Source organism: Mauremys mutica, chromosome 1 (assembly GCF_020497125.1).
Source record: "Mauremys mutica isolate MM-2020 ecotype Southern chromosome 1, ASM2049712v1, whole genome shotgun sequence".
NCBI lineage: Eukaryota > Metazoa > Chordata > Testudines > Geoemydidae > Mauremys > Mauremys mutica.
Window position 1 is genome coordinate 145,423,035 of NC_059072.1, and position 144,179 is coordinate 145,567,213.

Below are 144,179 nucleotides of genomic sequence, written 5' to 3' on the forward strand. Positions count from 1 at the left end.
CATTTCACTTCTGTGTAAGTCACTTCCTGCTCGCTCATTTCTAGAGGATCGTGAGTGTGGAAACTGTAGACTTTCCTTTAGTGGCCTACGATGGATGATGGCATTTGATGAAAAACGAATGGATCTAGAAATATCAGGTAAAAAATAACAAGATATTGCAATGATTGGTTATAATTTACTCCATTACAACAGTCTGTAGTAAGAGGAAAAGAAATGCAGGATTAAATGGCATACTGAGTTCAGTACGTGCATCCTATCATCTTTTTCTATTATTTGCCCTCTGTTTAACTTTATAATCACAATATATTCTGGTTACCTCTGAGTCTCAGAAAACTGGATATTCAAATAGATCAACCTAGACCACCTTTAATACTATTCACAATGGTTTAGATAGCAAACACTTCAGGGCTGGGACTGTCTCTCACTATGTGTTCACATAGTGTCTAGCACAATGGCGCTCATAGCTTGGGTGTTGCCTCCAAGATCTACTGTAATACAAATATTAAATAGTTATAATGATTCTAAATCTAATATTTTGCGCTCCAAAGTGCTACCCATCAGCAGAAAAAGTGAGAGGCTATCATTAAGAGTTAGGGTCAGGTTATAAGAGGCTTGAAGGAGACAGTCAAAAGGGTACTGGATAAAAAAAAATTGGTGCTGGAAACCCCATTGCATGAGTCTGTTTAACATGGACTGTAAAAAAAATTACTTTGGGGGGACAATCGGGTAGTCTGAGGTATGTGTTTATGTGTGCAAGGGATAATGGTCAAGATAGCCTTGTTCTGTAGGTCTTTTCTCAATTCTGTATTTCAGTAAAGTTAATTAATGATAATTAGTCATATAAAAGCGTCACCTACATGGTCTGTCTCTAAAAGATACTATGCAGTGTTGTTGTAGTCGTGTTGGTCCAAGGATATTAGAGACACAAGCTAGGAGAGGTAATAATTTTTATTGGGCCAACTTCCTTTGGCGAGAGAGACAAGCACACTTGCACAGAGCTTTTCTTCAAGTCAGAAGAGCTCAGTGTAAGCTTGAAAACGTGTCTCTCTCACCATCAGAAGTTGGTCAAATAAAAGACCTCATTCACATTTAATCTCTAAAAGATACCGACTAATATATAGAAAAAAGGGAAAAATTTCAACTCCTGTTGTCTATTGCACTTAGACCAAGAGTTTTTGGCCTTTTTAGCAATATTAGTTATAGGTCGGTATTCTTTTTTCTTTTGCATAATGCGTTCCTTTTCACCAGTGCAGCCCAAGTCCCTATTCAGAGATCCATATAATGCCAGTACATATATATATACTTGTCATAAACAGATAGTTAAGGGTTAAAGTCTGTTTTACCTGTAAAGGGTTAACAAGCTCAGTAACCTGAGAAACACCTGACCAGAGGACCAATCAAAGGACAGGATAATTTCAAATCTCTGTGGAGGAAAGCTTTTGTCTGTGTTCTTTGTTGGCTCTGTGTTCTCTCTTGGGAATTAAGAGAGTCCAGACATCTTAATCAACTGTCACCATGTCATAGGTCTCACCCCCACTTAGAGCTGTTGGGTTCCAATATGGGGACCTGCATGAATTTATCTAAACTTAGATCCTAGTTTAGATCTGGTAAAGCTGCCACCACCCAATAAGGTACGTGTATTGGGACACAGTCCTTCCCCAAATTCCTTGGGGATCCCAAGAGCCCCAAATCCATGGAGTTCTTACACCTAGGAGAAATAAACCATTCCCCCCTGCTTCCTTCCCCCTCCCTTTCCTAGGAGAGATACCGGGATCCAACTACAGAGGGATACCTCCCTCCTCTCCTTTCCCTGAGAATCCACCCAAGGAAAGACCAACCAAGTCCTTTATAGAAAAGATTTATTAAAGAATCAAAAGAAAGTAACTGTCTCTGTAACCAAGATGGAACAATACACAGGGTCTAAACTTATCAATCTCTGGAGAGAATTCCCCCTCCTTTCTTTCTCAGTAAAAGCAATAACAGTACAGAATTAAAGAAGTTCTATAGCAAAACACAGAATTGCAAATGTAGAAATCAAATTATAAGACTAATCCGCCTTTCTAATTAATACTCACTGTTGAATAGTAGGAACTACTCCAGGAGAACTTGGAGACATGACTGGCCTCTCTTAGATCCAAAAAGAGAACACAGAGCCAACAAAGAACACAGACAAAAGCTTCCCTCCACAGAGATTTGAAATTATCCTGTCCTTTGATTGGTCCTCTGGTCAGGTGTTTCTCAGGTTACTGAGCTTGTTAACCCTTTACAGGTAAAACAGACTTTAACCCTTAACTATCTGTTTATGACAATACTGTTCTGCTTGCTCCTACAATTTGCTAAGTAAACTTTTTTATATTGCTGAATACCACTGATATTAATAGAATTTGAGGTCACTCAGTGTTTTGTGATATCAGGACTCATCCTTTCCATTTTTAAATATACCTCTACCCTGATATAACGTGACCCAATATAACACAAATTCAGATATAACGTGGTAAAACAGTGCTCTGGGGAGGCGGGGCTGCGCTCTCCTGCAGATCAAAGCAAGTTCAATATAATGCGGTTTCACCTATAAAGTGGTAAGATTTTTTGGCTCCCGAGGACAGCGTCATATTGGGATACAGGTGTATATCAAGTGATTGTGTTCTCAGCAACTTGTTCAGAAAGCTATTGCATAGTCACTCACTGTTAGAAACTGTTTCTAGTATCTAACTTACATTTTATTTTTCTTAATTCTATACCATGATTCCATATTATATTTGGAATTATCTGAAACAATCTCTTCCTCTGTCCTTTATGTTTACATCTCTCAAATATTTGTAGTCTGTGCCAAGCTTTTCAAACTGTGCTCTTCTTTCATCACTAGTTAGCAACCTTAGCCTATATCTGTTCCTTTCCTTTCTTTTCTTTTTACCTCATCCCTCATTAGACAATCACACTAGCCTTTTACTTACTAGTGTTTCTCTTCTCTGAATACCCTCAGATTTAATGCATGTGGTTAGTATGGAGGTGTTCAGAACAGAATGCACTATTCTGTGTATGGCACCCTGTTCTGTGACAATCTAAATTAGCTATTAGCTGCTATATAATTCTGTTAGTTTTCACCCTGAATGCCTGTTGGCATTGTTGATTTTCAAATGTCTTAGCGCTAAATGCTCAAAAGGTTGTTCTGATGCTCAGTGTCACAACACTTATCTTTTATGTGCCTGAAAATAATCACTGTGATACATAAAGCCTGAGTTATAGTGCCTGGATCTCTACAAAATGAATGGAGAGAGAGAGAGGTGCCTTAGACTGTGATGCACCAAAGCAACCATGCTAGGCAGAGAGCTGCCTAAGTTAGCCAATGAGAGATGCTGACAAGAGGAGTGTGTGCTAAGCCCCAACCTCTCAAAGTTTGGTGTCTTATGCCACTTTAGCAAGAAGGCGGGGGGGATTGGCATTTCCATTATAACCTACATCAGCACAAGGGAAAGATCCCTGTGCAAATCCTGTCACTCAGAGGAGTGCTCTAACCACTGGGCTATGCCATAGTCTGATGTGGGGCTCCTTCAATCTTTCCTGTTGAAGCTGTTTCACTCTGGATAAATAATGAGCACTGGAGTAGGGTGCCCATATCTCTGAATGCTGTAACCACCAGGATATAGAGCCATCATGACTGTGTTCTCTCTCTTTTTTTCTCTGTCTCTTAAAGGCTCATTTGGGCCAGAGAAATAGAGAGACCAAGAGGGAGAACACAAACATTAGGGTGACTGTATAGCTTTGTAGTTAGAGTACTCAGAAATGTGGGACCCCCAGATCCAGTCCCCTGGCTCCAATGGCTCTATAAATATTCATCCAGAGTGCAACAGTTTCAACAGGAGAGTCTGAGTGAGCCCCACATCTGAACGTCCTATAGTCCAATTGTTAAAGCATGCTCCTGAGATGTGGCAGGTCCCAGTTCAAACCTCTTCGCTACCTCAGGTGGAGAGGGGGCTTGAATTGAGAGTCTACAACATCCCAGGTGGGTACACTCAGAGATGCTGGAACAATTTGTATAGTGGGGGTCCTGCAAGCCATTGAACCAAACTGTAAACCCTGATGGAAACCATTTCAAACTGGGGGTGTGGCAGCATCCCCAGGACCCCTAGTTCCAGCACCTATGGGTACTCTAACCACTGGGTTAAAATTCATGAGAAGTCATCCTCTTTCCCCTCCGCCCCCACCCTAGCTGTTTTGTGTGGCATTAGGCAAACGATAACACACCTAGCATATTTGGCCCTGAAGATGAATGCCTGTTTCCCCCCGGTTTGTGAATCACTCTGGAGCTTAGGCAGGAGATAGTTACCCAGATGCTGACAGGGAGGCAGCAGTGTGCATGCCCAAAGGCACAAATATAGATGCCTAGGAAACTTTTATTGCAAAAATATAATTGCTGAGTGAGTTTTGGTGCCTACCGGAGTTGGCAGAGGCGTTTGTGCATTGCAATGGAGCCAAAATTTACCACATCTGGGGATTTAATATTTCATTATTGTGTTACTTACTAATTTTTTACAAATTAAGAATAAACACATTAGGTAAACCCAGACCCAAAAAAGTCCTTTGTGATACCCCACCAGTCACCTCCTTCACAAGTTCATATTATTGTCTTTTATCTTTCCCCTTTGGTTACAGCCTTCAACAGTTTGCAGGACAAATGATTTCACTCCAAGCCAAGCTAATATGAACTCTTTTTTCAAATATGTTTTCTTGAGAGACTATATCTAATGCTTTCAACTACTTATATCCCATCTACCACCTTTTGTGTCTGATGCTGACCTTGTAGCTTTTGGTTTTCATGGTAAAAATAACTAGAAATGGCATACAAATCCAGAATTTTAGATCAGACTTTTCTCTGCTTTATATCTAATGCATGTTACTTCAAGGAGGAGTAGATCACTGAATTATAAACATAGAACTATATGTCACCTGGACTATCTCACCAGTCAGTCTTTAAATATAACATTCCTACTGCTTGTACTGAACTATAATGAAAGAAAAAATAAAAATCAAAGTTACACATCTATATAATATCTTTCATGGTAAACACTTTCAATCATTTCTTGAATTAGTAAACACAAGTGAATGTTACATAATTTTTTTTTTTTTGGTACCTCTCGTTGTTTGGGAAGATGCAGGAGAGCTGGAATAGACTTTTCTGTTCTGTGTCTGATCTGGTCCTCTCTATATGAATATCCAGAAGTAATTATGTGTCCCTCTGGCTGTCCTGACAGAAGATGGAGAATGCAAGCCAAAAGAGGAAGGTTTAGTTACTTTATGATGTTATATCTGAAACCGCACAGGAAATTCATTGGCTGCTGATTTGAGAAGATCTCCCCCAGTCCAAAGTGCTCAGAATAAAGGGTCTTTCATCCTGAGTTACAGTGATGTGACTAGGCCCATGATGTTAAATTTAAAGTCAATTTACAGCTTTTAAAATGCTGAAGTTAGTAAGCAATAGTATCTATGACACACACAGTAGCTAGGCCAAACAATGTGTTACACTTTGTGCTCTGTAGACGAGCGGACTCACCCCTGCGACGCCTCCTGCTGGTCTCTCAGGGAATTAGCTCATTCTAGCATCCAGAGCGCCCTCTGCAGCCCGGTGATCCGCCTGTCCTCTTGGCTCCCGTGTCTCTCCCTGGACCCCAGTGCCCTTTTAACTGGGCAGTTAAATCCCCACTTTGCCTCAGTATAAGGCTACTGCCAGTCATCGTCTAGCCCCATGCCCTGGTGCAGACTGCAGCATCAGCCTACTCATCACTGGCAAGGAGGGTTTGGACCTGCTGCCTTGGCCTACCCCTGGGCTGCCCTCTGCAACCCCTAGTACCCCTTGGCCTTTTGCTAGGCCGCAGCCTGGGGCTTTCCAGGCTAGAGCTCCCAAACTCCTCCACCTTTCCCCAGCCCTGCTCCCCTCAGGTACTTTGTCTCTAACTCCCTGCAGCCAGGCCCATCTCCCTCTACAGGCAGAGGAAGACTTCTGCTCCTGGCTTCCCTGGTCTTCTTATAAGGCCCTGTTGCTCAGTTTGGGGCATGGCCCCAGATGCAGCCACTTCCCCCAATCAGCCAGGGTTTTACCTTGCCCAGTCCCAGCCCTCTGCAGGGCTTTTCTAACTCCTTCCAGGCTGGAGCAGGTGGTCACCCCGCTACATGCTCCTAGGTTCTCAATCTCTTGGAAGAGTCTCCACTAGGGAAGTACTTGAAGCCCCAGACTTTTGGATATTTAAAGTGACAGGACAGCTCTAGGAAAGTGCTACAGGGAAATAGCCTGCATTGCCCCCGGGATATAGGCTGTTGATCCAAGATTGTCTCATTTCTAACTTCTCTGACTGTCTGATCACCAGGCTCGGCACTAGCTGCTTCAGTGTCACCAACAGGTGTGCCCAGAGCCCCAGCAAAACATCACCGCACCAGTAGGGCCAACACCAACTCCATCATCATTTTCAGTCTCTTCTCTGCCCAGATCATGTGACACCAGAGTCAAGGAGAATGGGAACAGAGAGAAGAGAGTCAGCCTCTGAGGCAGATCAATGGGCAGTTTCAGGGTCGTGGTGCCTAAGGCTATGCCTACACTATGAGCTGGGGTGTGAGTGTAGCCATGGTAGCATGGAGAGTGGCTGCAGAGGCATTGCAACGCCACTTGAAATACCAGTACGAGTACATACCAGTGGGTATGTACTCGGCACAGCTAAGCCATCCCTACACTGCTGCTATCCTTGCTATTGCAGCTACACTGCTATTTACTCTTGTGCTAGGTTGATGAATGCCATTGTGAGTATGTGTACACAAGCAGGAGAATCATACACCTACTTGTGGTGCAGACATAGCTTAAACGTTACATGGAGTGTAAATTAATCCGCCAATGGATCTGAAATAAAACTGTTTAATACCTACAACTGTTTCTTACATCACTCACTTTGTCCTTTATTATGAACTACTATCCCATGGAGAAATTTCTCCCTGACACTGCCTTGTACCAGCCCAGCTGTTAATAAATTGATGTCCTGAAAAATGGAGATGGATGATCATGGAAATTTAAACTCTAATTTCACTGAAGATGCAGTTCATTGTTGGAAGGGCCTTACTCAGATGTAAATCAGATATAACTCCACTGAGGTCAGTGTAAATGTGAGGAGAATTAGCCCATAAATGTCTAATTCTTATTTTAATCTCAGTGAGCTGGAGGGGTTACTTCTCAGCAGTGGATTACCAAAGAATATCATGGAGTTCTGAGTTCCACAGGTTAATTTTATGTCATGTCATGGAATATTTAATTTTATCCATTTACAATGTATTGCATTTTTAATTTCACTGTGAACCCCATTTTTTTTGTTTCCAAGGAAAGGGTAATTAGGAACTGCAGAATCGCTTCCTCTGTCCCATTCATTGTTTTATAAACCTCTATTACAACTCCTCAGTGATGCTGCACTCCATAATGCTTTATAGAAATATGCTTATGAATGTAAATATGACATAACTGGAATATGCTTTATGCAAAAGGTCTTTTGTAAGGTATCATTACAAAGCTTATAATCTACTGAGTGTGATCATCCTATTTGTATGAACATAATTCTTTTATCTGAAACTATGAATATGAAATATAACTCTGAAGTCCTATTGTAATTATGGAAAGTGTTAATGGTGGCTTGGAATCTTGATGGCTCCCATTAATCGGGACAATTGGTTGTAAATGGCTTTGTTTACTTGTAAGCCTCCCTGTACACCTGTGTGCTGGCAAGTGGATAATGAAGTCTTACAGTGACATGTGATCATGTCACCTGAACTGGAATCCATCTTTAACCTGATGCTTTTTCAGTGAGAAGGAGGGGTGGGAACCCAGAGAGGGACAAAGGATTCCCACCTTGTGCCTAAAATATATAAGGTGGTGGAACAGAACAAAGAGGTTCCAGTCATGAGAAATCCCCTAGTTACCACCTGAGCTGGAGCTAACAAGGTCTGTACCAGGGGAAAGGATTGGGCCCAGACTAGGAAGGAGTCTAGTCTGTGAAAGAAGCTTATTGGAACATCTCTGAGGGTGAGATTTTATCTGTAATCAGTTTCTTAATGTATTAGGCTTAGACGCGTGTGTTTTGTTTTATTTTGCTTGGTAACTTACTTTGTTCTGTCTGTAATTACTTGGAACCACTTAAAGCCTACTTTTTATACTTAATAAACTCACTTTTGTATTAATTAACCCAGAGTAAGTGATTAATACCTGGGGGAGCAAACATCTGTGCATATCTCTCTATCACTGTTGTAGAGGGCAGACAATTTATGAGTTTACCCTGTATAAGCTTTATACAAGTAAAATTGATTTATTTGGGGTTTGGATCCCATTGGGAGCTGGGTGTCTGGGTGCTGGAGATAGGAGTACTTGCTGAGCTGTTTTCAGTTTTGTCTGTAGCTTTGGGGCAATGGGTCAGACCCTGGATCTGTGTCACAGCAGGCTTGAGTGTCTGGCTCAACGAGACAGGGTTCTGGAGTCCCAAACTGGCAGAGAAAATGGGCTCAGAGGTAGTCTCAGCACATCAGGTGACAGTGCCAAGGGGGTGTCTGTGACTGAACCCCTCACAACCATCTGCTTACTTCTTATTGGCGGTTCACAGAATAGGAGGTTTATATTGTGTTTTCATGGAGCAAGATGGATGAAGGGAGCCGATAAATAACTGACATGCCAGATATATGAATTTAGTATGACAAACAAAGGAGAATATGACTTGTTTTATGGCATAACAGGTTGAATTAAAGTCATGAGTCTGAGAGCTAGCTAATTTGGTATTAAGATTATATTTATATGTCAAACTAAGCAAAAAGAAGAACAAATAACCTTAAAGGAATAAATTGTATGAAAGCCAACCTTAGAAAGATTTTCTAATTTTAAGGAAAGCTTCAAACAAAAAACAAAACAAAACAAAACACAATTTCTACTACAGAGAGAAGATTCTCCAGACATGTAAAGTATAATTGAACTATGAAAAATGACACTGGAAATATGGCTACTTCCTGCCAGGGCTGGCTCCAGACCCCAGCACGCCAAGCGTGTGCTTGGGGCAGCATGCCACGGGGGGTGCTCTGCCTGTCATCGGGAGGGCGGCAGGTGGCTCCGGTGGACCTCCCGCAAGTGTGCCTGTGGAGGGTCCGCTGGTCCCGCGGCTCCGGTGGACCTCCTGCAGGCATGCCTGCGGATGCTCCACCGGAGCCGCGGGACCAGCGGACCCTCTGCAGGCACATCTGCAGGAGGTCCACCGGAGCCGCGGGACCGGCGACCGCCAGAGCGCCCCCCACGGCATGCCGCCGTGCTTGGGGTGGTGAAATTGCTAGAGCCGCCCCTGCTTCCTGCGTAGCATATATGATTGCACTTTATATTCATAGTCTTAATATTTAACCTTATTGGCTAAAATAAATTCATATTGTGCTTTAGCCATTTGCCCTATAGTGCTGATACAACTAAGAATGGTTGATCTGAACTTTTTTTTTCCTTCATCATCATCATCATCATCAGAATTGTTTATTAAGTTCTAATTTGTTACACTGTAAACCCAATAAAGACAAAAATATAAAAATAACCTTGCATCTGGCATTACCAATAGACAATTCCTTTCTCAAGGTAGTCAGATATTCAAATGTTTGATTTTTCTATGAAAAACAGAGAACATTTTTTTTCAGTAAAATGTACTTGTTAAAGCAGTGGGTTTAAAAAAAAATACAGATGTGGCTGTAAATTTTCACCTTTTTCTCCCCAAAAATAACAAATGTATTATGAAAGTTTAAGCAAAATTTTCCCCATTTTGAGACAGCTTTATTCCTCACAGTGGTGCAATAGAGAGAAACACTGTCTCAGGCCCTTTCTTGTAGAAGACTCCCCTCAAGCTAAAACATGAGTAACAAAATTAGCTCTGCACCATGCCCCAATGGTCAATAAACTCAGGCTCTAGCAGAACAACAAGGTAAACAACTTAGAGCTGAGGACTCTCTACTGAAATTGGCCTGCCTAGCATCCCCAGGAGATTATATCTAAGTACCATTAACAGATTGAAAGCAGCTAATCTGAGCTATGGGCATGTTGCATAAGGATGATACATTTGTGTACATTTCATTTGGTTATTTCCCATGCATATTGCTAACATCTCTCTGTCCTTTTGAATTATTTCCCTCACTTTGCTAGGATTCAGAATATTAAGAATAATTTCAAATTTTATTAACATGTTGCTTACACTCACTTCCAGATCGCAAGTGCAAAAGAAATCTGATGAGGTTTCACAAGGTCAAGTGAAGATTCCTGCACTTAGGAAGGAAGAATCCCATGCAACGCTACAGGCTGGGGACTAACTGGCTAAGCAGAAGTTCTGCAGAAAAGGTCCTGGGGATTACAGTGGATGAGAAGCTAGATATAAGTCTGCTGTGTGCCCTTGTTGCCCTTGTTGCCATATTGGACTGTATTAGTAGGAGCATTGTCAGCAGATTGAGGGAAGTTATTATTCCCCTCTATTCAGCACTGATGAGGCCACCCCTGGAGTATGGCATCCAGTTTTGGTCCCCCCACTACAGAAGGGATGTAGAGAAATTGGAGAGAGTCCAGCGGAGGGCAACGAAAATCATTAGGGGGCTGGGCACATGACTTATGAGGAGAGATTGAGGGAACTGGGCTTATTTAATCTGCAGAAGAGCAGAGTGAGGGGGGATTTGATAACAGCCTTCAACTACCAGAAGGAGGGTTCCAAAGAGGATGGGCTAGGCTTTTTTCAGTGGTGGCAGATGACAGAACAAGAAGCAATGGTCTCAAGTTGCAGTAGGGGAAGTCTAGGTTGGATATCAAGAAACACTGTTTTATTGGGATGATGGTGACGCACTGGAATGGGTTGCCTAGGGAGGTGGTGGAATCTCCATCCTTGGAGGTTTTTAAGGCCCGGCTTGACAAAGGCTTGGCTGGGATGATTTAGTTGGTGCTGGTCCTGCTTTGAGCAGGGGACTGGACTAGATGACCTCCTGAGGTTTCTTCCAACCCTAATATTCTATGATTCTATGTTAAGTACAGTGGTCACACTTAAAAAGAGTCTTCCATTTGGAAATATGGTTGCTCAAACCAGTTGTATATTTAAAAATGGAAGAAACTTTTCATGTGGATCCACTAAACATACAAAATGGGAAATGACTGCCTAGGAAGTACCTCAGAAAGGGGTTTGGGCGTCATAGTGGACCACAAGCTAAATATCAGTCAACAGTGTAACACTGTTGCAAATAAAGCGAACATAATTCTGGGATGTATTAGCAGGAGTGTAGACATGAGAAGTAATTCTTCTGCTGTACTCTGCACTGATTAGGCCTCAACTGGAGTATTGTGTCCAGTTGTGGGCTCCACATTTCAGGAAAGATGTGGACAAATTGAAGAAAGTCCAGAGAAGAGCAACAAAAATGATTAAAATTCTAGAAAACATGACACATGAGGAAAGATTGAAAAAAACTGGGTTTGTTTAGTCTGGAAAAAATAAGACTGAGGGGGGACACGATAACAGTTTCAAGTACACAAAAGGTTGTTACAAGGAGGAGGGAGAAGAATTGTTCTTCTTAACCTGTGAGGATAGGACAAGAAGCAAAGGGCTTAAATTTCAGCAAGGGAGGTTTAATTTGGTCATTAGGAAAAACTTCCTAACTGTCATGGTGGTTAAGCACTGGAATAAATTGCCTTGGGAGGTTTTTAAGAGCATATTAGACAAACATCTGTCAGGGATGGTCTAGATCAGTGGTCTCCAACGTGGTGCCCGAATGCGCCTGTGTCCTGGCCCCCGGGAGAGCACCCGCTGAAATGCCGCCGAATTTCAGCGGTGACGCCTCTCGATGACGTCACTTGTCGACGGCAAGTGGCGTCATCGAGAGGCATCGCCGCCGAAATGCCGCTGAAATTCGGTGGCATTTTGGCAAGTGCTCCACTGCCGCAGCGGCGCCAGATGAAAAGGTTGGGGACCACTGGTCTAGATAATATTTAGTCCTGCCATAAGTGCAGGGGACTGGACTAGATGACCTCTCGAGATCCCTTTCAGTCCTATAATTCTATAAGAAGGTGCCTGAATCCTACAGCACCTGACCAAATACAAATCTTTTATATTATGATTACCTTTTGCTTATGGTGCCTCAGATAATTTTCAGTCAAAAAGATTACGCTCACTTCTAAGCCAATTAGGAAAATTATTTCCAATAATATCTCCTGAGACTTTGTACCAGATACTTTGCTAATATCAAGTATCAGAGGAGTAGCCATATTAGACTGTATCCACAAAAACAACAAGGAGTCCAGTGGCACCTTAAAGACTAACAGATTTATTTGGGCATAAGCTTTCATGAGTAAAAAAACACTTCTATGTGAATAAGTGTTTTTTTTATGCACAGAAGCTTATGCCAAATAAATCTGTTAGGCCTGGTCTACACTGGGAGGGGGAGGGGGAGAAAATCAATCTAAGTTACGCAACTTCAGCTATGTGACTAACTTAGATAAATTACCGCGGTGCCTTCACTATGGTGAGTCGACTGCTGCCAATCTCCCATCGACTCTGCCTGCACCTCTCACCGATCTGGAGTACAGGAGTCAACAGGAGAGCGCTCGGGGATCGATTTGTTGTGTCTTGACTAGACACAATAAATCAATCCCCGCTGGATCAATCACTGCCCGCCGATCCGGCCAGTAGCGAAGACATATCCCTGGTCTTTAAGGTGCCACTGGACTCCTTGTTGTTTTTACTAATATCAAGTTTAATCCCATCTTCTGCCTTCTCTCATTAGTGATTATCTTGTTAGACATAATGATGAAAAGCAGACACAGTTACAAATGTAGAACCTTATGCTACAGTGTAAAACACTAAATAATGGATTGCAAATATCTGATTTGACACTTGTACTAAATCATAGAATCATAGAATCTCAGGGTTGGAAGGGACCTCAGGAGGTCATCTACTCCAACCCCTTGCTCAAAGCAGGATCAAACCCAACTAAATCATCCCAGCCAGGGCTTTGTCAAGCCTGACCTTAAAAACCTCTAAGGAAGGAGATTCCACCACCTCCCTAGGTAACCCATTCCAGTGCTTCACCACCCTACTAGTGAAAAAGTTTTTCCTAATGTCCAACCTAAACCTCCCCCTCTGCAACTTGAGGCCATTACTCCTTGTTCTGTCATCTTCTACCACTGAGAACAGTCTAGATCCATCCTCCTTGGAACCCCCTTTCAGGTAGTTGAAAGCAGCTATCAAATCCCCCCTCATTCTTATCTTCTGCAGGCTAAACAATCTCAGTTCCCTCAGCCTCTCCTCGTAAGTCATGTGCTCCAGCCCCCTAATCATTTTTGTTGCCCTCCGCTGGACTCTCTCCAATTTATCCACATCCTTCTTGTAGTGTGGGGCCCAAAACTGGACACAGTACTCCAAATGAGGCCTCACTAGTGCTGAATAGAGGGGAATGATCAGATCCCTCGATCTGCTGGAAATGCCCCTACTTATACAACCCAAAATGCCATTAGCCTTCTTGGCAACAAGGGCACACTGTTGACTCATATTCAGCTTTTCGTCCACTGTAACCCCTAGGTCCCTTTCTGCAGAACTGCTGCCCAGCCATTCGGTCCCTAGTCTATAGCAGTGCATGGGATTCTTCCGTCCTAAATGCAGGACTCTGCACTTGTCCTTGTTGAACCTCATCATATTTCTTTTGGCCCAATCCTCTAATTTGTCTAGGTCCCTCTGTATCCTATCCCTACCCTCCAGCGTATCAACCACTCCTCCCAGTTTAGTGTAATCTGCAAACTTGCTAAGGGTGTAGTCCACACCATCCTCCAGATCGTTAATGAAGATATTGAACAAAACCGGCCCCAGCACTGACCCCTGGGGCCCTCCACTTGATACCGGCTGCCAACTAGACATGGAACCATTGATCACTACCCGTTGAGCCCGACCATCTAGCCAGTTTTCTATCCACCTTACCGTCCATTCATCCAGCCCAGACGTCTTTAACTTGCTGGCAAGAACACTGTGGGAGACTATATCAAAAGCTTTGCTAAAGTCCAGAAATAGCACATCCACTGCTTTCCCCTCATCCACAGAGCCGGTTATCTCATCATAGAAGGCAATTAGGTTAGTCAGGCATGACTTGCCCTTGGTGAATCCATGCTGACTGTTCCTGATCACTTTACCCTCCTTTAAGTGGTTCAGAATTGATTCCTTGAGGACCTGTTCCATGATTTTTCCAGGGACTGATGTGAGAGTGACTGGCCTGTAGTTCCCTGGATCTTCTTTCTTCCCTTTTTTAAAGATGGGCACTAAATTAGCTTTTTTCCAGTCATCCGGGACCTCCCCTGATTGCCATGATTTTTCAAAGATAATGGCCAATGGCTCTGCAATCTCATCGGCCAACTCCTTTAGCACCCTCGGATGCAGCGCATCTGGCCCCATGGACTTGTGCTTGTCCAGCTTTTCTAAATAGTCCCGAACTACTTCTTTCTCCACAGAGAGCTGGTCACCTCCTCCCCATACCGTGCTGCTGAGTGCAGCTGTCTGGGAGCTGACCTTGTCTGTGAAGACAGAGGCAAAAAAAAGCATTGAGTACACTAGCTTTCTCCACATCCTCTGTCACTAGGTTGCCTCCCTCATTCAGCAAGGGGCCCACACTTTCCTTGACTTTCTTCTTGTTGCTAACATACCTGAAGAAACCCTTCTTGTTGCTCCTAACATCTCCGCCTAGCTGCAACTCCAAGTGTGATTTGGCCTTCCTAATTTCACTCCTGCATGCCTGAGTAATACTTTTATACTCCTCCCTGGTTATTTGTCCAATCTTCCACTTCTTGTAAGCTGTTTTTTTGTGTTTAAGACGAGCAAGGATTTCACTGTTAAGCCAAGCTGGTCGCCTGCCATGTTTACTTTTCTTCCTACACATCGGGATGGTTTGTTCCTGCAACCTCAATAAGGATTCTTTAAAATACAGCCAGCTTTCCTCGACTCCTTTCCCCGTCATGTTATTCTCCCAGGGGACCTTGCCCATCAGTTCCCTGAGCGAGTCGGAGTCTGCTTTTCTGAAGTCCAGGGTCTCTGTTCTACTGCTCTCCTTTCTTCCTTGTATCAGGATCCTGATCTCAACCATCTCATGGTCACTGCCCCCCAGGTTCCCATCCACTATTGCTTCCTCTACTATTTCTTCCCTGTTTGTGAGCAGCAGGTCAAGAAGAGCTTTTCCCCTAGTTGTTACAAAACAAATAAAAATACAAAAGCTATAGTTGAATATGATATCTTTTGAAATATATAAATTTGTCACTCCTTTCCTGAATTAATCAGGTAATCCTTTAATGTACAGTAATGATCAAAGTCCCAGCAAGTGATGATATTTGTGCAGGTGTCTTGAGGTCCATGAGCTGGAGTGGTGGAATAGAATGTTAAGAGTTGTATCAATAATTTGATAATTTCCCTGTTCATTCCCTTGTAAGCATCTGGCAATGGCCACTGTCAGAAGACAGGAAACTGGGCTAGATGGACCATTGCCTGAATATGTTCATTCTTATATTCTTATTAACCTTGTTCTGCACAAAAAATCTTAGCATGATGGATATGGAGAGAGAACTAAATAGTCTGACTCATCTGTTAGAGGGTGAGTGCAAGTTGAGAGACAATGATTCACTCTGCAATATACTAGCTGAAATCGCGAAGAAAGTTCTCATGTTAAAGGTGCATGGCTCCAGCACAAATGATTTTTCATCTTGATGGATTAAGATGACAATAATGAAGCATATCATGGTATCATCAAAGTCTGATGTTTAGAACATTTAAATGCTTTATTCACTATTTAAGTATCTTTGTCTCAGAAGCAAACCAGACAAAAAGTGAAAAATTCTTGGTTTTTAGCTAAATATATTTGGATTTGGGTGTTAGGTTTGCTGATAAAAATCAAAACTTTTTAAGGAAAGCTAGAACTTTCAATAAAATATATTTCACCAACTACCAATTTTCCTATTGGAAAAAAGATCTAATGAAAAAATTTCAACAACCCACAATTGTCACCTTAGGATTCAGAGTCAACAGCCTATTGAGATGAATGGGCAGTTAACACATCTTAAAGCTATTGCTGAATGTGGTCTGCTACCTCAGGAATATCATATTGAACTGGATGCATTCATTTCACAGTTTGAAGATCATCTGCACAACCCACAGAGCTAGAATCATTCTTTTAAATGAAAGCTTTCATTCTGGAGCACAGTTCAGCAGTAAGGGGAAGGCAAGGTGTGGATTCCAGAGTATATGAAACAGTCACAGAATCATGGACTACAAAAAGTCTTGTATGCATATAAATATAAAATGAACCATGCTAAAAAAAATTAAGATTACAAAGTCAAGCACTCAAGCATTAGGAAAGGCCCCAATTATGGTTGCCTGTACAAACTTGGCCCCATTGTGCATATGCATTTTGACATTTTACCCAACATCATGTAGGCAATCTGGGGTAGACTTAGGACTAACATTAAGCTCTCCCGAGTGCCAATGCAGAGTCCCTAACTCAGAAGAGAAAATCCTCTCTATTCTCAGAATCCTCTGCCACAAATTATGTCCACCCTGCACATTCAGTGAGGTTGTAGACATGCATAATAAATAATAGGTGATCATGTATTTAAACACTGTAGGTAAATTTTTCAAAAGCACCTAAGTGATTTAGGCACTTAAGCCCCAAGCCTCAAAGGAATTGAGATGTCTAACTCCTTTTGAGGATCTGGGTGAGGCTTTTTTAATGTGTTTGATTTACTACCCCATAACATCGGGATAAAAAAAAATAGCACTATATAATGTCAATGAAGCACACACTACATGGATTAATCCCAAATTAACTGACATTTCTAAAAAGGTAGCTGTCAATGAGGAATCACCTCTGAACAAGGATGTTTCTATGGGGTTCCACAGGGTTTGGTTCTCTTTGGTTTGAGTTTCTACTCCTTTTGCACTCTGCATACTTTCCGCTTGAATTATCAATGTAATGCACTTCTGGCTGTTCCCTCTAGTCTCCAGCCAAAACTAACTCCCCCTACATCTGTGATGCAGCCATCCACTGATACAATCCCATCCTCCTCTGGAATGTGACCCAAAGTTCCACAAAACTAAAATCTTCAGCGTACACCAGTTGTGCATCCAACCGTTCACCTCCAGTATTTTCTGCCTACTGCCTTCTCTCATTCTGGTAGGATCTCTGAAAAGATCACTTCGGCTTTCCACTTCTTCAGTTCCCTTCTAAGATCCTTTGAAATATTTTGTAATCTGTGTAGTTCCATGTGATGCCATTGCCACAGTTCAAGGCAACAGGATTTGTATTTCTCCCTCAGTGGTCCAAGAAGGGCACCTGCTGCCGGGCATCCTGCTCCTCAGCTGTTGCCTTTTTTGGTGTCTCATTCCCTTCTCACCAGAGTATTTCCAGGCTGCAAAGTTTCCTGGCTTCACTGTGTTATTCCCCAGAACAGACAAGCAGCCCAAGAACACCTGCTTGTTTTCTTTTCAGAGACTGATAACAGTGATTGTCAACGGTATGAGCACCACACAGTACTTTCTATGCAAGCCTATTTTATTCTTAACGTAAAAGCATTACAAAGAAAACATATGAAAAAGAATAAAATAACTTACACACATGTTAATAATGTACCAGAATTGACTCCAACCCTAACATGGATTCTAGCAGGAGCAGTCCTTAAAATCCAAAGTGATTCTTTGTGGTTGCAGGTTCATCACAGCTTCAGCTCAGAACAAGCTCACAATAACATGTTTAGTCCACTCCTTATGAATGTCACTAGTCTTTAATCTGGAGTTTCCAGGAGCAGGCAATTAGTGGACAATGGGTTTTACTCCCAGAGGTATAGCATCAAAGGGGTGGATTTGAAACAGGTCCTTTACATTCCACATCCCCCTGGTACTTACTAGGAATTTGACTTCACGTGTGTTGTTCCCAAAAGCCTTTTGAAGTTCCTAATATGTTCCGGAGGTTGTATTAGTCAGTCTACAAGAAAAGGTAGATACAGACAATTCCACAATAACACATAGCACAATTACATTTTTAATACTATGGACCCCAAAGGTAATTACACTAATTCAATAAGGTTTAGTTTATTTTAGTAAAGTTCACTCAGGTTATTTTGCAGGATATTGTTAGTCTGTCACACTTGCATCATTGCTTCCAATGTGTACTATCACAAGTTGAAATTTGCCAGATGAATTCAGAATCCTATCCAATCTTGCAGTTAGAACTCGTGTCACTGTTCCAGAGCAACAGTATGCCATCTTGCTGTCACTGTGTCCCTTTGCTGAATTCTCTGTCTACTCTTCTTAATCTGGAGTTGCTAGTGATGATTGACTGTCATTTTAGATCAGTTTCAGAGTCTCTCTTGGGCATCTGTGTGGTATGATGCAAGCCCTACCACTCAGGTATATTCCCTCTAGCTTTATATTCCAATCCTCCAGGTATTTTAATCCCAAGTCTGCCATCCTCTTGAGGGAATGATATTTATTTTTCTACTAATCTTGAGTGGGAGTCCTTGCAGAATAATAAAAGCTCTGAAGTGCACAGCTTTATTAATAGCACCAGTCAGCAGATGAGGTAAGACAAGAATTCATGTTCAGCTCCTCGGGTCCTACACAGCACATCTTCCCTGGGCCAAGGCTAAATCACAGAATAATAGAATCACAGAATATAGTGCTGGAAGGGACCTCAAGAAGTTATCCCCCGATATTGAGTCAGGACAAAGTACACCCACACCATCATTGGCAGGTGTTTGTCTAACCAGTTCTTAAAACTGCCTATTTGGAAGCCTATCCCAATACTTACCTATCCTTGTAGTTAGAATGTTTCCCCTAACAACTAACTTAAATCTCTCTTACTGCAAATTAAGCTGATTACTTCTTGTCCTACTTTCAGTGGACATAGAGAACTATTGGTCACAGTTTTCTTTAAATAACCCTTAACCTAGCTGATGACTGTTATCAGGTCCCCTCTCAGTCTTCTTTTCTCAAGACTAAACATGCCCAGTATTTTTAACCTTTTCTCATAGATCATTTTTCTGAACCTTTTATCAACACTTCAGATGCAGCCTCACTATACCTTTAAAGAACACCTTTAAACTATTTTCCCCAAAAAGGTATTTTTAGTCTGACCAATGTTATTCTCATATCTGAATATTTTTCTGTGATTGAATGAAATGTAACAAAGTAAAAAATATCATAAAATCAGCTTTTACTTTTTTCCATTTCCAGTAGTCTTACAATACAATCATGTTAAAGAGTAGGAATACAAACATCAGCAATATTTTCATTTATGAGTAATTTGCCTTCATGTACACCAAAACAATGCTGCTCTTTCTAGGGCCTCAGATGCAATTCCATTCAAATACCTATATGATTTTTGACAGAACAAGGAGTAATGGTCTCAAGTTGAAGTGGGGGAGGTTTAGGTTGGATATTAGGAAAAACTTTTTCACTCAGAGAGTGGTGAAGCACTGGAATAGGTTACCTAGGGAGGTAGTGGAATCTCCATCCTTAGAGGTTTTTAAAGTGAGGCTTGACAAAGCCCTGGCTGGGATGATTTAGTTGGGAATTGGTCCTGCTTTGAGCAGGGGGTTGGACTAGATGACCTTCTGAGGTCCCTTCCAACCCTGAGATTCTATGATTTCTGGAATCATGGCAGTCCCAGCTGCTAACTCCTTTGAAGCACTAGCAGATTTCACCCACTGTGAAGAAGCTTTAGGGATGTCCTTGCTAGGTGATCAGGATCAGGATCCTGCAAGCATGAACAATGGACATTTTCTAGGAAAGCTCAGCAGGAGATTATTTCAGGTCTTTCTCACATATCCATGATGAGGGAATTTCACAGCTGGAAGCCCGGAGAGAACCATTCAACAGGACGACACAGCGCTGCACAGGGCTGTTAGAGATTACCCTGAAAAATAAATGCATAGAATACACACACACACACACACACACACGTGAATTAGCAAGAGATTCTCTGCCAAAATAGGAGGAAGAAAAACTCAAAACTTGGTGGTAAGAGAGAAACAGATCCATGGCATGTGACATAAGAACATAAGAACATAAGAATGGCCGTACCAGGTCAGATCAAAGGTCCATCTAGCCCAGTATCTGTCTACCGACAATGGCCAATGCCAGGTGCCCCAGAGGGAGTGAACCTAACAGGCAATGATCAAGTGATCTCTCTCCTGCCATCCATCTCCATCCTCTGACGAACAGAGACTAGGGACACCATTCTTACCCATCCTGGCTAATAGCCATTTATGGTCTTAGCCACCATGAATTTATCCAGTCCCCTTTTAAACATTGTTATAGTCCTAGCCTTCATAACCTACTCAGGTAAGGAGTTCCACAAGTTGACTGTGCGCTGCGTGAAGAAGAACTTCCTTTTATTTGTTTTAAACCTGCTGCCTATTAATTTCATTTGGTGACCCCTAGTTCTTGTATTATGGGAATAAGTAAATAACTTTTCCTTATCCACTTTCTCAATATCACTCATGATTTTATATACCTCTATCATATCCCACCCTAGTCTTCTCTTTTCCAAGCTGAAGCGTCCTAGCCTCTTCAATCTTTCCTTGTATGGGACCCTCTCTAAACCCCTAATCATTTTAGTTGCCCTTTTCTGAACCTTTTCTAGTGCTAGAATATCTTTTTTGAGGTGAGGAGACCACATCTGTACACAATATTCGAGATGTGGGCGTACCATGGATTTATATAAGGGCAATAATATATTCTCAGTCTTATTTTCTATCCCCTTTTTAATGATTCCTAACATCCTGTTCGCTTTTTTGATCGCCTCTGCACACTGCGTGGACATCTTCAGAGAACTATCCACAATGTCTCCAAGATCTTTTTCCTGACTCGTTGTAGCTAAATTAGCCCCCATCATATTGTATGTATAGTTGGGGTTATTTTTTCCAATGTGCATTACTTTACATTTATCCACATTAAATTTCATTTGCCATTTTCTTGCCCAATCACTTAGTTTTGTGAGATCTTTTTGAAGTTCTTCACAATCTGCTTTGGTCTTAACTATCTTGAATAATTTAGTATCATCTGCAAACTTTGCCACCTCACTGTTTACCCCTTTCTCCAGATCATTTATGAATAAATTGAATAGGACTGGCCCTAGGACTGACCCTTGGGGAACACCACTAGTTACCCCTCTCCATTCTGAGAATTTACCATTAATTCTTACCCTTTGTTCCCTGTCCTTTAACCAGTTCTCAATCCATGAAAGGACCTTCCCTTTTATCCCATGACAGCTTAATTTACGTAAGAGCCTTTGGTGAGGGACCTTGTCAAAGGCTTTCTGGAAATGTAAGTACACTATGTCCACCGGATCCCCCTTGTCCACATGTTTGTTGACCCCTTCAAAGAACTCTAATAGATTAGTAAGACACAATTTCCCTTTACAGAAACCATGTTGACTATTGCTCAACAGTTTATGTTTTTCTATGTGTCTGACAATTTTATTCTTAACTATTGTTTCAACTAATTTGCCCGGTACCGACGTTAGACTTACCGGTCTGTAATTGCTGGGATCACCCCTAGAGCCCTTTTTAAATATTGGCATTAAATTAGCTAACTTCCAGTCACTGGGTACCGAAGCCGATTTAAAGGACAGGTTTCAAACCTTAGTTAATAGTTCCGCAACTTCACATTTGAGTTCTTTCAGAACTCTTGGGTGAATGCCATCTGGTCCCGGTGACTTGTTAATGTTGAGTTTATCAATTAATTCCAAAACCTGCTCTAGTGACACTTCAATCTGTGACAGTTCCTCAGATTTGTCACCTACAAAAGCCAGCTCTGGTTTGGGAATCTCCCTAACATCCTCAGCCGTGAAGACTGAAGCAAAGAATCCATTTAGTTTCTCCGCAATGACTATATCATCTTTAAGCACTCCTTTTGTATTTTGGTCGTCAAGGGGCCCCACTGGTTGTTTAGCAGGCTTCCTGCTTCTGATGTACTTAAAAAACATTTTGTTATTACCTTTGGAGTTTTTGGCTAGCCGTTCTTCAAACTCCTCTTTGGCTTTTCTTATTACACTCTTGCACTTAAGTTGGCAGTGTTTGTGCTCCTTTCTATTTGCCTCACTAGGATTTGACTTCCACTTTTTAAAGGAAGTCTTTTTATCTCTCACTGCTTCTTTTACATGGTTGTTAAGCCACGGTGGCTCTTTTTTAGTTCTTTTACTGTTTTTCTTAATTTGGGGTATACATTGAAGTTGGGCCTCTATTATGGTGTCTTTAAAAAGGGCCCATGCAACTTGCAGGGATTTCACTTTAGTCACTGTACCAGGGGTGATTGAATCTGAAGTGGACGGTCAGACAATGGATAAATAGTGTAATCTTCCACAGACTACATTAACACTGTAACACCTTGCCTTAGTCACAGATTATCATGTCAAATTTGGTAGTATATATTTACTTGGTTTTCACAGACAGTCAGTTTGGGAGCCTGGTATAAAAGTGGCAATACTGGAGGCCTCCTCCTCAGGGGAAGATGATCTCTTTACTCAAAGAAAATAAAGTGAGTAAAGCCAGCATAAACAGAGGCAGAATTAGAGGGTGCATGGTGTAGTGGTCAATCATAGAATCATAGAATATCAGGGTTGGAAGGGACCTCAGGAGGTCATCTAGTCCAACCCCCTGCTCAAAGCAGGATCAATTCCCAACTAAATCATATCAGCCAGGGCTTTGTCAAGCCTCACCTTAAAAACCTCTAAGGAAGGAGATTCCACCACCTCCCTAGGTAACCCATTCTAGTGCTTCAATGCAGTGTACTGGGATCCTGATATCTGAACTGTGACTCCACTGACTGTGTGAATTTAGGCAAGTCATTTACTTTGCATGTCCATCAATTCCCCACTAATAAAATTCATAATACTACTAATGTTCCACCAAGGTAATTTGCAGCTTCATTAACTAATGTTTGTAAAGTGTTTGGATATCTTCAGAAGGAACATGCTAGAGAAGTGTTATATTATTATCATCATCATCATCATTATAACCATTGGTCAAAATCCCGGAGTCCTTAATCAGTTTTTAACCCTGTGTTTATTCTGGCTAACTTTTCCATGATTTCAATGGCACCATTGTGTGTATGAGGACTGATTATTGTTTTGAAAATTAGCCCTACAAATTTACCCTAACTGGGAGCTCAACTGTAAAAATATGTGAAATGTATTTCTGGAAATGTATTTATGAGATGTGACAATAATGTTTTGTAACAAATGTTGAAGGGGAAAGGTGTGATAGAAAGGGAGATAGAAAGACTGAATTAGTATCAACAAAAAGGCCTACTAATATGGTTCAAAGACTATACTGAAATCATTCTTGATGAAAACAGAATATGTGCAACCAGAAATTAATAAACCAAAATTGGTATATAAGAAACTAGGTCTAACTGGTTAACTAAATAATGTGGGGATGCGATAATTGCCACCATTCCCTTTGTGGTTCCTTAAAGAAAAAAAAGACTTTGGGGAGAAAAGATGAAGGCTACTAGAGCAAGCTTCGCCATCCTGGCTGTCCCCTCACAGTTTCCTAGGACCCCAGCCTTGGTGATATTGATCCTGAGAAATGTCCTGACCAAACATGGCCAGAGAAAGGGCTCCAGATGACATTGCCACTCCTACGAGCTCCAACTGAATCCCCAAAACCACCTGCGATGAAACAGGATTGAACTTTAACAGCAGCAGCAATCTCAACTAACTTCTTATCTTTTCCCCAAAAGGCCAGTTACTATCATCTTTGATACCCTCTAAGACTGTCAGACAAGGGGAAGTCTCCTTCTAAAACTCTCTCCAGCTAAAGGGAAAGGGAAGAAGGCATGTTGTAAAATAAAATCATAGTTAATACTTTACATTTTGAATGCTTTATCTGTTTTTCTTTCTTTTTTGGATCTTTAATAAAAGGTTTAAAAGATTTTTAATGGTGTATTTGGCATGATAGTAAGCAGGATCAGGTCTCTGTATACCAAAGACCCAATTTTGTTTAACACTGTTTAAAGTTGGTCAGTGATTTGGTTTTGGTAACATGTTTGGCATATATATTCTATCTAAATTAATACCACACTAAACACTAAGGATCTCAAGACTTGACTAGTTTTTTAAACCACAAAATCCCCACCACCATCACCAATATTAATAACTAATATTAAACTGACTTCATATCATTGACTCTTGAGCCATCTTCCCAGGCCCACCCAGAGCCAGTGCTGTTCCTCAATCCGATCCAGTGGGCTTCTGTGTGGATCACCATGAACAGCTCCTAGAATAGTTTTCAGAGGGACAGAAGAGACAAGAAATCTAAACAGAAGCAGTCTGAAGATTCAAATCCTGATGAGGAAACAGCACAATCTAATGCCAGAGAGTGAACTAGTACATTTTCAAATATCCACTAGGACATCCCTTCTATTTGGACCAGCCCTGTGAGACAGATAATTTCAGCCTCTTTAATAGTCCAGTGAATTCTGAGGCTTGCGGGATAGACCAGTGAAGAACTGGGAATTTGGAGACAGGTTGTAACCCCTCTTGTGATGGAATTAAGAGAAGTCCTCACATCTCCAGGATGCATGAGGATCATGGGTGTGTCCCAATAATCTGTTGTTGTTCTTTACACATCTGTCAACGTTACAAGTGAAAGGGGTTAATCACTATTGTGACAGATATTGATTTTCCCATAATCCTACAGATCTCCAGGACAGATGTACATTTTCCCATAACCAAAAAGACTCAGAATCTTCACAACTGCCAATGGTATTGCTGCAATGTCAGGTCACAAATCAAAGTGCCCAGCTATTTACCATTTCCTGGGCATCACTGATCACCAGTAGATGTGATTCCTTTGCAGAACATGATTCCTGGCTCAAAAGCCAATCCTTTTTTGTCCTGGAGAAAAAGTAACAGCTGTGTCTGTAAGCCAACCACTTATCAGGGCAGCCTGGAGAGGAGTGACCTGTAAAGGAATCATAAATGTATCTTATACATTACTCTTTTTATCCTAGAGGGTTGCAAAGTGTGCTGTAGATTAAATAAAGAGAATGCTCCCTCACTCAGTGTAACATGGCTAGTCCTGGGAACACCAAGGAATCATGAGTCATGTGGCCTCTGTAAGACTACCTATCTCTTTGCAGTCACATTCCCTAAAGAACTATTTAAAATGATCCCATCCTCCACACTGGAACAAATTACAAGAGGGGCTGGTGGGCCCTTCAGGATTCTGGGAGAGGATGCTTGTTCATTTTGTTCATTTCCTTAGAATCTAATGTATGTTCTTTCTTCTCATCAGTGGTCCATCTTGACCCATCCGATCAGGGCCAGCTCTACCATTTTTGCCACCCCAAGGCAAAAAAAAAAGCATCTCAGACTGCCGATGCCCGAACTGCCGAAGCGGGAAAAAAAAAGCCGCCTGGACTCTGTCGCCCCAAGAATGGACGGAATGCCACCCCTTAGCATGTGCCGCCTCAGGCACGTGCTTGCTCCGCTGGTGCCTGGAGCCGGCCCTGTATCCAATTGTCTTTCAGTGCTAGGATGCAGCCAAAATCAAGATGGCTTATGGGTTATGGGTCAGCTCTACCACCAGGAAGTCTCCCATTTGCTGTACAGTCTTAGGCAATGTGGACAGCTGGTGTCAGTGCACCCACATCTGCACCTTCACTGGGAAACTTTTGAAATCTGCTCCAGTACCAGTACACTAATTGATTCCACAGCCATCTGAGTCTCAACCTTGTACCAATCTAATACTTGCTGGACAAAGGCATGTGGCTGCGCTCCCAAGGAGTGCGGCTCATTCCACAATCTCTGCCAATACTTTTCTGCAGAGACCCCCATCTCTCCACAATAGCAGCCTGTTCAGCCTTGTCATCTGCAGTAGCATCCTAGTCCCACTGCATAGTTTGCTCCTCTCCTATAAAAAAGGAACAAATCAGATAGCTCAGGATTACTTCTCACTGGGCTACAGTAACCACCAGCTCAAAAGTAACCAGATGGATAATCTTCCAATCCCATTTGGGGCAAGGAAGTGCAAGGATCTACTGGCAGACTGGTCAGTGCAGCCTAGTTAACCTCTCCTGTGACTTTGAAGTAGATGATCCTGGAGTTGTCACTGCTGTTCCTGTTTGTCCTTCATAAATCACAGCAAAGCTCCACCTGGGCTTGCTTCTGTCTCACTGGCCACTTCTGGGCCTTTTCTCTATTTCACCTTATTCCAGACAGCATTCAAATCCCACTCTGGACATGATGTGCAAATGGATGGGCACCCAATGCAGCAAAGGCACCTTGTGTTAATGTCCAGACTTGCAGCCACCCTGACTGGGAGCTTTCACAGGCAATGGGAGCAGCTGTTTGTACATTCCCCATCAGATGTGCTCTGCCTATCTCTTGTGCACTCCTTCCCAGGCCAGGGAAAACCAGGATAAAATGTGTGTTTAGACATCTCAGGAAAAGAGAATTAAGTGCATTGATAAGGAGAATGGTTACCTGCAATTATTTCTCATGGTTCAGAGCAGATCCCGAAGGCCAGATACTGCTCTCAGTCACAACTGTAAATCTAGAATAACACCCCTATTTTCAGTGGTGTCATTCTGTATTTAGACCAGTGACATTAATATCAGATTTTGGCCCTTGGTGTTTTTCCTGAAAATACTTACCCTTGGCAGCCAAGGCCACCACTGCTCCCAGTGTCACCAGGCAGAGGATCCCCAGAATCACTGCAATGATCCGCCAGAGACGACCTGGAACTGATGGGTCTGACAGGAAGAGAATGAACATAAAGATGATCAGAGTGAGCCCCTGTCCTGAGAACCTGGACTATAGTTTGGGCAGCAGCTGGACCCCAAAGCTACCCACCAGATCAGGTCTAAAAGGCAGCTCCAATCTAACTGCCATTGCATGTTGCTTGAGCAGTTGGGTACATTTCATGAGTGCCAGAGCTGTGAGTCCTATTTTCAAATCTCAGCGACTGTCACACTTACTTGCTCCTAGATGTTATCGTCTAAGTAGCATGGCATTGGGTAACATAACAGAGGAACATTCTTACTTTACAATTCCAAAAGTCTAGTGTCAGTTTCCAGGGGTGGAGGAGTAGAGGTTTGACTATAGACATTAAAGAGAAAATATGTTAGCAGCATGTTAACATACAATACCTTTGCTCTCAGAATTCCTAGGTCTTTGACTCCTCAGCTGCTCAGAAGGAGCATGATGTTTCAGTTCCGTGTAAGTCACTTCCTGCTCACCCATTCCTGGAGGGCTGTAAGTGTGGAAACTGTAGACTCTGCTTTAGTGGATGATGATGGATAATATGCAATATAATTGCAGATGTTTCTGTCCCAGGATATTAGAGAAACAAGATGGGTGAAGTAATATCTTTGACTGGACCAACTTCTGTTGGTGAGAGACACAAGCTTTTGAGCTACACAGAGCTCTTCTTCAGGATGATGACATTTAATGAACAACTAATGGATCTATGAGACATTCATCACAACAGGTAAGAAATATCAGGACATTGCAATGATTGGTTTTAATAACTACTTTACAATAATCTGTATCAAGAGGAATAGAAATGCGAGAGGAAATGGCATAATGTAGTACATAAGTGCAGCACATGCATCTTATCTTTTTTTCTGTTATCTGCCCTCTACTTAAACATATGGACAATTGAAATGGAACAACCTAACCCCCCTTTAGTATTTTATACAGTGGTTTAGATTGAAAACTTTTCAGGGCTGGGACTGTCTCTCACTATGCTTCCCTGATCTTGGTTGGAGCCTCTAGGCTGTACTTTCATACAAATAATAAATAATCATAGTAATTCTATATACCGCATTTTGATCTTCAAAGTGCCACCCATCAGAGAAATGAGGGGTTATTGTTACTAGATAGATTCAGATTATAAGAGGCTTGGTGGAGACAGTCAAAGGGATACAGGATAAAAACATTGAGGCTGGAAAAAACATTCCCATGAATCCTTTTTAAAATGGACTTGAAAAATCCTACTCTTGGGAACAATTCAATAGTCTGGGGGATATGTATAAGTGTGAAAGGGATAATAGACAAGATGGCCCTGTCATTCAAGGTCTTTTCTGCCTTTGATTTCTAGGTTTCATTAACACTATTTGATAATAAGAAATCATGGAAAGGAATCACCTGTATTCACTACCCTCTAAGATATTGACTAATACATAGAAAAGTAATCTTCAACTCCAACTGTCTATAGCACTTAGAACAAGAGTTTATGGTTATGGTAGCAATATTATTTTTAGTTCTGTATTCTTTTATCCTTGGTGTAATGTGTTCATTTTCATTAATACAAACAAAGTCATTATTCCTAGATCCATTTAATACCAGTACAGGCCTGTTCTGCACACTGTTGGTTTCCTCCTGCAATTTGCTGAGAAACTTCTTTATATTGCTGAGTATCTATGACATTAATAGGATTTGAGGGCACTCAGCTGTATCAGACCCTAAATCCACTTGCCCTTTCCATTTTTAAATAACTTAAGTGATTGTATTCTCACCAGTTTCCTTTGTTGTAAAATGTTTGTAGTGCCTAGTGCAAATTTTTCTTAATTCTATACCATTATTTCAAATTATATTCTAGATTATCCAGAACAATCTCTTTCTCTGTACTTTGTATTTACATCTTCCAATATTTGTAGACTATTTTGTGCTCTCCAAAATCTCTTATTTGTCATTAGTTAGCAACCATAGCCTATACCTACTCCCTTCGTTTTAGCTTCCCTTATACCTCATTAATGAATCGATCTTGCCCATAATCACTATTTTTATTCCTCCTCTGAATAGCCTCTGATTTGAGTATATTCTACATGTTTTTCATATGGAGATGTCCAGAACAAAATGCAGAATTTTAGGTATCGCATCCTGCTCTGTGACATGCTATTTCTACTTAAATAAATCTAAATTAGCAATTGGATGCAATATTATTCTGTCCATTTTCACCCTATAAGTCTATTAGAATTGCTGATTTCCAAAATGTCTTTTGTACTATTAAATCTCATTGTTTTAGAATATTTTCCCGCAGATTCGTTTTGTCCGGCTTTGTTCTCACTTCGTTTCCTGTAAATGTTTCTAAAGTCTCTAGGTTGAACAGTCCTTCATGATGTTCACAGCACAGTCACATGTAATGTTTCATTATTGTGTTATTCACCCATTTTTACAGATCATGAATAAATACATAAGTAAACCAAGACTCTATACAGTCCTCTGTGGTACTCAGCTAGACAATATCTTCATAAACAAGTGCATATGTTGTCATTTACCTTCTCCCTTCATTTACAACTATGACAAGATTGGGCAACAGTAGCTGTACCAGCATTCTGATCACTGGAGCACCAATTAAATCACCCAGAGTAAACCCAAGGAGCAAAGCTATGCCTAATCGATAGGTTGTGGATGGAATGGAGAGAGCTACAAAGCTAATTAAGCCATTAGCCCTGAAAGTAGAAAGGCACAGGGAGAAAATATTTGAGGGGAAGAGAGAGACTGGTTGGCTTTTCAGAGTCAGAGCCAGGAGCAATGTCTCAGGGGGGAGATAACTTCTGTCTCCTTAAGGTTAGTATGCTATTGTAAATACTGAACTGCGCATCTGTAAAGATGGTGGGAAAGAACAATGTAAATTAATTACACAAGGTGTTTTGACCAGAAGACAGTCTCCAAGTTAAAAGAGACAGGTGTGGGACCATGCCCTGTCACAACAGCCTTCAACAGTTTTCAGAACAAATGACTTCATTCATAGCCAAGCTAATGTAAACTGTTGTCTCAAATATATTTTCTTGAGAGTCTATAACAAATGTTTCCTGTTATCCCGATATATTGAATCGATCAATTTCTTTGTCAGATGCTGAACTAGTAGATTTTGCCTTTTAAGGTAAAATAACTAGAGATGGGGCTAGATGATTTCCCTAAAGTTCAAAGTTGTTGAGACCCAGGAATTTAGATCAGACATCTCTATATCTAATGCATGTTACCCCAAGGAGGAGTAGAGCATGGAACTATAAACAGAAAACTACACATCACCTGGACTGTCTCACCAGTAAATCTTTAAATACATCATCTATACCACTTGTACTAAACTATAAACAGAGAAAAAGAAAATCCGTTATACCTCTATATAATATATTTCATGGTAAACTCTCATTTCTTGAATTAGAAAACACAAATATATTTTTTATACATTAATGTTCTACTCTAATAATAAAAGCCCCAGAAGCATTTGGCCATGATACCTTTGTTTGTGCCTGTAGTTATTTGGGAAGAGGCAGGAGAGCCGGAATGCACTTTTTTGTGCTGTGTCTGATCAGGTCCTGTATATGTCAAACTCCAGGGAGAAAATATCTGTCCCTTTGGCTGTCCTGACCGAAGATGGAGAGCCCAAGCCAAAGGAGGAAGGTTTAGTCATTTTATGATGTTCTATGTGAAACCGCACAGGAAGTTCATTGGCTGCTAATTTCAGAAGACCTCCCCCAGTCCAAAGGGCTCAGAATAAAGGGGCTTTCATCTTTGAGTTACAGTGATGCTGACTAGGCCTTCAAAGTTTAGTCACAGCTATTTAAATGCTGAAGTTAATAAGAAACAGTACCTATGACATGCACAGTAGTCAGGCCAAAGAGTTTGTAACACTTTCTTCTCATAGGGCCTCAGTCTCTTGGAACAGGATCTCCAAGGGAAGCACTTGAAGTTGCAGAGTTTTGGACATTTAAAATGGCAGGATGGCACTAGGAAAGTGCTACAGGGAAACATCCTGCATTGGCCCCCAGGAAATGAGCTTTGCCCAGATGGTGAGTGCCAGAGTCAAGGAGACTGGAAACAGAGTCAGCCTCTGAGACAGATCAATGGGTCATGGCACTTAGAATCAGGAACCTTGCCCTCTTACCATAGAGGCTAAAATGATGTAGGATTCTGAGGGAGTGAGGTGGGGTGAATATGCCCTCTGTGTCCTCAGCAATGAGAGGAAGGAGTTACTGTGATTCCTTGTAGGGAAGGAAAGATACCTGCCCTGCCCTAAAGGGAGTGCACAAGCTGTCAGCCCTGGATGGAGGGGTAAGAGCTGGATCTGTTAATGAAGGCAGACTATTAAAGGAAATGTTTGGAGTGTGGATTTCCTGACAACCTGTTGTTTCAGTTATGTCTGCTAATTTTACAAGTGAAAGGGGCTAATCACTGTTGTACCATGTGTAGATTTTACAATAATCCTGTTTCCCTGTTACCCTACAGGGCTCAGAACCTTCACATCTGCTAATGGTTTTGCTGCAATTTCAGGTCACAGATCAAAATGAACAGGCATTTACCATTTCCTGGGCAGCACTGATCACCAGTAGATATGATCCATTTGCAGAGTCCAGGGAGAAGCACACTCTGCCTGGACATCTATCTAAGAAAAGCTTTATCTAGAGGGCCTCATGCTAAAAGACAGACAGTATAAGGGCTGCACCTACTCCGTCTTGGTCTCAGTGGGTGTTTGTTGTAAATGAATCCTTCCAGTGGGTCTGAAATAAAATTCTATTTAATATCTACAACTGTATCTTGCTTCACCCCTTAATGTACCTTATTATGCACTACTATTCCATGGAGAAGTGTTTCACTGACACTGCCTTCCACCACCTTAGCTTTAGGAGTGTCCTTACTAAGCAGTCAGGATCCCACAAGCACGAACAATGAACATTTTCTGGGAAAGTGCAGCAGGAGATTCAGATCTCTCTCACAGATCCATGGGGCAAGAACTGCACAGCTGGAGGCCTGGAGAGCACCACTGAACAGGACTCCACAGTGCTGGCAGAGATTACACTGCAAAAGACATGAACAGGGCATGCACAGTGAGGGGAATTAGTGAGATTCTCTGCCAAAATAGGATGAAGAAAAGCTCAAAATTTAGCACTGACCCCCACTTGGTAAGGCAACTCCCATCTTTTCATGTGCTGTATATTTATACCTGCCTACTGTATTTTCCACCCCATGCATCTGATGAAGTGAGTTATAGCCCACGAAAGCTTATGCCAAAATAAATTTGTTAGTCTCCAAGGTGCCACAAGGACGCCTCATCGTTTTTGCTGATCAGACTAACATGGCTACCGCTCTGAAAGAATCATAATAATATTGACCTTCCAACAAAGTGATTTGCAACTTCATTAACTAGCATTTGAAATGTGTTTCGATATCTTCAGATGGAAGGTGCTAAAGAAGTGGTATATCATTATTGTCATAAAGCCACCGGGCAAAATCCTTGAGTCCCTCGTCAGTCTTTAACCCTGAGTTTATTCTAGCTAAACTTTCCTGACTTCAGTAGGAATGGTGCGTGTATAAGAACTGACTAATACACTAAGGATCACAAGACCTGACCTATTTTGTTTTTTAAACCACTAAAAGAAAAACCCAGCAAATGTCAAACTCACTTTATAGCTTTGACTCCTGAGCCCTCTTCCTGGGCCCATGAAGAGCTGGTGCTATTCCTCAATCCAATCCAGTGGGCTTCTGTGCAGATCACCAGGAACAGGTCCCAGATGAAGGATAGAGAAGTCATCACATCTGCAGGATGCATGAGGATCATGGATGTGTTCTGACAATCTGTTGTTTCTCTTTATATGTCTGCAAATTTTACAAGTGAAAGGGGCTAATCACTGCTGTGACACATATAGATTTTCCCATATTCCTACAGAATTCCTGGATAGATGCCCATTTTCCTTACAGGGCTAGGAACCTTCATCTTTTCCAATGGTATTGCAACAGTGTCAGGTCACAAATCACAGTGCACGGGCATTTATCATTTCCTTGGCATCACTGATTACTAATAGATGTGATCCTTCTGCAGAACAAGATTCCTGGCTGAAATTCCAGTTCTTTTCTGTTCTGGAGAAAAAAGCCACCTCTTAAAGCCACCCACTCCATACAGGAGTGACCTGTAAAGGGATCATAAATGTATCTTATACTTTTCTTCTTTCATCCTAGAGGATTGCAAGGAGCACTGTAGAATCAATACAGAGAATCCTCCCTCCCCAACTGTAACAAGGCTACTCCTGGGAATCCTGAGAGACCTGACTCTTGTGGCCTTTGTAGGACCATATATCTCTCTGCAGTCACATTCTCTAAATAACCTTTTTAAAATGCTCCCATCATCTATACTGGAACAGATGACAGGAGGGACTGGCAGGCCCCTCAGGATTCTGGGTGAGGCTTATTTTCCCTATTGTTCCTTCCCTTAGAATCCAGTATATTTTGTTTCTTCTCTTCAGTGGCCCATCTCTGACCCATTCCAAGTGCCTTCCAGTGCTAGAATGTGGCCAAAATTGTGATGTCTTATGGGTCAGTTCTGCCTTCAGAATTGTCTTTTACTATATAGCCGCAGGCAATGTGGACGGCTGGTACTAGTGCATCCATGTGAGCACCATCACTGAGAAACGGTTGAAATCTGCTCCAATATCAGTACATTAATTAATTGCAACAGCATCTGGGTCTCAACCTTGTACCACTCTCATATCTGCTGGACAATGGCATGTGGCTGCATTCCCAAGGAGTACGGCTCATTCCACAATGACTGCCCACTTTTTTCGCAGACACCCTACATTAGCAGCCTGTACAACCTTATCATCTGTAGTAGTATCCTAGGCCCAATGCATAGTTTCACCTCTTCTATTAGAAAAGGAGCCAATCAGATGGCTCAGGATTCCTTCTCACTGCACTAGAGTAGCCACCTCCTCAAATGTACCAGGTGGGTAATCTTCCAATCCCTGTCTGGATAACAAAGGGTGAGGATTTACTGGCAGACTGGTCAGTGCAACCTAGTTAACCTCTCCTGTGACTTTGAAGTAGATGCTCCTGGAACTGTTGCTGCTGTTCCTGTATGTCCTTCATAAAACACAGCAAAGCTCCACCCTGGGCTTGCTTCTGTCCTACCGGCCACTTCTGGGCCTTTTCCCTATTTCACCTTATTCCAGACAGCATTCAAATCCCACTCTGGACATGGCATGTAAATGGGTGGGCACCCAGCACAACAAAGACACGGTGTGTCAATGTCAAGACTCACAGCAACCTTTACTGAGGGCTTTCACAGGAGCTATTTGTACATTCCTCATCTGACGTGCTCTGCCCCTCCTTTCTGCACCCATCCCAGCACTAGGAAAAAACAGGACAAGAACTGCATTTATATGTCTCAGTAAAAGAGAATTAAGTGCATTGATCAGGAGAATGGTTACTTCAAATTATTTCTAATAGTTTAGAGCAGATCCCTAGGGCCAGATGCTGCTCTCAGTCACTACTGTAAACCTGCTGTAACCCCCTTATTTTCAGTAGCATCAGTCTGTATTGACCAGTGACAATTACTATCTGAATTTGGGCATTAGTGTCTTTCTTGCAAATACTTACACTCGACAGCCAAAGACACTGCTGCTCCCAGTAACACCAGGCAGAGAATCTCTGCAATGATCCAGGGAGGAGCTGAAGAGTCAAATGGGAAGAAAATCAATATAAAATTGGGCAGAGTGAACTCATCCTGAGAATCTGGGGTCAGACTGTAGTTTATCTGGGCAGCACTTGGATCCCAAAGCCAGGACTCACCTGACCTTGTCTAATAACCATCCCCAATATAACTGTCATCGATATGACACTCAGTCCCTCATCTTCAAAGGTATTTAGGCTCCTAACTCACCTTGATTTCAGTGGGAGCTTGGCATCTAAATACTCTTGAGGATCTGGGCCTAAGGAACTCTGACAGCTAGTGAGACTTCTTGGAGGAAATAGGAACTTGTCATGCTTGCCCAAGCTGTAAGTCCCTACCTTCAAATCTCCATGTATGTCAACCCTATTTTGTTCTAGGTTACCCACCTATCTCCCCCCATAACAGGGTGCTGTGTGATACAGAGAGGGACATTTTTACTTTACCATTTCAAATATCTAATGCTGGGCAGTGAAAGAAGGAAGAGTTTTGATGATGGTCAGCAAAAGAAAGTACAAAGTCAGCCACTTATGAAGACAGTACCTTTGCTCGTTGTGTCCTTACAACTTACATTTTCTGTTTCTTGGAAGGAGCGTGACATGCCAGATTTGTATAAGGTCAGCTGTTGATTGCTCAGTTCTGGCATTCTGGGGCAGCTTCATAGAAATGTATAATACAGAGGTGTGTAATGAAGAGAAATATAAAAACCATTAAGCGCAATGTCTCCATGTTATATGTTGATATTCAGTTCATCTTATTTACCCTGTGTCCCACATGGTCAATATAATGACTACATGTGGTTAAGGCCACAAAAAAAGGACATTAAATCAGCACAGCTCCTCTCACTGCAAAGTTGGGCAATGAGGGTCAGAACTGATCCAGAGGAAAAATGTCCACTGCTGAATGACCAACAACAATTCCCATAGCACCAGGTTTTACTTAGAAATTGCCAATCCAAGTTCATGCAAGGAATGACCTTATCAAGTAAAGAAATAACCATGGGTTTGACAGGGATTATGATTGTTACCTCTGGTGAAACCATACTATATTCAGAGATACGTTTGCAGTCATGGAGTGTTATTGGATCCATCAATGAGCCTTTTATTCCTATCTATTTAGTGACTATCTCCAAAGTGTCCATCATCACAGTACAGGGAATACAGAAAAAGCAGTCAAATCTATCCAAGGATCAGTTCTGCATTTAGTTGCTGGTTTCTTTTATCCTTGAATTCTCTGGCAGATTTTTCTTCTGCCTTGGATTTCTGGGGAACACTCGTAGAGAAGAGCTTTATCTTACAGCCTGATCTGAAGATGTTATAAGTTTGAACTTTTCCTGATTTGTTGCAGCGCAGGCGTGCGTGGACAAAGCTCAACAATCAATTTGATTTGAAACAGAGTCAATTTATTTCTCTCCAGCATACATCTTTATACACTTAAAGCAGGCAAGCAAGCAATTGCTAATTGGTTAACAAAATACACACAAGCAGCAGCTGTAACTTCATTGGGTAACATCATCCTAGACAGCTTTTTAATTTATTATCCTATTACTGCCTACCAGCAGATAAGAACTAGCCTCATCCTAGAAACTTGCATATCAGTTTCCCACACTCTCATGCACAACAATCCCACACTTCCCCCCTTTTCTCATAATAAAAAAGGGAAGGCACAGCAAAACATTCCCAGCTCATAGCATCACATTACTACAATCTATTACACAGCAAAACTAAAAGCAAATCTAAACACCAGCTGCCTAACTAAACCGTAACAATATCTTCCGCAGTGCCCTACTTTTACCTATACATCCCTCCTCCAGGTAACACAAGTGGCCCAAGGGGCCAGGAGGGTTCTGCCAATGTGCAAACACCCACAAAGCAGGTTTCCAATAAGGGCTTCCACTGCAGCAACATGGGGCAAGCAAAAGGCCGTAGTATTTATGGCACTCTGCGCCAAAATCAGCCAAGGCCGGACCCACTTCGCCGGAATCCATCTGGGACCTTGAAAACAATCTCAGCTAGGCCACCTGGCATTTGCCTCGCTCTGGCATAACAACTTTATCTCATCCCTCTGTTCTTGTAACCACGCTGCTGTAATTTTCCACCAAGGCAGCATAGGGAAGATGCAACCGGACATCTCCCCCCTATTCTTAAACACAAAAAAATTAAAAACATCCAATAAACTACACCAAACTTATAACAAAAGGCATACAAACAAAACAAAAAAATTAATATACCTTATGCTACAAAGCTCACCTATAACCATGCAATTCATAACATACAACACCAACAACATCAAACAAAACAAAAACATAAAACATCAAAATACAACAACAACAAAAAATAATAAATTCTGCAGGATTCCCCCATACTCTATTGCACACCAAATTGTGACAAATTGCTGTTACCAATTCATCCCTCATATGTCAGGTGATCAAACTGACACTGAGGGAGGGGGGGGGTCCTAAAAAAAAAAAACCACAACATAAACCACATAAAAATCTTAACACAACAATAATTCTGGCCAGAAACAAACATAAAACATAAAACATAAATTTAAGCTCCATAATAAATGCATGGTCCTTATTAAATACTATGCAGCTAACACCAATTTTCTTTAATATCTAAAAAACAAAAACAAAACTACCCCTACTGGGCAAGCAATCATTACATACAATATACAAATACCCTTATTACTATCAAGCAAAAAAAAAAATTACATCATCCATTAAACCATTTACAATAATACAATTGCATCCTGGTTTACTTCTAAATTCAAAGCTATTCACAGCTTAAGGGTTCTTACTATTAACTTCTACTTTTTAACACTAAAAAAAAAAAGCATCACCACTTATATGCCCTTAGCCTAATACAATTACAATTACATAGCACAATATACAATCTTCAACTAATGCAACAAAATATTCATGGCCAAACAATTGCAAACTAATTTCTTTGCCTAAATTTATTTACAAACATTTCAAAAATACCAAAAACTTTACTCTTTAGCATCTTTACAAAATTCAACTGCTATTCCCTCCAGCAACCACAGAGTTAACTTTTTACTCTGCCTAACATTACTCGCTTGTAGTTAATTACCTTTTCTATCAACTACACCCTCAAGGTTATCAACCAGTTTTCCAAGCTTGTTGTCTGTTGCCCGCCGCCTGGGCCCGATCCTTTTTTCCTCTTCAAATTCTCTATCTATTGCGTGCCTGCCTGGGCCCGATCCATATTTCCTCTTGCTAAACCGTACTAGCCCCTACCTTTCTGGTATCTTCTGTAAACAACTATCTGTACTTTCCCACCGTGGGGGCTACATCAAATATCAAACAATCATACAACTGCCAATAATCAGTACATAATACAAAATTTACAAAAATCTAAAAAGGCTAACAAAAAGGTATTTTACTTTACATAAAGGTATTTTGGGTCACATAAATTCAAAGCCATTCTCCCAAATTACCTAGATTTATGCCTACAACTCACAACTCCCCCCTTGAGAATACTCAACAAACCTTTTGGCTGAGTTTTCTCAAACTTGAAAAACAACAAACAATTAAACTCTAAAAAGCTGGGGTAAATAATTTCACAGTCATCCTCCCCATGAACCCGGCAGGGTTCGATATGTAAAAGCCCTCACCCCCCAACTCAACCGGTTTACATGCTGGGGAGGGGCACTGCAAATATTTACACTTTTACTTAAACAGTGTCTAAATATATTTTTACAACTCCAGATCAAATGGCACTCCTAATATATTTGTAAGGGCAGTGGGCTGTCCTGGTGCTCAAAATCACTCCGAATGGCCATCAGCTGGCCATTCAAAAATTCAAACATACTAGCTCCCACGGCAATGCTTTCTCAGCCTCAATAAAATAAGGACATATCATTTACAATCCAATTAGGGTGGGCTATACATACTGAAGGATTTATCCAAAACACAGGGCGCAGCCTGTAGAATAAACCCCGAAATTCAATTAATACCACAGTTCCAAACATAAGTCCCACAAATTTCGTCCTGCCAGTGTGTAATTCTTTGTTTCTTCACCAGGGTCAGTTCTCAATGTCTTTTTAATCAGGAATTTCTGGACTTTGGCAATATCAACAACATAAGTGTTTTTTCTTGTTTTCCACCACCGGCATGGTTCAGCTTCTACGGGGGAAATTTACCAGGACATCATCCCGTAGTAATTTTGCTTCTTTCAAAAAACAACAAAAAAAAATTCCAATAACACAATGGGGGCTGCCAAGGGACACCTTGTCCCTTTTTCATGCTGTCCAAAAACACAATAGGACTAAAAAATTACATAGGCCAATCATCAGTAGAAAAATTCTTCTGATGTGGAGGGGTCTTTCTGCAGTAAAAATCATGGGTCCAAGCAGTCAGTCTTTTTTGTAGCGTTTCTTTACCAATAAGAAAAAAAATCTAACACATTTCGGTAATACCAGGCCGAGTTTTGCAGCTCTCATTAACTTTTTTGGGCCCAGTCACGCTCTCTTTAGTCTGGGCTGTTCGCCAAGTCTTATCTTTAGCTTGCTTAGTTAACTCATGCTGTTCCTTTTCCTTCCCTGCTTGGCTTCTTTTAATCTGTGAATCCTATATCAGGACACCCAGCTATTGCTGCTCATACCGGAGAAGCACAACGGTTTTCCCGGCACTGTCCCAGGCTCAAACCAGCCAGCCTTCTCCGGGCTCCTGCCAAAACAACTTACTTGCTTGTAGGTCCGAACGACCTCCGGGGCCACGGCACGAGCCTCTACCTGCGCCGTGCACTCCAACGTCTTCCCGTCCAGGGCTCACTTCCAGCGGAGCACCTCCTCGTCCTGTGCCCGAAGGCCGGTCGGGAGGAGCCTCCACAACTCCCCCTCTCTTCTTAATAAGTAAAATAGTGCAGCAGGGGAGATTCTTTTCCCCTGTCGGTTCATAATGTACAACAAAGGCTTCTGTGTTATCTTTTCTTCAGCTGATACAGCGGTACTCACGTTAGCTGCTCTGCCCTTATCCACCGCGGCTTATAGCCGCCCTTCTCCTCCGCGGCTTGTAGCCGCCGCTTATCTCCGCGACTTATAGCCGCCCCTCTCCTCCGCGGCTTATAGCCGCTCTCCTCAGGGCTCAGGTGCGTCTCTCTTTTCGGACGCTCACGGGCTTCTCCGGCACTCCCCGCCGCAGCTCCTCCCCGCCTCTGGGCTCAGGCTCCCAGCCACTCACCTCTGGGCTCAGGCTCCCGACACTATCATCATTCGATACGAATCACGTCGGGGTCCGGGGGCTTCCCAAGCACTCCCCGCCGCGGCTCCCAGCCGCCCGCCTCTGGGCTCAGGCTCCTGGCCGTTCGCCTCTGGGCTCAGGCTCCCGACACTATCATCACTCGATACGAGTCACGTCGGATAAGCACTCCCCGCCTCTGGGCTCAGGCTCCTGGCCGTTCGCCTCTGGGCTTCTCCGCCTGGGTCAGGCCACCGACACTTTCATTCGATACGCATCACGTCGGGGTCACCATTTGTTGCAGCGCAGGCGTGCGTGGACAAAGCTCAACAATCAATTTGATTTGAAACAGAGTCAATTTATTTCTCTCCAGCATACATCTTTATACACTTAAAGCAGGCAAGCAAGCAATTGCTAATTGGTTAACAAAATACACACAAGCAGCAGCTGTAACTTCATTGGGTAACATCATCCTAGACAGCTTTTTAATTTATTATCCTATTACTGCCTACCAGCAGATAAGAACTAGCCTCATCCTAGAAACTTGCATATCAGTTTCCCACACTCTCATGCACAACAATCCCACACTGATTTTCTTTGGGATTATATTAATGAGAAAGGACAGTGGGATGTGGGCAATCCAGATGCCAGCTCTTGCCAAGACTGAAGGCATTAGCTAAGAACTGACAAACTCATAGCTGGAGACCAGACCAGTTCACTTTTGTTCAAAATAGGTATTAGTCTTATAAGAATGTATTTAGTGTTTAGATGCTATAGAATGTTTGTAAGTTACTGCATGCATTAATCTTATTTGTAATGTCTGTATTCCACACTATAAGGAAATATTTAAGTTTTGCTTCATAACTTTGAAAACATTTGCCCTAAACTTGTGAACCAGATGGAGAGTGTCTTCTCGCCCTCTTGCTCATCTGGAAGAACTACCAACATCAGGTGGACCATCAAGGAACATCACAATACAAAGGACTGGATAATGGCCCTACTGCACCCCGGAAAGTCTACATGCAAGGAAGACACAAGAAATGTTCCCATCTCTTTGCTTTTTGAACTTTTACAGGACCAGAGGCACCAAGGTGGAGCCAGAGGTCTTCCGGGGTTACCTGCTGAGGCCACGCTGAAAGACACTTTGAAGTGACAGATCACTATAACTCATTTGTGTATATGTCTGCTTGCTTTAACCTGTAAACAACTCTCATTTCTTTCCTAGTAAATAAGCCTTTAGATAGCTTATTACAGAATTGACTACAGGCATTGTCTTTGGTTTAAGATCTAGTGTACCAATTGATCTGCAATAAGTAACTGATTTCTCAGAATTGGAAGCAACCTGAATCTTTTGTTATTTGTGGTGTAAGTGACCATTTATTGCTAAATACAGTTTGCCTGGGTGACTGGAGAGTCTAGGGAGACTGTCTATGAGTCCATGCTGAGATTGTTATAGTGGGTTGCTGAAATCTAATTATAGACTATATCACTAGTTTAGGGTGTCTGCCCTGTGTTTGACAGTCTGCCTGGAGGTAGGCATTCACGGTCACGAGCCACTCTAGACAGTGTGATAGACAATTCATTAATATTAGAACTGGGCAAAAGTGTTCTCGCAAACTATTTTATATATTTATTTTACAGAAAAATGCAGATGTGGATTGACTGAAAAAATTAGTGAATTTCAGTCAGTTTCAGGGAACTGGTTTTGTTGAATAAAAATACATTTCAGAAATTTTGAAATGCTTCATTTTGACATTTTTTAAATGAAATGTTTTGAATTTTTGTTTCAGAATTTCCCTCAATTTCATTAAACAAAACCAATCAAATGAAACAACGTAAAAGGTTAAAACCCCTCAAAACAAAAGGTTTAGTTTCTTACTTTGTTTTGCTGTTTAAAAAACAAAAAGAAATATCATTTGGGGTCAGCCTGAACTAACTTTGTTTCCATGTTTTCATTCTCGCTACTGAACCAAAAAAGCAATTATTTGCACAGTTTTCATTATTATGCATCCCCAGCACAGATTGTCAGCTACAGTAACCAATGCAAGAGAGAGTGTAAAGGTGCTAAGAAGCCCATCAAGTCCTGGTGTGTCTGAAGCCACCCATTGACTACTTACTAATTCCTGTCCCTCACAAAATGAAGGTTAAAGGCTGTTCGGTCATTAATCAGGTTGTTCATATCATGAGATAGGATCTCCCCACTGCCTTGAACCCTCCACGAGGGATATGGATCCACACCACAGGTACTGCTGTGGAATCTGAGAGCAACAAATACTTCCCAGGCTTGCTTGAGAAACAGTGTTAAATTCAACCACAAGAGGTTGGGTGTCCCACTACACGGCAACACTGTTAGGAAGGTGAGGATCATGTTCTCCAAACTGATCTTTGAGGAGAAGATTGAACAGGGAAAAATGTTACAGGCAGCAAATGTTAACTCCATATTAGTTGGCAAACAATTTGTTTATAAGTGGCTTTTCTTTCCTGTTAAATGTGGCTCTCTGGCTACCCTTATATTAAAGGGTCAAAAGCAGCCAGCAGAGGAAATATGAATGTCTATTGAAGGCACTGGCCTGTACCACACTGAAGCATCAGGCTCTCATTGCTAGTGAGAAACCCTGCACCTGACAAAAGAACTCAGAGCATGGAAACTTTGAGTTAAAGAGTGTCAGCTAAGAAAAGGAAAATTATAATGTTTTTCTTCTAGATTAATTTATGTTTGCAAAGTTAATTTGTGTGTGTGTGCATGAGTGCAGACACTACAAATCTGGAAGAATTAAAAAGCTCAAAACCCCTCAGTTTCTGGGAGCTTTCTGCAGAGTTTTCTCTGTTTCTTTAGAGTCTCAGCCTTCATAGAAAAACACACTGCAAACTAACACAGGAGAGCCCCACTTGAGTAGTTTATATCTTGTTCCATGGTGCAGCACTTTCCCAATGCAAATGATGCTGCTAACCTGTTTACCTCACCTTGCAGGAAACTGGCTGTGGTCAAATATCAACAACTGAGTGTAACAGCTCAGTTATGCACATGCAGCATCTCACAAATTTCAGGCTTCTCTAAGTTACAGCAGGCTTTTTTCCGCACTAGAGACCCGAACTGTTACTGAATGAGCAGGCTAGGAATGATTAAAGTATCCCCTCTAGCCATGCTGATTCATGTTAAGAACCATTTCAGCACTGTTCTATACCCTTTCAGTTACAGTGGTTTCTTGGTATCTCACCCAACCCAACTCGCAAAAGCAGTGGGTTTTGGAAATGCCATCACTGAGGAATGGTTGAACCACTTCCATTCACACTGACACTAAAATAGTTCAGAGGAAAATGGATTAAGAGAACGACACAGCATTTAATACACCTGAAAGCAAGTCTACTTCAAATGGTATTTGTCATGCATTTGGAGACCTTTTGTGAGTGGACACAAGATAATACACAAACTAGTGGGACCACAGGGTTCATACCATGATACATTTCTCCACTGTAGGCAAGGGTGAAGTGACTGGGTTGTGAGCAGCAGGACCATCTTGTTGTGCAAGGACATCTTTGTCCCAACCACAGACTGCTAGGGTTAGCATACTAGACAAATTCCTTACAGTGGATCCTGGAAGCTCAGCCTTAAGCCAGGGGTCCTTCTCAGATGCATGTGTCAGGGAAATCATTAGAACTCTTGGTAGTGGGCAGGTTGCCCTTATGCTTTTGCTTCCCATCTGCCACATATTACAACAGGGGTCATTCAGAGATGAGGTTAAGAAAGTTGGTTTCACTTTTGACTATGCCCAGGGAGAGCTTTACATTAAACATGGTGCATAAGTAGGTTTCCCTTGGAATCATAGAATCATAGAATATCAGGGTTGGAAGGGACCTCAGGAGGTCATCTAGTCCAACCCCCTGCTCAAAGCAGGACCAATTCCCAACTAAAGCATCCCAGCCAGGGCTTTGTCAAGCCTGACCTTAAAAACCTCTAAGGAAGGAGATTCCACCAGATTTTTCCAGGGACTGAGGTGAGGCTTACTGGCCTATAGTTCCCCGGATCCTCCTTCTTCCTTTTTTTAAAGATGGGCACTACATTAGCCTTTTTCCAGTCATCCAGGATCTCCCCTGATCGCCATGAGTTTTCAAAGAAAATGGCCAATGGCTCTGCAATCACATCCGCCAACTCCTTAACACCCTTGGATGCAGCGCATCCGGCCCCATGGACTTGTGCTCATCAAGTTTTTCTAAATAGTCCCGAACCACTTCTTTCTCCACAGAGGGCTGGTCACCTCTTCCCCATGCTGTGCTGCCCAGTGCAGCAGTCTGGGAGCTGACCTTGATTGTGAAGACACAGGCAAAAAAAGCATTGAGTACATTAGCTTTTTCACTAGGTTGCCTCCCTTATTCAGTAAGGGGCCCAAACTTTCCTTGACTTTCTTCTTGTTGCTAACATACCTGAAGAAACCCTTCTTGTTACTCTTAACATCTCTTGCTAGATGTAACTCCAAGTGTGATTTGGCCTTCCTGATTTCACTCCTACATGCCTGAGCAATATTTTTGTACTCCTCCCTGATCATTTGTCCAAGCTTCCACTTCTTGTAAGCTTCTTTTTTGCATTTAAGATCAGCAAGGATTTCACTGTTAAGCCAAGCTGGTTGCCTGCCATATTTACTATTCTTCCTACACATCAGGATGTTTTTTTCCTGCAACCCCAATAAGGGTTCTTTAAAATACAGCCAGCTCTCCTGGACTCCTTTCCCCCTTATGTTATTCTCCCAGGGGATCCTGCCCATCAGTTCCTTGAGAGAGTCAAAGTCTGCTTTTCGGAAGTCCAGGGTCTGTATTCTGCTGCTCTCCTTTCTTCCTTGTGTCAGGATCCTGAAGTCAACCATCGCATGGTCACTGCCTCCCAAGTTCCCATCCACTTTTGCTTCCCCTACTAATGCTTCTCTGTTTGTGAGCAGCAGGTCAAGAAGAGCTCTGCCCCTAGTTGGTTCCTCCAGCACTTGCACCAGGAAATTGTCCCCTACACTTTCCAAAAACTTCCTGGATTGTCTGTGCACCGCTGTATTGCTCTCCCAGTAGATATCAGGGTGATTAAAGTCTCCCAAGAGAACCAGGGCCTGCAATCTAGTAACTTCTATGATCTAGTAACTTCCCCCACTACACACAGTTTTGCAATTTGCACAAGTGCAGCCTTACTTATCCTACTATGACAACAACAGTTTCTGTCCTTATGAGTAGAAGAGATCACAGCAGGGCTTCTCCATAACTGTTATCTTGTATTTACTGTAAATGGCTGAGTCCCAGCTCCTTCTGGCACTGACTCATGAACACCATGTGATCACAACAAAATATATTGAAACGTTACAATATAAACAGAGCCTGTGAAGAGAGAATCAAGTGCAGTAGCATTTATAAAAGGATATTTGTTGCTGTGTTTGCGATTGCCCAGGATAAAATTCTCATGGTTTCCAAGTTCCATCTTGTGCTGATATGAGAGGTTTCACCAAAAAGCTGGCTACTCACAAGTATAGCACTTTACATCTTTGCAGTAATTTGAGAAGAACTCCCCACTGCCGATAACTGCACAGTGCCTATCATTGTATACTTTCTTTACTGGAAACCTATAAGGGGGTTGGGGGTGGGGGAGAAAAGGTTACTTCCCACTATCATAGATATATCAACATCACTATTTTATTTTTTCTAAGGAACCTAATCACTCTGGAATCTAAGTGCCATGGAGTATGGGGATGTTAAACCATTTTATTAATAAGAGAACAATTATAGAGAAGCAGAGGGAACATTATTCAAAGATTTATTAATAAGTTTGCAGGCTATGAATATGAGGGAATAATTGCATTGGCTAGGCAGGAACAGTGCAGCAGATACTGTATAAACTTTCTGTATAACACTAGAATTGCACCTCTGTCATCACACTAAAATCTCATGTCTCCATTTTTCAGTCCCACTCCACTCTCAGCTCTGTCAAAGTGCCTTATTCCTGATCTTCAGCATCCTCTGCTACTCCATTTCTGGTGTTGCATTTCCTATGGATTTCAACGAGTGCATCTCAGTTTTGACTTGCACCATCTCCTGTTATCTTGGGCCTGTCCTGGTGTTCAAAAAATATAGTTCAGTTATAACTAGCTGTACTCCTTGGTTTCTCTTCTACCCTGTATTGTCAATGATCTTTGGTCATGACCTCTATGTACACTCAAACCATGATGATGGGAGTGGTATAAATGCTTAAATAGCTAGTGAGGTATATATACAAGATGACCATTACCCCTTACTATTTCAATCAGCCAGTCATACTGAATTTTACATTGATTTTGAGATGCTGACTAATGTGGAATAAGACAAGACATTAACAAACTCACATCGACTTCTTGAAAATCAAAATTAAGTTTCAGTAGCAAATGAATCCTGAGAAATCAAAGATCCAGTCTGCATGTAAATGGCCAATTGTAACAATGTATGAAAGGAAGGAAAATCTAGATTACATCCGTGAGACAGCAGTACAATTTTATCTGTATAGTATTTTTCATTCATTGATGCCACTGGACGCTGGTTTGAATCGGGGTAATTTGGTTCATACTCGATCTTAGACTCACATTATTGCAATCATATCTGAGCTCGGGATCATGGGATCTGCTTTCCTTAGGCTTTATGTTTGGCATCACAGAAATGTTGTAAAAAAATCCTCATAGAAATGAGAACTTCCTAGCCATGTCTAGAAATCACCAGTAAGTGGAGAGAGCTGTGCCTTTCCCCCATTACCAGGACCTGTAGATTTTGTCACATGATGATCCTATCCAGTGAAAAGCTGCCATGTGGATGATGGAATTTGATAAACTTATAACAAGCAAATGTACATCATGACATGTTTTATGGCATAAAGATGCCAGTCTGAAGCCTAGCTAAATCAGAATTAAGGTTATAATTATGCATCAGTACATTAAGGGGAGGGGAAAAGAACAAATAAACTTAAAGGAATAAAATTGTATGAAAGTAAACTATAGAAAGGCAGAATTTTATAATTTTAGGGAAAAATTAAAAAACCCAACAATTTCACCTGCAGAGAGAAGATTCGCCAATCAACTTTAAATATATGAAAAATTGCTCTAGAAAGATGACTTCCTATGCAGCATACATGACCCCTGTAGATATGTTAACCTTATTGCATAAAATAAGTCTCTATTGTTCTTTACTACCTTTTGCCCTGCAGCCTCACCAACACAACTAAGAGAAAGTGTGATGAGGGACAGGGGCCACTCACCTCTCATGAGTGCCTCCTGTCAGTTGTGTGTAATGCAGCAATCTCTTTTTCTCCATTTTTGGAGACCCTGGTAAATTGTTGACCTCACTAAGTGGAACTTTAGTGGATCAGCCCTCTGGGTACATCACACAGTTAATAGTTGAATGTATGAACTCCTTCTACAAATGGCCAGCCCTCACCAGTGTCCTCAGCCCTCTGAGCCTGTTTAAATTCCAGCCCCTTTCTCAGGCTTTTAGAAAATAATCCTGTCCCCTTTTCAGGATTTAGGCCACTTCACCACTGGCCAGTGTGGGACAAAAGCCCACTCATTATTCCAGATCCCAACCCAGGGACCCTGTTAGCAGTAGCCACACCGCTTCCCTTAATAGTTGCTGCTGCAATCCCTGGGCTGCTTCCCACTCAGTCCCATCATCTTCTCCCATTACTTTAGGATTACAGATCCTTGGGTTCTCACCATCTGTTCCAGGCCTCTTTGCCTTGAGAGTTTCTCTTTCCTCCAGCCCTTCCTCACCCTTTTGATCCCAAATAGAAACTGACCTGCTTAGGCCCTGTAGTTCCTTTTATCTGAGCCGCCCAGCTCTGATTGGCTGCTTCTATGCAGCCTCTGTAGGCAGGCCTGGTGGTCCACCTTCTCTGCTCCTTACCTGGGGTGGGGTGTTGTAGGACTGTGGAGCTTCCACTAGCGTGCCACAGGGAATGATCTATATTTTTCTTTCTTTTTAAGTATCATGAACACAATTGTTTATTAAGTTCTAATTGGTAACACTGCAAACCCAATGAAGATAAAAATAATAAGAATAGCTCACTTGCAGCTCGCATTACCAATTTCTCCCTCTAGTAAATATAATTTCTAGAGCCAGTCAAAAAAATTCAAATTTTACAATTTTTCCATGAAAAACAAGGATTTTTTTTCAAGAAAATATAATCATAACATTAATTACATATATTTACTTATTGCCATTTATAGATGTAGTTGAAAAAATATAATTTTCATATTTGTTACAAGAACTTTAGCCAAGTTTCTCCCATTTTGAAACAGCTTTATTCCTTGCAATGGTTTGATAGAAATAATTCAGAAACACTGTCGGAGGCCCATTCTTGCAGAAGACTCCCTTCAAGCTAAACTGAGAGTGATAAAATTAGCTTTGCACCATGCTCTGATGGTCCATGAACTCAGGCTCTAGCAGAATAACAAGGGAAACAACTAAGAGCTGCGGACCCTCTGCTGAAATTGGCCTGCCCAGAGTGCCCAAGAGAGTATAGCTGGATGCCATCAACAGACTGAATGCAGCTGATCTCAGCTGTGGCTGTGTTGCAGAAAGGTTATACATTTGTCTAGATTTCATTTGGTTATTGCCCATTCATATTGCTAACATTTCTCTGTCCTTTTCAATTGTTTCCCTCACTTTTCTAGGATTCAGAATAATTTAGAATCATTTCAAAATGTTATTAACATGTTGCTTACACTCTCTTCCAGATCATAAGTGCAAATGTTAAGTACACTTAAAAAGAGTGTTTGGAAATATGGTCTCTCAAACCAGTAGAATATTTAAAAATGGAAAAAAAAACTTTTTATGTGGATCCACTATAAGAAGGTACCTGAATCCCCACAACACCTGACCAAATAAAAATCTTTGATTCAAGACTTTGATGTTTATGATTAACCTTTGTTTATGGTGCCTCAGAAATTTTTCAGTCAAAAAGACTATGCCCAATTCTGAGCCAATTAGGAACAATATTTCCAATGATACCTCTGGAGACTTTGTACCAAATACTTTACTAATACCAAGACATAACCTATCTACTGCATTCCCTCATTAGTGATAATCTTTATATACTGATATAAAGCTCACACCCCTACAAATGCAGAAATCATATGCTACAGCATCAAGATTAAATAATGGACCGCATATATATGTTTTGATTAAGGCTGCGAGTTTGTCTTCTGCAGCAACTGGTTTGGCTGGCCTGGGGGACACATTAGCAACTCAGAAAGCCCTCGGGTTAGCCACACCAGCCACTGCTGTGGCAGTCTGGGGACAATGTGCTCCCTTACCCCCGGCAGCAGCAGGAGTTTGGGTGTGGGAGTGGGCTGGGAGTTGGAGCATGGGAGGGATGAGGGATCTGGGTGGCCCTTACCTCAGGGGGCTCCCCAGAAGTGGCAACATGTCCCTTCCTCAGCTCCTAGGTAGAGGCATGGCCAGGCAGCTCTGTGCGCTGTTTCCATCTGCAGGCATTGCCCCCGCAGCTTCCATTGGCCACAGTTCCCAGCCAATAGGAGCTGCAGAGCTGGCACTTGAGGCAGAGGCAGCATGCAGAGCCCCTGATCCTAGGAGCTGAGGGAGGGACAACATGTCACCATTTCCAGGGAGCTGCGAGGAGCCAGGTAGGGGATCCTGGGCCACACACTACCCCCCTTTCCACCTAGAGCACATGTGGCACCCCCAGGCCACTCCTCTAGAGCATCTGTGGTGCCCCTGGGCTGCCCCTCCCCAAGTAACCACAGTGCCCCCAGGCCACTGCCCCACCCCAGAGCACCCAAGTTTTAGTCAGGGGTATATAGTTAAGGTTGCCAAAGATCCAGGTTTGTCCTAGAGTCTCCAGGAATTAAAGATTAATCTTTAATTTAAAATAATCTCATGTGCTGAAACCTTCAGGAATTTGTCCAACCAAAGTTGTTAACCCTATATATAATACAAGTCATGGACAGGTCACGGGCCATGAATTTTTGTTTACTGCCCGTGATCTGTTTGTGACATTGCACCCCATAAGGCTTTATGGAAATACGATTCTGAATGTAAATATGACATAACTAGAATATGTTTTATGTTACATATTCCATGTAACATACCTCTGCAAAGGTTATGATCTACTGAATATATTCATCCTATTCGTATGTGTGTATCATTTTTTTATTCCAAGTTATGAATATTGGCTGTGTACTTGTTTGATTTTAAGTAGCTTTAGTAAGGCATTTGGAAAGCTTCTTTAGAAAGCTTTAGAAAAAAGTTTGCACATTAAATGCCCAATCAAGAAACACTTAGCAGACAATGGATCTTGGAAGACTCCAATCCACATGAGAAGTCTACCTGAGGATGTTAAGGTGGCATGTAAACAATGGCTGACACTTGTAAGGAACTGAGTCATGCATGGATATGTGACTTGCCCATGTGACCCCAAAACTGCATCTTGTAGCTGGGATTCTACAAAGGGGAAGGGAGGAGTGTATGAAGCTAGGAATTGTGCTCAGTACAAATGAAAGATCAGTGGAATCCCAGGAGCATCTTGAGAGTAGATGAAGGTGTTGTTGCCTATCCTACAAAGGGGAGGTTTAAGGCAAACTGGTACTCAGTCAAGACGTTCATATGAAGAGAAGGTTATATTAAGACTAACCTTCCCACACATAATGATGGTGGGGTCCTTCCCTCTCAGACTGAGGCATTGAGAACTTTCCTCAGTATTAGAACTGTGAGCTCCAACTAACTTTCACTATCCAGAAGAGATGTGGATCCAATCCAAGATCATCTTAACAAAAGAAAAATGCTGAAGTTTTAAACAAAGAATGAATGTTTGCCTCATCATGCTGCAACATTGTTATATTTCAGCTAATTTTTGGAGAGAAAATTGAAAAAGGAAAGATATCAAAGTGAACAAATGTTGTCTTTCTCTCAAGCTGCAAACAATTCTGCTTCTGCTCCACTACTCCTTTCTGGTATTTAAATACCATGGGAATAGAAGCCATCTGTCTGTCCTTTTTTTCTAGTCAACGACAACAGTAGAAACAAGAATGCTGTTTGAAGACATCGGGTTATGCTACATAGGAAGTGTCCATCAGAAGCCCTGCACCCTGACCAGCACACTCAGAACAAGTTACAAATAAGAAGGTGAAGAGAAGTAAAATTCTAAACTTTTACCTCCACATTAACTCATATTTGTTCACAAAACCAATTCAACATTTTAATGTGTATGCGTTTGTGTAAGTGCAACAGTAAACATTAGAATGTGGAAGGTGCAAAAAAATCAGTTTGAAGGGCCCTTCTGCAGTGTTTTCTGCATTCCTCAGACTCTGTCTTCATATACTCTAACCCAAATCAGACAAAAGAACAACCGACCAAGACTTCCAACATAGTCGTTTATAAATATTTCTACTGTGCAGAGCTTCACACTGTAAGGCCTGGTCTACACTAGGACTTTAATTCGAATTTAGCAGCGTTAATTCGAACTAACCGCTCAACTGTCCACACCAGGAAGCCATTTAATTCGAACTAGAGGGCTCTTTAGTTCGAATTTGGTACTCCACCCCAACAGGTGGAGTAACGCTAAATTCGACATGGCTAGCTCGAATTAGGCTAGGTGTGGATGCAAATCGAACTTAGTAGCTCCGGGAGCTATCCCACAGTGCACCACTCTGTTGACGCTCTGGGCAGCAGTCGGAGCTTGGATTCTCTGACCAGCCACACAGGAAATGACCCGGGAAAATTTGAATTCATTTTCCTGTCTGGGCACTTTGAATCTGACGTCCTGGCTGGACATCGGGGCGAGCTCCGCAGCACCTGCAACGATGCAGAGCTCTCCAGCAGAGGAGTTCATGTTATCTGTGAATAGAAAGAGGGACCCAGCATAGACTGACTGGGAACTCTTCGATCTGATCGGTGTGTGGGGCGAGGAGTCTGTGCTTTCGGAGCTGCGCTCCAAAACACGGAATGCGAAGACCTACGAGAAGGTCTCCAAAGCCATGAGAGACAGAGGATACAGGCGGGATGCAACGCAGCGCCGCGTGAAAATCAAGGACCCCAGACAAGGCAACCAAAAAATCAAAGCGGCAAACGGACGCTACGGAGCCTGCCACCACTGCCCCACCAGTGACCGTGGACTCTGACGATGGGACAGTGTCGACGGCCAGTTCCTCGGTGATGTTCGCGGACGGGGAAGATGAGGAAGGGTTTGTGGAGGACGAGGCAGGCGAGAGCGCTTACAACGCTGGTTTCCCCGACAGCCTGGATCTATTCATCACCGTCACGGAGATCCCCCAACAACCCTCCCCGGCCATTAACCCGGACCCTGAATCAGGGGAAGGAGCAGTCGGTAAGTGCTTTAACCATGTTAACTTTTATTCTTAATATAACAGGAATCTTAACTGTGTGAAAAGGAGGTCTCTCTAGATATGGGGATAGAACAGAAATCATCCTTGGAGATCTCCACGAAGCTCTCCTTGCGTTAATCGAAAAGCATCAGCAGGAGGTTCCTGGGGAGAGCTGCCTTATTGGGTGCTCCGTGGTAGCACAGTTTTCCGCGCAAGGCTTTCATGAGGTACTCAGGGAGCACTGCCTCCCCGAGCACGGCTGCATCGGGCCCTGGTTTGTGCTAGCTTTCACGCAGCATGCGCTCTCTATCTCCTTCAGTGACCCTCCTCAGGGTGATCTCGCTCGGAGGCTCCTGCATCTAATTAGGGTAATTACTGTAATTTTACGCCTGGTCCAAAGTATTTTTAAAAAATCTACGGACAGACGGCATAGCACAGACTCAGCACGCAGCTGCGTGATGAGCGTAACGGAAAGCCAAAGAATATAATGGACGCTCATGGAGGGAGGGGGGAATGAGGACGCAAGGTATCCCACAGTTCCTGCTGTCTCCGAAAAGTATTTGCATTCTTGGATGAGCTCCAAATGCTTCTAGGGTCAAACACAGTGTCTGCGGTGGGTCAGGGCATAGTTCGGCAATTTGCGCACACACCCCACCCACCACCAGAAGTGAAAACAATCCTCTGTTGACTCTTTTACATGTCACCCTATCTTTACTGAATGCTGCAGATAGACGCGATGGTGCAGCACTCAACACCAACATCCTTGCTCCCCCCACGCTATGGATGGCTGATGGTACAAAAAGATGGAAATCCGTCCTCATCATCAGCCTATTGGCACATGGGGCAATGCAAAAGGGCTGGTAACCATGCCGACTAGCATCAGTAAGGTCGATCAAGGGCGCCTGTCCCTAATTTTTGATGGCAGATGGTGCAATATGGCTGGTAACCGTCCTCATCATTGCAAAAGGGGGCTGAGCTCCATCAGCCCCCACCCTTCATTGTAAATAAAAGATTCAATTGCCCCTGGACTAGCAGAGGGATGATGGGCTCCTTCATCCACACTCCTTAATGTCCTGCCTGGACTATCATTGCAGCTGGAGGCTTCCTTCCACTCATTTCTCACAAACAAGTCACTGTGTCTTATTCCTGCATTCTTTAATACTTCATCACACAAGTGGGGGGACAATGGTATGGTAGCCCAGGAAGGCTGGGGTAAGAACGGAATGAACAGGTGGTGTTGTTGCAGGAGCACCCCCTGTGAATAGCATACAGCTCATAATTTATGCAGGATCGGACACAGAGCAGCTGTGCTCTCTGGTTCTATGATACAGTGGTTCTCTAGTACACTTGCCCATAATCTAGGCAGGACTGATTCTATTTTTAGATACCAAAAAGGAGGGATTGACTCAGGGAGTCATTCCCAATTTTTGCTTTTGCGCCCCTGGCTGCTCGGCCAGGGGCACATATGACAGCACCAAATGGGGCAGTGCAAAAGGACAGGTAACCATGCCCATCTTATTACCATCTTATTACCAATTTATGGTATGGTAGATGGTACAATATGGCTGGTAACCATCTCTGCTGTCATGCAAAAGCAAAAGCATGCTGCTGTGTAGTGCTGCTGGCCCGCCTCTGTCAGCGGCATCTAGTACACATACGGTGACATACACAAAAGGCAAAACAGTGTCCATGGTTGCCACGCTATGGCGTATGCCAGGCCAAATCTGGGAAAACGGGCTTGAAATGATTGTCTGCCGTTGCTTTCCCGGAGGAAGGAATGACTGGCGACATTTACCCAGAATCCACCGCGAAAATGATTTGTGCCCCAGCAGGCACAGGGGTCTCAACCCAGAATTCACAGAGACAGCCTAGACTCAGTTAATTGTTCGCAAAAATGTATCTTTGCAAGGAATTCACTCCCTGTTTCCCATCTCACAGCTTCCACTGTCTCCAGACCTGCCACAGCATCCCCTTCGCAGAGGCTGGCAAAGATTAGGCGGCGAAAGAAAAAGACAAGGGACAAGATGTTCGAGGAACATATGGGCTGCTACCTAGCAGAGGCGGACCAGCAGAGCCAGTGGAGGGAGACCGTCTCTCTGTGCCAGCGCTCACACAGCGAACGGGAGGAGAGGTGGAGTGAGGAAGACAAGCAGGCGACTGAAACGGTGCTTGGACTAGTGAGGGAGCAAACGGACACGCTCAGGCGCCTTGTGGATGTTCTGCAGGACCGCAGGAGGACAGAGACACCCTGCAGTGTATCTGCAACCGCCCTCCCCCGCCACAAAGTCCCATACCCGCCTCACCCAAAATAACCAGAAGGAGGGGCGCCAGAGGCCGTGTAAACTGTCACTGCACCCCAGCAGAGTGCTCAAGTACCCAAAAGCTCTCATACCCTACATTTGCAGAAGTCGTTCCCTTCTGGACTCACACAAGTCCCAATCCCAGTTCCATCCCCTAAGTGTCTACTTAAGTAATAAAAATACTTTGCTGTTAATTACTGTTTCCGTCATGTTTTTTCAAAGAAGACTGTGTTTGAATGGGGGGCGTGGGGAAGGGGGTTGTTAATTGCATAGGACAGTCACCTTTCCCAGGGTACAGACACGGGGGCAGGATCAGCAGTGGGTCACACACACAGTGCAGTCAGTAGGCACCATGGTCGGTATGGGAGGTGGTTTCCAGGTTCTGTGTGGGCGGGGGGGATGTGACTTTGTAGCGGGGGAGGGCGGTTACAGATCTTATACAGCGGTCCTTGTCCTGGACCGCTGAATCACGCAGCAGAGGAATCTGTATCCGTACTCCTCCACCACAAGGTCACATATCCCCCCGCACACAGAATTCGAAAAAGAGGGATGGCAGGCTCCGTTGAAAGAAGCATTCCGGCACTGCGGACCGCTCTAGGAGCAGGAGCCTGTCATTCGTTGAGTTTAGAGGCAGTCTTTACATCACCGCACACCCTACCCAGCACAGTCTGCCTCCCAGTTTCAACCCTTTAACGCAAAGTCATGAATAAAGAAACCTTTCTTCAGTAACAATGGGACATGTATTTTATTTTTACATGTGTGTTGGAAGTGGGGGAAACGGGGTGAACGGGGTATGTAACCGAAGAGGAGAGTCAACAGTCAGTGGGTAAAGAAACAGGGGCAGGTTCAGCTTCTCTGTAAAGAAACTGAACAGTCACAGGTCACGCTGCTCGCTGCTCGCTGGTATTTGAAGAGTTCCTTGTCACTGTCCCAGGCGCCTGTATAGGGCTTCATGAGCAAGTGCATTAGCGGGCAGGCTGGGTCCCCGAGGATGACTTTAGGAATCTGCTCATCCACAACAGTTATTTCGTGGTCCGGGAAGAAACTACCTTCCTGCAGGCGTCTGAGCAGCCCACAGTTCCTGAAAACACACGCATCATGAACCTTGCCCGGCCACCCGACGTTGATGTTTGCAAAACGTCCCCTATGGTCCCCCAGTGCTTGCAGCACCATTGAAAAGTAGCCCAATTTCTCATCAGCTGACTGTGGAAGAGGTGGATGATAAAGTGCGAGGAGGAGAAAACGGCGTTGATCGCAGCGGGCTCCATGCTTGCAGTGCTGTGGCGTCTGCGCTGTCACTGACCAGAAAAGTGCACGAACAGATTGCCCGCAGGCGCTTTCAAGGAGGGAGGGAGGGAGGTTGTGATTGACGGTTCAATGACGACAGTTACCCAAAACCACCCTCGACACATTTCTCCACCCAGCAGGAATTGGGGGCTCTCCCAGCATTCCAATGGGCAGCGGGGACTGCGGGAACTGTGGGATAGCCCGTGAATGTGGACTCAGAAATTTGAATTAGTGTATTTAGTATGGATACACAAATTCGACTTCATAAGGTCGAATCCACAAATTCGAACTAAGTTGATTCGAAATAGTCTTGTAGTGTAGACAAGGCCTAAGTGATGCTGCTAATCTGGTCACTGCATCTTACAGGAAACCAGAGGCACCTCAACAGCAATAACAGAGAGGATCAGCTCCATTATGCATAGATAATATTTCACAAAAGCACAGGCTGTTTACACTTTGGAACTGAGCCATTTAGTTATCAAATGGGTAGGGTAGAAATAGTTTAAACACAAATGGTTCAGCATCTCCACTACATCCATGCTGCTGCAATCTGTGTGCAGGTTTCTCCTGCATCTCCAGGACCACTGCTCTAAACTCTGTAAGTTGCAGTGCCTTATGAGTACCTATCTCATCTTTCTCAGCACAATATTAAGAAGCAGAGGATTCTGAGAAATTTTGAAAGGCCACTCCTCTCTAATGGAAATTACTGGGAGGGTTCTTTGACCCATGGCTTGTCCGCAGTGATTCTAAAATCATTCAAATTGGGATGGTTTGGGATCACATGGCATTTAGGGGTGTTGAAAGAAAGTCTATTCCCAACAGCATTAGGCATAAATGTAAAACATTGGGATCACTTTGGTAAACGGACATGAGGTTTATAACAAGTGAGCTAGGGGGACCATAATGTTCTTGGAATGGAACATTTCCCCACTGAGGACAAAGAGGAACTGACTGGGTCATGAGGTGTAAGGATACCTTGGCACCAAGCAGACTTTACTGGGCTTGAGGTGGTGAAGTTAAGGAACGTCCCTTTTGAACATGCCCAGTCCATGGAATATGGTACAGAAGTGGGATCCCCTCCCAAATTGTGTACTTTGTGTAACAGCAATGATGTGAATGAGAACCTCTTCCCTGGTGACTACAACATCTCACAGCTGGGTTTCTCCATTGCTCTCATCTTGTTTTTGATGTACCTGTAGGTTTGCTCAGTGATTTGAGAAGCTGGCGGATAGCGGGAGGTGAGGAGTGAATGAGGCAGGTGAATTGTCCTTTGCTGTTTTGGCCCATGGACATGGACATTGATTGCCCCTCACAGTCCATCTCAGTCCATCCCACCACACTCTTAAAGAACACCTTCAAACTATTTTCCACAAAAGGTATTTGCAGTTTGATCAATGTTGTCCTTGTATTTGTATTGCTTCATTACAGCAATTCTTCTGTGACTAAATGAAATGCAACAAAGTAAAGAAATATAAAAAGTGGCATCTAAATCTGATTTTTTTTACCAATGTATTGAAAGAAAAGTATTTTAACCAGATAGTGGATTAAGTATTATTTTAAAATAAACTATCTACGAGCTGGGAAATGAAAAAGAGACCAGGTTCAGCTGGTGGGAGGGCTCTGATTGGCTCCAATTATCCAAAAGACATATGGTTTATCAGATTTAACTATCTGCTTTTTACTCTGTTTGGCCATTCCCAGCTCCTTTTGACACAGACTCACGAACAATATGTGGTCACAGCAAAGTGTACTACAATTTTACAGTATGAAAACAGCCTCTGAAGAGGGAAAGATGAGAGTGGTAGTATTTATTGGGTGATATTTGTCATTGTGTTTGGGATGTCCCATATTTTATGATTTCCATGATCCATCTCATGCCGATATGTCAGGCTTTGGCCAAAGAACCAGCTGCTCACAAATATAGCGCTTTTCATCTTTGCATGGACCAGAGGAGAGCTCTCCACCTGTGACAAGTGCACAGTTCCCATCAATGTATCCTTTATTTACTGCAAACCTATGACAGAATAAAATGTTACTTCAAGTCATTCTAGTTATATCTCTATTACTACCTTATTTTTTCAAAGGTTAAAAGGTCTACAATTTAAACATATGGCAAAAACAAACAATAAGAAAACAATTGTGGAGAAGCAGAGGGGCCATTATTAAAAAAAATTGTCAGTAAATTTGGTATTTATGAATGTGAGGGAATAATTTCATTGGCTAGAGTCAGGAGTGCAGACGCTCCCCGGGTTATGCAAACCCAACTTACAGAAATCTGGACTTATGAAAAAAGTTCCGTAAGTTTTGTTTTTTTTCCATAATTGTCGGAGATATGTTCCTGACTTACACAAAGTGTTCCGTTCCAGAACGCCTTGCATAAGTCAGGGAGCTTCTGTACATAAGAACATAAGAACATAAGAACGGCCGTACTGGGTCAGACCAAAGGTCCATCTAGCCCAGTATCTGTCTACCGACAGTGGCCAATGCCAGGTGCCCCAGAGGGAGTGAACCTAACAGGCAATGATCAAGTGATCTTTCTCCTGCCATCCATCTCCATCCTCTGATGAACAGAGGCTAGGGACACCATTCTTACCCATCCTAGCTAAAAGCCATTTATAGACTTAGCCACCATGAATTTATCCAGTCCCCTTTTAAACATTGTTATAGTCCTAGCCTTCACAACCTCCTCAGGTAAGGAGTTCCACAAGTTGACTGTGCGCTGCGTGAAGAAGAACTTCCTTTTATTTGTTTTAAACCTGCTGCCTATTAATTTCATTTGGTGACCCCTAGTTCTTGTATTATGGGAATAAGTAAATAACTTTTCCTTATCCACTTTCTCAACATCATTCATGATTTTATATACCTCTATCATATCCCACCTTAGTCTTCTCTTTTCCAAGCTGAAGAGTCCTAGCCTCTTTAATCTTTCCTCGGATGGGACCCTCTCTAAACCCCTAATCATTTTAGTTGCCCTTTTCTGAACCTTTTCTAGTGCTAGAATATCTTTTTTGAGGTGAGGAGACCACATCTGTACACAGTATTTGAGATATGGGCGTACCATGGATTTATATAAGGACAATAATATATTCTCAGTCTTATTCTCTATCCCCTTTTTAATGATTCCTAACATCCTGTTTGCTTTTTTGACCACCTCTGCACACTGCGTGGACATCTTCAGAGAACTATCCACGATGACTCCAAGATCTTTTTCCTGACTCGTTGTAGCTAAATTAGCCCCCATCATGTTGTATGTAAAGTTGGGGTAGTGTATCACATGCTGTGCAAATTTTTCACTTAACTGCCAGTGCACTTCAGCCATGACACAACCTCCTCTCTATTCTTTTTTTCCCTTGAATTCCTACTGCCCTCAGTTCATTGCCCATGCACTTCATTCTTGACCTGCAGCACCGGCTTCCCCTCCACTTTTGATGTTTCATCACCTGGAGCTTTGGATCAATACATCTCAACCTTGACTTGCACCATTCTTTGCTGACTTGGGCCCCGATAGAATGTATAAATACATTGCAGTGATGACATATTGCACTCCTTTTTACTGAAGCTTGGGTTTCTTTCTGTCATAGCACTGTCAATTCACTTAATTGAAATGAGAAGTTTCTAGTTGTGTCTGGAACTTACCAGTCAGTGGAGAAAGCTGTACCATTCACCCACATCCACAACCTGTCAGTCGTCTCACGTGACAATCCTATCCAGTGAGAAGTTGCCAGGGGATTTATGAAATCCTGTAGAAGGACAAAGCCAATTCATGCAAGTACATTCCTTTCCCTGCTCATTTCATGGATGTACATACATCAGGTATTTGCTCGTTTCACAACTGTATGGATATCAGGTACAGTTGTGTGGTTAACAGGTCCCTATGTCCTGAGGTAGCCTCATGGTTAGGACCCTACCAAATTCATAGCCATGAAAAATGTGTCATGGACTGTGAAATCTGGTCTCCCGCTCTTGAAATCTGTTTTTGTGTGTGTGTGTTTGCTTTCACCCTATACTATACAGATATCACAGGGTATAGCAATGTTTCTCATACTAGGGGTCCTGACCCAAAGGGGAGCTGCGGGGAGGGGGAGGGGGTTACAAGTTTATGTTAGGTGGGTCACTGTATTGCTGCTCTTACTCCTGCTCTTCTTTCAGAGCTGAGTGGTCAGAGCATGGCAGTTGTTGGCCAGGCACACAGCTCTGAAGGCAGCACCCCACCAGCAGCAGTGCAGAAGTAATGGTGGCAATACCATACCATGCCTCCCTTACTTCTGCGCTGCTGCCTTCAGAGTTGGGTGGCAGGAGAATGGTGGCTGCTGACTGAGGGCCCAGCTCTGCAGGCAGCGGTGCAGAAGTAAGGGTAGCAGTACCACAATCTCCCTCTACAATAACCTTGTAACCCCCCTACACACACACACACAACTCCTTTTTGTGTCAGGGCCCCTACAATTACACCACCATGTAATTTCAGACTCAAATAGCAGTAATTTATGGTTTTTAAAATTCTATGACCATGAAATTGACTGAAATGGACCGTGAATTTGGTAGGGCCCTACTCATGGTTGATCAACTCCATTAACCAACCTGATCACATTCTTCATTTCCTTCACAAGTGTTTGCTGTAGAAACTGTGACAGCATTCTTTGTTGGTTAATCTCTATTCACTCTCTTGTCTAGAGCAGTGCTTCTCAAGCTATCTGATGTGGGGGACCGGCAATTTTTTTTCCAATGTGTCAGGAACCAGTGCCATATTATTATCCTATTTGACGCTCTTATGAGGAAACTCGCTGTGGACTGGCACCGGTCCATGGACCACCACTTTGAGAAGCACTGGTCTAGAGGACAATACCTCCCCTAGATCACTTGGGAGACAGAGAAAAATGCCCGGAGTGATGTACAAGTTTTTCTTGTACTACAGTAATAGATGTAGAATATGAAAAGTACTGGTGACTCTGGGGTTTTGCCTTGCATCAGGTGCCTTTTAATTTAATTTATGGTTCAGTTATGGCTCCAATGCTGGGGAGAGAAGAGGAGGTGTACGGTAATTAGCCTTCAAGAAAAAGCAAGGTACCAAATGAAGCCAAATCTCATTTTCCACAATCTTCTTTTCAATGACAAATCTTCTATTGGCTGTTTTGAATATGCAGCTTTCCAAAGACAAAGATACTCTACCAGTTCTTCTTTGTTTTCTATAAGGAGGAGTCTGGAGCCATGAGAAGAGCAGGCCTTTTGACTCTCCAGCCAAGGTTTGGATTCAGTAGAAAAGCGGTAACATTTATCTCCATGGGGAAACCAATTTTCTGGGCAAAGAAACTTCCACCCTTAAAAAGAAATACAGTTTATGTTTCTTCTGTTGCTGTTACACTTGTCCTCCCTCCCCTATTTCCTCCTCTTGACTGTTTCATCCACTTAATGTGCTTTATTTATATTAAATTTGTCATCTCTCTCACATTGGGGCCATCTCTTATAGTGTGTTTTTACTACATCTAATACAACAAATGCCCATACCTGATTGGGGCCTCTAGATATTCCTTTATTAGAAGTATTAAGTTCAATTTGTAATAATAGATTTTCTCTTGTAGTTTGATTTTGAGTCAAGTGCATCACAAACCATCTTGAGATTCACAAGCATTGACATGGTTGCTCGTATTTTCATGCTGGCATGAGGACTCTTGTTCTATAGCAAATAAAGTAATTATTGCTATGCCAACATCACTTTCCTTTTATACACAAATCATGTTTGTTTGTTTTTCCCCTAGGGGAGTTTTGTGCATTTTTTGGCTTCTATACATCAAGTGCGAGTTCTATTGTAAGTAATTGGCTGTTTCTTTGACAGTAATTATTGAGCAGGATACTTGCACAATGGGTAAAATTCTGTGAGGATCTGTAAGTGAGGCTTCTTCATGCAGAGTTAGACTCCGTTTATCATTCACTTACTCATTTGCAAGAGTCAGGGAATCTAAGCTGGTGAAACCTACATGCTGAGAAGCACCAGCGATGGAAAACCTTAAAGTGGGAGGTTGACTAGTTTATCTTACAGCTTCTTAAAAGAGAACTGGTAGGTAAGACACCATGGGAAGAAAATCTAAGGGAATAGGGAGTTTAGGAAAACTGGCAGTCTGTCAAAGAGACAATATTAAAGGCACAAGAGCAAATTATTATGATGTGAAGGTGTCACCGGTTCTTTCTATTGTCTTTCAGGAGGTCTCTGTTGCCCCCTGACTGGTTTTCTTTGATTAGCCTCTGGTTACAACAATTCTTGGCCTCTGGCTCTAATTAGGCTCAGTGATCTGCTTCAGCCCCTTCGGGCTGCGTTTCTGGAGGTAGCCAGCTGCAGGGATTTTACCCCTTTGCTTACTCCCTCCCTTTCTTATTTGAACTCTCTCTTTTTATAGCAGGCCCTGTTTCCTCCATTGGTTGCAGCTGTGGGTCCCTAACTCGATGACTGGCAGTTGTGGCAGCTGCATGAGGGTGTGGTCAGACCACTTGGCAGGAGAGGCTCCCCTCCCCCTTCTGCCTGTGCTCAATGTGGGGTTTGATAGGAAAGATAGGAAGAATAGTAAGAGGCCAGTATGGCCCCATCAAGAGCTCTTTAACAAATTGAATATCAAGGAGGAATCCAACAAAAAGTAGAACGTAGACAATCTGTGAAGGATGAGTACAAAAGAATGGCACAAGCATGTAGGGAAAAAATCAGAAACGGCAAGGCACCAAATGAATTACACCTAGCAAAGGACATAAAAGGTAATAAAAAGTGTTTCTGTAAATGCATTAGGTGCTAGAGAAAGGTGAAGGAAAGTGCAGGTCCTTGACTTAGGACAAAGGACAGATAATGATGAATTATATCAAGAAGGGTAAAGTGTTTAATGCCTTTCATAAATAGGTAATTGTACCAAATATTTAAATACAATTAATACTAACAGCAAGGGGGAAGAAACACAAGCCAAAACAGGGAAAGAACCAGATAAATAATAGTTAGATAAGCGACGTGTTCAAGTGAGCAGGGTCTGAGGAAATTCACCCTAGAGTACTTAAGGAACTAACTAAAGCAATCTCAGAACCATTAGGAAATATCTTTGAGAACTCCTGGGGAAGTCCAGAGGGCTGGAGAAGGGCAAACATGGTGCTGATCTTAAAAAGAGGACCTGGGGAATTATAGAAGAGTCTGCCTAACTTTGATACCTGGAAAGATAGTGAAACAAATTATGGAATAATCAATTTATAAGCATATAGAGGTTAATCATAGAATATTGGAGTTGGAAGGGACCCCAGAAGATCATCTAGCTTAGCCCCTGCTCAAAGCAGGACTAATCCCCAACTATTTTTTTTGGTCCCACCTCCCTAAAGGGCCCCCTCAAGAACTAAGCTCACAACCCTAAATTTAGTAAGCCAATGCTCAAACCACTGAGCTATCTCTTCCCACCAATAGACTGATACTTAATAGACAACATAGATTGATCAAGAAAAAATCATGCCAAACCAACTTAATTTCCTTCTTTGACATGGCTACAGATCTAGTGGAGAGAAGGGAAGCTGTAGACATTATATATCTTGATTTAAGTAAGTCTTCTGACACAGTCCTACATGACATTATCATAAACAAGCTAAGGTAATATGGTATAAATGAAATTAATATAAGGTGGGTACAAAACTGGTTGAAAGACCTTACTTAAAGAGCAGTTATCAGGGTCCTGGGGCCAGTATATTCAATGTTTTCATTTGTGATGTAGATAATGGAGTAAAAAGCATGCTTATAAAATGTGTGGATAACACCAAGCTAGCAGGAAATCAACAATATGAAAATCACTAAAGAAAAGTGCAAAGTACTACACTGAGGAAAGAAAAATTAAACTCACAACTACAGAATGGAGAATAGCTGGCTAGGCAGTGATAATGCTGAGAAGGACCTGGAGTTTATAGTGGATCACAAATTGAATATGAGTGCCCAGTGTGATGGAGTTACAAAATAATTTTAATATAATTTTTGATGTATTAACATGTGTCATATGTAAGACATCAGAGGTAACTGTCCCTCTGTATTCAGCACTGGTGAGGCCTGATCTTGAGTCTTGTGTCCATTTCTTGGTGCCACATTTAGGAAAGATGTGGACATATTGGAGGGAGTCCAGAGGAGAGCATCAAAAATGATATTCTGATATGTGAGGAAAGTTGACAACACTGTGCATGCTTATAGAGAAGAGAAGCCTGAGAGGTGACAAGAAGTAATCAAGTTAATCTACAACAAGGGAGAATTTGGTTAGGGTTAGAATGAAACTTTCCAAGTATAAGGATTTTTAAGCACTGCAATAGCCTTACAAGGGAGGTTGTGGAATCCTCATCTTTGGAGGTTTTTAAGAACAGTTTAGACAAACACCGGTCAGGGATGATCTAGGTATATTTGGACCTGCCTCAGTGCAGGTGACTTGACTAAATGACCTTTTGAGGTCCTTCCCAATCAACATTTCTGTGATTGTATTATTTCCTCCTGTTAATTGTTTTTTCTTCCTACCGTCCTCTCTGGTGATCTTTCAACATGTGACTTAAACCAGCTTAACCTCCCTTATGTTCCCTTAAGACTCACTTCTGAGTTTTCCAGTGAATGTAAAATTTTGGTAAATAAAGATAAAAATAATTAGAATCTAATTAACCTAAATGTCATACTCTGATATCCATCAGTGTAGCAACAGTGTTGGGAATTCAATATGAAATTATTTCAGTCTAAAGTTACAGCACATAGAAAAAAAATGACCTCCTGAAGCCAACTGACCTTTATCTTTCCTGTTCAAAACCTTTGGCAGGTTTCCATTCTTAGCTTGGGTAATTTCCTGGTGCTGGCTGAGGTTATCCTGCTGTCTACATGATACATGGGAGATCTGAAAAACTTAAAGCCAAAATAATATAACAATATGATGTATCACTTAAAAGTAAATTGCAACTGTTCTACAAATCAATATATTATGACTTATAGGGACACAATGGACCAACTTCTACCTGCAGTTATGCCATTGGGCATAATCTCTGTTGTATTATTAGAACAACAAGTTATGTTATATGTAATATGTCAGATATTTTTTCTTGTTAAAAGTCATCATAAATTTAACATTTTGAACTTAATTCCCCCCCAAAAAAACCAACCAACCAACCAAAAAGAAAAAAACACTGTGTGGCTGAAAATCTTAACTCTGTAAAAAGTCACAGAATATAGCAATTGAAAACATCCTGATTTCCAGCATCTTGGTTGAACACAGGTGATGTTTGCAGTCAGGGGCGGCTCTAGGATTTCCGCCGCCCCAAGCAGGGAGGCACGCCGCGGGGGAGGCGCTCTGGCGGTTGCCGGTCCCGCGGCTCCGGGGGACCTCCTGCAGACGTGCCTGCGGAGGGTCCCCTGGTCCCGCGGCTCCGGTGGACCTCCCGCATGCATGCCTGAGGATGCTCCACCGGAGCCGCGGGACCAGCGGACCCTCCGCAGGCACGTCTGCGGGAGGTTCCCCGGAGCCACGGGACCAGCGGACCTTCTGCAGGCATGCCTGCGGGAGGTCCACCGGAGCCGCCTGCCGCCCTCCCGTGGGACGCCACCCCATGCGCATGCTTGGCGTGCTGGGGTCTGGAGCCGGCCCTGTTTGCAGTGACCTCAATGCAGAAAAATCCTATTTTCGAAATTAGACTACAACACAGGAAAATCATATACTTAGGAAGAAAGTGGTAAGTGAAAAGCCCTGGAATTTTTGCAAGGAAGACAAGGACACTTACACTATGGACAGGAAATTCAATGAGCATATCAGCCCAGAGGAATGCTCACATCAGGGGTGTGTTTTGGCCCATGAGGCTGAAGCCAGGCGTTTAGACTCCAAATTCATGATTCTGCAGTGGTCCACCAGAAAGTCTGTGCTTCATATTTGTTCTGGAGGACCCTCTGCCCCTTCTAGCTCTTAGGAGATGTGGCAAGTTGGAGTTGTTATGGTGTGTATGTGTGTGGGGGAGAGAATCTATGATTCTATGATTCTATGAATGTGACAGATTCCAGCCGGTGTCCATGTCAAGCCCCCTAAATCCATAATAAAGCATCTAAATAAGTGTCCTGATTTTCAGAGGAGCTAAGCATTGCAGCTCTTTACTGACTTACACCTCATGAGATTTACTCTTCAGCAGTTACACAAGGAATATGCCAGCACAGAGTTTGTCTATCAGTATCTACTTTGCTCATGCTTACCATTCGCAGCCAAGACCCCCACTGCTATGAGCAAAGCCAAACAGAAAGTCCCCAAAATCCCTGCTATGAGCCTCCATGCAGGAGCTGGAGCAGAAGAATCTGAGAGAGAGAAAGAGAGGGGAGAAGTACAGAATTGCAGAGGAAAAGACTTTTAAACCCCAAACGAGGCATAAGCCATTCATATTCTCTGTGTTAGTGAAATGCAGCACAACCGCACACAAGTATTCATTCTTCCCCCTCTACCATCACACATATTCAGCCGTGTCAGAACAAGTTGTCAGGGCTCTTGAACTATGGAATGAAAACTCTTGCCCTGTTCAAAGTTATACAGGTCAAGATACCCGGAGAGCAGGATCTAGCCTTAACAAAGGGTATGTCTACACTACGGGATTATTCCGATTTTACATAAACCGGTTTAGTAAAACAGATTGTATAAAGTCGAGTGCATGCGGCCACACTAAGCAGATTAATTCGGCGGTGTGCGTCCATGGTCCGAGGCGAGCATCGATTTCCGGAGCGTTGAACTGTGGATAGCTATTCCATAGCTATCCCATAGTTCCCACAGCCTCCCCCGCCCCTTGGAATTCTGGGTTGAGATCCCAGTGCCTGATGGGGCAAAAATCATTGTCGCGGGTGGTTCTGGGTAAATGTCATCAGTCATTCCTTCCTCTGGGAAAGCAACATCAGACAATCATTTCATGCCCTTTTTCCCTGGATTGCTCAGGCAGACGCCATAGCATGGCAACCATGGAGCCTGTTTTGCCTTTTGTCACTGTCACCGTATGTGTACTAGATGCCGCTGACAGAGGCGATACAGCAGCGCTACACAGCAGCATTCATTTGCTTTTGCATGATAGCAGAGACAGTTATCAGTCGTTCTGTACCGTCTGCTGCCATTGTAAATTGGCAATGAGATGACGGTTATCAGTCATTCTGTACTGTCTGCTGCTGTCATGGGTGCCCCTTGCTGAGGTCGGCCCGGGGCGCAAAGACAAAAATGGGAATGACTCCCCGAATCAATCCCTCCTTTATGGTATCTAAAAATAGAATCAGTCCTGCCTAGAATATGGGGTAAGTGTACTAGAGAACCAGTGTATCAGAGAACCAGAGAGCACAGCCGCTCCGTGTCAGATCCCGCAGAAATGATGAGCTGCATGCCATTCACAGCGGGTGCCCCTGCAACAACTCCACCTGTTGCTTCCCTCCTCCCCCAGCCTTCCTGGGCTACCAGTGCAGTGTCCCCATATTTGTGTGATGAAGTAATAAAGAATGCAGGAATAAGAAACAGTGACTTGTTAGTGAGATAAAATGAGGGGAAGGCAGCCTCCAGCTGCTGTGATAGTCCAGGCAGGACATTAAGCGGTGTACAGGCAGGACATTAGGTAGTACAGAATCTTTTCTTTACACATGAAGGGCGGGGGCTGATGGAGCTCAGCCCCCAGTTGCTATGATGAAGACGGTTACCAGCCATTCTGTACCATCTACTGGGAATGACCGGGAGTCATTCCTATTTTTACCCAGGCGCCCCCGGCCAACCTCACCTGAGGCCAGCCAGGAGCACTCACGGGCTGATGACGAGGACGGATACCAGTCCTACTGCACTGTACCGTCAGCCACCAGGTGCCCCCGGCTGATCTCACCTGTGGCCAGCCAGGAGCACTCACGGGCTGATGATGATGATGGATACCAGTCATATTGTACCATCTGCCACCAGGGAGGTGGGGAGAGGATGCTGTAGTTCACTGCCGCAGCATCGCATCTACCAGCAGCATTCAGTAGACATAGGGTGACATTTAAAAAAGTCAAGAGATGATTTTTTTCCCTTTTCCTTCTGGGGGTGGGTGGGTGGGGGAAATTGACAAGCTATGCCCTGAACCACCCCGGACAATGTGTTTGACCCTACAGGCATTGGGAGCTCAGCCAAGAATGCAAATGCTTTTTGGAGACTGCAGGAACTGTGGGATAGCTTGAGTCCTCAGTCCCCCCTCCCTCCCTCCATGAGCATCCATTTGATTCTTTGGCTTTCCGTTACACTTGTCACGCAGTAGTATGCTGAGTCCCTGCTGTGGCCTCTGTCTGGAGATTTTTTTAAAATGCTTTGGAATTTCGTCTTCTGTAATGGAGCTGTGATAATACAGATTTGTCTGCCCATACAGTGATCACATCCGTACGGTCCATGCTGGAGCTCTTTTTGGATTTGGATTTGGGACTGCACGGCCACCCGTGCTGATCGGAGCTCCACGCTGGGCAAACAGGAAACGATATTCAAAAGTTCGCGGGGCTTTTCCTGTCTACCTGGCCACTGCATCCGAGTTCAGATTGCTGTCCAGAGCAGTCACAGTGGTGCACTGTGGGATACCACCCGGAGGCCAATACCGTTGATTTGCAGCCAAACTAACCCTAATCCGATATGGTAATACCGATATTAGCGCTACTCCTCTCGTTGGGGAGGAGTACAGAAACCGGTTTAAAGAGCCCTTTATATCGATATAAAGGGCCTCGTAGTGTGGACGGGTGCGGGGTTAAATCGGTTTAATGCTCTTAAAATCGGTTTAAATGCGTAGGGTAGACCAGGCCAAAGCCTTAGTAAGGAAGCAGACTGTTTTACGTGGAACTTGGCGGCAACAGAACTGTGCTCTGGGGTCCTAGGAGAAAACCATTAAGGGATATTCCTTCCACCTTAGCACTTACATGGAGCTTTTCAATTGTAGCACTTAAGAAGGTAGGAAACTATTATCCCCATTTTACAGATGGGAAAATTGAAACAGAGAGAGGTGAAATGCTTTGCTCAGGCTTACCAAGGGAGTCAATAAAACCCTCCTCTCCTGGCTGGCAGTTAGAAGCCCTGTGCAGTGGCCCAAACTGCTTCTGTGTAGCAATTTATGTAAGAGGGGAAGCATTATATTCATTCACTGCTAGTATTGTGTACACTTATAAAGGTGGGGTAAGGATAAGGAGGCTCAGAACAAGGAGTTCTAGGAAGAATAAAAAGGGCCCCCCCCTTCCCTCTTGGGAGTTCCACCTTCAAGGGCACCTTTAAAAAAAGCATTAAGGGCTCAGCGGTGCCTTTTAGGAACTGCTCTGTGTTGCGCTAGTGTGGCGCCTCCCCAGCAGGAGGTCTGGGTGGGGATTGTGTCTCCTGAGGAACAGTCCCTCCCTGAGCTCGCAAGTAGGCAAGAGGAGAGCACTCATTGCACCATCTTATAGGATGGTGGAGTTTCTTATAGGATGGTGTTACCCAGTGGGGGAGGCAGTGATGGCGCTAGTCCATTGTGGGCCCTAAGCAGAAATATTTTGTGCCCCTTAATTCTAAATCAGGAAAGTTTTTAAAATAAAAAGTGAATGGGGGGCCCATGGAGCTGGTCAGGGCACTGAACAATTGTTTAGTCTGCTTATGTCTAGCTCTGGGTCGGGGGCAGGAGGCTAGATGAGGCCATAGTTGTATTTTCCCCTCCGTCCACTTTGGGGTGGCCAATGCCTCTCTGCGTTCTAGGAGGGAACAATCCCTGCAGCTGGGAAGAGAATATCTGGCCACTGCATTTGTGGGTAGAAGGCATGGCATGCCTAGTACCCTTTGCTCCTCTCCCTGCAAACATTCATACAGTGGCTGAGAACAATCTGGCCCAATTCCCTGTATTACATGGATACATAGCACTGCTCTGAATTTATTTTTAAGGCTTAATTTTATATTGTAATATAAAGAATGTGCAAGGAGGCCAGGTGGATAATACTTGTGGCATCTTAGCCATTGAATGTCTTGATTTTGGGTATTTAAATCCCGATCCTTTATGTGCAGTTTTGCTTTTCATGTTCTCATACAATTCAAGGAAGGTGTTAGACTATGGGCAGTTAAATAATAGTATGAGTGGAGGCAGCAGCTTATAGCACGCAGTACCTTTGCCCTGGGGGTTCGTAGTCTGTTGTCTCCTCTGTTGCTCAGAAGCATTATGGCATTTCAGTTCTGTGTAGGTCACCACCTCCTCGTTTATCTCTAGTGGGTTATAGCATAGAAATAGTGATTTTCATTCATTGGGCTGATAAATGTGGACAGCTCTGATTACAATCTATAGAACTATAAAACTTTCATTGCAGGATGTAGGGCATAGCAGAACTTTGGTATTAAAAGGTTTTGTCCCAAAACACAATGGTCTGCAGTAGCCTGTCAGTGTACTGGGGTCAACCAACTAACATCTGTGAATTCAGCATATGCATCTTATCACCTTGTTTCCAATATCTGACTCCTATTTAGAGTCCAATTTAGAGTCCTATTTACCCAAAAGTGTTGTTACATTTAAAGTTATTCATCTGACTTATATAACCCTTTGCACATACACTATAATAAGAAAATTACAGTTTCAAAGCTAAGCTTTAAAAGTTATGGAAATATCCAGTTAAGATAATGTATCTATTTGACTACCCTTGACTCATGCATTCTGCTAATGACAATCTTGAAATGTAAAATTTCACTTTACATACTTCAAAACAAATTGAACTGTGATCTACTAAGCATATTTATAAACTCATTAAACATTTCTAGTGCTATTTCCTTGATTTAAAGCTTGCTTCTTCTCCCATTGAAGTCAAAGGCTGTTTTACTATTGATTTCAGAGGAAACATGGCACTTGGCATTACGCTCTTCTAGATGGAGCCCATTGTTTTAATTTTTTTAAAGATTATTTTTAAATGTCATCTTCTCAAAAACTAACTGCTCAACTTCCTGGATGCTCAGTGGAAATCCTCTGTAGCTCAGGAAATTCTCTGCTGGACAGGAATGATCTTAAGGCTCTGGGATGGTAAATAAATATGAACAATTAAGGATCAGCCATGATTTCATGATATTGAAGGCAAAGCATAGAGAAAATGGTACTTTATTCACATATGGAAAGGAGAGAATTCACACGTCACCTGCTTTAATACTCCAACCACAAGGTATGACTTAAAGAGACTGTGTCTTGAACACAGGGCAAATCAACAACATCCATTGACATGGAGTGGTTTGTGATAACACAATCACAGAACTGTGTTCCAGGGCTCCAGGAGCATTTCAGTGCCTGACAGATGTTAACAAATTACTAAAATAATTGTGCCCGGCAATGAAGAAAAAGCTAATAATATAAGTAGATAAAGTCAGGTACTATGTGTACAGCTCAAGGAAGAGATTTAACACAGACAATAAAATATCAGTAATAGCAGATATGTTCTCAGGTGCTTACAAATATACCACACCTTTCTCCCTGGTGTTCTTAGGCGTCTTTTTCTTCTGGTGCTTGGAAGAAGTTTGAAATTTCAGGTCTACATAGGTCACTGACTGCTCACTCATTTCTGTTGCATTCTGGGATACAAAGGTTGGATTCAGTAGACTGAGATGAAAAATGGGATTTGATGGAAACTGATACTTGTACTATGGAACCACAACAACAAATGTCAGGATCTAATAGCAGAACAACTGAGGGTTTGGAAGAACCAAGCCTCCTTTTTACTGCACTGGGAATGTGGCACCTAGTTCTGAATGTGGGACATATTAATACTCACTGACAAAATAGAGGGATTCAGAAAAGAAAAACACAAATAAATAAAACCCTGCGAGGACAGATTTAGGAGTCTAGATAGAGCTACGATTTCATTTGCTCTGGCAGTGGAGAGAGGCTGGACACAATTTGGCTCCTAATGCTGGAGAACTCAATAGTTAGTGGCAGCAGTTAGATCTGCCAGTAGCAAAAGAGCCCCCAGTCAGACAATTTCTGGGTAATGTGGGAACTGGATTATTGCCCCCTCCCTTGGCTGACAGGGATGGTTGAGCTGGGGGAAATGCCTACAGCATATGTCATAAATGTGCAGTGTTACAAGGGGTACTCCTCTCTGCTCTCTCCTTAGCTTTCTAAAGGCTCTGGATATGATTCTTTACCTGTTTTATACAATTGACTTTAATAGGGATTGTGCACCTAAATCATTTAAAGAACAGAAGTATTTGTGGCACCTTAGAGACTAACAAATTTATTTGAGCATAAGCTTTCGTGGGCTACAGCCCACTTCATCGGATGCATGCAGTGGAAAATACAGTAGGAAGATATATAGATATAGATATAGATATAGCTATATACACAGAGAACATGAAACAATGGGTGTTACCATACACACTCTAACGAGAGTGATCAGTTAAGGTGAGCTATTACCAGCAGGCTTGACAAAGCACTGGCTGGGATGATTTCGTTGGGAATTGGTCCTGCTTTGAGCAGGGGGTTGGACTAGATGACCTCCTGAGGTCCCTTCCAACCCTGATATTCTATGATTCTATGAGAGAAAAAAAACTTTTTGTAGTGGTAATCAAAATGGTCCATTTGCAGCAGTTGACAAGAAGGTGTGAGGAAGAGTGTGTGTGTGGGGGGGAAATGAACACGGGGAAATAGTTTTACTTTGTGTAATGACCCATCCACTCCCAGTCTTTATTCTAGCCTAATTTAATGGTGTCCATTTTGCAAATTAATTCCAATTCAGCAGTCTCGATGGAGTCTGTTTTTGAAGTTTTTTTGTTGTAATATTGCGACTTTTAGTCTGTAATCGAGTGACCAGGGAGATTGAAGTGTTCTCCAACTGGTTTTTGAATGTTATAATTCTTGACGTCTGATTTGTGCCCATTTGTGTCCATTTATTCTTTTACAGGTACATTGCTGGCATATGATGGCATATATCACATTGGTAGATATTGGTAGATATACCAATGTGATGTGGATGGGAGTGGATGGGTCATTACACAAAGTAAAACTATTTTCCCATGTTTATTCCACACATACACCCCCCACACACTGTTCCTCACAACTTCTTGTTAACTGCTGCAAATGGACCATTTTGATAACCACTACAAAAAGTTTTTTTTCTCTCCTGCTGGTAATTGCTCACCTAAATTGATCACTCTCGTTAGAGTGTGTATGGTAACACCCATTGTTTCATGTTCTCTGTGTATATAGCTATAGCTATAGATCTTCCTACTGTATTTTCCACTGCATGCATCCGATGAAGTAGGCTATAGCCCATGAAAGCTTATGCTCAAATAAATTTCGTAGTTTTTAACGTGCCATAAGTACTCCTGTTCTTTTTGCAGATACAGACTAACATGGCTGCTACTCTGAAACTAAATCATTTAGGCTCTTTTGTTAAAAATCCCACCTTTAGGTATGTAAATATGGATTTAGGAACAGAACTTTAGACCTCAGTGCCTCCAAGAATTGACACTTGATTGGTGCACCTCCTCCATCTGCTCCTCCCCTTGTGTGATATCCTTTAGTACTATGCACATTGTGTTCTAGTACAGCATCACGGGACCACGTTATGCTCTGAGACAGCCCTGTGTACATCTAGCATAATTCCACGGAAATCACTGGAGTTATTCCAGATTTACACAGTCCAAAAGAGGTCATAGAATATCAGGGTTGGAAAGGACCTGAGGAGATCATCTAGTCCAACCTCTTGCTCAAAGCAGGACAAATCCCCAGGTTTTTTTATTGGTTTATTTTAACCCCAATTCCCTAAATTATCCTCTCAAGGATTGAGCTCACAACCCTGGGTTTAGCAGGCCAATACTCAAACCACTGAGATATCCCTCCCCACAATAAGTAAACCTGGAAAGGGGCTGAAAACATGAAGGTAGGGCAGGAAACCCACCCTGACGGACAGCTTGTCAGAATGTGGCCTCATGCTGCAGAGATAGAAGTGAAGGTGTCAATCCCATAATTCCACCACGATTTCAACAGCTTCCACCCCACCATCAACCTCAGCCTGGACCAATGTACGCGGGAGGTGCAAATAAGTGATGGTCACATTACCACCACCCTATACCGAAAACCTACCGACCGCTATGCCTACCTTCATGCCTCCAGCTTCCATCCCGGGCACACCACACGATCCATTGTATACAGCCAAGCACTGAGGTACAACTGCATCTGCTCTAACCCCTCAGACAGAGACCAACACCTACAAAATCTCCACCAAGCATTCTCAAAACTACAGTACAGCACAAAGAAATAAGGAAACAGATCAACAGAGCCAGACGTGTACCCAGAAGACTCCTACTGCAAGACAAACCCAAGAAAGAAACCAACAGCACTCCACTGGCCATCACATACAGTCCCCAGCTAAAACCCCACCAACACATCATCGGGGATCTACAACCCATCCTGGACTATGATCCCACACTTTCACAGGCCTTGGGTGGCAGGCCAGTCCTCGCCCACAGACAACCTGCCAACCTGAAGCATATTCTCACCAGTAACTGCACACCGCACCATAGTAACTCTAGCTCAGGAACCAATCCATGCAACAAACCTCGATGCCAACTCTGCTCACATATCTACACCAGTGACACCATCACAGGACCTAACCAGATCAGCCACACCATCACCGGTTCATTCACCTGCACGTCCACCAATGTAATATACGCCATCATATGCCAACAATGCCCCTCTGCTATGTACATCGGCCAAACTGGACAGTCTCTACGGAAAAGGATAAATGGACACAAATTAGATATTAGGAATGGCAATATACAAAAACCTGTAGAAGAACATTTCAACCTCCCTGGCCACACAATAGCAGATCTTAAGGTGGCCATCCTGCAGCAAAAAAACTTCAGGACCAGACTTCAGAGAGAAACTGCTGAGCTTCAGTTCATCTGCAAATTTGACACCATCAGTTCAGGATTAAACAAAGACTGTGAATGGCTTGCCAACTACAAAACCAGTTTCTCCTCCCTTTGTTTTCACACCTCAACTGCTAGAACAGGGCCTCATCCTCCCTGATTGAACTAACCTCGTTATCTCTAGCTTGCTTCTTGCCTGCATATATATACCCGCCCCTGGAAATTTCCACTACTTGCATCCGACGAAGTGGGTATTCACCCACGAAAGCTCATGCTGCAAAACGTCTGTTAGTCTATAAGGTGCCACAGGATTCTTTGCTGCTTTTACAGATCCAGACTAACACGGCTACCCCTCTGATATTTAATCTCATATTAATGTCTTCTATTTCATCCTTTGGGAGTCTGTAACAAGGATAATGCAGCAGACTGGAACGGTTAAGGGATCCCTGACTCTCACAGGCCAGGGAAGAACAGGAATCAGAGTTCAGAAGGGTCACAGGGGAAAGGAGTCCTCTTTCCCATTGGCTGGTTGAGGCAGGGAAGCCTCTGGGGGTTAGGAGCAGTGTTTTCAGTTGTGTTATTTTTCTCATTTTTGTTTGTTCTCATTGTTGTAAACAATAAAAGAAGGGGATGAAAAGGGACTTGGGCCTGGAGATTGCCTCCCTCCCCTAGCTGGTGAAACAGAGACCCTCTTCCCATCCCCACACGTGGTCTATACAACAATCCTGCACTGAACACAGACTGGGGCTTATACCTTCATATGTTTATCGTAGGATTCTGTCTAGAGCTTTATCCAGTCTAAGGTTAAACGTTTCCTGCAGAGGGATTTCCACCCCTCACCTGGGGAAACGTTTTTGTCTTACTTCCCTCCCTTCACGTCTAGCTCTACAGCCTCACACCACCCCGAACAGCCCGTTTCCCTCGTCAACGCTGATACACTTTCAATATTTCTAAACAGTTATTGTGCATCCCCTTATAGTCAGGGTTTGCACAAAGTTCATTATACACACGTACTTCTTCCATTTCTTGTTTATAAGTCAATCCCTCCAGCCCCTTTAATAGAGTTCATGTCTTTTCTCTGAATTCCTCCAAAACTTCCAACCACTTTCTGCCTTTTTTAAAAAAAGCAGCATGTTTATCTCACACTTTGGATTAGGGACCATGGCTAAAACATTCAAAAAATGGGTGCTAAACATTAGGCTTCCAAGTCTATGTGTGGGTGCCTATTTAAGCAGCCTGATTTTTAAAGTACTGAGCACCCAGTAGTAACCATAGACTTCAGAGATGCTGATGGGTGCTCAATATTTTTGAACATAAATCTACTTTCAGATGCCTAGATATTAATTTAGGAACCTAACTTTAGGCCCATTTTTAAGAACATATGACTATAAGAACGGCCAGACTGGGTCAGACTAAAGGTCTATCTAACCCAATATCCTGTCTTCCGATAGTGGCTAATGCCAGGTACTTCAGAGGGAATGAACAGAACAGGCAATCATCAAGTGATCCATCCCCTGTCACCCATTCCCAGCTTCTGGCAAACAGAGGCAAGGTACACCATTCCTGCCCAACCTGGCCAATAGCCATTGATCGACCTATCCTCTGAGATTTTTTTGAAAATCTTGGTCCATCTCCCTTATATTCTGTACAGACAGCTACACACTAGGTGTTCAACAAATAAATAATAAAATACAAATAATAATGACTGAAAATGGAAGTGCACAAAATTGAGTATGGTATTCTAGGTACACTCTCATCAGAGCCATAGAGACTGTAACACAGTGCATCTAACTATGCACAAATTATTATTTACCTTTTTGGAACCATAACACATTGCAAGTACACGTTTAATCTATTTTCCATTTCTTTCATCAGGACTGGCTTCCATTATTCCCTACCACTGAATAGCCATGTGTTGGATTATTACATCATATGTTATAGTTTAAATATAATTTTCTGCTTATTTTGCTAAACTTTCCAGATGTGTTTGGGTTATCTGTCTGATCTTGTTTGTGTTTGCAACAACCCTCCATTTAGCATCATCTGAGAATTACATGACATTAGTTTGCATTAACAGGCTATGTACTCCAGTTTCAAGACTATTTATGAAGCTGATAACTAACCAAGATCCTAACACTAAACTCAGTCTATTTTCATTTATCATTACACTTTTTTACAAGCAGCAAAGAATCCTGTGGCACCTTATAGACTAACAGATGTTTTGCAGCATGAGCTTTCGTGGGTGAATACCCACTTTGTCGGACTTGCATCCGACGAAGTGGGTATTCACCCACGAAAGCTCATGCTGCAAAACATCTGTTAGTCTATAAGGTGCCACAGGATTCTTTGCTGCTTTTACAGATCCAGACTAACACGGCTACCCCTCTGATGCTTTTTTACAGTATTTTTTACAAAATTCAACCATTTTCTAATTTAGTGATAATGTTCTTACCCAAGACTATTTGAAGTAACTTGCTAAGATTTCTTGAGAAACGGTCAAATTCCTTACTAAAAATTAAGATATTAGATCTCCGATCTTCCCCAGTTTATGCTGATCTGCTAGATTTGCCATATACAGTTAGATCGTCTACATACTGCACCAGAGATGCATAAAGTACAGAAAAGTAGAATTCTAATGCCTGTGATAATAAATCCTTCCACAGTCATTTAATACAAATAATAATAATGAAATTTTACTATATTTCATACTGTCTCTCTCAAAATGTAATCAGAAGAAAAATATTGTAAAAGGTTGCAGACATATGTCTATTTGACAATAACTAATTCCACTAATTTCTTGAATTATATCAAAGTAATAACTGTACCTCTTACAAAAACTACATGCTCTAACAATAAATGTCTCTGAAGAATGTGGGACTCATACCTTTGTAGCTCTTTGATAGGAGGCTGGTGTGCGGGAACTAGATCTTGAAGTGCCACAAATGGTTTTGTCCTTCATGAAAATCCCTTGGGGATGGAGAGAGAGACAGTTTGGTATCACCTTGTCATTGCCCTTGTAAGGAGATGGACAACAGGAGCTGAGAGGGGAAGAATTATTCACACTGCACTAGCCAATCTGAAACTTTACAGGAAGTTCTCACTCTGGTAGTTTGAAATGCGCTGCCCCCTCACAAAGCGCTCACAGGAACTTCTGCCTTTGTAGATTTACCTGTGAATTTAATCTGCTTTAGGTCACTTAAATATTGAATTTATTAAACAAGGTTGCCTAAGCAACCAATGCTCAGCTAGTGTCTCTGCACTTCTTAAAACATGGAGTGAGATTCTTCTGTCAGTTATTCTGGTGTAAATCCAGAGTAACTCCATTGAAGTGAATACATTCACTCCCTAGTTATACTGATATGAATGAAATCAGAGTCTAGCCTGTGGTCTCTGTGTTCAAGTTCCCTACTTGACTTACCGGGGAAGCAAGTAGCCCTGTGGAGAGTTAAGCTCTTCCAGGCTTTATCATGGAACTGTGGACTATGGTCAAGACACTTCCATTCTCTGGAAGAGGATGAAGCTATTTAGGTAAAGAAGAACAATCCCCAGTGTTTGCCTGAAGCATAACTAGGGGTCTACCAAATTTGCAGCCATGAAAATTGCATCACGGACACTGAAATCTGGTGTCCCCTGGGAAATATGGTCTCCAGGCACTCAGTTCTCAAGGCAAAACCATGCCACCCTTACTTCTCTGAAGCGGTTGGCAGGCAACTCTGCCTTCAGAGCTGGGTGTCTGGGAAGCAGCGTCTGCTCTCCTGCCACCCAGTTTCAGTGAGCACCACTGCCATTAGCACTGCAGAAGACTTTAAATGGCATTATGAGTGTCACAGTCATCCATCTGCCGACCAGACCGAGAGACTGGAGAAGTGTGCTGCTGGCCTGGAGATAGAATTCAAGATGTGACAGAGAGTCTGCCGAGACTGGTCAAGCCCTTGGACTTCTACCCCTTCCTACTTCTCCACGTGGGCACCAATGATACTGCCAAGAATGATCTTGAGAAGGTCACTGCAGACTATGTAGCTCTGGGAAGAAGGATAAAGGAGTTTGCGGCAAAAGTTGTGTTCTTGTCCATCCTCCATGTTGAAGGAAAAGGCCCAGGTAGGGACCCTCGAATTGTGCAGGTAAATGCATGGTTACACAGGTGGTGTCAGAGAGAGGGCTTTGGATTCTTCAACCATAGGATGTTGTTCCAGGAAGAAGGATTGCTAGGAAGAGATGGGATCCACCTAATGAAGAAAGGGATGAGTATCTTCGTAGGCAGGATTGCTAACCTAGTGAGGAGATCTTTAAACTAGGTACACCAGGGGACGATGACCTAAGCCCTGAGGTAAGTGGGGAAGTGGGATACTGGGAGGAAACACAAGGAGGAGGGTGCAACGGGGGGGGCCTCCTGATTCATACTGAGAAACAGGGCAATCGGCTTGTTATCTTAGGTGCATGTACATGAATGTAAGATGCCTGGGAAACAAGCAGGAAGAATTGGAAGTCCGGGCACAGTCAAAGAACTATGATGTGATTGAAATAACAGAGACTTGATGAGGTAGCTCACGTGACTGGAGCACTGTCATGCATGGGTATAAACTGTTCAGGAAGGACAGGCAGGGGAGGAAAGATGGAGGAGTTGCACTGTATGTAAGAGAGCAGTAAGATTGCTTAGAGCTCCAGTATGAAACTGGAAAAAAGCCTGTTGAGAGTCTTTGGGTTAAGTTTAGAAGCGAGAGCAGCAAGGGTGATGTCATGGGGATGTTTGCTATAGACCACAGGATCAGAAGGATGAGGTAGACAAGACTTCTTTCAGACAATTAACTGAAGTTTCCAGAACACAGGCCCTGGTTCTAATGGGGGACTTCAATCAACCTGACATCTGCTGGGAGAGCAATACAACAGTGCACAGTCAATCCAGGAAGTTTTTGGAGAGTGTTGGGGACAACTTCCTGGTGCAACAACTGGAAGAACGAACCAGGGGCCATTCTCCTCTTGACTTGCTTCTTACAAACAGGGAAGAATTGGTAGGGGAAATAGAATTGGGCGGCAACCTGGGCAGCAGTAATCATGTGATGGAGTTATAATAAAATGCCCCCTCCTTAGGGGTCCCCTGGGTAAGCACCAGTGTTGTATATTGCTAATGATTTTATATGCATTGGAAAGTATTTTGGGAAGGTTTGAAGGTGTGAGTGTGGAGTGGAAGATTCCTTTGCAGGTTACCAGAGGCCGAAGGGGGAGGAAGGGAGAAAGGAAAGGGTAAGAAACAAAACTGCCACCCAAGGCCAGTGCACACAAACAAGCTCTCTGCTGCCAAAGAGCCAGAAACCTGTGTCTTAACCCCAGCCAGCCGTGAGAAAGGAGAACTGAGCCAGAGAGAACTGAAGGGGTTGCAAAATTTGTAAGATTGCAAAGGTCAGTGAGTTGAAAAACAACAGTCTTGCGATCCTGAGACTGGTGTGTTTGGGGGAAACTAAGGGAGCTGCAGAAGGCCAGTTCGGACTGGTACTGAGAGCATGGGGAATGAGGGTCCCTGGACAAAAACGTTCCTGGAAGAACCCAGGGCTTAAAACCCTCCCGAGAGCTGAAGCAAATCGGAGATTTACAGCAGACCCTAGATGACCTGTGCATAGGACAGAACTCTTGTCTACCCTTCCCCATCTTCTTCTTACATTATACCCAGGCTTGGCCAGCCTTGAGTTGTACGTGTGTAAGTATGAAAGTGGGTTAGGGCTTGAGCACTAACGCTTTCTTCCTCCCTCTGAGTGACATGGGGTGTGCCCAGCATTCACCGCTGTTATTTGGTTAATAAAACTTTAAACTTAGTCACTTGGTGTGCTTCTTCATCTCCTCCCCTAAAGATCCTGCAGCCTCAGCCTGATCACTTGAAGCCCCAGACAGATTGATAACATAAATCTATCACATTTTTGGTGGAGAAGTGCGGAGGGGGAGGGCTCTGAGAGCACACCAACTATTCTAACTGTCTGTATTAAAAAATTGTTCAGCATGTTCCGGAAATGAATGGTCGCAATTGTGGACTCAGGAGTCCCGCAGCCATGGGTGACGGCATCCACGATGGGTTCAAGGCTGGATGCATGGGCATTAGGTAGCGTGGACATGGGAGTCCTGCTGCCTGGCCTGCTGGTGTCATGGGAGGCTGGTGGACCCGAATCTCAGAAGGGCAACAAAAAGGGACGGGACCCTTTTGCCTCTTTCAAAGTGGGGAAGGACCTCTTCCGGCTGGAGAGGGCTGTCACCAAGGTGGGACACGATCTCTGGGCTTCCATGGCTGAGCTTCAGAAAAGTGTGCAAAGCTAGCAGGATTTGTTAGACCTATATGCTGAGTATGAAAGGCAGAAGGGTAAAAACTTGAGGGCAGCTGTGGGATTGGTAAGGACTGCAGCGGCTATGTGGTATCAAATGTTGTTGGGGCAGAAAGAGGAGTTGGGGAAAAGGGAGGATGTGTATACTTGATAGCTAGTGGAAATTGAGCAACTGAAATTACTAACCAGGCGGCAACCCAAGCCTATGCCCAGGATAAGTTGCAGGCCTTAAGACAGAACTTCCAGGTGGAAAAAGTGGAATGCACCCACCTGGAAGCACTGGCTAAGCAAGTACCAGTCCTTCAGGCACTCATCAAAGATTTGACCATTCGTACCCAGCATACACTTCAATGGCAGTGTGCTCATCAGGAGAAGGAAATGGAACAGTTAAAATGCCAATTGGCCATGCATTCTGTCCAGGTGGCAAGCCTCATGGGGGATGACTCGGGTGACCCTTCTAAGGTCTTTGATCTCTCCCTTTGTGGGGATCCTCAATTTTGGACAGAACCTTGTTGCAACCCTATAGCAGCCCTCATTAAAACCAAGGAGAGGTCCGCCGAACAACTCCAGGATGGTAATTGGGTCGAGACTCAGCGTATTTCAGCCAAGATTCAGAGTCTGTTGGGCCTGGCAGACATCTTTATGTTGACTCGCGAGCTCAGCCTCTTTAAAACGGAAAAGGCCACTACCTGGCTCCTTTACCTCTGGAATATAATACATGTAAACAATTTGTCCCAGAAAAAAATCATGCGGGTGCTCACAACTGCCAGCCTGGAGCAGGTCTCCACCCTGAAGACACCGGTGACCCACTTGCAGGGAGAGGGGTCGCTTATCGTTCAAGCTGTAGCGGACGTCCTTCTTTCCACCAAAAAGAAGTATCTGTCCAACCTAGACCAGGCCCCGGGGCAAACAGGGTTGGATTATTTCTACCAACAGAGTTGATTTGTGGTTGTCCTGGAGCAAATCCAGCTGGTGAATGCGGAGCAGCGCCTCTTGGCCCAGCTCCTGTGGATCGTCACCCAGTTATGGGAGCTTACGGAGGGAATAAATGATTGGTGAGGGGATAAATTAGAATTATGGGCCGAAAACAAACCCAAAAATTGGAAGGCATTACAAAGAAAAATTATGCAAATTGCTAAGCATTTTGGGGAGCCAACTAAGAGAGTGAAAGTGGCTTCCCTCCAGGCTGCCCCAGGGGTGGGAGGCACCCTCATGAATACCAACCGGTACCAGCAGAAGGAGGGAAGGGGAAAGCAAAGGGACGGTCAAACTGGTGTCCCCGGGAGCCCTGGTCCTCACTGTTAACTAAAGAGGACTTGGATAAGAAAGGGGCTGAGGTTCATAGGCAAGCTTGGCGCTCCCTCTGGGATCTGGGGGAGGATATGAGTTGGTGGGATAGGAAACCCACCATCCTTTTGGTGGAAAGGCTATTGGCCCTCTCTGCCAGGCGGGAGGAACAGGCTGCATGCATCTGTGAAACCCAGGCCCACATGGCGCGAGATCAGTCACCCTCGCCCCGATCCATGGCAGCCTCTACATCTTCCACTCCTCCAGGGGAAGACTACTGCCAGCTCCACAATCAGCTCTCACAGACTGGGGACCCCAGGGAGGGCTCTGATTAGGGCAGCCCCATTGTCAGACTGGGTCCCGCTGGCAGTATGTGGGATAAGGCGACCTGGGACTCTAACCAACATGCCAAAATCACCGTTGTAGTCGCTAAGCACCCATGCATGGCCCTGTTAGACACTGGGGCAGGCATAAACATGTTAAATATTACCCCTGTTGAGGGCTCCCCACTCAGCTCTCAGCCTTCAATTCGGGGCCATGGCAGCAACAAACCTGTGATCAGGTCCCAGTTACTATTGTAGGGACTGTCTTATATGCCTCATTTACTATTGACTCTTCCTCTATGGAGAAGGTAATTTTGGGAATGCCCTGAATGCTGGAACAGGGGCTTTGGTTTAACCCTTACAACCAAGGAGGCATGTTTTGGCAGGAGTTGCGTATGCCTCTGCCTCAGGACGAGGGGAGGTGGTTTGTCACCGCTGCAGTGGCAGCGCTAACCATGCAGGAGGAAGCATTTTGGAGACAGATGGTGCCAGGGGTGTGGCAAGCGTATCCCTATGAGTGTAATAGGCATAAGATGGCGCTGGTGGAGGTGGTGCATTACCTTGCAACAACAATATCCTTATTCCAAAGCAGTGGAGGAGGGCATCACGGGGGTGATTGCAGCCTTAAAGAAGCAAGAAGTGCTGCGGACTACCCACATCCCCTTTAACAGCCCGGTCTTTCCAGTGCTGAAAGCGGGGGGGTCAGGCTTGGCGCCTCACCATAGACTACCAAAAAATAAACCAAGGCACCCCCCATGATGGCACCAGTGTTCGCCTCAATGCCTGAGGTCTGTTCCATGTGCAGCCATGAAACAAATGGTTTTTGGTTATTGATCTGGCCAATTGCTTTTTTGCTTTGCCCCTCACCCCTCCCTCTCAGGACCGCTTTACGTTTCAGTTGAGGGGAAAACAGTTCACCTTCACATGAGTCCCCATGGGGTTCCACAATGTCCTCTCCATTGCCTACCAACATGTGGTGGCCATGCTGGATGAAATGCCTCCTGAGGTCCATTGCCATGTCATTTTGTATGTGGATGACTTGGTGGTGCATGGGGAAACGGAGTCCCAAGTGCAAGATACCACCCAAACAGTTCTAACAAAGATTGAAGAGACCAGGTTCAAGGTGTCATTAAAAAAAAGCTCAGTTGGTCCAGCATTCAGTCATCTACTTGGGTATCACCCTGGAGGAAAAGGGTAGACTAGTGAATGGCCTTCAAGGGAAAGGTTCTTAAATCCTTGCTTGCTGCCCTAAATATCAAACAACAAATCCACATCAGTTATCGGCCACAGAGGCAGCGGCACTGTGGAAAGGCGGAACCAGGATCTTAAAATTGCCCTCTGTAAAATGTGCTCAGCTTTGGGAATGGATTGGCCCCAAAAACTGCCTACTATCTTAGCTTCTTTATGCAATTCCAACCATTTAGGCACCGCGTATACCGCCACCACATCCTTTTTGGTTGTCCAATGATGTGGGGTAATCTCTGGGAATGGGAGGGGAATTTACTTGCCAATTCGCCAGACAGTCGGTATATTGCACAATTTTTTAAAAAGCTATGTAAAACCTGCAAAACTAGCTTGGGATTCTGTGTGCTCCCAGCTCCAACAATATTTAACCCAACAAGTCCGTAGCATCCAGAAAGATATGCTCCATAAAGCCTGGCCCAGGAAAATCCATTCCCACTCAGGGATTCCCCAGGAGAAATGGCCTTTTTGCTATTCCTGGAGGCTTACTAATTGGAAGTGCACCAGCATAGCCTGCTCCTTCACGGCCTTTGTGGGACCAGGAGTATGGACCAAGGAGACCAAGGAGTATGGGCCCCTGCTATAAAAATCCAACCAGACCCTTGGAAAGGCTACCTCTGGGACTGGGTGGTCCATCGCGACGTGTGGAAGGTGGTTCCCCCCAAAGACATGGCTAAGTGGTATGTGCTGACTGCATCCCCCGACTATCAGCACATATGGATTGCAGAGGGCAACACCTGGAAGCTATGGCCTATGGATCCCCCTCAAATAATGTGTAAAAAAGGGCAATGTCAGGCCACTTTTATGACGTGGGTCAACACATCTGCTGGGAAGGGGAGGCATTGGGATATGCCCCCACTATGGCACATTTGTTTACCAATACCTCTGCATGTGTTTGAAGGACCACCTACCCCAGGGTGCCCCTCGATTTGCTGTTACAACCTCAAGCACAAAATAATTCGGTGCATTGGCCTGCTCTTATTCAAAGTATTATTAATGTTTCTAATTATATTGTGTTTAATTTTTCATAAATTATACCCAATGTTTTTCTCCCATTGGCGCACACCCGTAAGCAACTTACCATGTTCCAGACAGATGCCTCTTCCTTTATAGTGTTGCAGCACACATTCAATGTGAAAAAGCTGCCTTTGCCATTCAAATGGGGCATCTATGTCAACAAGGGGATGTGTTATGCTGTGTTACTAATGAAGCAAGAAGCCACTATTGGCTGGTGTATGCAATTGTTGCTGCCCTAATAATTTTGTTTTTCATATATTGCTGCTTGTGGAAAAGGCCAACAGTGACACTAGCCACAGAGTTGGAGGGAGGGTGGAAACCTAAGTGGTGACCCCTCACAATGGGATGTTGATTTGGGGCCAAGGGGGGGACTGTTACAATAAAATACCCCCCCATGGGGTCCCCTGGGTAAGCACCAGCATTGTATATTGCTAATGATTTTATATGCATTGGAAAGTATTTTGGGAAGGGTTGAAGGTGTGAGTGTGGAGTGGAAGATTCCTTTGCAGGTTACCAGAGGCCGAAGGGAGAGGAAGGGAGAAAGAAAAGGGTTAGCTCAGTGATTTAGCTAGGCCGAAAGATAAGGAATGAAACTGCCGCCCAAGGGCAGTGCACACAAACAAGCCCTCTGCTACCAAAGAGCCAGAAGTCTGTGTTTCAACCCCAGCCAGCCATGAGAAAAGAGAACTAAGCTAAACAGAACTGAAGAGGTTGCAAAACTTGTAAGATCGCATAGGTCAGTGAGTTGAAAAACAACAGTATCGCGACCCTGAGACCAGTGGGCTTTGGGGACACTAAGTGTAAGGGGACTGTTGCCCCCTTACTAACATTCAGTGGGGGTGTTTTGGTTGCTAGCTCCCAGCACTAAAAGGGGAGGGATCGATGGCAAATCAGGACCCTGAGACTGACAGTCCCCAGGAACAATGGCAAGAGGCCAATGCTCCATGTCAGCCTGATTGACAGGGCGGGCCGGCTAATCAAGGAGACAGAAGGCCAGGGTGGGTCCCGTCCTCCCTGTGAGCAGGAATGTGTCTGAGTCAGACAGAGTGGGGCTGAGCTAAGGAGAAAGCAGGGGCCCAAGCTGAGCTGGAGAGCAGAGCCGGGCCAGATCCAGAGGGGCCAGAGCTGCAGCCACAGAGCCAGAGGCACAGCCCAGGGAGAGCAGATCCTGTGCTGGGAGCAGAGCTGCAGCCAGAGAGCCAGGTGTGGTGAGCAACTGGGGCCAGCCAAGGGGGGAACCTTGGTAAAAGGGCCCAGCGCAGAAAGACGCCCCAGCCAAGGGTCCATGCAGGCCAGGCTGGGAGGGGGATCTTAACCCGACGGGGGGCTGACGCTGGGAAGAAGGGTACCACCACCCAAAGCCTGGAGGTGTGTGGTCACCGCCATTGCAAGTGTCTAACCGGTAGCATAACTGCAGCACAGCCAGGGCCTGAGAAGGCGGCCTGGGACCTACAAGGAACAGACTGCAAAGTGCTTTGATGTCCAGAGACACTGTTTGTAATGTTCCCTGCCACAGAGCAGGGTGATGTGTTTTCCTGTAACCTTTCCCATTTTTTCTTATTCTTTTCTTTAAATTAATTGTTAAGTAAACAACTTGTATTTGCTTTAAATTGTATGGAATAATCAGTGGGTCAGGGAGGTGCCCAGTGCAGAGAGGGTACCCCAGAGTGGGGACACCTTAGCCCCTGTCCTAGGTGACCACAGCAGGGTTGGGAGTTGAGCCCCCCAGGAATCCTGGGCCCAGCCTTGTTGGGGCTACGAGAACTCTGCCAGACAGGAGAGTCCTCAAGGGCAGGGAGGCCTCTAGGTAAAGGAAGTGGGAGCGAGGATTCAGATCCTTTCGCTAGCCCACTTCACCAGGGTAGCACAGAAGCCAGGAAAGTTCCCCACAATAGCGGGACCATTCTCCCGCTTACATAAGGGAGCCGCAGACGGTCAGTTCGGACTGGTACCAAGAGCATGGGGGACGAGGGTCCCTGGATGAAAACGTCCCTGAAAGAACCCAGGTCTTAAAATCCTCCCAAAAGCTAAAGCAAGTCAGAAAATTACAGCGGATCCTAAACAACCTGTGCATAGGGCAAAACTCTTGCCTACCCTTCCCCCCTCTTCTTCTTACGTTACACCCAGGCTTGACCAGCCTTGGGTTGTACGTATGTAAGTATAAAATTGGGTTAGGGCTTGGGCACTAATGCTTTCTTCCTCCCTCTCAGTGATGTGGGGTGCACGCAGCACGCACCGCTGTTATTTGGTTAATAAAGCTTTAAACTTAGTCACTTGGTGTGCTCCTTCATCTCCTTCCCTAAAAATCCTGAGTCCTCAGCCTAATCACCTAAAGCTCCAGGCAAATTGGTAACATAAATCTGTCACAATGGCTGAGTTCAGGATTCTCACAAAAGGAAGAAAGGAGAGTAGCAAAATATGGACCCTGGACTTCAGAAAAGCAGATTTTGACTCCCTTAGGGAACTGATGGGCAGGATCCCCTGGGAAGCTAATATGAAGGGGAAAGGAGTCAAGGAGAGCTGTCTGTATTTTAATGAAGCATTATTGAGGGTGCAGGGTCAGACCATCCCGAAGTGCAGAAAGAATAGCAAATATGGCAGGCGACCAGTTTGGCTTAACAGTGAAATCTTCGGTGAGCTTAAAAACAAAAAGGAAGCTTACAAGAAGTGGAAACTTGGACAGATGATTAGGGAGGAGTATAAAAATATTGCTCAAGCATGCAGATGTGTAATCAGGAAGACCAAAACACAACTGGAGTTGCAGCTAGCAAGGGATGCGAAAGGTAACAAGAAGGGTTTCTACAGGTATGTTAGCAACAAGAAAAAGGTCAGGGAAAGTGTGGGACCCTTAATGAATGGGGGAAGGCAACCGAGTGACAGACGATATGGAAAAAGCTGAAGTACTAAATGCTTTCTTTGCCTCGGTCTTCACAGACAAGGTCAGCTCCCACACTGCTGTCCTAGACAACACAGTATGGGGAGGAGGTGAGCAGACCTCAGTGGTGAAAGAACAGGTTAAGGACTATTTATAAAAACTGGACATGCATATGTCCAGGGGTCCATATCTAATGCATCCGAGGGTGCTGAGGCTGATGTGATTGCAGATCCATTGGCCATTATCTTTGAAAACTTGTGGTGATCAGGGGAGATCCTGGACGACTGGAAAAAGGCAAATATAGTGCCCGTGTTTAAAAAAGGGAAGAAGGAGAACCCGGGCAACCACAGACCAGTCAGACTCACCTCAGTCCCTGGAGAAATCATGGTGCAGGTCCTCAAGGAAACCATTTTGAAGCACTTGGAGGAGAGAAAAGTGATCAGGAACAGTCAACATGGATTCACCAAGGGCAAGTCATTGCTGACCAACCTGATTGCCTTCTATGATGAGATAACTGGCTCTATGGATATGGGGAAAACAATGGACGTGATATATCTTGACTCTAGCAAAGCTTTTGATACGGTCTCCCACAGTATTCTTGCCAGCAAGTTAAAAAAAGTATATATTGGATGTATGGACTATAAGGTAGATAAAAAGCTGGCTAGATTGTTGGGCTCAATGGGTAGTGATCAATGCCTTGATGTCTAGTTGGCAGCCAGTATCAAGCGGAGTGTCCCAGGGGTTGGTCCTGGGGCCGGTTTTGTTCAATATAGAATCACAGAATATCAGGGTTGGAAGGGACCTCAGGAGGTCATCTCGTCTAACCCCCTGCTCAAAGCAGGACCAATCCCCAACTAAATCATCCCAGCCAGGGCTTTGTCAAGCTGGGCCTTAAAAACCTCTAAGGATGGAGATTCCACCACCTCCCTAGGCAACCCATTCCAGTGCTTCACCATCCTCCTAGTGAAAAAGTTTTTCCTAATGTCCAACCTAAACCTCCCCCTCTGCAACTTGAGACCATTACTCCTTATTCTGTCATCTTCTACCACTGAGAATAGTCTAGATCCATCCTCTTTGGAACCCCCTTTCAGGTAGTTGAAAGCAGCTATCAAATCCCCCCTCATTCTTCTCTTCTTCAGGCTAAACAATCCCAGTTCCCTCAGCCTCTCCTCATAAATCATGTGCTCCAGCCCCCTAATCATTTTTGTGGCCCTCTGCTGGACTCTCTCCAATTTATCCACATCCTTCTTGTAGTGTGGGGCCCAAAACTGGACACAGTACTCCAAATGAGGACTCACCAGTGCTGAATAGAGGGGAATGATCGTGTCCCTCGATCTGCTGGAAATGCCTCTACTTATACAACCCAAAATGCCATTAGCCTTCTTGGCAACAAGGGCACACTGTTGACTCATATTCAGCTTTTCGTCCACCGTAACCCCTAGGTCCCTTTCTGCAGAACTGCTGCCCATCCATTCGGTCCCTAGTCTATAGCAGTGCATGGGATTCTTCGGTCCTAAATGCAGAACTCTGCACTTGTCCTTGTTGAACCTCATCATAAGAGGAGAAGCCAAGAGGAAAATTTTAGGCTTTCAAAATTCCTCCTGTAGACAAGCCAATCTCAGCTGCTGGAGAGCAGCACAAGAGTCTGAGTGATAGAAATATTTCAAAATTGCATTTAGCATGGATTTAGAGACAAATTTATGCTGCAGTGAGTGCTGGAAATAACAGTAATAATAAGAGTATCATCGTAGCCAGTCCTTCTGACCTCATCAACCCTTCTTTCAATCCCTTCACTGGTTCCACCTTTCTCATTCCATAAAATTCAAACTTAAAGGTCATTCACATCTCTTGTCTTCCATACTTATATTCTCTTGCAATCCTGGTCTCTGTTCTTCACCAGCAATGCTAGCCCCAGCCTCCCATTCATCCACTGTCTTCTTCATACTTTCTGCTATGTCGTCCCTCTTGCATTATCTGAACTGATCTATAAAGGCACAGAACCCTCTCCTCCTTCAAACCCTTTTCAAGATCTACATCTTTTGTGATCAGCTTGAAGATCCTGCTGCTGAATGCAAGATCAGCTGTCCACAAAACCAACACCCTCCATGATCTCATTTTGGATGAAGCACTTGGCCTTGCTCTCAGCAGTGACACATGGTTTGTGCTATAGAGTAACTCCTCCCTGAAGTGTAGAGTTGTCACACTTCCTGGGGACTCTTCATGTTGCCTTTGGTTTCCTGTGACACACTTCCAGCTGGGAGCAAAAACCAAGGTGACCAGGATAGGGAAGTTGTAGACTGCAGCCAAATTCACAGCAGGTTTTTTTTAATGTTATTGCTGTATATAGTTTCTGTACTTCATAATCGGTTTATCTTAATACCAATCAACTCATTAGTAGGATACTATATGGAACCAGCAGAGGAAGGCAAGGATTGCTGGCAGGCTCTCTGAGAGGTAACACTGAAATGACTACTACAGAGCCTATTCAACTGCAAGTAACTTCCCCACCAGTTCTGAGAATCAGGAGAAACAATGAATATGCCTGAAAAAAGTTCAAAGAGCAATTTGAACTGTATATGAAAGCCACAATGATAAATAAACTGGAGGATGAGCAAAAGATTGCTCTGCCTTTAACAGTGGCAGGCACAGAAGCCCTAGATGTACACAGTGAGTGCGACACAGATGATGGTGAGGAAAGAGAGTTAAGCTTTGCAGAAACAGTGAAAATGTTTGGGGAGCAGTGTGTCCCCAGAAAAAAATGTTAGTTGTGAAATATATATGCTCAGGATCCAGAACACAAAATGAAGGGGAAGCAATGCAGGAGTTTGTCACAGAGTTAAAATTAAAAGACTTTCTTATTAAAGAACGAATTGTCCTGGGATGCAGTGATGTGACCCTCTTGGGATTCAGAGACCGTGGCCCCTTTCAAATCTCATTCTGAGGTCGAGAAAGAGCTGGTTGTTCTAGGGGGAGGGAGTGGAGAGAGGGATAGTGACGGGGTGGGGGGCGGGAGGGACTGTAGCTCCACACAAGAGGAACTACAGGAAGCAGCCGGTGATGTTTCAGGACAGGAGCACGGAGGAGCACCATGTCAGGAACATGAGAATGGCCATACTCGGTCAGACTAATGGTCCATCTAGCTCGGTATCCTGTCTTCCAGCATTGGCCAATGCCAGTTGCCCCAGAGGAAATGAACAGAACAGTTAATCATCAAGTGAGTCATTCCCTATCGCCCATTCCCAGCTTCTGGCAAACAAAGGCTAGGGACCTACAAAGGATAAACTGGAGCCAGATCCAGTATCACTGTTACCCAAAACTGTATAGTGTCATACATACTGGGCCTTGTGACTTTGCACTGGGAATAAAGAGGGAGACTGTAGCAAAAAAGAAGCTTATAAGAAGTGGAAGATTGGACAAATGACCAGGGAGGAGTATAAAAATATTGCTCAGGCATGCAGGAGTGAAATCAGGAAGGCCAAATTACACTTGGAGTTGCAGCTAGCAAGAGATGTTAAGAGTAGCAAGAAGGGTTTCTTCAGGTATGTTAGCAACAAGAAGAAAGTCAAGGAAAGTGTGGGCCCCTTGCTGAATGAGGGAGGCAACCTAGTGACAGAGGATGTGGAAAAAGCTAATGTACTCAATGCTTTTTTTGCCTCTGTCTTCACAAACAAGGTCAGCTCCCAGACTGCTGCACTGGGCAGCACAGCATGGGGAGGAGGTGACCAGCCCTCTGTGGAGAAAGAAGTGGTTCGGGACTATTTAGAAAAACTGGACGAGCACAAGTCCATGGGCCAGATGTGCTGCATCTGAGGGTGCTAAAGGAGTTGGCGGATGTGATTGCAGAGCCATTGGCCATTATCTTTGAAAAATCATGGCAATCGGGGGAGGTCCCAGATGACTGGAAAAAGGCTAATGTAGTGCCCATCTTTAAAAAAGGGAAGAAGGAGGATCCAGGGAACTACAGGCCAGTCAGCCTCACCTCAGTCCCTGAAAAAATCATGGAGCTGGACATGCGCCCTTCCTTACACAAGGCAACAAAAACTATTAAAGATGTAGAAAACATGACCTATGATGAAAGATTGAAAAAAATTGGTTTTGTTAGGTCTGCAGAAGAGAAGGTATCATAAGTCTTCAAGTATGTAAAAGGTTTTATAAAGAGAAGGGTGATAAATTGTTCTCCTTAACCACTGAGGATAGCGCTAGAAACAATAGGCTTAAGTTGTAACAAAGATTTCGGTTAGACATTAGGAAAATCTTCTTAACTGTAAGGGTAGTTAAGCACTGAAACAAGTTACCTAGGGAGGTTGTGGAATCTTTGTCTTTGGAAATTTTTAAGAAAAATGTCAGACAAACACCTGCCAGGAATGGTCTAGATAATACTTAGTCCTGACTCGGTGTAGAGGACTGGACTAGATGACCCATCAAGGTCCCTCTCAGTAATACATTCTCTTTTGGGATCAAAATGACTTTTTGTTTTGAAGTTTAAGTTAAGTAGTAAAAATAAAAAATAAACACCTTAAAATATTTTAATGAAAGATTTCCATTGATCTGATCTTTATTTTTTCTTTTAGGTTTTTAGTTTGCATATTAGACTTTTTATCCTGATCAGGGTGGGAAATATTGAAAATTCTTATAAGACAGGAAAAGGTTTCCTGCCCAGCTTCACTCTTAATTGGGCTACAGAGCATCCCTCTCTACATTTAGGCACTGGGGATTCAGTATGCTGGACCATTGCTGTGAATGGAGGTATGTGTGCCCCACCCCCTGCCATGAGGGTTCATGAATGGCCTCTTCATTGTAATCCAGGTTTTCTCTCTGCCCAGATACAAGTGTTTTGTTTTTATATAAATGCAGCATTTGTTTCTGGTGGGTATGTCTACACTATGAAATTAGGTCGATTTTATAGAAGTTGATTTTTTAGAAATCAATTTTATACAGTTGATTGTGTGTGTCCCCACTAAGCGCATTAAGTTGGCGGAGTGCATCCACAATACCGAGGCTAGCATCGACTTTTCGAGCGTTGCACTGTGGGTAGCTATCCCACAGTTCCTGCAATCTCCGCCGCCCATTGGAATTCTGGGTTGAGCTCCCAATGCCTGATGGGGCAAAAATATTGTTGTGGATGCTTTTGGGTACATGTCGTCAGGCCCCGCTCCCTCCCTCCCTTCCTCTCTCCGTGAAAGCAGTGGCAAACAATCGTTTCTCGCCTTTTTTCCTGGGTTACCCATGTACATGACATACCAGAGCAAGCATGGAGCACGCTTAGCTCACCATCACCGTGCATCTCCTGGGTGCTGCTGGCAGATGCGGTACTGCATTGCTATACAGCAGCAGCTCCTTGCCTTCGCGGCAGCAGACGGTGCAATATGACTGCTAGCTGTCATCATCTCCTGGGTGATCCTGGCCAACCTCAGTGAGGTCGGTCAGGGGCGCCTGGGCAGACATAGATGCTCCCGACTGATCTCAGTGAGGTCGGTCAGGGGCGCCTGGACATAAATGGGAATGACTTCAGGTCATTCTCTTCTTTAAGTTTTGTCTAATGGAGATTCAGTCCTGCCTGGAATATCATGCGAGCTGGAGGCTTCTGCCTCAGGCTGCTCTCCCAGCTGGCAGCACCGCGCGGTTGCACATACCCCAGCCTACCCCTTGCTCCCATGGCTCATGAAGCCTGGACAGTAGTAAGGAGCAGTTCGACTATAGGCTGAGCAAGTGCAGAATGGTGGTAGAATGTGCCTTTGGACATTTAAAAGCTCACTGGCACTGTTTGCTGACTAGGCTGTTTGCAATTAGAAGAGCACAGCAAGACGCGCTGCGCATCACAGAGGCTTTGAAAACCAGTTTCATGACTGGCCAGGATTCGGTGTGACAGTTGTGTGTATTTCTTCTTGATGAAAACCCGCCCCCTTGGTTCACTCTACTTCCCTGTAAGTCAACTGCCCTCCTCTCCCCCCTTTGATCACTGCTTGCAGAGGCAATAAAGTCATTGTTGTTTCAAATCCATGCATTCTTTATTAATTCATCACACAAATGGGGGGATAACTGCCAAGGTAGCCTGGCAGGGATGGGGGAGGAGGGAAGGACAAGGCCACACTGCACTTCAAAACTTATTGAATGCCAGCTTTCTGTTGCTTGGGCAGTCCTCTGGGGTGGAGTGGTTGGGTGCCCGGAGACCCCCCCCCACCGCGTTCTTGGGCATCTGGATGAGGATAGCATGGATTCCTCTCCCCATACAGCAATCAGATTCAGTACCTCCCATTTGGTCCATGCTGGAGCTCTTTTGCGATTCTTGGACTCTATGGTCACCTCTGCTGATGAGATCTGCATGGTCACCTCTGAGCTCACCACGCAGGCCAAACAGGAAATGAAATTCAAAAGTTCTTGGGGCTTTTCCTGTCTACCTGGCCAGTGCTTCTGAGTTGAGAGTGCTGTCCAAAGCAGTCACAATGGAGCATTCTGGGGTAGCTCCTGGAGGCCAGTACCATTGAATTGCGTCCACACTACCCCAAATTCGATCCAGCGAGGTCAATTTCAGAACTAATCCCCTCGTCAGGGAGGAGTAGAGAAATTGATTTTAAGAGCCTTTTAAGTCAACAAAAATGGCTTCGTTGTGTGGACGGGTGCAAGGTTAAATCGATCTAACCCTGCTAAATTAATTCCTGCCTCCTCAAAAGCTGAAGAAGGAAACTGGAGTTGGGCCTTGTGTGAGGCAAGTAGGGTTCTCTTACGCATGTGGCTTGGGACTTGGGGTCCACTTAGTGAACCTGGGATGCCCCCACCACAACAGTGTGTGTGCCTGTTCCATACCAAGCTGTTTTAAACAATGGAAAAACCTCCACACACTTAAGTGTGGACAGCATTCTGTCCTTTCACACTGAGTACTTTCCTCAGAATTAGAGCTAGGGTCTCCCCACTGGCTTTTACCATGCAGGAGGGATGTGGCACTGCATAGGTACTGCTGTGGGTTTGAGAGCTAGAAATACTAGGCCTGGTCTTGGCAAAATAGCAGTGCACAAGGTAGTAGCTAACACTAACGAAGCACGATCCTGAATGGAGAGGATTGTACAAGAACACCCAGAGTTCTCAAGTAATTGCCTAAAAACATTCCTAGGAGATGGTCTGACATACACATTCCTCGTAAGATATGGAGGGAATGACAGGATAATGCATAAGGATGTTTTGTTCAAACTATCAGGTGTAGGGGGTGGTGACTAGCCATGTCTGGAGCATAACACATAGAAAGGGCATCTTTGTCCGGCTGAGGGGACAGCCTCCTGGTGCGCTGCCTGAGCAGGTACCTTGTAATGGGCATACATGTGTTAGTGTACCTGTAGCTCCTATGGGTTGCTAGTACCAGGTTAAGAACATAAGAACAGCCATATTGGGTCAGACCAAAATCCATCTAGCCCAGTATCCTGTCTTCCGACAGTGGCCAATGCCAGGTGCCTCACAGGGAATGAATGGAACAGGTAATCAACAAACAGAATCAATCATAATTTTTTTGTCAACAATAAACCTGGCCAAGTGCCTTTGCCACTGAACTGAGCCTGTGGTCTTTCTTATGAATAACATCAGTCTGATGAATTAACATCTGCAGTGTCTGCTAGTGCAGCTGACATCAGAGCTCCAAAAACAGCAACGCTGTCAGTCGTAACAACATTCCACAGCACTAGCAACAACAGGCAGTAAATTATGGCTCTGTTTCAGGTTGCAAACAACTTGGTTACACCTTGGCACTCTTTCCTGTTATGTGAGTCTCTCTGGCTATCCTCATATTAAAGGGTCAGTAGCAGTGAGCAGAGGAAATATGAATGTCTACTGAAGGCACTGGCTTATACCACACAGGAAGCATCAGGCTCACATTGCTAGTGAGAAACCCTGCACCTGGCCAGAGAACTCAGAGCATGGAAACATTTAGAGTTAAAGACAAGTCAGATAAGAAGAGCAAAATTCTAATGTTTTTCTTCCAGATTAACTTAAGTTTGCAAAGTTAATTTGTGTGAACATATACAGATGCTAGAAAAGTAAAAAAAAAGATCAAACTCCCTCAACTTCTAGGGCCTTTGTGCAGTTTTTTCTCTGCTTCCCTAGATTTTCAGTCTTCATAGAGAAACACACAGCAAACAAACTCACAAGGAAGCCCTACTAGCGTAGTTCATATCTTTTTCCATGGTGCAGGGCTTTCACAGAACAAATGATGCTGCTAAATCTGTTTATCTCACCTTGCAGGAAACTGGCTGCAAACATCAACAGAGTAGCTCAGTTATGCACATACATCTCACAAATTCAGGCTGTTTTAACTTGCACCAGGCTGTTTCCACACTACAGAACTGAATTGTTCGTTACTGAATGAGTAGGCTAGGACTGATTTAAGTGCATCCTCTCTAGACATGCTAATTCATGTTAAGATCCATTTCAGATTTGCCCTGCATCCACAATATGGTGCTCTATTATAAACCTTTTCAATTACAATGGTTTCTTGGCACCTCACCCAACAAAACACACAGAAGAAGTGGATTTTTGGAGATTTTTGAAATGCCACCATTGAGGACTGGTTAAATCATTCCAGGTGACACTGACACTAACGCAGTTCAAACTAAATTGGGTTAATAGAACTACTTACATTTAACACAGCTGAAAGCAAGTCTACTCCAAAAGGTATTTCTCATGCCTTTGCAGTGCTTCTGTGAGTGGACACAAGGTAGTAAACATACTGGGGGAGCACAGAGTTCCTATCCTAGTAGTTTTCCCCCAATATAGACAAGGTAAGGTGACTGGGTCTGGAGCAGCAGGACCATCTTGTAGAGCAAGGAAATCTTTGTCCCAAGCACAGGGTGCTGGAATTAGAGTATCAGACAAATTCCTCACAGTGGATCCTGAAAGCTCAGCTTTAGGCCTGGGGTCCTTCCCAGATACTTATGTCAGAGAAACTTTGTCTTCCCCACATTAATTCATATTTATTTACTAAATCAATTTAATGTTTTAATATGTGTGTGTGTTTGTGTACGAGTGAGAGCAAACATTAGAAAGCTGCAGGTACAAAAAAACAGTTTGGAGGGCCCTTCAGTGTTTTCTGCATTCCTCAGATTCTGAGTTTTCTTATACAAGAAAACAAAACAAAACAAAAAAATAAAAATAACCTATCAACCAAGGCTTCCAACAGAGTAGTTATAGCTATTTCCACTGTGCAGCACTTTACAGTGTAACTGATGCTGTTAATTTGGTCATTGTTTAGGAAACTGGCAACAGCCCAGCAGCAATAAGTGAGAGAATCAGCTCCATTATGCATACAAAACATTTCATAAACAGTTTAAATACACTTTAGAACTGAGCCACTAGTTAGCAAATAGGTAGTGTAGAAATGGTATAAACACAAATGGTTCAGTGTCTCCACTCCAGCCAGGCTGCTGATGCTTGTTTGCAGGTTTGTTCTGCAACTTCACAATCACTCTTCTAAATTCTGTAAGTTGCAGTGCCCTGTGAGTACACATCCCATCATTCCCAGCACAAGTTTGAGAAATGGTGGGTTCTGGGAGATTTCGAAAGGCCACTGTTGTACAGTTGTAATTATTGGGCAGGCTCCTTAACCCATGTCACCCAGTCCTGTCCACAGTCATTCTAAAATGATCCGGACTGAAATGGTTCAGACCACACAGTATTTACCTCTGTTGGAAGGAAGCCTATTACCAACAGTGCTGACATAAATGAAAATCATTGGGATCACTTTGGTAAGTGGACATGAGGTGTGTATCTAGTGAGCTAGGAAGACCATGGCGTTCTTGGCATGGTATATTTCTCTAACAGGGGCAAAGGGGAACTGACTGTGACATGAGGCACAAGAATCGCTTGTCCCCAAGTACAGTGTGCTGGAGTTGAGGTGGTGAAGTGATGGAGAATCACTTTTGACCATGCCCAGTACATGGAATATGATACAAAGGCGGGATCAGATCTTCCAGTTGTGCACTCTGTGTAACATCATCTTTAATTATCCAATGATGTCAATGAGAACTTCTACCCTGTGACTACAACAGCTCACAGGAGGGTTTCTCCGTTGCTCTCATCTTGTTCATGATGCACTTGTAGGTTTGCTTACTCATTTGAAAAGCTGAGGGGGCAGAGTGGGTGGGACAGGTGGTTTTGCCTTTGCTCTTTTGGCCCCAAAGACATGGATATTGAATCCAGAGGATATCCATTTCAGTCCACTCCACATACTTTTAAAAAAACTCCTTCAAACTATTTTCCCCAAAATACATTTTTAGTCTGACCAACATTATCCTCATATCTGAATGTATTCATCATGGCTTTTTTTTCTTGTGATTGAATGAAATGCAGTAAAGTAAAAAGAAATCAGAAAAGTTGGCAACTAAATCAGATTTTTTTTCAATTTTCAACCATTTATTGAAAAAGAACTATTTTAATCAGATAATGTTTTAATTACCATTTTACAATAAATTATCACTGAACTGGAAAAAGGAAAAAGAGCAGCTTGACCTGTTGGGAGGGCTCTGACTGGCTGTGGGTATCCAAAAAACATGTGGTTTATCAGATTTCTTTTTGTTATGAGAGGCCAATCCCAGCTCCTTTTGACACAGACTCATGAACAACATATGATCTCAGCAAAGCATATTATAACTTTACAATTTAAATACAGTCTTCGAAGAGGAAAAGATGACAGAGTTAATATTTATTAGGGGATATTTGTCGCTGGGTATGGGATGCCCAGATTTTATGATTTCCATGATCTATCTTGTCTGGATACATCAGACTCTGGCACAAGAACTGGCAGCTGACAAATGTAGCGCTTTGTATCTTTGCAGTCATCAGAGAAGAATTCTCTGCCTCTGACGACTGCGCAGTCACCATCAACATATCCTTTCTTTACCACAAACCTATGACAGAAAAAATTTTATTTCCAGCCGTTGTAGTTATATCTATGTCACTACCTTATTTTTTTAAGGGCAAAAATGTCTAATCTGAACACCATGATAGATAGCATCAAAAATAATTTTAATAATAATGAAACAATTGTGGAGAAGCAGATTATTAAATTTGGCATTTATGAATGCAATGAATAACTGCATTGAATAGAGTCAAGAGTAGTGCATCACATGCTGTGCAAACTTTTCACTTAACTGCCAGTGCACTTCTGTCATGACACACAACCTCTTTTCTACGTCTTTTTTTTTTTGAGTCCTACTCCACTAAGGTGTTCCAATGCAATGCACATTATTCTTTACCTGCAGCACTCCCTTCCCTTCAGCTTTCAGTGTTTCATCACCTAGGGAGTTTGGTCAATACATCTCAACTTCACCGGCAACATTGGGCCTTCAAAGTATTCTGCTGACTTGGGCCTTCAAAGTATTCTAAAAATATATTCCAGTGATGACATGTTGCTCCTTACTATTTCATTCTTGGTTTCTCTCCCTTATAGCACTGTAAATGCACTTCTTGGAAACTAGAAGTTTCTAGTTGTGTCTGGAACTTACTGGTCAGTGGAGAAAGCTGTGCCATTCCCCCACATCCAGAGTCTGTCAGTCTTGTCACGTAATAATCCTATCCAGTGAGAAGTTGCCAGGGGATTTATGAAATCCTGTAGAAGGACAAAGCCAATTCATGCAATTATATTCCTTTCCCTGCTCATTTCATGGTTGTATGCATATCAGATCTCTGCTCATTTCATTAGTGTATGGATATCAGGTACAGTGATGTGGTTAACAGGTCCCTATATGCTGAGGCAGCCTCATGGTTGAGCAACTCTACTGGCCAGACTGATCACATTCCTCATCATCTCCAAGAATGTTTGCTATAGATTTTCTAGAAATTCTGAAAGAATTCTCTGAGGATTAATCTCTATTGACTCTCTTGTGTGGAGGACAATATCTCTCCTAGATCGCCTGGAGCAATGTATGGGGGGTGTTACCACAGGAATAGCTGTACTTTGTTGAAAGGCAAAACCTCAATGTCCCCTGTACCTCTCATTTCAGAGGCATTTTAATTTAATTTAGGGTTCAGATATGGCTCTAATGCTGGGGAGAGAAGAGGAGGAGCAAGATACTTAGCCTTCAAGAAAAAAAAATCTTAAAATGCCAAACGAAGCCTAATCTTCTGCAATCTTCTTTTCACAGACAAATCTTTATTGGGAATTCTGACTATGTCACTCTCCAAAAGAGGAAGATACTCTACCAGCTCTTGTTTGCTTTCTATCTGAAGGAGTCTGGAGCCATGAGAAGAGCAGGCCTCTTGACTCTCCAGCCAAGATTTATATTCAGTAGAAAAGAGGTAGCATTTCTTTCCATGTTGAAACCAATGTTCTGGGCAAAGAGACTTCCATCCTTAAAAAGAAAATACAGTTTAGGTTTCCTCTATCGCTGTTACCCTTGTCTTCCCTCCCCAATTCCCTCTGCTTGACTGTTTCATCCACTTATTGTGTTTTGCCTGTATTAAGTTGGTCATCTCTCTCATGTAGGAACTGTCTCTTATGGTGTGCTTGTACAACATCTAATATAATGAAGACTCATACCTGACTGGGGCCTCTAGATGTCCCTTTATTAGAAATATTAAGTTAAAATTGTAATAATAGATTTTCTGTTGTAGTTTGATTTTGAGTCAAGTCCTTCACAAACCATCTGGAGACTCACAAGCACTAACACGGTTGCTGGCATTCTGAAGCTGGCATGAGGATTCTTGTGCCATAGCAAATAGACTAATTGTTATTGTACCTGTATCACTTTCCTTTTATACACAAATCATGTTTGTTTGTTTTTCCCCAGGGGAATGTTTTGGATTCTATACATCAAGTGCATCTGCTATTGTAATTAATTGGCTGTTTCTTTGTCAGTAATTATTGAACAGAATTCTTGCACAATGGAGAAAATTCAGGGATGATGTGCAAGTGAGGCTTCTCCACACAGAGTTAGACTCCATTAATCACTCAGTTATTGATGTGCAAGTGTCAGGAAATCTAAGATGGATTAACCTACATGCTGAGAAGCACCAGAGATGAGATGGTGGCCCCACACTACAAGAAGGATGTGGATAAATTGGAGAGAGTCCAGCGGAGGGCAACAAAAATGATTAGGGGGCTGGAGCACATGACTTATGAGGAGAGGCTGAGGGAACTGGGATTGTTTAGTCTGCAGAAGAGAAGAATGAGGGGGGATTTGATAGCTGCTTTCAACTACCTGAAAGGGGGTTCCAAAGAGGATGGATCTAGACTGTTCTCAGTGGTAGAAGATGACAGAACAAGGAGTAATGGTCTCAAGTTGCAGAGGGGGAGGTTTAGGTTGGATATTAGGAAAAACTTTTTCACTAGTAGGGTGGTGAAGAACTGGAATGGGTTACTTAGGGAGGTAGTGGAATCTCCTTCCTTAGAGGTTTTTAAGGTCAGGCTTGACAAAGCCCTGGCTGGGATGATTTAGTTGGGTTTGGTCCTGCTTTGAGCAGGGGGTTGGACTAGATGACCTCCTGAGGTCCCTTCCAACCCTGAGATTCTATGATTCTATGATTCTATGATTCTATGGAACACGTTAAAGTGGGAGGTTGACTAGTTTATCTTACAGCTTCTTAATGGATGACTACAGTGGCAACAGATGAAGAAGAAAAACCAGCTGGTCTGCGAGGAGAAGACTTGCTGCTGACCACCTCAGGCAGTTAACAGTGCTCAGCCCCCCAGCCAGGTCGCCCACCCATCATGGTCAAGAACCAAAATGAGGTTCTGGCAACAGAAGGTGAAAAGCAGACCCCAATGGCTTAGGAAGAAAAAAACACCTGCGTTCAAGGCTGAGAAACTCATGGCCAACACATGCAAGAGAAGGAGGCATTGGATGGTGGTGCCCAGGGACTCTCTTCTCATGGGAACAGAGGCATCCATCTGCCGATCTGACATGATGTCCTGAGAAATGTTCTGCCTTCCTGGAGCTCATGTCCAAGATGTTATGGAAAGGTTGCCAAGGCTCATCCATTTTTCTGACCACTTCCCCATGCTGCTTCATCCACATGGGCACTAATGATAGTGACAGGTATGACCCTGAGCAGATCTGCAGTGACTACAAGGCTCTGGGAGAAAGGGTGAAGGAGTGAGGGGTGCAGGTTGTGTTCTTGTCCATCCTTCGTGTAGAGGGTAAGAGGACAGGCAGGGATATATGCATCCTGGAGATAAATGAGTGGCTGTGCAAGTCAATGGGAAGGCTTCAACTTCCTCGACCATGGGATGCTGTTCCACAGAGAATGTCTCCTGGGAAGAGATGGAGTCCACCTGACCAAGAAGGGGAAGAGCATCTTTGTACAGGGACTAGCCAACAAAGTGAGGAGGGCTTCAAACTAGGTTCAAAGGAGGCAGGTGACAAAAGTCCACAGGTAAGTATAAAAAAGGGTGACCTTAACATAAGGCTAAATATTTGGAAGGGGAGGGAAAGTTACAATAGTATCATCATAGGAGCAATAAAAGGTATAAAAATGGAGGAATCGGATCAACTTCCTTAGAGGTTTTTAAGGTCAGGCTTGACAAAGCCCTGGCTGGGATGATTTAGTTGGGAATTGGTCCTGCTTTGAGCAGGGGGTTAGACTAGATGACCTCCTGAGGTCCCTTCCAACCCTGATATTCTATGATTCTATATCTGTACACAAATGTACAGGAATGGATGGGCGAGGTTCTGTGGCCTGCAATGTGCAGGAGGTCAGATCATGTTGCTCCCTTTTGACCTTAAATTCTGTGAGTCTATAAATGTAAGGAGTATGGGGAATAACAAATGAGAATGGGAAGTATTAGTATTATACCTAAATTGGTATCACAGAGACTCGGTGGGATAAATCTCATGACTAGAATATTGGTATAGAGGGTAACAGCTTGTTCAGGAAAGATAGGCAGGAAAAAAGAGAAAGGAAGTGTCTCATTATACATCATGAGTATATACACTTGTTCTGAGGTCCAGAAGAAGATGAGAGGTAGATAAGTTGAAAGACTCTGGGTGAAGATAAAAGGGGAAAAACACAAGAATCTCACAGTAGGGGTCTACTATAGACCACCAACTAAGGAAGAGGAGTGGATATCCAAAACAAATCAGCTGGTGGTAATGGGGAACTTTAACTACCCAGACATCCACTGGAAAACTATTATGGCAAAACACAGACTGTGCTTCGAATGTATTAGGGACAACTTATTTCAGAAGATGGAGGCAGAAAATGGGTGGCAGCCATTTTAGATTTGATTCTGACTAACAGGGAGGAACCGGTTGCAAATGTTACTGGCCCAGTGGATAGGAAGGACGCTATAGATTTGTTATATCTTGATTTAGTAAGGCTTTTGACACAGTCCCACAAGACATTCTCATAAGCAAACTAGGGTTATGTGGTCTATATGAAATTAATATAGGTGGGTGCAAAACTGATTGCAAGACAGTACTCAGGCAGTAGTTATCAATGGTTCACTGTCCTGTGTCTAGCATTATTCAATATTTTCATTAGTAAATTAGATAATGGAGTGGAGAGTATGCGTCTACATTTGTAGAGGACGCCAAGCTGGGAGGGGTTGCAAGCACACTGGAGGACAGGATTAGAATTCAAATTGACCTTAACAAATTGGAGACCTAGACTGAAATAAAAAAGATGGGATTCAATAACGACAAGTGCAAAGTACTAAACGTAGGAAGAAAAAAAATCAAATGTGCAACTGCAAAATGGAGAATAACTGACTAGGAAATAGTACTGCTGAAGGATCGGGGGGTTATAGTGGATCACAAATTGAATCAGAGTCAACAGTGTGATGCAGTTGCGAAAAAGGGTAATATCATTCTTGGGTATATTAACAGGAGTGTTGTATGTAAGACACAGGAAGTAACTGTGCTGTTTACTTGGCACTAGTGAGCTCTCAGCTGGAGTCGAGTCCATTTCTGGGTGCCACACTTTAAAAAAGGATGTGGACACATTAAAGAGAGTCCAGAGGAGAGCAAGAAAAATGATCAAAGGTTTAGAAAAGATTGAAAAGACTGGGCATGTTTACCCTTGAGAACGGAAGACTGAGTGGGGACCTGATAACAGTCTTCAGATATGCTAAGGGTTGTTATAAAAAGGTTGATGATCAACTGATTTCCATGTTCACTGAAGATAGGGCAAGAACTCATCAATTTAGTCTGCACTAAGGGAGATGTAGGTTAGATATTAAGAAAAAACTTTCCAACTCTAAGGATAGCTATAGAATATGCTTCCAAGGGAGGTTGTGGAATCCCTGTCTCTGGAGGTTCTTAAGAGCAGGTTGGACAAACACCTGTCGGGGGAATGGTCTACATTTATTTGACCCTGCCTCAGTGCAGGTGGCTGGACTAAATGACCTTTCAAAGTCCCTTCCAGCTGTACATTTCTATGATTCTACTATTATTATTGTTCCTTCATGTTATCTATTTTTCTTGCTATTCTCCTTTCCGGTTGCCTTTCAACATGTGAGTTAAACCAACTTAGCCTTCTTTACATTTCTTCAAAACTCACTTCTGACTTTTGCAGTGAGTGCACATTTTTGGAAAATAAGAATAAAAAGAACTGGACTCTAGTTAACCCAAAATGTCATAATCTTCTATTCATCAGTGTAGCAACAATGTTGGGGATTTAATTTGAAATTGTTTTAGTCTAAAGTTACAGCACATACAAGAAAAAATGTTGCCCTTTTGAAGGCAATCTTTCCTGTTCAAAACCTTTGGCAGGTTTCCATTCTTACCTGGGATAATTTCCTGAAACTGGTTCAGGTTTTCCTGCTGTTTACATGGTATTTGGGAGATCTGAAAAACTTAAAGCCAAAGTAATATAACAATATGATGTACCACTTAAAAGTAAATTGCAGCACAAGTATTTTGTCCTTGTTAAAAGTAATCTTAAAAATAAAGATTTTGAACTTACTAGCACCCTCAAAAACTGTGTGGCTAAAAATCTTGACTCTGTAAGGATTCACAGAAAAGAGCAATTGAAAACATCCCGATTTCCAACATCTATGTTGAACACAGGTAATGTTTGAAGTGACCACTAAAATGCCCCTATGCCCCTTCTGGCTCTTGGGTCATGTGGCTAATTGGAGCTGTTATTCTAGGGGAGGGGTCGACAACCTTTCTGAAGTGGGGTGCCGAGTCTTCATTTATTCACTCCAATTTAAGGGTTCGTGTGCCGGTAATACATTTTAATGTTTTTACAAGGTCTCTTTCTATAAGTCTATAACAGTGGTTCCCAAACTTTAACAACCTGTGAATCCCTTTCACTAAAATGTCAAATCTCGCGAACCCCCTCCTAAAAATGAATATTTCCAGGGATTTTCTCCTTTACCTGAGTATAAATTATAAAAGCACTGTTCTTGGAAATATAAAATTTGTTTTGATGACATGCTTATTACACACTATTTATTATTATTATTTATCATTACAGTATTTTTATTACATTATGAAAACAGCAATACTCCTCCAAGATCTCACTTTTGTAGCTTGTATCACTTTCAATAAGCCTGTTATAAGACAAGGCTGCTATGTTTCATCAAGGAGTATCAGATATGAAACCAGCATAAAGGTATTTAAGAAGCCAACTTAAAGAGTTCCTCTGACACAAGCATTCAGGTCTGGAACAGTCCAGGCAAACAATGCACATTACAACAAAGCTTAAACTTGTTCTTCTTCATCATTTTAAAAACAATATTAGTTGCCTATTTAATTTTAAAAACAGCATAAAATATCGATCTCCCTTTCCATTTCTTATAAGGAGTCTTGAAGTTTAAATCTCCTCAGTGTGAGAGATATGCTTGCTTTGATCTGCTTAGCTCTTGGAAGTCCAGGGGCTCCGGGCTGCTGGCCCCACGGTGCCCAGGGTCCAGGTCCCTAGGGACAGCTCTGTCCGCCATTAGGGAATTTTTCCCCGAGAACCCCCTGTAACATTTCACGAACCCCCAGGGGTTTACGAACCCCAGTTTGGGAACCACTGGTCTATAATATATAACTAAATTATTGTTGTATATAAAGTAAATAAGGTTTTTAAAATGTTTAAGAAGCTTCATTTAAAATTAAATTAAAATGCAGAGCCCCCCAGGCCGGTGGCCAGGAACCAGGCAGGGTGAGTGCCACTGAAAATCAGCTTGTGCACCACCTTCAGCACCTGTGCCATAGGTTGCCTATCCCTGTTCTAGGGAGTCATCAGTTGCAGTTGTCCCTGGAAACCCTGAAAAGGGGGTGGTTCCAGAGCACAGAGGACAAGCCAGTGGAAGTGCTGTGCTCACCATGGATTTGGGAGTGTGGGGGAGAAAATATGAAAGAACCCAGCTGGTGCCCCTGCCCTGCCCCCTAAAGACATAATTAGGCTTCTGAATAAGTGGCCTGATTTTCAAAAACGCTAATCATTTGCAGCTCTTCACTGACTTACACCCCATGAGATTTACTCTCCAGCAGTTACAAAAGGGGTACGCCAGCACAGAGCCTTTCTTTCAATATCTACTTTGTGAGTACTTACCATTGACAGCCAAGACACCCACTGCTATCAGCAAAGCCAAGCAGAAGATCCCCAAAATCCCTGCTATGACCCCCCATGCACGAGCTGAAGCAGAAGAATCTGAGAGAAGTACAGAATTATGGGGAGAAATATTTTTAAACCCTAAACCAGGCATAAGCCCTAGATGTATTTTTTCTTACTATTGCAACAATGCTCTTTTTCTGTCTCTGCTCTTATTGTAAAGTGCTATGGAATTTAAGAATGAAGATAACAATAAAGTTGTATAGAATTTGAGAAGGGTTTATTAAAACAATACTTTATAAGTCATAGAATTTAACAGAGAATGAGATCTTTACTAAAATATTTTAGTCATCTTATAGCAACAATACAATTCTCTACCAATTACATTCTGTAGAATCGTTTAAAAAAAAACCGAACAGCATAAACATTCTAATTTTCTCTTAAATTGTATCAGATTTATCCACAAGAGTGGACTGTTCTGCTTTCCAGTCCTATTCTCTGTGTTAATGAAATGCAGATTGACCACACACACATTTCCATTGACCTCCCCCTACCCTCACCCCTATTCAGCTGTGTCAGAACAGGCCAGCAGAACTCTCAAACTATGGAATGAAAACTCTTTCCACGCTCAAGGTTATACAGGTCAGGATGCCTGGATAGCAGGATCTAGATTTAAAGAGGCCATAGTAAGGAGGCAGACTGTATTACATGGGACCTGATGACAACAGAACAGTATCCTGTAGTCCTAGCAGAACACCATTAAGGTATATTTCTTTCATCTTAGCACTTATATGGAGCTTTTCAACTATAGTACTTAAAAAGGGTGGGAAAGTTTTATCCTCATTTTACAGATGGAGAAATTGAAACAGAGAGAAGTGAAATGCTTTTCCCAGGCTTACCAAGGGAGTTAATACAACCCAATGATCCTGGCTTTCAGTTTGAAGCCCTGTGCAGTGTACCAAACTGCATCTATGCAGCAATTTGTGAAAGAGGGGAAGCATTATATTCATTCACTGCTAGTATCATGTACACTCATAAAGGTGAGGTAAGGAAAATGAGGCTCAGAACAAAGAGTTCAAGGAAGAATAAAAAGGGCTCCCTCTTCCCTCTTGGAAGTTCCACCATCAAGGGCACCTTAAAACAGCTTTAACAGCTCAGCTGCGCCTTTTAGGAACTGCCCTGTGTTGAGCTAGTGTGGAACCTCCCCCTGGGTGGGGATTGTGTCTCCTGGGGAACAATCCCTCCCCAAACTCTCAAGTGTGAAAGGGGAGAGCACAAACTACACCATTTTATAAGATAGTGTAGTTGCTCTCCTGAATTACATAGTACTGGAGGAAGCTAGATAAGGCCACAGCTGCATCTCCCTCACCATGGGGTGGTCAATGCCTCGGTGCGTTCTATAAGGGAGCAGTCCCTGCACCTGGGAAGAAAATGCCTGGCCACTGTGGTTGGGGGTAGAAGGAAGGGCACTCCTCTCACACACCGCTCTCCTCCCCTCAGACATTCATATAGTGGCCAAGAACCATCTGGCCTCAATTCTCCCATACTACATACATTCCGAATCACCTTTATATCTTAATATGAAGAATGTGCAAGGAGGCCAGGTGGATAATGCCTGTGGGCATCGCAGCCATTGAATGTCTTGATGTTGGATATTTATGTCTTGAATCTTTATGCAGAGTTTTGCTTTTAAAGTTCTCGTACAGTTCAAGGTAGATGTTAGACAGTTAAACAGCAGTAAATATGGGATCAGCGGCATGTAGCATACAGTACCTTTGCTCTGGGAGTTCACAGTCCTTTCTCTCCTCTCCTGCTCAGAAGCACTGTGACATTTCAGTCCTGTATAGGTCACCACCTCCTCATTTCCTTCTAGTGAGTTATGGCATAGAAATAGCGAATTCCATTCAATGCACTGACAAGGTAGATGGATCTTATTAAAATCCAGTGGAGCTATGAGACTACCATTGCAGTACATAGGGCATGGCAGGCAGGGCTGGCTCCAGGCACCAGCGTCCCAAGCAGGTGCTTGAAGCAGCAATCTGCAAAGGGTGGCAGTCCCTGTGTTTTTGCCCCCAAGCAGCGTGCCGAATTGCCGCCGCTGATGGTGGGGGCAGTCCGTGTGCATTTAGGGGGGCTCTTGCGTTTCCGCGGCAGCGGCGATTCTGCAGCAGCTTCTATGTTCAGCTGTCCGCGGTGGCGCAGCTTCTGTCTTCAGCCACCACGGAAACACGAGTGCCGCCCTAACGGCACATGGACTGCCCCCACTGTCCGCAGCGGCAATTCGGCATGCTGCTTGGGGCAGCAAAAACAGTAGAGCCAACCCTGATGGCAGGACTTTTTTATGAAAAAGTTTAGTCCCACAGTACAACGGTCTGCAGTAGCCTGTCAGTGTACTGAGATCAACCAACATCTGTGAATTCAGCACATGCATCTTTTCACCTTTTTTCCAATATCAGACTCCTCTTTATAGTCCTACCCAAACTGTTAACATACACTGAAAGTTGTTCAAGTGACTAATATAATGTTTTGCACATACAATATAATTCATGAAAATTAGAGTTAAAAAACCTAAGCATTAAAAGTTATGGAAATCTCCAGCTAAGATAACATATCTACTCAATTACCCTTGTGACTCGTGCATTCTGCTCATGAAAAATTTGAAAATGTAAAATTTCACTTTACATACTTCAAAACAAATTGAACTGTGATCTACAAAATATATTTATAAACTCATTCAACATACCCAGGGCTATTTCCTTGATTTAAAGCCTGCTCCCATTGAAGTCAATAGCTGTACTCCAATTAACTTCAGTGGAAATAGATCACTAGGTATTACGCTCTTTTAAATAGAGATCATGTTTTATTTCTGTTTTTTTAAAAAAAGCATTATAAATGTCATCTTCTCTAAAACTAATTGCTCAGCTTCTTGGATGCTCAGGAAATCCTCTGCTGGACAGAAATGATTTTAAGGCTCTGGGATGGTAAATAAACGTGGACAATTAAGGATCAGCAATGACTTCATGATGTTAACTATTACAATCAGGCAAAGCAGAAAGAAAATCATATTTTATTTGGGTATGAGTAGGTTTCAGAAGGGAGAGTAGAATTCATCTGTCACCTTCTTTAATCCTCCCACAACAAGGCATGACAAAGAGACGATGTCTCCTTGAATATGGGGAAAATCAACAACATTCATTGACAAGGAATGGTCTGCGATAATACAACTGCTAGGCAGCAGTTCTGCAGAAAAGGACTTAGGGGTTACACTGGATGAGAAGCTGGATATCAGTCAACAGTGTGCCCTTGTTGCCAAGAAGGTTAACGGCATTTTGGGCTGTATAAGTAGGAGCGTTGCCAGCAGATTGAGGGAAGTGATCATTCCCCTCTATTTGGCAATGGTGAGGCCTCATCTGGAGTACTGTGTCCAGTTTTGGGCCCCACACTACAAGAAGGATGTGGAAAAATTGGAAAGAGTCCAGCGGAGGGCAACAAAAATGATTAGGGGGCTGGAGCACATGACTTATGAGGAGAAGCTGAGGGAATTGGGATTATTTAGTCTGCAGAAGAGAAGAATGAGGGGGGATCTGATAGCTGCTTTCAACTACTTGAAAGGGGATTCCAAAGAGGACGGATCTAGACTGTTCTCAGTGGTAACAGATGCCAAAACAAGGAGCAATGGTCTCAAATTGCAATGGGGGAGGTTTAGGTTGGATATTAGGAAAAACCTTTTCACTAGGAGGGTGGTGAAGCACTGGAATGGGTTACCTAGGGAGGTGGTGGAATCTCCTTCTGTCATGGTCTCACAAAAGTCTAGTGAAATCCTCTCAGGAATCTGTGGTTTCCTGCCTCCTGAGTATTTCAGAAGACACAGGAAAAAAAAATCTGGCTGGAGGGTTCCTCTCTCCCCCCACCAAGCCTGTTTTTCCCACTGGACGGGAATGTGCTCCGACGAGCACTTCCCCCCACCTTAGGAATCCTGAGTGATACCTGATATCACAAAGGAAGGACACACCTCTCAGCAGGAGGGCAGTGCAACCGAAAGCCCTGAACTGCTGCAGAGTGCTCTAGGTAGAAAAAACCATGCCTCTATCAGTGGGTCCGAAACACCGCTGCCACCATGTCATGGTCTCACCCTCACTTGAAACTGGGGGGTTTCAAGTTGAGGACCAGCATGTATCCCCCCCACCCTAAAATCCTAGGGTAGGTCTCCTTTTTGCTGCCACCACCCGGTCAATTTACGTGGGCTGGGACAACCCTGTTTTCCCCCTCCTCTTTCCAAAGACATTCCCTGGGGAAACACAGATCAACTCACAGAGGGAGAAACCTCCTCGTCTCCTCCCTCCCCTCTCTGCCCGGAGATAAGTTTGTCTCATCACCGAGAGAGAGTTTCTTAGCCCCCTCCCCCTGTATCCACAGTAGAAGGGATTTAATCAAATCTTTATAGAAAGAATTTATTAAAAGAAAAACAAGAAAATACACAATCTCTATGAATCCAAGCTGGACATTCATAGGGTATAACCTTACTAATTTCTGGAGAGAATCTTCTCTCCTTCTCAGTACAAACAATACAGGCAGAATTAAGAATAATCAATAACAAACACACAGAATTGCAAACATAGGATTATTAGATGAGGACACAAAGTACCTTTCTAATACTCACTATCTTGACTAGAAGAAATTAGTTCAGAAAGATGGAAATGTGTAGAAGACTTGATTAAACATCTGGACCCTTGTAACTCCAAACGGCTAAGAACAACACACACAAGAACAGAGAGAAAAAGTTCCCTCCTAGGAATTTTAAATTCTCTTCCCTGATTGGTCCTCAGGTCAGGTGTTCACCAGGTACTATGTGTTAACCCTTTACAGGTGGAAACTTAACCCTTAACTAACTATTTATGACACCTTCCTTAGAGATTTTTAAGGTCAGGCTTGACAAAGCCCTGCCTGGAATGATTTAGTTAGGAATTGGTCCTGCTTTGAGCAGGAGGTTGGACTAGATGACCTCTGGAGGTCCCTTCCAACCCTGGTATTCTATGATTCTATGAATCACAGAACTGTGTTCCAGGGCTCCAGAGATACAACAACTTTTGCTTCCCATGCCCATAATACTGTGTACTATTGTAGGGGCATTTCAACACTTGACAGATATTAACAAATTACTAAAATAACTGTGCCTGGCACTGAAGAAAAAGGTAAAAATATAAGTAGATAAAGTCAGATACAATGTGTACAGCTCAAGGAAGAGATTTAACATGGAAAACAAAATATCAGTAATAGCAGATACGTTCTCAGATGCTTACAAACATACCACACCTTTGTCCCTGGTGTTCTTAGGTGTCTTTTTCTTCTTCTGCTTGGAAGTAGTTTGAAATTTCAGGTCTACATAGGTCACTGCCTGCTCACTCATTTCTGGTGCAATCTGGGATAGAAAGGTTGGATCGAGTAGACTGAGATGTACAGTGGGATCTGATGGAAACTGATACTTAGGTTAAGGAACTACAACAATTGTAATGCTCTCACAGCAGAATAAACTGGGGGATGTGGGTTGGAAGAGCCAAGCCTTCCTCTCACTGCACCTGGAACGTGGCACATAGTTCTGGGTGCGGGATATCTTAATACACAATGGCAAACTAGACGGAGTCAGAGAAGAAAAACAAACAAACAAATAAAATCCTGGTGGGACAGATTCAGGAGACGAGTATAAAAGATGAAGCTACCATTTCATGTGCTCTGGCAGTGGAGGGAGGCTGGACACAATCTGGGTCCTAATACTGGAGAACTCGATAGTGTCAGGAAGAGTTAGCTCTGCCAGTAGCAAAAGAATCCCCGGTGAGTCAACTTGGGGATAATGAGAGGACTGGATGGTGACCCTCTCCTCCTGCTGACAGGGATGGCTGTGCTGAGTTAAAAGCTTACAGCACATGTCAAATGTGCAACATTAAAAGGGATGTCCCTCTCTGCTCCCCCCTTTAGGTTTCTAGAGACTCTGGTTCTGATTCTCCGCTTGTTTTATACCAATGTAATGTCATTGACTTTAATGGGGCTTTTGCGCCTAAATCATTCAGGGACTTTTGAAAACACCACCCCTAGGTGCCTAAATATGGATTTTGGAGAACTTTAGGCTCCAGTGCTCCAAGTACTGCCACTTGAGTGACGCACCTCCTCCACTTGCTCCTCCCTTTGAGTAATATCCTTTAGCATAACATACATTGAGTTTCACTATAGACAGAATCATGGGGTCATATTCTGCTCAGAGACACTCTTGTGTACCTCTGGATTAATTCCATGGAAGTCAGTGGGAGTTACTCCAAATTTACACAGTCCAAATGTGGCCATGGTGCAGAAAATCATAGAAGTCAAGGTGCCTTTCCCACCTTTGTGTTATTTAATTCATCCTGTGGAAGTCTGTGACAAGGGTAAAGCAACATTATGGAGTGGTCAAAGGGATTTGTGACTATCACATGACAGGTCAGAAAGAGGAAGCTGAGTCCAGAGGAGTCACTGAGCCAGGGGGGTCCCTCTTCCTGACTGGCTGAGGCAGGGAAACCTCTGGGGATTATGACCAATGTTTTCAGCTGAGGATGTTTTGTTTTGGTTTGGTTTTGTTCCCGTTTTGTTTGTTCACATTGTTGTAAATAATAAAGAAGGGCATGAAAAGGGACTTGGGTCTGGAGATTGCCTCCCTTCCCTGACTGGTGAAACAGAGACCTCCGCCACACCACACACATGGCCAATGCAGGAGTGTTATATCAATCACAGACTGAGGTTTATACTTTCATACCTTTAATGTAGGATTCTCTCTAATGCTTTATCCGGTCTAATATTAAATGTTTCTTGCAGAGGGATTTCTACCCCTTACCTTGGGAAAATGTTGTTTGTCTTAACTGGCTCCCGATATACCTACATCTACAACCTCACACCACCCCAATCACCCATTTCCCTCCTTGATGCTGATACACTTTCAATATTTCTAGACAGTTATCGTGCATCCCCTTTTAGTCATGGTTTGAACAAAGTTTCTTACAAACTTTTAGATCTTAAGTCTTTCGTTATGTCAGTCCCTTCAGCCTCATTAATAAAGTGCATGTCGTTTCTCTGAATTCATTTCAAACTGCCCACCACTTTCTGCTTTTTAATTTTTTTATGTCATGTTTATATAAATCCTTGGGACAGGGTCCATGGTCAAAATACTCAAAAACAGGTGCTAAAAATTAGGCTTCTCAGTCTAAGCAGCCTGATTTAAAAGAGCACTGAGCAGCCAGTAGATCTTATAGATTTCAGAGGGGACTGAGGGATGCTCAAGATTTTTTAATATAAATCAGTTTTTCATGTGACTAGATATGGATATAAGAGGCTAAGTTTAGGCACCCATTTTTTGAAATCTTGGCCCACCTTCCCTGTGTTCAATACAGCAAGGTACATAGTAGATGTTCAACAAATAAGTAATAAAATAATAATAATAGTGACAGGTTTCAGAATGGTAGCCATGTTAGTCTGTATCAGCAAAAAGAACGAGGAGTCCTTGTGGCACCTTAGAGACTAATACATTTATTTGAGCATAAGTTTTCGTGGGCTAAAACCCACTTCATCAGATGAATGCAGTGGAAAATACAGTAGGAAGATATATATACCCAGAGGACATGAAAAAAATGTTCTGTGTATATATATCTTCCTACTGTATTTTCTACTGCATGCATGTGATTAAGTGGGTTTTAGCCCATGGAAGCTTATGCTCAAATACATTTGTTAGTCTCAAAGGTGCCACTAATGATAATGTATCAAAATGGAAGTGAACAGAAGAGAGTGTGGAATTCTAGATATGCTCTCATCAGCGCCATAGAGAAAGAGAATGTCCTATAACTCAATGCATCTACCTATCCACAAAATGTTATTACTTTTTTGCTAAACTACTGCATTGCAAGCACATATTTAATCTGTTTTCCATTTCTCACTATCACTGAGTAGCAAAGTTTTGGATTATTATACCAGACATAATAGTTTTAATTTTATTTTCTGCTCATTTTGCTAAACTTTCCAAATTGCTTCAGGTTATCTATCTGATCTTGTTTGTGTTTGCAACACCCGTCTATTTACTACCATCTGAGAATTACATGATATTAATTTACATTACATTATCAGGGTATTTAGACCGGCTTCCAGAATATTTATGAAAATAGCAAAGATCCTGCCACTCAGTCCACTTCTAATTATCATTACCTTTGGTTCACAGTACTTCAACTTCCTGTTTTCTCCAGCTTATGTTGATCTTGTAGATTTGGTGAATCCAGTTATAAAGTCTACATACTAGACCAGAGTTGAATAAAATATAAATATATCAAATTCAAACACTGGGTTTGCCTGAGATAATAAATCCTTTCTGAGTCTCTTACTAAAAATAATGATAAAATGGTATTCTATTCCATACTGTCTCTGTTAAATTTTAGTCAGAAGAAAAATATTGTAAAGTTTGCAGATATATATCCATTTCAGGAGAACTAATCACTCATTTCTTGAATTATACAAAAGCAATAAACTATATACCTCTTATAACAGCTATATACTTTACCAATGAAAACCCCTGAAGAATGTGGAAATTATACCTTGGTAGCTCTTTCACAGGAGGCTGGAGAGCAGGAACTAGACTTTGAAGTGCCACCAATGTCCTTCGTGAAAATCCTTTGAGGATGGAGAGAGACAGTCTGGGGTCACCCTGTCACTGCCTTGTAAGGGAATGGACAACAGGAGCTGAGAGGGGAAGAATTATTCACTCTGCAATGCTCCATCTGAAACCGCACAGGAAGTTCTCACTCTGCTAGTTTGAAGTGCGCTGCGCCCGCACAAAGCGCTCACTGGGTCTTTTGTCTTTATAGATTTACGCAAGGCCTAAGGTGTTACATTTAAGCCGCTTGAGGTCAGTTAAATATTGAATTTATTAAACAAAGTTGCCTAAGTAACAATTGATCAGCTAGTGTCTTAGCACTTCTTAAACCACAGGCAAGATTTGTCTGTCAGTTACACCTGAGTAACTCCACTGAAGTGAATACATTCACTCCCCATTTATACTGATGTAAATAAGATCAGAGTCTAGCCCATGGTCTCTGTTCACATTCCCTACTTGCCTTGCAAGGAAGGCAAATTTATTCCAGTGGAGACCTGAGTGCTCTTCCTGGTTCTCCCATGGATTTGCTGACCACAGTCGAGCCACTTCCCCTTTCTGGAACATGGGGTGGGATGAAGTGGTTTGGGTACAAGAAGAACAATCCCCAGTCTTTGCCTGAATCATAATCAAATATTTGTCTATTATCTCTTTTCTGTATCCTGTTCCCAATTTTTCTGTCTCATTTTTCCATGAGCTCCTCTCAAACTTTTCCCTTGGATGTTTCCAGGCAAAAGAGGTTCAGAAATTGCCATCCTTATATATTGATATACTAGAGCATTCATACAAAGTTACTGCACCAACTTGGTGAGTGCTGGTGTTTGGTTCAGGAAGCAGATCTGAGAGGAGAATGCAAATGAGTCAGCTGCAATATAAGATTGGATGCTCTTTTTGTGTTGTTCCCCATTGTGGTAATCAAATCTGGCTCGGGATGGTCCTACAACTATTATATTCTGTTGGGGAAAGGTAACCTTAATCAAGAGATAAATTAATGTTTGAGCCTAAAATTTTCAAGTGGAGTTTGATGGGAGAAGACTAATAGAATACTATGTGCATTTATACTTTATCTGTGGCAAGATGTGAATGAAATTAGGTGTGAGGGGGAGGTAAGGGAGTGGTCTCTTCATTTAGGAATCTGAGGAGAGAATGCTGATCTGAGCTCTTGGTTATGTCACTTACCTTCAGATCAGGGACTGGAGAGGAGGAGCAGGAGGCTTTTCAAGAAGAGGGAACTTTGTCTCCGGGTACAGACAATTGTTAAGGAAAGAGACTGACCAGGTGACCTGGCTGAAGAGCAATAAGCCCATTCATAAAATTTGTGTTGGGTTAGAAAGCACATCATCTGACCAGCTTAGGTCATTGGTCTCTCCAGAGAACTAGAGCTGTACTAATTTGACCGAATATTTTGGTGTTAAGAGGAGACACATTGCTGCTCCATAGTTAAAGCCAACTTCCCATCATTAGCCTGATTTTTATCCTCCCACTAATGACCAGTGTTAAATTGATCTAAATGAAATGATACATGGCAAGGTCTGAAAGGGATCACTCACTGCCAGCACCACCCACTGATCAGACAGGGTAGGGCAGGTTCTCTTTTTTCCTAGAACTCCTGTTGACAGCTGCTCTGTCCTTGCAGCCCTTCCGTGATCAGGCCCTGAGGCCAGGTCATGTGTTCTACTCCACACCTTGTGGGATATGCAAAAGAAAATTCAATAATGAGGAAGCCTTCAGATGCCTGTAAGGGATTTAGGGCTTTCTCCTTAGGTCAGGCAATTGGGGTCTGGACTCTTTTGTGTTCAGGCCTTCTCCCAACTTGGTTTCCTCCTGCAGGTAGGCTTGGTTAGGTCAGTGTTGCCAGATCTCAGGCAACAGGCCCTTCTGCAGCTCACCTTCCCATGAGCTCAGAGCATAGATCTATTCCCTTCCACTCTCCACCCCAACTGAACTGACCTGCTCTCTCTTTGAGCTCCTCCTCCAAATCATACATGCTTTGCAGGTATGATTAGCTGGGGTGTCTGTGCTCAGAGCAGCTGTTTGACTCCTTCCTTATTGGTGCGGGGTTTGTAAACTACATTACACAAGCATATATCGCTTTGGAAAAATGTGCGGTTTCCTGAATCCCCTTTGTGACTGGCTTTATTCTTTCCTTCCTTTTATTTTCCCTTTTCAGGCTCTAGTGGTTTGGGGGATGGGTAGTATTACATGTCAATCTGAAAGGTTCACAGAGGGATGGGGAGGAGGAGGAGATTAGTAATGGATGCATTCCTGTGTGGGCCAGTGGGTTCTCCTGGTGGCCCATTGGATATTGTGTTGAAAGCAGAGGGCTTGTTTCACATCATACTGGATTCAGATAATGATGCTCCCCAGGGCTCTTCCTTCTCCTGGGGTGGTGAAGTGATGACTAACCAGACATGGGAATGTGAACTGTATCCGGAGGGGCTGGTAGTAGAATGGGGGAGCTGCTGGAGTTCCCAGTTTCCCCTTCCATAGGAGGAGTGGAGCAGAGTTGGCCTCCTCCCACACACTGTCTGATGGTCAATGGCACCTCTGTGGCACTCTGCCTCAGTTTCCCTTCTGGTTCCTCAATAATTCAAGAAAGAGGCTTTCAAAAGCCCAAGAAGTCTTCCACCCGCTCTTAAGCTGAGGACAACCCCTTCACCCTAAGGTACTGTTCCTTCCTCTGTTCTCTGAGGCATTGGAGAAGATGCATGGCCAGGCCTGCCTTTCTGGCCTTCTCCCAAAAAGAGAAAACAAAACTTCTAGCTGGGACTCTCTATCCAGCTCCATATCCCTTCCTCAGGTACAACTATGGGGGAGTTTTTGCCTGCAGCTTCACTCTGTGGCCACTCCCCTTTGACTGTCCAAAGGCCAGCTTTTCTACCCTCCCAGAGGCCTGGCTTTTTCACATGACCATGTCACATAATTTAGTTCATTCTCTCCACCTGGGGCACCAAATCAGCTGAGACCAATCTGCCTTTACAATGTTCACACACCTGTGCCAAGGAGCAACAGCAGGAAAGAATAGTTCCAGCGAGGAGTCACCTATCTGCATCCTCCCCTCTAACAGGAGAGCTGTCCCAGAGCTGGCCTCACCCCTCTCTAGAGGGACAGTTTAAAGAAGAGGTGAGCCCACATTACCTGTTCCCTTTTTCCCCTGGAAGGAAAAAGCCAGTATTAGCCAGATCCTAGGGGTAACAAAATGAACTTTACTCCTATTCTGCTATCAGGGCCCATCCCTGTTCTATGTTTATACAGTGCTTAGCAAAATGGGGCTCTGCCTGCTTGTAGCCTTTAGGTGCGATCCCAACACAGATGTTAAATAATCATCCTCTGCAGAATTAGCATCATTTGTGAAGTTTGCATAGCTTTTATTATGTAATAACAAAAACACACATACAGTGTTTTTAACCCAGAGCCTCAGTTCTTTACAAATATGAATTTATTAATCTTCATAACACCACCATAAAATAGGAATACAATTTTTATCCTCATTTTAAAGATGAGGCACAGAATTAAGTAATTTTCCAAAAGGCCACACAGAGAGAAAAAGGCAGAGCAGGAAATGGAACCCATTCCACTGCTCTAAGTAGACACATTGACATTAATCTAAAAGTTTCCTTAGTCATTTGAACAGGAACCCTGCCTGACTGACAAATGTTCCAGAAGTCCCATAAACTACTTCCCACTCTGAATGGCCAAGTCCCATGCCCTTCTATAACAAGCTCATCAGCAGTTTTCTGTAACCAAAGTAAAGAAAAAAGAACTAAAGGTAAATTACACCAATAGGAAACATAGGGCAAGATCCTTAGTTGGTGTAAATTAGTGTCATTTCCTTAATTGATTATTCCAAGATTTCTCTTTCTGCAAAGGACTTGCTGGAATATGATTCTAATGGTTTCTAGGTTTCTTCTTGTGCTAATTAAATACATTCCAACTAAACACTTTTTCTTACAAACACAACTGTTATGAAATATGGATCTGTAGGAGTGGGTTCTGCCATCTTCCAAAACCACACAGTCACCTTTGTGGTAATTTTCACTGACTTGAAACCTGAAAGACACAGTTTACATTTAGTTGTGCAAATCACTTGGTGACAAGTTAAAACCAGAGAGCGTTATCATTGGGATCATTTGGAGCTGGGAGCTGTTTAACAATAAGAGAGTGAGGTTGATATTTCTGAAAGTGAGGAAATAATAGCACAGATAGGGTCAGCTACAGAATACACAGTGTTGTGAAGGCTCCCCCACCCGACCTCTGCATCTGAAAATCAGTTCTGAACTGCAGACCTTTCTTATACTCATACCCCATGGTACCTCTTGTGCACAAATTGCCAAACCATGTTAAATGGTGCAGTTCTATTCTGCTATGGATAAATTGGGCCTAGGATGAATGATCACAAAGCTCACTGTTCCTTGTGAAAGGTTAGAAATTTCCTCTCTTTACTCCCCGCCCCTCCAGCCCGACATCTATGTACCAAATTGGATAAGAAACAGAGAGAAATGAACTTTGCAGTTGTTCTAGAGATTTACAAGTCAGTGGGAAGTGCTGCACCATCCTCTCACATCCAGGTCTTATTTGCTGCATTACGGGATAATCCAATCCACAAGCAACATGACAATGACACTATGAAATCCTGTATGGGAACAAATACTAATTTTTTTATTTCAATTCCATCCTATGCCATTTCATCACCATCTTCCATCCCTCTCTCCATTTGGGAGGAAGGTGAAAAGCAACACAACAGCTTCCTTCATGTGGGAAGTGGGTAGGGAGGGATAGGAATTGGGGGGATAGGAGAAAAGAGGATAGAGTGTCTGTCCCTAAAAACTCAATAGGTATTAGCAGATCACTAGACCTTTCTTAGCAATACAGCAGCACGTGGAAGATCTGGAGTCTGTTGGGGGAAGGGAGAGGTGTGGGAGAAAGGAAAGAAAAGTTAGCTGCATCTCCATGGTTCATGCACTAGAGCTTGGATAACCACCAATATTTTAAACACTAATCTTAATTAACTCTGAATCCACCAAAATATTGTGGCTGATCCATGTTTTACAGGTTCTATAAAACTTAAATCAAAGGTGATTAGGACCCACTCATGGCACGCTGACAGCAGTTCCTCTCTCCAATGTGCATACCAACTAATTTACATGCATTTACACTCATGACATTATTAAATGTCTGTTTAAATACTTGCTACTTTGAAAAATTGTAGTGCTTCAAATCAGATATCAGAGACTAAATTCACATCTGATCAGGGACATCAGTGGAGTTTACACCAAGACTTAATTGGAGCTACAGTTTCTTACATTTCAGTATTTACACCTGTTACCATTGCCTCAGTGGGTCACAGCTGAGGATACCAAATTCAGGACTAATTGTTGAGAAATAGGACAGACTCACCCCAAACTGGTGATTATTCTACAACCTGATAGTCATGCCTGACCAACCTCATTGCTTTCTATGATGAGATAACTGGCTCTGTGAATATGGGGATGTCACAGAGTCCCCGGTCGATGCTCTGGAACTGCTCCCCACAACGCCAGTCAGGAGTTTGGGGAGCCTCCTCTCCCTTGGAGCAGACTATCTTCAGGACAAGAAGCTCACACGTCTTCACCTCCTGGGTCTCTCCTTGGAGCATTCAGCATCCTCTGCCCCTCTGTGCACTTCCCACAGTGAGCCTGCCCCAGTGGGGTCCTGGGGAAGCCACAGGGTCCTGGACCCCCACTTTGCAGTCAGACGTGACTCTCAGCCAGCCAGTAAAAACAGAGGTTTATTCAATGACAGAAACATGGTCTAAAACAGAGCTTGTAGGTACAGCAAACCGGACCCCTCGGCCGGGTCCATTCTGGGGGGCAGTGAACCAGACCCCCATGTCTGCACTTCACTCCTCGTCCTCAGCCAGCTCCAGACAGAAAAACCCTCCAGCCCCTCCTCCTCTGCTCAGTTTCTTTCCTGGTTCCTCAGTACAGGAACCAGGAAAGAAACTGGACAGGCTAGTTAATCAGGGCACCTGAGTTTATAAAGGACCTCACTTCAGTTTGTGGCGTGTATGTGAGGACCTGGGAGCAAGAGGATTTGAGAGTTAGAAGACATATTGCTGGAAGACTGAGGAGTTCAAGCATTATCAGGCATCAGGAGAAAGGTCCTGTGGTGAGGATAAAGAAGGTGTTGGGAGGAGGCCATGGGGAAGTAGCCCAGGGAGTTGTAGCTGTCGTGCAGTTGTTACAGGAGGCACTATAGACAGCTGCAATCCACAGGGCCCTGCGCTGGAACCCGGAATAGAGGGCAGGTCTGGGTTCCCCCCAAACCTCCCAACTCCAGATCAGACACAAGAGGAATCGACCTGGACTGTGGTATCTACCAGAGGGGAAGGTCTCTGGGCTTTTTTCTGACCCACATGGTGAATCTGTGAGGTGAGTAAATCTGCCAATAAACTCAGGACCCACCAAAGTAGAGGAGAAACTTTGTCACAGTGGATAGAAAGCTGGCTAGATTATTGGGTTTAATGGGTAGTGATCAAAGGCTTGATGTCTAGCTGGCAGCCAGTATCAAGCAGAGTGCCCCAGGGATCGGTCCTGGGGCTGCATCCGACGAAGTGGGTATTCACCCACGAAAGCTCATGCTGCAAAAACGTCTGTTAGTCTATAAGGTGCCACAGGATTCTCCATCTTTATTAATGATCTGGATGGTGGGATAAATTGCACCTCCATCAAGTTTGCAGATGACAGTAAACTGGGGGGAGGGGAAAGAGGTAGATATGCTGGAGAGTAGGGATAGGGTCCAGAGTGACATAGGCAAATTGGAGGATTGGCCCAAAAGAAATCTCATGAGGTTCAACAAGGACAAGTGCAGAGTCCTGCACTTAGGATGGAAGAATCCCATGCACCGCTACAGGCAGGGGACCGACTGACTAAGCAGCAGTTCTGCAGAAAAGGCCCTTGGGATTACAGTGGATGAGAAGCTGGATATGAGTCAGCAGTGTGCCCTTGTGGCCAAGAAGGCTAATGGCATATTGGGCATTGACAGCAGATCGAGGGAAGTGATTATCCCCCTCTATTAGGTACTGGTGAGGCCAAACCTGGAGTATTGTGTCCAGTTTTGGTGGAGACAAGGAACTATACAAGGGATGTGGACAAATTGGAGAGAGTCCAGCAGAGGGCAACAAAAATGATTGGGGGGCTGGGGCACATGACTTATGAGGAGAGGTTGAGGGAACTAGGGTTATTTAGTCTGCAGAAGAGAAGAATGAGGGGGGATTTCATAGCTGCTTTCAACTACCTGAAAGGGGGTTCCAAAGAGGATGGATCTAGACTGTTCTCAGTGGTACCTGATGACAGAACAAGGAGTAATGGTCTCAAGTTGCAGTGGGGGAGGTTTAGGTTGGATATTAGGAAAAACTTTTTCACTAGGAGGGTGGTGAAGCACTGGAATGGGTTACCTAGGGAGGTGATGGAATCTCCTTCCTTAGAGGTTTTTAAGGCCTGGCTTGACAAAGCCCTGGCTGGGATGATTTAATTGGGGATTGGTCCTGATTTAAGCAGGGTGGAAAACTAGATGACCTCCTGAGGTCTCTTCCAAGCCTAATCCTCTATGATTCTATTATACCAAGCCGGTAACAAAAGTAAACTTTTGTCTCACCACACTGGTTAACCAGAAGTTAAAAATGCAATCTCCTTAGGCACCCTAGCCCTTGCTTCATCACCCAGACACTGGATTTTATGATGAGTTGTAAAAAAACAATTTCATCATATACCGTGTCCTTTTGATCCCAAGAGATCAGTCACTTAGCCAGGTCACTATATAACTCAGATCTTACCCAGTAATCATGCTGATACTGATCCTTTAGCAACTAAAAACTAAAGGTTTAATAATAGAATTACAAATGGTTAATAGATCATATATATACAAATTATATTTTTAGTCTTTATAGATCAGGATCATAGCAGTGATGGAATAAACTGTGATCTTGCAAAAGTCTCTCTGGAATTACCCAAACAGATTATGGGTCATCAGTCCATGTTCAAAGCTTCCTTTTTCAGAAATCCAGTCCAGAGAAATGAAGCACAAAATGAAGATGAAATTATATGTAAGTAGGTTTTCCATGTGTCTGTTTAATGGTTAAGCTTAGGGTTTTCAAAAGAGAATAAGGGAGTTAGGTGCCAAAACATTGCTGAAATTCAGTGGGATTTAGACATGTAACTCCCATAAATTCCTTTGAAAAAAGCCAACTTAAAAATCTGCTATTTTTTTTAAATTTCAGGTTATATTACAACAGACTCAACCTCACCCCATCCCACACTCCAGATCCCTTTGCTGCCTCTGGCACTGAGCGGGAGGCAAGGAGATGATTAAATGAAGGTCCTGACTCACACATTACTGAGTTCAGGCCATTAGAATCTCCTTCCACTCTTGGTTTCATGCCAGCTTTATATAAACTGTGGCAAAGTTCCTCCTCTCCTCTAGTAGGTCCTGCGCTTATTGGCGGATTTCCTCCCCTCAGTGGTCTTCCCCTTGGATGAAACCCACAGTCTGGATCAACTCCTCCTATGTCTGATTAGGAGTAGCGAGGCTTGGGGGGAACCCGGGCCCGCCCTCTACTCCGGGTTCCAGCCCAGGGCCCTGTGAATTGTAGCAGTCGCTAAAGTGCTATGGTAACTGCTGATTGACCGCTACAGCTCCCTGGGCTACTTCCCCATAACCTCCTTCAAATACCTTCTTTATCCTCACCATAGGATCCTCCTGGTGTCTGATACGACTTGATTGTATGGTGTTTCCTCAATCCTCCAGTAGTACACCCTCTCAGTTCTTAGTTCCTTGTGTCTCTGACTCCCAGCTCCTCATTCACACTTCCTTCCTCTGGCTCCTGTCCCTTGACTGGAGTGAGCTCCCCTTTTTATACCAGGTGCCCTGATTAGCCTGCCCTGATTGGCTGCAGATGCTCCCATCAGTGTAGCCCTCTCCTGTGCCTTCTAGAAAGTTCTTAATTGGCCCCAGGTGCCTTGATTATCCTGGAGCAACTGCCATTTTGGTTCCCATGGTACTAAGGATTTGCTTAGCCTGGGGCTAACATACCTGTTCCTCAGTACTTTCCTGTAGCCATCCGGCCTTGCTCCATCACAAAACATACAGGGAACTGAACAGGTTCACACTGTGGCTTACACATCAGTGGAGAGATCTGTGCTGTCCTCCCTTAGCCAGGGACCATCTGTTCCACTGTGGGATAATCCAATTCAGTAAGAGGAATAATCCAGTGTTTTAGAGGCAGTCCTGTAAGAAACAAACACAAAAGAAATAAAAGGAAAACATTAAAAAAAATCCATCTTTCATCCTCCTTCTCTGTCCTTTCCATAGGTGTATGGCTGTGAGGGAAGGGAATGTGAATCTTGTGGTGAGGCATCTACGGAGACTATTTGTCTCATTATTATTACTATTTATTTGCATTATTGGCACACCTTGAGGACACATTCAGGTTTGTGGCTCTGCTGTGCCCTGGACAAGAACAAAATCAGGATGAAAACAAATACTGAAATATCAGAATTTCCAAAAAGATGGAAAACCTGTTTTCCAACCAGCTCTGTTAGGCACATTCTTGTGAGCTAATAGTGCAGCTGTAAAGCCAGGAGGGGTAAGGTCTTGATAATTCCCTTGTTTTACTGTCACACAACATTAAACAGCTAATAATTGTGGATTAGGATCTGTGTGGCATTATGGCAGGCCTACATTCAATATAAAGGACCATCATAAATACTTTAAAACTTTTTGTTAAAACACATTAATGAAAAAAAACAAAACAAAATGAGTGAAAACATTTGACATTTAGAAGATATGTACTTCTTAAAAAAATCACTCAGATTTTTTCAAGGTAAAATGTCTTCCTTGCTTGTTCTTTATATGTTGTTAAAAGCCCTAGTTGGGAAAGAGAGGGGTAGTTATGGGCGGCAGCTTTTATTTTGCTGTAGTTGAAGTCTGATCCTACTTCTTCCCAAGAGGACATAAAAAAAACTCACAGACAAGGAAAGAACAGTGAAGATAAGGGGATGCAGCATCTGTCTCTCTGTCATCACCACTTGCAGTTTAGTTCCTGGAAAAAAATATATCAGGAATGTCACACAATTTGAACAACTGTATTAGCCACATTAAGATCTGGCAAAATGTTTAAAGGATCAGGCTAACTGGTTGTTTATTGCCTATCATTTTTTGTTTGCCTGTTACAGCAGTAATGCAAGGGTAAGTCTGTCCTAGCAAGCTAACCCAGACTCTTATTAGGTAGAAGGCAAAAAGAGAAAGATAGACAAGAGGTAAGAGGTAGAAGAAAGTACAGATGGAGGAGGAAATTAACACACTAGGGATGGGGCAACAGCAGAAACATTAGGTTCACATTCCAGGCCTTCCTGAGGATTTAGCCAAACTCCATGAAGGTGGTGACGTAATGCATTTGCATTTTCTCCCTAGTTTGGCTAGGGTGTATTGTAGGTTATGATATTAATGCAATGTTAAAATTAGGAAGGTACATTAATATTCCTGAGGACCTGGAAGAATCAGAATAATAGTTAACAACTCTTATTCTTCTTTCTCTTCACTTCCTTTATTTGGGGTCATTTACTTTTATAGCCTTCTTCCAAATTCATAATTGTATACTTTACTGTTGTGCTAGTTGGTTTCCCTAAGGTCCACTGATATCTGGTCTATGTCCTGAAACTTCGTTTGCCCTCTTGGTTGTGTTTCATCTGCTATCATTGCAAAAGTCATCCTTCCAATATGGCTCTCAGGTCTCTGTTGGATATGTCCATATCAACGAAGCGTAGCCTCTCTCAACTTTTCTTCAGTTGTGGCAACCCACATAAGACCCTTACAATCTCATTTTGTTTCCTATCATGGAAAGTCCAACCATTTAACCATCTCAACAGTTTTATTTCTGGAGAACATACTGATTTCCTTTCTTGTCGCTGGCCAAGTCTGTTTTCTGCACATTAGAATGGGTCTAATTACACTTTTATACACTCCACCTTTTAACTTTATTAGAATCATTTTGTCATGGAGAACTGAGGTCAGAGCTCACTATTTGCATCATGCAGCGTTGGTAAGATGTAAGGCATCACTCAGGAGGGCACCATTGTCAGCAACGATTGATCTCAGGTATTTAAATTCTTTCACTCTAAGCTTTTTGCCTGTGATATCCTTTATCACATACTTCTGCACAGTTTAATCCAGAATAACTTCAACTTCCTGCTTTTGCTGTCTCATTTCTCTAAACTACTCCATGAGGTTTCATAGAGGAAATATGGCATCAATTATACTCCTTTCTGGCATAAATCCATAGTGACCCATCCAAATTTCAGCTGTTCCACACAGACCCTTTTCAATAATCTCCCATACTTTTATAGCATGTGAAGTCATCTTAAATGGGTGATAATTAGCACATAAAGTAATATCATCTTTATGTTTAAAAATCATAGAATATCAGGGTTGGAAGGGATCTCAGGAGGTCATCTAGTCCAATCCCCTGCTCAAAGCAAGACCAATCCCCAGACAGATTTTTACACCAGATGGCCCCCTCAAGGATTGAACTCACAACCTTAGGTTTAGCAAGCCAATGCTCAAACTACTGAGCTATCCCTCTCCCCACACAAAGTTTTTACACTATTCATTTGGCATTTTCTTAAGAATATCACTGAACAGATGTGTAAAATACTTGACACCTTCCTTTCCCAATGACTTCAACACATCCACCAGTACCTCAACTGCCCAGGTTCTTCCTCTCATTTTTCACTTGCCTAAGTAACTCTACAACCTCTTCCTCCTGTATGCAATCTACCACATTCCAGTTAGCTTACATTTTCTTAATTCCTCCCTTGGGTTCTCCTCATTCATCACTCTTTCAAAATAATCACTCCAAAGTTTATTTATTGCTTCACCGTTTTTGTAATATAAGCAAACTCGTTTGTATCCTTCGTCATCTTCTTCATTGTCATAGTGAATTTGTAGGTGATCTTTTCTCCTTCACATTCTCCTCATCAATTACACTGGTCTACAATTTTTGAGAAGTCGTCTGCTTCAGAGATAAAATGTGCTATTTATTATGTATTTTGATGTGCTGAATTCAAATATGACAATTAAAACAACTGATTGGCTAGTGTTTCTAAGTTATGTAAGTTTTTACATTTTATGTCTATGTATATTGTGTAGATAGTAGAGTTTTAATCATAAATTGTAAACCTAGGTCTTTTCATGTGTTTATGGTTGCTTTACATGATAATATTTCACCTGTCCTGTTTATGTAACACTTTAAAAATCAGCAAAAGGGTTATATAACTAAAATTTATTATGAAACAAAAGGCAAAAAACAATTATGTACATAGTTTAGTCCTATTCAGTGTCTACTCGGCGCTTCTTGGCTTGTCTCTTGTATTCATTAAATGGAGCATCTCTTGTCACTGTCCAGCAATAGTTTGCAAGCATTGATGGGCTCCATTTGCCCTGATAACCTTTCTCCATTGTTGCAATGTCCTGGTGAAATCGCTCGCCGTGCTCGTCGCTCACTGCTCCGCAGTTCAGTGGAAAAAAATCTAGATAAGAGTGCAAAAAATGTATCTTTAGTGACATGTTGCAACCAAGGCTTTTGTATGCCTTGAGGAGGTTTTCCACCAACAACCTGTAGTTGTCTGCCTTGTTGTTTCCGAGAAAATTTATTGCCACTAACTGGAAGGCTTTCCATGCCATCTTTTCCTTGCCACGCAGTGCATGGTCAAATGCATCATCTCGAAGAAGTTCACGAATCTGAGGACCAACAAAGACACCTTCCTTTATCTTAGCTTCACTTAACCTTGGAAATTTTCCACGGAGGTACTTGAAAGCTGCTTGTGTTTTGTCAATGGCCTTGACAAAGTTCTTCATCAGACCCAGCTTGATGTGTAAGGGTGGTAACAAAATCTTCCTTGATTCAACAAGGGGTGGATGCTGAACACTTTTCCTCCCAGGCTCCAATGACTGTCGGAGTGGCCAGTCTTTCTTGATGTAGTGGGAATCTCTTGCATGACTATCCCATTCGCAGAGAAAACAGCAGTACTTTGTGTATCCAGTCTGCAGACCAAGCAAGAGAGCAACAACCTTCAAATTGCTACAAAGCTGTCACTGATGTTGGTCATAGTTTATGCACCTCAAAAGTTGTTTCATGTTATCATAGGTTTCCTTCATATGGACTGCATGACCAACTGGAATTGATGGCAAAACATTGCCATTATGCAGTAAAACAGCTTTAAGACTCGTCTTCGATGAATCAATGAACAGTCTCCACTCATCTGGATCGTGAACGATGTTGAGGGCTGCCATCACACCATCGATGTTGTCGCAGGCTACAAGATCTTCTTCCATGAAGAAGAATGGGACAAGATCCTTTGGACGGTCATGGAACATGGAAACCCTAACATCACCTGCCAGGAGATTCCACTGCTGTAGTCTGGAGCCCAACAGCTCTGCCTTACTCTTGGGTAGTTCCAAATCCCTGACAAGGTCATTCAGTTCACCTTGTGTTATGAGGTGTGGTTCAGAGGAGGAGGATGGGAGAAAATGTGGGTCCTGTGACATTGATGGTTCAGGACCAGAAGTTTCATCCCCTTCCTCTTCCTCATCTGACTCAAGTGAGAATGATTCTGGTGCATCAGGAACCAGCAGTCCTTCTCCGTGGGGTACTGGGTGTATAGCTGATGGAATGTTTGGATAATGCACAGTCCACTTTTTCTTCTTTGACACACCTTTCCCAACTGGAGGCACCATGCAGAAGTAACAATTGCTGGTAGATCTGTTGGCTCTCTCCAAATCATTGGCACTGCAAAAGGCATAGATTTCCTTTTCCTGTTCAACCACTGGTGAAGATTTGTTGCACAAGTGTTGCAGCATATGTGTGGGGCCCACCTCTTGCCCTGATCTCCAATTTTGCAGCCAAAATAAAGGTGATAGGCTTTCTTAACCATAGTGGTTATACTGCGCTTTTGTGATGCAAAAGTCACTTCACCACAAACATAGCAGAAGTTATCTGCACTGTTCACACAAGTACGAGGCATCTCTGCTCACTTTGGCTAAACAGAAATGTGTCCCTTTGCAAAATCAAACACTGATAAATAAGAGAGCACAACACTGTATGATTTCTAGAGCTGATATAGGGCAATTTGTTCAGGAGAGTGATGTAAGCTTCGTTATGATTGCATCATCCATGACTTCTAGGAATAACATGATGCAATTCATATCATGTATGACGCAATACCAGCTTCAGATTGCATCATTCATTGTTTTGCCTAAAAAGCAAGTACTGTCCAAACCCAGTCATAAATTTATTCATAGATCCAGTCAAAGATGTATTTTAGTCATTTCTGGTTTAAATTGAGATCCCTTCCCTTTATAACTCACTTATCCTCCGCTAGTCCCAAGTCAAGGGTCATATATACTGACCCAATAGCGTAACTTGAAAACTAGAGTCAATCAACAATTTTAAGCATAATTTTCGTTCTCAGTGACCCAGAATTAGTAAAGTTTGACTACATTTATTTCAGAAGCATTTTTCCTGTAGAGCAGTGTTATATAGCTTGTCACAGGCCAAATTTTTAACTGTCACAACACTTCTTTTAGCCTCTTTATTTTTGCCTCTCTACATGCTGTCTTATCACTGCTCAAGCCACTGACCTGCCATTTCTTAAAGATTACCTTTTTCCTCTCAACTGATTCTTTAACTTGAGGATTGTACCATCACAATTCCCTTCTTATCCTTTTGGCACTGGTTTAATCACTCCTAGGACTTTGCGTACCATTTTCAGTAATATTAATTTGTAACAGTTATCCTCCACCCATTCCTCTGTGTAATCAGGAAGACTACATATTGCTTCTTGTTTAAAGATTTTTTTTCATTCCCATCTTTAAGTTTCCATCACTTAGGCCTTTCCATCACCCAGGAATTCAGATGTTTCCAAGGTCTCTGCATTCTGAATTCCATAAGAAGAAGTCTGTGCTGGTTCACAAATCTCTCACTGGGTATTATCTTAACCAATAATCAAGAATAAGATATCTATCATTTTATTGAAAATAAATCAATTTTGGACTTGTGTCCTCCACTGGCATTAGTTATGAAGTGGCATTCCGTCTTCTGAAAGTGCATGTTTTCAATCATTACATCCAGTGCCAGACAAGTCTGTAGGACCATTGCTCCCTTGGAGTTTATGGTTCCAATGCTTTGCCCCCCCAGGGACTGTTTCATATACAGTCTTTGCAGTTCCAATATCTACATTTAGATCTGCTCTGATAATTCTCATTGGGTGGTATGTTTCCAGTAAGGCATAACAACTAATCAGAAAACTACTCCTTTACCTTTTGATGCTCTCCCAACTGTGGTTCATATCCACTTACTATATGGGCAGTTATCTCTTCCCAACACAGTTTAAAAAACATCAGTTGGTCCAACTTCTGGTAACCTTTATCACATACCTCTGCATGGTTTAATCCAGAATAACTTCAACACCATTTATATCAGTTCAATTTGTATTCTGGTATTTTTTTCCCCATAAACATTTATGTATTATACCCAAATAAATAATTAGCATCCTGAGAAACCTGCTTTTTGGGATATTCAAGAGTTCATATAAAAAGAAAGATAAGTAGACTCTACTGACTCTTCCTTGTTTTCTATCTTCATCAGTCTGGAGGCCAGGGAAGAGCAACACACTTTACACTCAAACCAACTCTTTATTTTATAGAAAAGTAGTAACAGTCCTCACTATTTTGCATCAATTTGTCCTTTGAACAGATTATGAACTTCTTTCCATCGAAAGAAAATAAATACATGAATTGGTCAGATTTCTGTGTTCCTGCATGTGATGAAATTTAAGATTGGAGTCTTCTGATTAACAAATCATTCTGAAACCTACAGAGAACTTGCTTGCTGCTGATACGCCACTGTTTATCATTCTGTTAATTTTCACCCTGTATGTCTGTTGGCATTGAAGTTATCCAAATATCTTAGGGCTGAATGTTGAAAAGGAATTAGATGTTGTGGTGCTCAATGTCACAACACCTAACTTTTAGGTGTCTGAAAACATCACTGTGATCCACCAGACCTGTGTTAGGTACCTTGGCTCTCCATAGAATGAATGGGCGGGGGAGGAGAGAGGGTGCATGACACTGTGATGCACAAAAGCCACCATGCTAGTCAGAGAACTGCCTAAGTTAGCAAATGGGAAATAGCACACAACCCTCTTGTCAGTATGTCCCACCCCCCTCAGAGCTTGGTTCCTTATGCTACTTTTGCACGAAGACACAGGGGATTGGAACTTCCCTTATAACCACTAGAAGTCCCCTGTCCACTTGAGGGGGAGAACTGTCACTCAGAGGAGTACTCTAACCACTGGGCCATGGGATATTCTGATGTGAAGCTCCCTCAGTCTCTCAAGTTGAAGCTGTTGTACTCTGGATAAATAACTAAAGAGTCATTAGAGTAGGGGAACTGGATCCTGGCCTCCCACATCTCTGAGTGCTCTAACCAACTCTAGAGTTATTCTCATGACTGTGTTCAATCTCTTTTTCTCTTAAAGAGTCATTTGGGTCAGAGAGTGAGAATACAAACTTGAGAATGACTGTATAGCCTGGTAATTAGATTTTAAAAATTTATTCAGAGTGCAACAGCTTCGTGTCCCATAGCCTGATGGTTAAGGCATGCTCCTGAGAGCTGACAGATCTCAGTTTAAATCTCTTCACTACCTCAGGTGAAGGGGGGGTGGGCTTGAACTTCAGTTATCCCACATCCCATGTGGGTATGCTAACCACGGGATTAAAATTCAAGAGAGAAGTAATCTTCCTCCTCCTTCCTTTCTAAACTCCCCAGCTATTTTGTGTGGTATTAGGTAGCTCCTGAGAACATTCCGTAACATTCTAATAAAAACCTAGCACTACAGAGTACCAATAAAGCATATGCTAAATTAATTAAGACCTAGCTAACTGACATTTCTAAAAAAAAAATAGTTGTCAGGGGGAATCATCCTTGAACATAGGTGGTTCTAATGAGGTTCTGCAGGTTTTGGTTCTAGTTAGTTTGACTTTCTACAACATACAAACACTGAGCATTTTCTGCTTCCTTTATTAATTTAGTGCTCTCCTGGCTGCTCCACCTACTCTCCAACCAAGATCAGCTCCACTACTTCTGAAATGCAGCCATCTCATTCATTCAGTGTCCTCTCACACTAGAATGTGACCCAGTGTTCCACAAAACTAAATTCAGCTTCACACCAGTTGAGCAGCCAACAGTTTGCCTCCAGTGTTTTCTGTCTGCTGCTTTCTCTCATTCACTGGACCAGTAATACCTCTGAAATCACATGGACATTCCTCTTCTTTAACTCCCTTCCAAAATCCCTGAAATATTTTATAATCTGGGTAGTTCCACATGATGTCATATTGTTGTTTCCAATGTCCATCATCAGCAGTGGAGATTTGCCAGATGAATTCAGAATCCCGTCCAATCTTGTAGATGAATCTTTTGTCTTTGCTCCAGGGAGACAGCACACCATCCTGCTGTCCCTTTGCTGAATTCTCTGTCAACTCTTCTTAATATGGAGTCGCTAGAATCATAGAATCATAGAATCATAGAATCTCAGGGTTGGAAGGGACCTCAGGAGGTCATCTAGTCCAACCCCTTGCTCAAAGCAGGACCAAACCCAACTAAATCATCCCAGCCAGGGCTTTGTCAAGCCTGACCTTAAAAACCTCTAAGGAAGGAGATTCCACTACCTCCCTAGGTAACCCATTCCAGTTCTTCACCACCCTACTAGTGAAAAAGTTTTTCCTAATATCCAACCTAAACCTCCCCCTCTGCAACTTGAGACCATTACTCCTTGTTCTGTCATCTTCTACCACTGAGAACAGTCTAGATCCATCCTCTTTGGAACCCCCTTTCAGGTAGTTGAAAGCAGCTATGAAATCCCCCCTCATTCTTCTCTTCTGCAGACTAAACAATCCCAGTTCCCTCAGCCTCTCCTCATAAGTCATGTGCTCCAGCCCCCTAATCATTTTTGTTGCCCTCCGCTGGACTCTCTCCAATTTATCCACATCCTTACCTTCTTGTAGTGTGGGGCCCAAAACTGGACACAGTACTCCAAATGAGGCCTCACCAGTGCTGAGTAGAGGGGGATGATCACATCCCTCGATCTGCTGGAAATGCCCCTACTTATACAACCCAAAATGCCATTAGCCTTCTTGGCAACAAGGGCACACTGTTGACTCATATTCAGCTTTTCGTCCACCGTAACCCCTAGGTCCTTTTCTGCAGAACTGCTACCCAGCCATTCGGTCCCTAGTCTGTAGCAGTGCATGGGATTCTTCCGTCCTAAGTGCAGGACTCTGCACTTGTCCTTGTTGAACCTCATCATATTTCTTTTGGCCCAATCTTCTAATTTGTCTAGGTCCCTCTGTATCCTATCCCTACCCTCCAGCGTATCAACCACTCCTCCCAGTTTAGTGTCATCTGCAAACTTGCTAAGGGTGCAGTCCACACCATCCTCCAGATCGTTAATGAAGATATTGAACAAAACCGGCCCCAGCACCGACCCTTGGGGCACTCCACTTGATACCGGCTGCCATCTAGACATGGAACCATTGATCACTACCCGTTGAGCCCGACCATCTAGCCAGTTTTCTATCCACCTTACCGTCCATTCATCCAGCCCAGACTTCTTTAACTTGCTGGCAAGAATACTGTGGGAGACTGTATCAAAAGCTTTGCTAAAATCCAGAAATAGTACATCCACTGCTTTCCCCTCATCCACAGAGCCGGTTATCTCGTCATAGAAGGCAATTAGGTTAGTCAGGCATGACTTGCCCTTGGTGAATCCATGCTGACTGTTCCTGATCACTTTCCCCTCCTTTAAGTGGTTCAGGATTGATTCCTTGAGGACCTGTTCCATGATTTTTCCAGGGACTGAGGTGAGACTGACTGGCCTGTAGTTCCCTGGATCTTCCTTCTTCCCTTTTTTACAGATGGGCACTACATTAGCTTTTTTCCAGTCATCCGGGACCTCCCCCGATCGCCATGATTTTTCAAAGATAATGGCCAATGGCTCTGCAATCTCATCGGCCAACTCCTTTAGCACCCTCGGATGCAGCGCATCCGGCCCCATGGACTTGTGCTCGTCCAGCTTTCCTAAATAGCCCTGAACTACTTCTTTCTCCACAGAGAGCTGGTCACCTCCTCCCCTTACCGTGCTGCAGAATGCAGCTGTCTGGGAGCTGACCTTGTCTGTGAAGACAGACCTTGTCTGTGAAGACAGAGGCAAAAAAAGCATTGAGTACACTAGCTTTCTCCACATCCTCTGTCACTAGGTTCCCTCCCTCATTCAGCAAGGGGCCCACACTTTCCTTGACTTTCTTCCTGTTGCTAACATACCTAAAGAAACCCTTCTTGTTACTCCTAACATCTCCGGCTAGCTGCAACTCCAAGTGTGATTTGGCCTTCCTGATTTCACACCTGCATGCCTGAACAATACTTTTATACTCCTCCCTGGTTATTTGTCCAATCTTCCACTTCTTGTAAGCTGTTCTTTTGTGTTTAAGACGAGCAAGGATTTCACTGTTAGCAATTGTTGCCTTTCATCTGAGTACAGCTGAAGAATCTGAGGTAGGATCAAGTACACCTGGACCATCCCTAACACATGTTTGTCTAAGCTGATCTTAAAAATCTCCAGTGACAGGGATTCCACAATCTCCTTTAGAAGCCTGTTACAGCACATAATTATCCTTGTACTCGGAAAGTTTTCCCCAAAAACTAACCTAAATCTTCCTTACTGCAGATTAGGCCCATTATTTCTTGTCCTATCTTCAAAGGACATGGAGAAAAATTGATCAAAGTCCAACAGCCCTTAACATATTTGAAGAATCTTATGAGGTCCCCCCTCAGTCTTCTTTTCTCAAGAGAGAAAAGAATACCCAGTTATTTTAACCTTTCCTCATAGCTCAGGTTTTCTAAACTATTTATCATTTTTGTCACATTCCTCTGAACTTTCTCCAATTTGTCCACATGTTCTTACAGGGTGGCACTCAAAACTCAACACATTACTCCACCTGAGGCCTCCTGAGTGCCAAGTATAGCGGGATGATTACTTCCCATGCCTTACATATAGCACCCCTGTTAATACACCCAGAATGATAGTAGGCTTTTTCTCAGCTGCATCACATTGCTGACTCATATTCAATTTGTGACTGATTACAACCCCAAGATCCTTTTCTGCAGTACTAACACCTAGCCAGTTATTCGCCATTCAATAATTGTACATCTGATTTTTTTTCTTCCTAAGTTCAGTACTTTGTACCTGTCTTCACTGAATTTCATCTTGTTGATTCATACTAATTCTCCAATTTCTGAAGTTAATTTGAATTCTAAGCCTGTCCTCTAAGATGTTTGAAACCCCTTGATGTCATCCACAAACTAATAAGCATACTCTCCACTTCATCATCCAATTAATTAACGAAAATGCTGTTTCTGTGTCCTGTCTGGCATTCAAGGTCTATGAGACTAGAAATCATGCTCAGCACAAATGAAAGATCAGTGGAATCCCAGGAACATGTTGAATCATAGAATATCAGGGTTGGAAGGGACCTCAGGAGATCATCTACTCCAACCCCCTGCTCAAAGCAGGACCAATTCCCAACTAAGAGTTGAGAGTAGATGAAGGTCTTATTGCCTCCCCCACAAAGGGGAGGTTTAAGGCAAACTGGTATTCAGTTAAGTTGTTCACATGAAGAGAAGATTATATTAAGACAAACCTTCCCACACATAATGATGATGGGGTCCTTCCCTCTCAGATTGAGGCATTGAGAACTTTCCTCAGTATTAGAACTGTGAGCTCCCACTATCTTTCACTATCCAGGAGGGATGTGAATCCACTCCACAGTTAATGGGCCTGAGACCAATATGCATTTCCTGCATCTTAACAAAAGAGAGAGCCTGAAGTTTTAAACAGAGAATGAATGTTTGCCTCCTCATGCTGCAACATTGTTACATTTGATCTAATTTTTGGGGAGAAAATTGAAAAAGGAAAGATGTCAAAATGAACATATGTTGTCTCTCTCTCAAGCAGCAAACAATTCTAGTTCTGCTCCACTACTCCTTCCTGGTATTTAAATACCCAGGGGAGAGAAACCACCTGTGATGTTCCCCTCTGGTGTTATCTGGACAGGTGATCTGCTAGGTCACTCCAATCCTTGACTCTGGGAGCCAGCCTTATCCTGCTCTGCTGTGAGAACCCCCACTCCTGGGCTGTTCACGCACAGCCTATGGCATGTTAGCTGTCTCTTGGATTGTGCAACCGACTGATACTAGCCAATATCTCAGACACAACCCTAGAAACCTCCATCTTGCAGTGTCCAATTATGCCTGCTGGGCGCTGCAAGCTTATATGAGTTCATCAACTGAACAAAGAAATTCATCCCAAGGGGAGTCTGTGACACACTTCAAACCAATCACACTGCTTTCAGGTAGAATAAACAACCAAATTTATTAACTATAAAGATAGATTTTAAGTGATTATAAATCAAAGCATAAAAAGTCATTTGGGCAAATGAAATAAAAGCAAAATGCATTCTAAGCTGATCTTTACACTTTCAATGCCCTTAAAAACTTAAATGCTTCTCAGCACAGTCTGGCTGGTTGCTCTTCAGGCAGGCTCTCCCCTTTGATCAGCACTTCAGTCACTTGGTGTGGTGTCTGTAGATGTAGCTGGAAGAGAGATCAAGAGCATGGCAAATGTCTCACCCTTTTATCATGTTCTTTCTTCCCTCTTGGCTTTGCCCACCCCCCCTTCAGAGTCAGGTGAGCATGACCTCATTGCAGTTCCAAACTGACCAAAGGATGGGGAGTGACTTTTGTTGCTGCCTAGGCCAGTGTCCTTTGTTCCTGTGAGGCTGGGCTGGGTTTGTACCATACCTGCCCTGATGAGGTGTGAACTGCCTCTCTGTTCTTGGAGAGTTTTTGTCTGGGCTTATTTTGAGCCATGAGGATACATTTTCAGCATCATAACTACATACATGAAATTATAACACTGATATTATTGACATGAACTGTGACCATATAGATCATTGTTGCAACCAAGGTCCTATAGTTGCACCAAATTTTGTACAAATGGAGGAATGGTCCTGCTATTGTGGGGAACTTTCCTGGCTTCTGCACTACCCTGGTGAGATGGGCTAGTGAAAGGATCTGAGTCCTCACTCCCACTTCCTTTACCCAGAGGCCTCCCTGCCCTTGAGGACTCCCCTTCCACTCTCCTGTCTGGCAGAATCCTTGTAACCCCAACAAGGCTGGGCCCAGGATTCCTGGGGGGGCTCAACCTCCAACCCTGCTGTGGTCCCCTAGGACAGGGACTAGGGTGTCCCCACTCTGGGGTAATCTCTCTGCACTGGGCACTTCCCTGACCCACTGGTCATTACATATAATTTAAAGCAAATACAAGTTACTTAATCAACAATTAATTAAAAAAAAATAATAAGGAAAAATGAGAAAGGTTAAAAGAAAACACATCACCCAGCTTTCTAGCAGGGAACCTTACAAACAGGGTCTCTGGACCATCAGGGCAGTTTACAGTCTGTTCCTTGTAGGTCCCAAGCCTCCTTCTCAGGCCCTGGCTGTGCTGCAGGGATGCTCCGGGTTGGACACTTGATCCGGTGGTGGCCACAAACCTGTGGGCTTTGGGTGGTGGGACCCTTCTTCCCAGCATCATCCCCCCGTCGGGTTGAGATCCCCCTCCAAGTCTGGCATGCAAGGACCCTTGGCTGGGGGGGTCTTTCTGCGCTGGGCCCTTTATCCACACCTGGCTCCAGCTCCAGCCCCAGTTCCACTCTGCCTCAGCACTGATGCTGCTGCTCTTCCTCCAGCCCCCTGGGCTGCTTCTCTGGCCCCTCTGGCTCTGTGGCTACAGCTCTGCTCCCAGCAGAAGATCTGCTCTCCCTGGGCCGTGTCTGGCTCTGTGGCTGCAGCTCTGCTTCCAGAACAGTATCTGCTCTCCCTGGGCTGTGTCTCTGGCTTTGGGGCTGAAGTTCTGCTCCCTAGCTCAGCTTGGGCCCCTGCTCTCTCCTTAGCTCAGCCCCACTCTGTCTGACCCAGGCAATTCCAGCTCACACAGAGGATGGGACCCCCCTGGCCTCCTGACTCCCTAATTAGCCTGCCTGCCCTGTCAATCAGGCTGACCTGGAGCATTGGACTCTCCCCATTGTTCCTGGGGACTGTCAGTCTCAGGGTGCTGATTTCCCATCGACTCTTCCCCTTTCTTTTGGTACTGGGAGCTAGCCAACCAAAACACCCCAACTGAGTTTTAGTAAGGGGACAAAAGACCACTTACACAAAGGAGGTCAAGTAAGGTTTTTATAGACAGATTGAAATTTGCTGGTTATAATTATGCTGTCTGTATGTGTGTATCATTTTTGTATTTGAAGTTATGAATATTGGCTATGTACTTGTATCTCAATGTGTTTGATTCTAAGTAACCTCAGTAAAACATTTGGTCAGCTTCTTGAGAAAGGACTATTGTCAGTAAGTGCCTAATCAAGAAACACTTAACTGACAATGGACTTTGGGAGATCCCCATCTGAGCTTTCCTGGGAATGTTCAAACTAACATGTAAACAATGGCGTTGGCCTGCAAAAAGCTGAATCATTCATGGACATGTGACTTGCCCAGGTGGCTACAAACTCCATCTTGTTGCTGTGACTTTCCACAGAAGAACAAAGGGGTTTCCGCCCATGAGAGAAAAAATATAAAAGGCAATTGAAGCCTCTTCATTTTGTCTTCAGCTGGCTCAAGAGATGGCCTCCCCACCCCAAAGAGATGCCTGCAATAAACTAGAAAAAAAGGACTGTAACTACAGGATGTGAGTGATTGCTGGACCCAGGCCATAAGCCACAACATTGGTCTGAAAAGGATTGGGTCCAGACTAGGAAGGAGTCCAGTCTGTTAAAGAAGCTTATTGGGATGTCTCTGAGGGTGAAATTTATCTGTATTCAATTTCTTACTGTGTTAGACTTAGACTTGTGTGTTTTGTTTTATTTTGCTTGGTAACTTACTTTGTTCTGTCTGTTATTACTTGGAACCACTTAAATCCTACTTTTTATACTTAATAAAATCACTTTTTGCTTATTAATTAACCCAGAGGAACTAATTAATGCCTAGGGGAGCAAACAGCTGTGCATATCTCTCTATCAGTGTTATAGAGGGTGGACAATTTATGAGTTTACCCTGTATAAGCTTTATACAGAGTAAAACAGATTTATTCATAGTTTATATCCCATTAGGAGCTGGGTGTCTGGGTGCTAGAGGCAGGAGTGCTTGCTAACTGAGAATGGCTTAAGTCTGCAGCTTTGGGGGCATGGGTCAGACCCTGTGTCTGTGTTGCAGGAGATTAGCATATCTGGATCAACAAAACAGGGTTCTGAAGTCCCAAGCTGGCAGGGAAGATGTGTGACAGTTATGTGTATTTCTTCTTGATGAAAACCCACCCCCTTGGTTCATTCTACTTCCCTGTAAGCCAACCGCCCTCCCCTTTCCCCTTTGATCTCTGTTTGCAGAGGCAATAAAGTCAGTGTTGTTTCAAATTCATGCATTCTTTATTACTTCATCACACAAATAGGGGGGATATCTGCCAAGGTAGCCTGGGAGGAGTGGGGGAGGAGGGAAGCAACAGGTGGGGTTGTTGTAGGGGCACCCCCTAGAATAGCATGCAGCTCATCATTTCTGCAGGATGTCTGGGGCTCTGACTCGGAGCGGCCACCTGCATCTGTGGTTCTTTAGTAGGCTTGCCTGATATTCTAGGCAGGACTGACTCTCCATTAGACAAAACTTAAAGACGAGAATGACCTGGGGACTCATTCCCATTTTTGTCTAGGCGCCCCCAACCGACCTCACGGAGGCCGGCCAGGAGCACCCATCACAGCAGCAGACAGTACAGTATGACTGGTAACCATCTTTGCTAACTTGCAAAGGCAAGAAGCTGCAGCTGCTGCTGTGTAGCACTTTAGTACCGTGTCTGTCAGTAGCATCCAGTAGACATACGGTGACAGTGAAAAAAGGCTGAATGGGCTCCATGGTTGCCGTGCTATGGTGTCTACTCAGGCAATCCAGGGAAAGAGCGTGAAATGATTGTCTGCCGTTGCTTTCATGGAGGTGGGGTTGTCTGACAACATTTACCCATAACCACCTGTGACAAATTTTTGACCCCATCAGGCATTGAGAGCTCAACCCAGAATTCCAATGGTCAGCGGGGACTGTGGGAACTGTGGGATAGCTACCACAGTGCAACACTCCAAAAGTCGACACTTGCCACGGTTCTATGGACATGCACCGCCGAATTAATGTGCTTAGTGTGCACTCGACTTTATACGGTCTGTTCCCAAAAATCGACTTCTGTAAAATCGGAGTAATTTCATAGTGTAGACACTCCTGAGTCAGTTGGGCAACTTTTGAAAATTCTACCCATTATCTTTATTTAAAAGGATTTTAGACATCTCTAACTTGTATTGTTCTTTCCCCGTCTGGTAAAGTTTAGTCTAAGCAGCATAACGTGTGTTTGGGATGTATGATATTGGTCAATCCATGTAGTTTATAGTTCTGCATTTGTATCTGAATGTTCTTTTTACCATATTCACCAAATTTACAAGATTGCCAAAAAGTAGGATAGCAATTTTATAGCAGAGATCTCAGTATTAACAAAGCATCTGGTCCTGTCTCAAGAAACAAGGTAGCAACTTAGAAATTAAAAAAACTTATTAACTGGAATTTGCCAGTGGACCATAAAAATAAGACTAATGGTAAGCAACTGTATAGGGAATCCAGGGCTAGTTATCCAGGCACGTGCTAACTGGAAATGTATGAGAGGCTCTCATTTATATAACATCTGATGAAATGTTTTGGAAGAGAGCATAAGAAAAATGTTAATAAAATTTCTGTATGGTACTATGTTGGAAGGCATTTGGAACCATAGAGAAGTCTGAGAAATAATACTTAAGGATTAGAGAATGAGAAATATGGGCAGGATCTAAAAAAGTTAAATTGAGTCAAACAAACTGGTCTCTATGCAACACACTCATAACTGAGATCACCTGAGATGCTTATGTTAATAAGCCTAGATATGGAAGCCTTGTATTTACCTTCCATAGGTCAGTTCCCAACTCCACCAGCCATTGGCAACACAAACACTCCCCTCTAGGCTTCCCAGGCATCACTCTCACTCTTCAGGTTAGTAACAGGTACACACCAACCCTCAAACCGTCCAAATATCTCTCTGGAGTGTCCAGTACATGGTCCACTGGACACTCACAGTGTTCACAGATTTGCAGCTTCCAAAGAAGCAGTGCACCCCAGCTCACCAGTTCCTCCTCAGATCACTGCTCTGCTTAGCACACAGCACTATATATATATATATATATATAGTGAAATCAAATAGAAGTGTATTTAACAAAGCACAGAGATTCAAGATGTAGCAAGTAGAAAGAAATACTGGAAACAAATAGTTACATATAAAATAAAAATCATAATGCACTTCCAAATGCCTAGACTCAATTGAATCACAGAATATCAGGGTTGGAAGGGACCTCAGAAAATCATCTAGTCCAACCCCCTGTTCAAAGCAGGACCAACCCCCAGACAGATTTTTGCCCCAGATCTCTAAATGGCCCCCTCAAAGATTGAACTCACAACCCTAGGTTTAGCAGACTAATGCTCAAACCCCTGAACTATCCCTCCCCCTGGGACATGCCACTCTTCAGCCTTGTAGAATATTGCTCACCCAAAATCCTCGCAGCACTTTTCAGCCAGGCTGGCAGTGACCCTCCTTTCATGAGACAAGCACACTGTCAAATTGAATCATAGAATCATAGAATCTCAGGGTTGGAAGGGACCTCAGGAGGTCATCTAGTCCAACCCCCTGCTCAAAGCAGGACCAAACCCAACTAAATTGCCTCCTAGGTGAAGGATTCAGTGCAACCCTTTGCCCTCCAAGATTTACCAGAACAATCTTTTGGTTTTATTCATGAACAGGATACCTTACTACTGTTTGTCTTCCTGTAGATTTTCTCTTGTAGATTTCACAGTCTCTCAATAAGCAAATAGGCATCCATTGTGAGGCATGCAATACACAAATATCCAGACAGAGAGATAGGTGTCTATTACTTCCTTCCTGAAAGGAACATTTCTACAGTATGTCACTCCTGCCTTAACTCTTAATTTTCAGTATAGCTACATAATTTCTTAACTATTACTTATATTTTGCAATGATCATGATGACCAGTGGGCTACTGGTTCTTGGTAGAAACCTCAAATGTCATCCTTCGGTTAATAAATATGAAGATGTCTAACCCAGGGAATCCCTGTAAAAGTGTATTCAACCCTGCACACTCTGCTGGTTGGGACCAAGTGCTCCCAGAGCCACACCCATAGCTTCACAGCTGTCTTGTGCCAACCCTGGCTCTAAGAAACATTTAAAGGAATTTTTAAAATTGTGCCTCTATATTGTAAACCATAGTTTAGTTTTGAAGGGCAATTCTGGTGTGGTAATATCGTGAATTCAATTTTTTTTTCATTTCTCGTTAAGCAAACAGATGCCAGGAAAAGTTCACACAGCATCAAGAAATTCTGGTTAATCTCACTCACCAGCAGGAAATTCAGAAAACCTCACCCAGAAGCTGCAAGAAATTCAGGATAAAATCTCTCAGGAAAAGGAAGTTCTCCAGGCCAACAATGCAGAGCTTTCAAAGTCTTTGCAGTCTTTACAGTCAAAACGCACCAGTCTATGGCCTTCTAATGGCAACTACTGTGTGTTCCTTGTATGTGACTTCAGACTGAAATTAATTGTGAGCAGATTCCCCTACATTGATTAAACACCTGGAGCCAGACCCTGAGTTGTAAGAAGATAAGAATGGCCATAGTGGATCAGATCAATAGTCCATCTATCCCAGTAATCTGTCTTCTGACAGTCACAAATGTCAGGTGCTTCTGAGGCAATGAACAGTACAGACAATTATTGAGTGATCCATCCCTTGTTGTCCACTCCCAGCTTCTGGCAATCAGAAAGTAGGGACACCTAGAACATGGGGTTGCATCCCTGACCATCTTGGCTAATAGCAATTGATGGACCTATCCTCCAGGAATGAATCTAATTATTTTCTGAACCCAGTTATCTTTTTGGCCTTATAACATCTCCTGACAAGGAGTTCCACAGTTCTGTGAAGAAGTACTTCCTTTTATTTGTTTGAAACTTGCTACCTATTAATTTCATTGGCTGACCCATGGTTCTTGTGTTATGTGACCTTGATCTTGTCCAATGCATAACAGATTGTGGGGGGGAGGGATAGCTCAGTGGTTGAGCCTGCTAAACCCAAGGTAGTGAGTTCAATCCTTAAGGGGGCCATTTAGGGATCTAGGGCAAAAATCTCTCAGGGGATTGGTCCTGCTTTAAGCAGGAGGTTGGACTAGATGACATCCTCACGTCTCTTTTAACCCTGATATTCTATGATCTAGATTCCCCAATCCTGAATACATCCTCTAGGGATGCCCATATTGCAAGTAATAAAGCTGGAATGAAACAAATGCAAAGAAGAAATTCCAATTGCCTGAACTCAGTAATGTGTGTGACTATGGGTTGTGATCTTTTCTTAATAATGTCCTTGCATCCAAGTCAGTGCCATAGGCAACAAAGTGGAGTAGGGTAGGGAGGAGTTGAGTCCCTTGTAATATAACCCAAAATCCAGAAAAAGGCAGATTTCTTAGGCTGTATTTTTCAAAGGAGTCTATAAGAGCTCTTCCTCCCCACACATACATGATTCTCACCAGATGTAGTATTCCCCTCTTTCATAGCCATCGATTAACATAATCTTAAAACAATTATCCTGCCCACCAGAATGACCCAGTATTAATAGCTACTTAAGATTTTGCCATGTCATTGGTATGACTGACAGTAATGTGTGTCTTTCCTTCCCAGTTCTTTAGTACAGAAAAAATATAGTGAAGAATGTGCATTCTTTGTTTCTGAAACCCGCTCCAGGGTTTGTACAATCACCCAAGAAGGAGGCAGTTGAGCTGAAGTCCCTTGCACTGTTATGAGGAAAAACATAGCACATCTGCGATTCATATCTGGAAACATCCCAGACCAAAAGAGAAACTCAGAAATAATTGCTACTTCTTGGCTTTGCTGAGCTGTGTGTTGCTATTTTTATATCATACTGCAGTTATCAAATTCTTTGCTGTATCATTATATATAATGTGAAATGTCTATAATAGTATTTTTCTTACTTATGACTGTAAAAATGGAGATGCTGAATTTTCTACCGTTTTTCACATGTCTGCTGTCAACCACATTTTGGGCCAAATTTTGCCATTGAGTACATGTGTGTTTGAATATATGGAGGTTAGCTGGAAGGGACATGAAAAGGGGTAGGAGCTTCACATCTCTGCCAGCCAATTAGATCATTTGTTTACTCCTACTACTCTCTGTTTTCTCATTTCTCAAAGTCAGATATTATTGCACTCTAGTTCTAAGACCCAACTATGTGTTGCTAATTTGA

General features: G+C 43.2%; 2 protein-coding genes across 2 annotated transcripts; both read right to left on the reverse strand.

Annotated features, from left to right (window-relative positions):
• Positions 1-57,455: 57,455 nt before the first annotated feature.
• Positions 57,456-95,788, reverse strand: LOC123367738 (natural killer cells antigen CD94-like). The gene is made up of 9 exons (XM_045012115.1): positions 95,710-95,788; positions 77,326-77,408; positions 71,036-71,141; positions 69,705-69,800; positions 65,810-65,908; positions 64,367-64,480; positions 60,772-60,920; positions 59,242-59,345; positions 57,456-57,619 (listed from the first exon to the last, which is right to left on the reverse strand). The coding sequence occupies exons 1-9, from the start codon at positions 95,732-95,734 to the stop codon at positions 57,478-57,480; spliced, it is 918 nt and encodes a 305-aa protein (XP_044868050.1). The 5' UTR covers positions 95,735-95,788; the 3' UTR covers positions 57,456-57,477.
• Positions 95,789-97,956: 2,168 nt separating this feature from the next.
• LOC123348954 (natural killer cells antigen CD94-like) lies at positions 97,957-111,362 on the reverse strand. The gene is made up of 7 exons (XM_044986697.1): positions 111,269-111,362; positions 107,729-107,824; positions 105,956-106,054; positions 104,193-104,261; positions 99,671-99,819; positions 98,974-99,077; positions 97,957-98,376 (listed from the first exon to the last, which is right to left on the reverse strand). The coding sequence occupies exons 1-7, from the start codon at positions 111,360-111,362 to the stop codon at positions 98,214-98,216; spliced, it is 774 nt and encodes a 257-aa protein (XP_044842632.1). The 3' UTR covers positions 97,957-98,213.
• Between the last annotated feature and the right edge of the window lie 32,817 nt (positions 111,363-144,179).

Coding starts and splice junctions, on each gene's coding strand:
- LOC123367738 (XM_045012115.1), bottom strand. CDS start 95,734: ATGTTTGCAGCCAGTTTCCTGCAAG. Junction 65,909..69,704: donor TACGAACCCCCAGGGCAAAG/GTACTGCGTGCT, acceptor TCTCTCTCTCAG/ATTCTTCTGCTCCAGCTCCT. Junction 59,346..60,771: donor TAGAAAACAAAGAAGAACTG/GTAGAGTATCTT, acceptor GTCCTTCTACAG/GATTTCATAAATCCCCTGGC.
- LOC123348954 (XM_044986697.1), bottom strand. CDS start 111,362: ATGAGTGAGCAGGCAGTGACCTATGTAGACCTGAAATTTCAAACTACT. Junction 99,078..99,670: donor TAGAAAGCAAACAAGAGCTG/GTAGAGTATCTT, acceptor GTCCTTCTACAG/GATTTCATAAATCCCCTGGC. Junction 98,377..98,973: donor ACAGCTTTCTCCACTGACCA/GTAAGTTCCAGA, acceptor TTTCTGTCATAG/GTTTGTGGTAAAGAAAGGAT.